Source organism: Mesoplodon mirus, assembly GCF_964341445.2.
Source record: "Mesoplodon mirus genome assembly, chromosome: 17".
Classification (NCBI taxonomy): Eukaryota; Metazoa; Chordata; class Mammalia; order Artiodactyla; family Ziphiidae; genus Mesoplodon; species Mesoplodon mirus.
In genome coordinates, this window is record NC_138993.1 from 20,917,257 (window position 1) to 21,061,435 (window position 144,179).

At 46.1% G+C, this 144,179-nt stretch overlaps 2 protein-coding genes across 3 annotated transcripts in view; one reads left to right on the forward strand and one right to left on the reverse strand.

Moving 5' to 3' along the window:
• The first annotated feature begins 14,310 nt into the window (after positions 1-14,310).
• Positions 14,311-86,925, forward strand: SIAH3 (siah E3 ubiquitin protein ligase family member 3). The gene is made up of 2 exons (XM_082602040.1): positions 14,311-14,460; positions 86,179-86,925. Exons 1-2 carry the CDS (start codon positions 14,326-14,328, stop codon positions 86,848-86,850), a joined length of 807 nt encoding a protein of 268 aa, XP_082458166.1. The 5' UTR covers positions 14,311-14,325; the 3' UTR covers positions 86,851-86,925.
• Positions 86,926-136,363: 49,438 nt separating this feature from the next.
• The window catches only part of CBY2 (chibby family member 2), a gene marked incomplete at both ends in the record, with an annotated part of 8,540 nt that continues 724 nt past the window's right edge, over positions 136,364-144,179 (reverse strand). For both annotated transcript variants that reach the window (XM_082602485.1, XM_082602484.1), the window contains one exon: positions 136,364-137,557. In XM_082602485.1, coding sequence (XP_082458611.1) covers positions 136,364-137,557 — 1,194 coding nt within the window. The remainder of the gene's footprint in view (positions 137,558-144,179) is intronic.

Genomic DNA, 144,179 nt, shown 5'->3' on the forward strand with positions numbered 1-144,179 from the left:
TGGAATAAATACATATTAACTCCAGGACCTGTGGCAGAAATTGCCTTTTTGACATAATTCCTGCTATCAACTTTTGCTGTGCTTTGATTTTCTCCTAAAGAAGGGTGCAGCACCAATAAAGAAAAACTGAAATCTGGTCCCAGCTATTCTGCAGATGCGATGAAATGAGCTGCATTAATGGAACTTATTTATTGTGTGAGTGACTCTCTGGGGTCATGGTTACTGACTCGTGAGGAGGTACCAATGTTTGGACAGTGCTCTAAGGGGCCCTGTCATGGTCAATTTTATCTGTCAACTTGGCTAGGTCATGGTACTCAGATATTTGGTCGAACATAACTCTACATAATTCTGTGATAGTATTTTTTGATGAGCTTAACATTTAAATCAGCAGACTTTGAGTAAAGCAAATTACCCTTCATAATGTGGGCAGGCTTCATCCAATTAGTTGAAGGCCTTAATAGAAAAAACTGATTTCCCCTTAAGAAGAGGAAGTTCTGCCTCCAGACTGCCTGTGGACTTGAACTGCAGCGTCGGCCCTTCCCTGGGCCTCTAGGCTGCTGGTCTGCCCTGCAGATTGTGAACTTGCCAGCATCCACGATGTGTGCACCAATTCCTTAAAATAAATTCCAACCCCCCAGCCCCTGCTCTCTCTCTCTCTCTAATACATAGAGATTTTAGATATATATTATATATAATTATAGCTATATGTAATAGAGATAACATATAACATTATATATATAATATTACATTATACATATATATATATATATAAAATCTCCTGCTGATTCTGTTTCTCTAGAGAACCCTAATACAGGTCCATTGCCAACTTGTGACCTAACTTTCTGGTCAGGGTTTCTACCTACTCTAGTGTCCCTTTCAAATCCAAGAAGCAAGCACAGGTGAACTCCATTCTTTCCCACTTTTCAAAGACATGTTCAAAGACGAATGAGGATGATAGTAATGGTAATGTCACAGAAGCTGTGCCAACACTAGGCACAGGGGACTTGAACTGCAGTCCACTGTGCAGTCCTAGTCACAACCCAACACTAGGAGGCTGGCCCTGGCATCCCCACTGACAGAGAGGAAGCTAAGGCCTGGCGAAGCTGAGCCACCTGCTTCCATCCTTGTAAATGTGACACCAGTGAAATAATATATAACGAGTAATGAATAAGCAGCTGGAGCGGCAGGTCCAGTCAGGGGATCCAGGCTCCCCTGACTTGCCTGACTCTCAAGTTCAGACTTTTGTTTTGTTTTGTTTTGTTTTGCGGTACGCGGGCCTCTCACTGCTGTGGCCTCTCCCGCTGCAGAGCACAGGCTCTGGACGCGCAGGCTCAGCGGCCATGACTCACGGGCCCAGCCGCTCCGCGGCATGTGGGATCTTCCCGGACCAGGGCACGAACTTGCGTCCCCTGCATCGGCAGGCAGACTCAACCACTGCACCACCAGGGAAGCCCCTCAAGTTCAGACTTTTGATCTCGAGGCCATTCTGCTGTGTTAAAAGTGGTTGGGCATTTGAAAAAATATTCAGCCTCAACTGGGCACGACCAGGGCTCTAAATTCTCTTCCCTTCTGAGCAAGTGAAAACTGCCCAGAGACCGTTTCAGGTTCTGAACACACAAAATGAGGTTCAGGCAGGAAAGAGAGTCTTCCCCTGAGCCAGGGCGTCAGAGCTGTGAGTGTCTCCAGGTCGAGAATGATTCTGATGCTCAACATCTGCCACCGATCGTCTCCGTAGCTCCGTCTTCATCTCCAGCTCTGATCTCTCTCTGAGGCCATCACATGCAGAGCTGGGCTCCAGCCTTGCTGAACTCGCCCTGACTCAACTCTTCCCAGCCTCCCAGTGTCCCCGTGCGGGCTGCTTTGTGGCCAGGTAGCCCTTGGCTGCAAATATCTCTAGCACACTCCCCAGACCTGCTGCTCTCTTTCCCTCCTCACTGCCACATTCTCCTTGCTTCATCCTCTTCCTCTGCAGGTAGAAAGATCTGGAGGCAGGACCCAAGGGGAGGAGAAGAGGAGGAAGAGGACCAAGGCTATTCCTTTCCTCTCTTCTTCCCTTGCAAATCCAGACACAGTCAAAACATAATAAGCATCTTTCAGCCACGTGAATAGATGCTGCAGTAACTGTCACAAGAAAACATCAAGGTGTTTGAACACTCAAGGGGATAGAGCTTAAGAAAGCCCCGTCCACCGCTGTTCGGAGTCATAGACGGGAAAATGACAATATGACAAGAGGGACCACGTTCCTATTTATTTATTTATTTATTTATTTTTATTTTTATTTTTTTTCTGTACGCGGGCCTCTCACTGTTGTGGCCTCTCCCGTTGCGGAGCACAGGCTCCGGACGCACAGGCTCAGCGGCCATGGCTCACGGGCCCAGCCGCTCCGCGGCATATGGGATCCTCCCAGACCGGGGCACGAACCCGTATCCCCTGCATCGGCAGGCGGACTCTCAACCACTGCACCACCAGGGAGGCCCGCACGTTCCTATTTAGTTCGAGGCAGATTACAATGTGAAAAACACCATTTGCCTTTCACTGATGACACTTTAAGCGTTATGGAAGCATGTTGACCCAGAAAATAGTCAATGTTTTACAGTATTCTTTCCTATTTTCCTAGGAAAGATGTACAGAATCATTCTGCCTCTTTATTTCTCCTGTTTTCTCCCTCCCCTCACCCTCCGCAATGCCAGAAGCAGCTGCTGTTGCCTTGGCAACATTACAGAAGAAACTTGTTGCTTTTAGACCATCTGTACCCAACCTGGGCTATGTCGAGGTGGTCTGTTTCCTTTTCCTGTTCATCACCTACCAAAAGCCAGACTTCATAATTCAGATGCTGACTTCCTCAACAGTTATGTGAGGGCTAACTTCTCACGCCCATCTCAGAGTTAGAAGGGCTGGCTTATTCCTTTGAACTCAGGTCTTTCCCAAAGGACCCTTAATAAAATATATGCTTGTTACTAGGGAGATGGGACCCATCAACACACTACAATGGCATTAGTCAGTGTTCTTGCAGAAAACAGAATCTCAATGGACAGCACAGGGCCACCACATGTAACACAAGTGTTAAAGTAATATGCTTTTTTTCCCCTCACTATAGACATATTTTTAGTAATTTATCTATTTGTCCTTATTCCAAGAGAGACGGTGATTATAAAAATATTTGCATCTTAAAACAGATTTGAAAAATACAATATTCCAGAATTACCAATAATCCTGCTACCCACACACATTGTTACTATTTTTGAACATTTTTTTCTCTTGTGCTATATGTTTCTTCAAAAAATAAGATGGATTTGTTTTATAAATACAATTTTATATTCTGACTTTCCTAACTTAATATACATTGGGCATTTTTGCACATTCTAAAAACTGTTTGAAACATGATGCCTTTCTCTCTCGCTCCTTTTCCCCATCCCTCTCTCTCTAAGCACTGTTTTATCTATTTATTAAAGAACCTGGTCATTTTTCCTGTAGAGTTTCCTATGCCCTGGATTTTGCTAATTGGATCTCCATGTTGTCATTTATCATGTACCTCTGTCCCCTGTATTTCCAGAAAATCAGGAGAAAATCAGTAGCTACATCTCAAAGATGGATCAGATTCATGTGGTTACTTTGGTAAGAATGCTCTGTTGAGACTTCCCAGGAGGTATCCAATACCTGGTTGTCTTTCTGTGATGTCAGCAGCCAATGATGATCACCGCCCAGATCCATTACTTCATTAGGAATTTCAAAAAGGTGAATATTCTCATTTTACCATTATTTCTTCATTTGTTAACTGCTATAAAGAGAAACTTCTCCTCACTGACTATTTAATTACCCTGAGGTACAGCTCATCGAAGAAAGGCAGGATAAATACCTTATTTATTCCCTTTATTTGCCAGTTATCAAGATAATGAATTAAGTGCCAAGCACTATGCAAAGGGAACTAATTCGTTTTTCTAGTATCATTATGAATGTGTGGATTTAAACATATTTGATGTGTCTCAGTCCCTTGCAGTTATTATTCTTAATCATGCTCCAACCGTCCCATCTTCAGGCCGTGGGAGCCTCTTCACGTTGCTTTCTGAATCCTGACAAAGATCCTCGCATTTTTTTTCTAGTAATTTTTTAAAAATTGCATCCTTACTTTCTGTTGTTATGGGATGTTCCAGGCTCATCTTAAACATTTTCTGCTCCAGATCTAGAACTAGCCATTTCTTTAAAGAGATCTAGTTTGTTTGCTTTTTTTTTGCATTACACGGGCCTCTCACTGCTGTGGCCTCTCCCATTGCGGAGCACAGGCTCCGGACGCGCAGGCTCAGCGGCCATGGCTCACGGGCCCAGCCGCTCCGCGGCACGTCGGATCCTCCCAGACCAGGGCACGAACCCATGTCCCCTGCATCGGCAGGCGGACTCTCAACCACTGTGCCACCAGGGAAGCCCTGTTTGCTTTTAAGTGGGAAATTTTATATAGAATCTGGGTTTTAAGGTATTCATTTTCGAGGTCTTTTCTGTGGACAGAAGAAACTTTGCTTTCGCTTTCCCCTGTCCCTCCTCACGTCCTCCTCCTCTCCTTCTGCCCTTACTGCTCTTTAACATAAAATACGCCCTTGCAATGATCGCCATTTGAATTCAAGGTTACAGTATTTTTTCTAACCTCATCAATCTTACACCTGTGGCTCCTTTCCCTTACATCAATGACACCAACATAATTACTCCTTTGCTTCATTAACCATACACACACATCAAATTACCGCACAACTAATGGTTCAAAGCAACAATAAACACTAATTATGTCACAGTTTCTATGGATCAGCAAATCAGAAGCAGCTTAGCTGCACGGTCTGGGTCTGAGTCTCTCATGAGATTGCAGACAAGATGTTAGCCAGGGCCACAGTCATATGAAGGTACGAATGGGGCTGGGAGATCTGCTTCCAAGGGGACCTACTGACATGGCTACCAAGTTGATGCTGGGTGTTGAAAGAAGACTTCAGTGGGTCTCAGAGGGCTGCTGGAGGGTCCAGATGGCATGATCTCTGGCTTCCCCCAAAGTGAGCTATTCAAAATGCAAGGTGTAAATGGCAAGGCCTTTGGTAATCTAGCCTCAAAAATCACACAGTGTCATGTCTACCACATTCTATTGTGATAGTGAATCACTGTGTATGGCTCATATTCAAAGGGAGAATTAGTCTCTACCCACTGAAAGGGGAATGTCAAAGAATTTGCAGGCATATTTCTTTTCACTCTCTGGCTGCAACTTAATTTACATTATAAATGTAAAATATACTCACCCCTACCAAAGACTCCCCCAAAGTCTTATTCTCTTACAGCATCAGCTTGAAGTCCATGATCTTGGTACTAAATCAGGTACAAGTGCAGAGGAGACTCCTCAGGTGTCCTAGAGAACAGCTCCTCGAGTACAGTTCCTCACAATCTGAAGACCTATGATCTAAAAAGAAAAGTTAATTGCCACCTACACACAGACACACACACATGCAACATCCAATGGTAGGGTAAGCACAGGATAACTACCATGGACCATCACCCCACCACCACTACCATCATTCAAAATAATGGAAAACAGGAGACACACAGAAGCAAAAGATAGGAAAATCCATCAGGGCAAATGTTGAAAGTTCCTTGTTTAGGACTCCAGGTCTGAAAATGAGTCTCCATAGCTTTAAGCTCCAGCCTCTGAGCTCTTGTTTCCACCCTGTAGGTCATCCTCTCTTTTTCATAAAAGGTAGCCCATGTTTTCTACTGAAGAGTATTCTCAGCTTACTTCCTACCAGTAGAAGCTTCAGGGTCCAAAGGCCTCTTATCATTTTATACTAATTCTGCCCCTTTCAATCCAATCCATGTGGTACTTCTGCTAGTTTACTTCTCTTAAAAACTTTATGGATCTCCTATGATTCTGGTTGTAGCCCACTCAGACAAAACCACATTCACAAACTCTTCCAAAATAAGCCCTTCTTGACCTTGGGCTTCTATTCACAGTCTTTTCGAGGCCCTTTAGGCTTTCATTAATACTCTCAGCTTCTGTCCACTGCCCAATTCCAAATCCGCTCATAAATTTTAGGGTTTTGTCATGGCAGCACCCCAGTCCTGGAACAAATTCTGTATTCACTATCTATTTCTACATGACAAATTATCCCAAAACTTAGTGGCTTAAAGTAACACTAAACAACTATTATGTCACCGTTTCTGTGAGTTAGGAATTTGAGAGCAGCTCAGTTAGGTAGTTCTGGTGGGGAGTTTCTTATAGGTTGCAGTAAAGAATTTGACCAGAGTTGCAGTTATCTGAAGGCTTGACCAAGGGTGAAGGATCTGCTGCCTAAGTATCTCATCTGCACGGTTAGCAAGTTGGTACTGGCTGTTAGCATGAGACATTAGTTCCTTTCCATATAGGCCTCCCCAGAGGGCTAGTTGAATGTCTTCATGGCATGAAATCCAGCCCCAGAGCAAGTGATCCAAGAGAACAATGGGGAAACTGCAATTCCTTTGATGATCTAGCTTCAAAAATCACACATCATCATTTCCACACTTCATCAGAAGTAAGTCATCAAGTCTGGTTCACATTCAAAGGGAGAGAGATTAGGCTCCACTTTCTGAAGGTGGTGATATATTTTTAAACCACTACAGACACTACCACCAGCAATACATTTGCTAAAGGTAGTTAAATTTTTTGAACTTCTTTCTGTCTTTGGAATACATTTTACTAAGGATTTATAGTCATCTTACTGTGTTCCAAAGTAACTTAAAATTGTCTTTTCTGTGTGCATATGCCACCAACTTGTCAAATAGTTGATTTGTTTTATTTTGGTTTTGACTTTTGAAGATTTCTTTTTTATTTTTGTTTCATAATTTTATAAAATAATTTCAAGGTTTTGAAGTCCAGCTACAGAACAAGATATATTCAGAGAAGTCTAGCTTTATTTTTGCCTCCTCTACCCTCTTCCCTTCTCACCCCTATAAGTAACTTTGTTGTTAGTTTTTTTTGTTGTTGTTGTTTTTTTGTGGTACGCGGGCCTCTCACTGTTGTGGCCTCTCCCGTTGCGGAGTGCCATGGCTCAGCGGCCATGGCTCAGCGGCCATGGCTCACTGGCCCAGACGCTCTGTGGCACATGGGATCTTCCCGGACTGGGGCACAAACCCGTGTCCCCTGCATCGGCAGGCGGACTCTCAACCACTGCGTCACCAAGGAAGCCCTATTGTTAGTTTTTAATTCATTCTTCCATTTTTAAAACATAAATAACAAATAAATAGATATCCCCCACTCTAAGATAAGTATTTTCACGTTATGCACAAAATTCTTCACATTACTTTTTTTTAATCTACCAAGATAACCTGAATTCATTGCTTAGCAGTATTTGGAGATAACTGTCATTTCTTTTTATGGTTAATTGTCACCATTTTATAAATGTATATAGTTTATTCAACCAGTCCCCTATGGAGGGATAATGTGGAGGTTTCTAGTCTTGTACTATTACAAATAGTGCCACAGTGAATAGCTTTATGCATACGTCTTTCTATACTTTTTCCAGAAACCTATTTTTACAGCTATAATTTATTCCATGCTGTGGCTAGATGTACCTTAAATTACTTAAGTCTACTTAAATAATTTTGGACACATAGGTTCTTTCTATTATTTCCAGTAGTATAAGTGATACAACAATGAACATCCTCATACTTAAATATTTGTTGACATTTCTGTTTATATCATAAGAACAGATTTCTAGATATTTAGTTGGTAGGTCAAAGTTTATGAACCTTCTTAGGCAGTTAATGCATATTGTCAAATTGTTTTCAAGAAAAGGGTACAACAAGTACACATTCTCAGAGGTAGTAAATCTCAGTATCTGGCACTGCAGAAATCTGGGGTCAAACCCTACCTTTACCATTTACCAGTTAGGTAACCGTGGACAAGTTAATATTCCTGAGCCACAGCTTTCTTGTCTGGAAACGAGAAGAATACCTGATGGGGTTATTGTGAAAAGGAAAATAAGATATTTGACTGTAGATATACTTGACTACAAAGGCCAACTATTTAGCATAGTGCCTGATATCTACAAAGCATTTAAATGTTTATTATTATTCACATCACCAGCAGAGTACAATGTCCTTCTCAATGAAGATTCATCAGCCCTGGTTATTATTGTTTAAAAATAAAAAGTGCCAATTTGACACATAAAAGATGCCATCTTGTTTTTTTTTTTTTGTCTTTGTTTTTGTTTTTTGTGGTACGTGGGTCTCTCACTGTTGTGGCCTCTCCCGTTGCGGAGCACAGGCTCCGGACACACAGGCTCAGCAGCCATGGCTCATGGGCCCAGCCGGTCCACGGCATGTGGTATCCTCCCGGACCGGGGCACGAACCCGTGTCCCCTGCATCGGCAGGCGGACTCTCAACCACTGTGCCACCAGGGAAGCCCAAAGATGCCATCTTGTTTAAATGCATTTCTTTGATTTCTAGTTCTATTGAACATCTATCATTCATTTATGAATTTTTAAATTTCTTCTTCTGTGTACTGTTTATATCCTCTATCTTGTTTTATATAATTTTAGTTCTTTAAAATGACATACAAGAGTTCTTTATTAGGAATACAAATCTTTTGCTGTCGTAATTGCTGCAAGTATATCCCTCAATATTTTGGGTTTTTTCAATGTCAGTTGTCAGACATTATTTTGACATAGACTTTAACATTTTATGTAACCAAGTATTTGCCTTTGTGATTACTTCAATAAATTTTTAAAATCTTTATGAATACTTCACTACTTCAAAGTTCAATTATATGCTCATCCACATGTTATTTCAGTATAATTGGGGCATATACCTTACATACAGAAAAGGGCATTGATCATAAGTTCACAGCCTAAAGAATTTCCACCCAACAGATATAACCATTGTATTGTTTTCTAGGGCTGCCATAACAAAGTACCACAAACTGGGTGGCTTAAACAGCATAAATCTATTGTCTTGACAGTGCTGGAGACATCTTAGAAGTCTGATGTCAAAGTGTCAGCAGGGTTGGTTCCTCCTGGAGGCTATGAGGGAGAATCTGTTCCATGCCTCTCCCTTGGCTTCTGGTGGTTTGCTGGTCATCTCTGGTGTTCCTGCGCTTATAGATGTACTGTCCCAATCTCTGTCTTCACGTTCATGTGGCATCCTCCCTGTGTGTATATCTCTATATCAAAATTCTCCCTTTTTATATATGAGCACTAGTCATATTGGATTAAAGCCCACACGAGTGACCTCATGTTAACTTGATGACCTTTGTAATGACCCTATTTCCAAATAAGGTCACATTCTGAGGCACTGGGGATTAGGGCTTCAGCATATCTGTTTTTAGGAAAACAATTCAATCCACAATGTTCATGAAACTAGAACACAGATCAAGAAACAGAATCTACCTAGCTTTCTAAAACCTACCTCATGTCCCCTTCAGTCGTAACCCCTTGCCAAGGTTACCACTCTTCTGATCTCCTGCACTGTGGATAACCTATTCTATGTTCTTGAACTTCATATAAATGGAATCACACAACATGTATTCTTTTGCATCTGGCCTCTTTACCTCAAAACTGTATCTGTGAGATCCATCCATGTTATTGCATTGTTGCACGTAGCAGTAGTTTATTCTATTTTTTTATGTAGTGTTTAACAAAGGAAGGAAAAAAGTAATGTAATTTATCCATTTTATTTTTGATAGATACTTAGGTTGTTTCCAGTTTTTACCTATTGTGACTACAGTTGCTATGAAACTATATTATGAATACATTGCAAGGAAAATCCTAGTACCAGTCTTTTGCTAAGCACACGCTCACACCTCTGTTGGGTATATGGAGTGGGCTTTCTGGGTCATAGGGTTCCCATATGTTTGGCTTTACTAGATGCTTCCAAGCAGCTTTCCAAAGTGGTTTCCAGCAGTGCATGAGAATTTTGGTTGTTCCATATGCTCACCAGAACTTTGGGTTGACTTGGACAAAAATTTTTTTGATGAGAAGATGATGATAATGATGATGACAATAGCTTCTCATTAAAGTTATTATGAAAACCAGTCACTGAGCTGGTTATTTTACTTATATTATCTCACTTCATCTTTAAACTACTTTACAAGGGAGTCATTAGCTTAATTTTAACAGACAAACAAAACTAAGTGTCAGTAAGATTACATAATTTACCCAAAGTAACAGTAAGTAGCAATGTAGGCTTTCAATCCAAATTTGTCTAATTACCAATCTCTGAGACTTTCTGGTCCAGATAAAATGTAAATCTGGTTGCTTTGGAGGTGAACGGGAAGACTTGGGCATCGTAGTGCAGCATGAGAGGATTGGTGTGGCTACCGCAGAGGGGCCAACTTAGTGGTAAGAGGTGAACACAGCTCTAAATCTCTACACGAAGGCTAGTTTGTGCCACCCTGTTTTGGGGACATTAACCATGAGCATTTGTTATCAGGGTTAGCTTCAGACATTTCCTGATGGATGATTATTTTGAGGACTGATTCCGAGAACAGATGGGTATGCTTAATATTCAAAAGTAGAGTGATGTAAACCAGTTTTGGGGTAGAGAGTAGGGCAAAAGGTCAGGTCTGGGATTAAGGAAAAGCATCCATAATAGCAGGTCTGTGGCACTGTTCTCACCACTGATGTCAATATGCACTCCTTAGCCCTTTAGCCCTCACTCCCAGACCGAGTGTTCAGGTAATAACAGGATCATCCACCCTTAAGAACATAGCAAGAGTCAAGTCTGCTCTTATCATGTCCTCTGCTTTTGTGACCCTGGATGGTAGGGTGAATATTCATGGGGAAAAATATTTCGTGGAACAGGAAGGAAAAACATTCTGAAGATAATCACTCTTCCACAAAAGACACTCAGTAGACTCAAGTATTGAAAGGCTGCTTTGAATCAGGCACTGTGCTGGGTTCTTCCAGATACATCATCTTAGTCTTCACAATAACCTTGAGAGGCAAATAATTTGCTATTATCCCCATGTTACAGGCGTGGGAACTGAGCCTAAGTGAGGTTTTAAGAAACCTGTCTGAGGTTACCCAGAGGTAGAAACAAACAGCATAATAGTTCCATTCTAACAAGGGATGTAGAAAGAGGAAGTTCGGACCTTCTGAATTATGAACTAGGGGAGTATGGTCACTTTTATTTATTTCTTTTAAAGAAGGCAATAAAAGAATACTGAACGAATACTCTATGACATAAATCACAGCAAGATCCTTTTTGACCCACCTCTCAGAGAAATGGAAATAAAAACAAAAATAAACAAATGGGACCTAATGAAACTTCAAAGCTTTTGCACAGCAAAGGAAACCATAAACAAGACCAAAAGACAACCCTCAGAATGGGAGAAAATATTTGCAAATGAAGCAACTGACAAAGGATTAATCTCCAAAATGTACAAGCAGCTCATGCAGCTCAATAACAAAAAATCAAACAATCCAATCCAAAAATGGGCAGAAGACCTAACCAGACATTTCTCCAAAGAAGATATACAGATTACCAACAAACACATGAAAGGATGCTCAACATCGTTAATCATTAGAGAAATGCAAATCAAAACTACAATGAGATATCATCTCACACCAGTCAGAATGGCCATCATCAAAAAATCTAGAAACAATAAATGCTGGAGAGGGTGTGGAGAAAAGGGAAACCCTCCCGCACTGTTGGTGGGAATGTAAATTGATAGAGCCACTATGGAGAACAGTATGGAGGTTCCTTAAAAAACTAAAAATAGAACTACCATACGACCCAGCAATCCCACTACTGGGCATATGCCCAGAGAAAACCATAATTCAAAAAGAGTCATGTACCAAAATGTTCATTGCAGCTCTATTTACAATAGCCAGGAGATGGAAACAACCTAAGTGTCCATCATCGGATGAATGGATAAAGAAGATGTGGCACATATATACAATGGAATATTTTCAGCCATAAAAAGAAATGAAATTGAGCTATTTGTAATGAGGTGGATGGACCTAGAGTCTGTCATACAGAGTGAAGTAGGTCATAAAGAGAAAAACAAATACCGTACGCTAACACATATATTTGGAATCTAAGGGAAAAAAATGTCATGAAGAACCTAGGGGTAAGACAGGAATAAAGACACAGACCTACTAGAGAATGGACTTGAGGATATGGGGAGGGGGAAGGGTAAGCTGTGACAAAGCGAGAGAGTGGCATGGACATATATACACTACCAAACATAAAATAGCTAGCTAGTAGGAAACAGCCGCACAGCACAGGGAGATCAGCTCCGTGCTTTGTGACCACCTAGAGGGGTGGGATAGGGAGGGTGGGAGGGAGGGAGACGCAAGAGGGAAGAGAGATGGGAACATATGTATACGTATAACTGATTCACTTTGTTATAAAGCAGAAACTAGCACACCACTGTAAAGCAATCATACTCCAATAAAGATGTAAAAAAATATATTAAAATAAAATAAATAAATAAATAAAAATAAAGAATAAAAAAAAGAATACTGAATATTTTCCTGTTGAACTGCTGAAAGCTTGTTCTGGAAAATGAAAACTTTAGAAAGAGAATTCTGGTATTGTAGGTCAGCAACTCTTATTTATGAACCATATTATGAATGGGTCCAGGGACTCATATCCTATAAAAGCATCACATAGATGAGGTTCTAATCAGTTCAAATGTTATCATCTTCTAATTTTGTGCCAGTGCAATTATTCTAGAAAGTACAAAGTTTCCATTTTAATTGGTGCTTGGCTTATTTGTTTCTGAACATATTGGTTTGGTTTTAAACTCAAGTGAAAATGAACACCTGGGCTTTGTCCTGGTTTCAGGAAAACTGTGCATTTTTCCCCCTATACTTTAATCAGTAGTTGGTTTAATTGCCTGACAAGGTCACAGATGTAGGTGTCCCAGGTGTGTGTATGCTTTGCCTACATTACAACCCAAGGACTGTAGCCAGAGTGAAGCGAGAGCCACTCAGGGAGAAGCAATGGGCTCACACTCTGAGCGTAATTCACACCCAAGACTGATGCTCACCCAGGCTCACTGCGTCTGGGCTGGCTTCCCAACGGAGAAACAACCAAAGAGAATGAGAAACACAACACATGCAATTCTCCTGCTTTAGTCCCAAAGACTAACTAAGCCATCAGAGCTTGTTCCCCCCAAACCCTAAGACTCCTCGTGTACTGCTCAGGAGCCTTTCTTCCAGAACCAGTGCGTGGGCTTAGCACCTCTACCAGCCCAGTTCTGGAGAGAGAGGGAGTGCAGTCTGAGGACTGGAATGCCCTCTGCCTGCTCTAGCACAGAAATGTGCTGCTGGCATTCGCAGAGACAAGCAAATGATGTTGTATGTGTGCTCTTAACCTCTATTTTAACGTCTCCAACCATCTAGTGGTTAATTAGCAATTTGCTGCCCACCAATATGCAAATGAATGACAAGCAAAAGCCCTCCGCATCTGTAATTATTTTGCTGATTTACAAGCCACTCTCCTCTCCGTGTAGGTTTTTCTGTGTGTGTGCATTCATGCATCAGGGATTTCATTATTTTTAGAAGCGTACTCTGTACACTTTTATGCTTTAATATTTTCAGGCTTCAGTAATTACAGCATTATAGATATACATACATGTTTTTCCCCCTCAACTCCAAACGCATTTATTTGTCAGGAATGCTTTTTCTCTGATAAAGAGTGGAAAGGCAGATTTATCAAGGGGCTGAAATCCAAACTGCAGAGAGAGTCAGAGCACAAGATTGAAAGATGCACGTTTCTGCTGTTGCCAAATCCTTATCTGGAATCGGAGGAGTCTTGTAATATTTGATTTTCTCCCAAGCAGCTCTGGTGAATCAAGCCGCGATCTGCGTTATCCATCTGCTTACTTTGGTGCAGCGTGTTTTACTATTTGGCGGTTGAAATGCTTTACGTTTTTGCCAGCGCGTTAAGAAAGCCTCTCGTGTTAAATTAAGTCAATTAATAAATGGAGACACATTAAGCAATCAATTTTGTCAGCCTATCTCCCCAGCATTATGTATGGTTGGCTGTAATCACAAGATAAATGCAATGTGCTGATCTATGGTAATGTTCAATGATACATTCTCCGCCAGGCTCAATTCATCAGGGAGTTTCGGTCGGGGAGGCATTTGTTATTGGCTGTCTCTGCACCTCAAGGATAACATTTCTGTCCTTTCGATTGGCCGCCTCGCTGCTGCAAGATTCTAACCGTCTTATTTTGATGATGAATATGAAGGCACACTAAGCCGGGCTGGAGCGTAGTGTCTCAGAGGCTGCGCTCCTTCCAGAGCCCAAGGACTTACAGCTTCCTCCGCTGCCTTCCTGTGCCAACAACCACCCACCCCCTCAAAAAAGTTGTGATGCTTTTCTTCACCCAGTGCTTTGGGGCTGTGTTAGATCTCATTCACCTCCGCTTTCAGCACTACAAGGCTAAACGGGTGTTCTCCGCCGCTGGGCAACTTGTCTGCGTTGTAAACCCCACGCACAACCTGAAGGTGAGTGGCTCTCTCTCGCTTGACGTTCCCGCAGCTTGGGTTCAAGTCCATCCTCCGGGGGCTTCTGTGACCCTCCCGCGAGCGCGGGGAACGCGCGGCAAAGGCTGGTCCGCTGGCGCCAGGACGGTGTTGGGTACCCGGGGCCGGTGCCTCGGCTCATTCTCCCTCTCTTGGTGGTTGGATGCTCTCGGCGACAGTGTGTTGTTTCCCCGACTGGCAAAAGCAACTGGAGTGAGAGTCTTCTTTTTTTTTTTTTTTTTTTTTCCACGCTGTCAGCCCAGGAGTGGGGCGGAGGTCAGAAGTGAGGGCGGTGGACGGCGCAGGGGGCTTGCCCCTCTCTCTCCCAAATATTTGTGGGCAAGTGTTTAGGAGACAGAATTTGAAAAGTTACCCAAATCGCAGTCTGTCCCACGTGCTGGAAAGGCAGGCGAGCACACGGATTTAGGAAGCCCCTCTGGCTGCCGCTGAAGTAACTGGGGTCGGGGTGGGGGGACAGGAACCTCGAGGCAGGGATCTGGGAGTTGGGGGAGAGCGGCTCCTTCTTGAAAGTGTTTTCCCCTTGTGCTCAGACTCGGCGTGAGTGGGGATCGGGGTGGGGGCGGGGATGTCGGGAGGAGTTTGTCTCCTTTCCTTCCTGCGAGCTAGATGCGCCCGGTGCGCGGGGGACAGGAGAGGCAGATGTGCTTCAAGAGTATCGAAATGAAACCGGCCCCGAGCCGCCACTGCCCGCATCACCGCAGGCGCTGCGGGTGCCTCTTTGCTGTGGCCGCCGTCGGGCTGCGCTTCCGACGCCGCGGCGTTTGTGCCTTTAGGTCAATGCCCTTTAAGGGAACAGCCAAAATATGGGCTGGAGGGACCGCTTCACATCACCGCCGAGACTGGGGGAAGTGAATGCAGAGCCCCTGGCTAGGGGAGGCAGGGGAGACGGGAAGGCAGGGTGGGAGGGGCGGTGCGAGGGCGCAGCTGAACTCCCCGCAGTGGGAAAGTCTGAGCCCAATGGGCTCTGTCCCCAAATAAACGATGGACTCGCTTGGGAGTTGCTTTCCTGTTCTCCTTATACCCAAGGCGGAGTGACGGGGGAAGGGCACGTCTGCGGCTGAGCCATGGAATAGTCTCTGCCAGAATAGATCTGTCATTCTGACCACTGCTGTTGGGCAGGAGATGTTGCTTGTTGCTCCACACTTTCTAAACTCCTGCAGTCAGACTCTTCAGCTGGAGCCCTGCAGGCCAGTGCTGAAGGATGCCTCCCTGCAACACCCGCCCCCCCTTCCCCACAATTCCTGGAAGTCCTCAGGAGGGACAGCTGTCTGGAGTCCCTGGGGCCGTATGCCAAGGCCACTCCTGGATGGAGGGGTGATACACTACTTGGGGACAGCTATGGTGCTCCTGACCTAGGAACCGGCTTTCTGTGGTACCCAGCTGTGACTAATACCATCTCCCTCAACTGCTCAGCCTCCCCAATCCCAGTCCCTCCTTCTCTCGCACTCTCTCTCCCTTTCTCCCTCTTCTCCTCCACTCCTCTCTCTTCCCCTCATTCTATTTTCTTTTTCCCTTCATGGCTTACTTTTATAAATGAGAATTCACCCCCCAGTCATCCTTGGCAAAGCGAGTGTATGATGTACCTACTAAAATAGGATTCTGAATTCCATTTTAGGGCCACTTTTGAGACCGCATTCAAACTCCCATTATTTTGTCGCTTTACATTAGTTAGTTGCCTGTGGCAAGAAATTTTGTTTATTCCTGTTTCGCATTTTAAAAGCTTTACAAATTTTTTATGAAACTTAGCATTTCCGAAGTTTGAATTTAGATGGTTCGTTGGCTGCGGCAGATGATGGAGGGGAGGAAGGGTGCTAAGGTCTTGGTGTGGGCTGGAGTGAAAAGCCTCTGTGTGTATGTTTCAGTGATGTCAGCCTGGACATTGACAGGTAGTCCTGCTGCCCGGACTCAGGAGTCCAGAGTCAGTGTGGCAGTCCTTGGGTCAGTGCTGACTGGCTGTGTGACCTTGAATGACTCGATGTCTCTGAGCCTTCCCTTCCTCACCTTCAAAATGAACCTATGAATCTTTAGCCTGCCTCCTCCACGACTCTGTGAGGCTGAAAAAGAGATGATACTCAAGGTAGATGTGCTTTATAATGGTCTCCTCCAAAAAAAGATTACATTATTGTACATAATTTGTAGGGTTCCATTAGGAACTTCAAAAGTTATCACTTAAAGCCTCCGGCCAACCTAGTAACATAAAAATAGTTGACATATGCTTTGAGAGGCTATTTCCCATGGCTCACTTTTTCACGTACATTCTCATTTGGCTTTTCATTTCCTATAAAAAGCCACTTAGAGATTTTGCTCAGATGAGTGTCACTGCACATAAACAAATCAAATCGACGGCCGCTAATGTTACCAGGGGTTGCAGCGGGACACACAGGATTTATGGAGGCTGTACCAGGCGGAGACAGACCTCCGCATCTCAGGTTGTCCCTGGTGAGGACTCATCCAGGCTCCAGGTGGTCCATCAGGTAAGTTTTACCTGCTTCTCAAACCTGAGGGCTAACAACCCTTTGGAGCTGATAAAGGAACAGTTCTCTAGGAGCATTGCTGCCCCATCACTGATATTAAAAAATGCATAAAACCTCGAAAGAAAGTGCTCCTTCTCAGCATTCCTTTCCATAGGCAGACCACAGAAATATGCCTTAGATGTAATAAGCTGTGATCCACATAGGAAGAAAAATTCTTTTTTTAAAGAAAAAAAAAAAAAGCTGTGGCAATGTTAACCCAGAATAGCTATTGATCTGCGGTGCTTCCCCGCATTTTGTATGACAGGCTGGTACATAAAATGGTGACCAAGGACAGAGAGACTGCAACCTTGCTTTCAATTTTCTAGGTTGCATATTGCTACAAAGAGGGCTGGGAAGCCTGTGTTTTTCTGTGTGGAGGCATTTTTTGCACTTTGTCCTTTCCTGAGAATGCTAGCAGTACTTTAGGACCTAAGGCAAGTGCTGAGTTATAATCAAAAGTCACTTACTGAACAGAGAAAATTGTGTATTTACCATGCTTCTGTGGGTCACCTTCATTCTCAACTTTATTAAGGCAATTACTCGGTAACTGGGATTCCTTCAAGCAAGCTGATGCCTTTCCTTCTAAGTGGAAGGCAGAAGCCTTCCCGGGGAATGCAGACAACCCAGTTAAAGCCATGACACTCCTTAAGCCCACCCTACTTTAAAGGGGTGTTTAGAGTCGCTGGCCTGGAATAGGAGGGTCTTCTGCTTCAAGAAGAATCCATAGCAGAGCTGGCTCTGTGGACTGCAAATGGCACTCTGTGTTGCCCTGTGTCTGTCTGTCTGTCTCTGCCTACAGGGATGGCTCCTTAAAGGGATCAGGCCCCCCACTTCTCCTTCCCACCCCATGAAAAGGGACCACCAAGGAGCCGGTGATCTTGGCTGGCTGCCATCTGCTTCCTCATTCATGGAGGTCACTGAAATGTGGCCCATGGGCTGCAGGCTGGCACCGGGGAGGGTGCGGGCTCCTGGTCCTGATTCAGCACTGCTTTCTCCCTCGTGTCCTTTGCTTGTTTCCAAACCAAGAAAGCCTTTCTCTCCTGGCCCCTCTCCCATCGACACTGGCTGCTTGTACAATGCCCTGCCCCGGGCAGCCCTCCCTGCTTCCATCCTATCCCCAGAGGTGCCCTGTGAGGGGTGACCTGGCCAGTCTCTGCACCCAGGCCTCTCCAGGGAAGGGTCTGTAGTGGCAGCCAGACCCCTCTGGGGTCAGTGCTCAGCACTTCCCAAGCGGACAGGTGCTGAGCTGAGGCTGGCTGGGCGACTTCCTCCCTGTAGCCACAGCGCTTGATAAACCAGGTTCTGAAAGAAGTCTAGCAAAACACTTTCTGGCAGACTTCCAAAAGGCCCTCACCAGGGCCAGTGTCCGTTGCTGAGACCCCCAGTGCCCTCCCCAGCATCCAGACCTGAGGGCGGAACCTCCCCACCTCTCCTCAGAGGCTATTCATACCTCCATCCAGCTGGTCCAGTCCCTGCAGCTCTTTTCGATTATTACCCGTTAACCTTGAGTTGACAGACAGACAAACAGACACACACACACACACACACACACACACACACACACTCACAGTCATGCAAACACACACAGTGGGAAGGGCATATGGGACAATGATGGCTTTAATCTGTGCCTGACAGATACTAAATCTAAAATTAGGGCATTTTAGTACCATCACTTGAAGCATCCACGTACCTTTCATTCTAAGACCAACCCATATGGATGAATGTGTTCTGAGTGATGGTGGAGCTGGTGGGCTGGGGATCATCCAAGGAGGGGGCCAAGGAGAGGTGGGGGGACAAAGGCAACCCTCACCTCTACCGTTCATGGGCTGATCTTTGGAGATCCCGCGCCTGCCCTGGGGCTTTCACTAACTCCGCTTGACGTAGCATGGCAGGCAGCTGAAGGAAAGCTAAAGACATGAACATCGTTTTTAGAGATTTAGAGGTGGCCCTGGAGTATTCAGCCTGAATAACTGGTTTAAGGCAGTTAAAGGCTTCTGATAAGATTGTTTCATAGGCAGGGTGTGGGTTGCTCAACTCTTCCTGACACAGCCATGTCTGAGGGTCGCATCCCCAGTCTTCTGGACATTTCACCACCTTCCTTTGCTGCCCGGGCTGGAGGCTCTTCACAGCTCCAACAGTACCTTAGACGGGGGTGGGCAAAGGAGGAGGGAGGAGCTGGCTGTCCTCACTCTGTGAGCTTTATCCTAAAGGCTTTCCCTGGCTGCCTCCTCCAGCCCTTTGGTTTCTGTGAATATTATAAGACATTCTACACTGTAGGCACAGAGCAGTCATGCGGCTTTTCTGGTTACTGGAGATTGCAGATGAGGCTCCTGAGTCACATAACTGGAGGCGCGAGCCCCGAGCAGCCATTCGGTTAGCAGCGCGCTGGTGATGGGGAAGCAGGGGAGGCTGAAGCTGGCGCAGAGGTGACGTGAGCCCCTTGCCTCCATACTGCATTTACCCGGCAGCCCCAGAGCAAATTTTGTGGCTCTCCCTTCACCACGGTCCCTCAAGCTGCAGGGACTGTTTGGAAAAAATGAGAAAACAGAGACTGAAGGCTTTTTTTGAAATCCACAGAGAGGTCAGAGCTATTTGGATGGCTTTCCTGGGGCAAGGCAGAATGTTTCCCTAGCAATTAACAATAAGAAAAAAAAAAGTAACTGTCCGGGATGGTATTTTACTCTTAGCAAAGTCATCTGGACTCAACCAACTGTGTTCCCCAAAGGGGAAAGGTGGCCTGTTTAGACACAAAGTGCCACATGGAAGGGGTTACCTGGAGAATGGAGCTCCATTCTCTATGGCTGAGAGTCATGGGGAGAATGTCAGAACTGGGAGCCTGAACCGTCTTAGTTTACAGTTGAGGAAACGGAGGCCAGAGAGGGGAATGACTTGTATTCTGTTCCTACGGCTGCTGTAACAAATTAGCACAAATGGGGCAGCTGAAAATCAGAGTGATCTATTTCTCAGAGAAATCAGGAGGCTGGAAGTCCAAAGTCAAGGTGTCAGCAGGGCCAGGCCTCTCCAAGGCTCCAAGGAAGAGTCTGTCCCCTGCCTCATCTGGCTTCTGAGAACTCCACGTGTTCCTCGGCTTGTGGCCGCATCCCTCCAATCTCTGCCTCTGGGGTCACATGGCCTCCTTCTCTCCTTTGTGTGTACATCTTATAAGGATACAGGTTATTGCATTTAGGGCCTACTTGGATAATCCAGGATAAGCTTCTCATTGCAAGATCCTTAATTTAATCACACCTTCGGTCATATAATATTCACTCTCTTGCTAGTTAAGGTAATATTCACAGGTTCCAGGCATTAGGATGTGAATATATCTTTTCAACCCACTACTTGACTTTTGCAGAGTCAACCTATTTAGTGACAGAATTTAGGAACCAGAAGTCAGCTCTCCTGATGTCAGACCTAGATCCCCTGCACTGCCCCAGGCTGCCTTCCAATTAGCCCTAACTAAATATCCCTTGCTTGGGTGCATGCTGTGGAAGCAGAAAATTGTGGGGACCCCCCTTCCTGCACCCCATCAGGCCCAGGCCAGCAGTGTGACCCCATGGGCTGCACCACACACCCACCATCTCCCCTTTGTCAGATCCACATTTCAATCTGGAGCCTCTTCATCTTCCTCCCTTATGCCCCTACCCCCTCCATAAATCTTCTTCCCTTTTCTTTTCTGAATTCTTTAAAAAAATATATAATTAACACGGAGGCATGCACATCATATTTAAAAATCAAATATAAAGAGATACACTGTCAAAAGCGTAGAGCATAGGGAATTCCCTGGCGGTCTAGTGATTAGGACTCCACGGTTTTACTGCTGAGGGCCTGGGTTCAATCCCTGGTCAGGGAACTAAGGTCCTGCAAGCCACGAGGCCAAAACAAAAACAAAAACAAAAACAAAAACGCATAGAGCATTATATTTTGCCCTTAGTACATATTTTATAAACCCACCAGGTCAATATGGGGAGAAGCAGTGGGTGTAGGAAAAAAACATGGGCTTTGGGGCAGACAGGTCTGAATTCAAATCCAGGCTGTGCCACTGGCCAATGTGTGACTTTGAACAAATGACTTCCTCTCAGAGGCTCCATTTCCTCCCTCTATAAAAAGGAGAAAAGAATACCCACCTTGTGACCACCTAGAGGGTTGGGATAGGGAGGGTGGGAGGGAGACACAAGAGGGAGGGGATATGGGGATATATGTATATATATATAGCTGATTCACTTTGTTATACAGCAGCAACTGACACACCACTGTAAAGCAATTATACTCCAATAAAGATGTTAAAAAAAAAAAAAAGAACGCCCACCTTCTATGGCCGCTGCAGGCGTAAATGAGTTCACAAAAGGAAAATGTCTACCACAGAGGAGAGAGTCGGTAAATAGCAGCAGTTATTGTCAACACGAGTCATTACGATAAAACTAAAAGCGACTCCTGGGAAGTTAGAGTCGACTCTCCAAAACCCCACCTCCGGTCTTTCTCCGCCTCCCCTCCCTCCCTGCAGGCCTCGGTGCTTGCTGTTCTTGCTGTTCCTTGGTATTCGTGAATTGCCCTTGGCCTTGAAGAGATTTTGAACAGAACAATTTCTTGCCTTACGTAAAAGTCAGATTTGTCCTTACTGTCAAACTTCAAAGAAAGCCCTGAACCCTGCTTGGGTTCTGAGCCCAGAAGTGCAGTGGGAGAGGGGCTGGGGCTGGGAGGACACGTGTGCCTGCGGTGGAACAGGGGCTGAGGACCTGGTGTCCGTCATCGGAGCCAGGAGCCGTGCTGATGAGGCCCCTTTTCCTCCCACCCCAGGACGGGCCCTCGTGACTTATGCATGCCTTCTTTTCATTAGAGGCAGCTGACTAAGCACAGGGGCAAGCTGCCCTGTGAGGGGCGCCTGATCCGGAGGGCGTGGGTCTGAGGCTGAGTGCCACCACTGAGAGATGAAGCGGGGTAGGGAGAGGTAGGTGGGCAAAGACTGCAAGCCCCCTGGGAGACTGCACATTTCCTCTCTGCCCTTCAGTTCATTCTGCCTTGAGGAAGTAGCTTCCCTCTGAGCCGGGCAGGATGAAGGGGGTTGATGCTTAATGGAGGACGCAGCCCCTGGCATCAAGGGCAGGCGAGAGGTGCTCCGACCTTTCTAAGCCAAGAAAGAATTCCTGGATCCCGCTGTCATCAGACACTTTTTAAAAAGCACAGAGGTAGGCCACAGGGCTGAGTTCCCTTACTCCAACCTGAGTTTCTACACACACACACACACACACACACACACACACACACACACACAGAGTCAACGGAGGTTCTGAGATGCCAACCTGTTTGTACCCTGAGTGGTCTCTGAATAGCGCACGATCACAGGGTACAGGGCTTCTCTGGTGGCGCAGTGGTTAAGAATCCATCTGCCAATACAGGGGACACGGGTTCGATCCCTGGTCCGGGAAGATCCCACATGCCGCGGAGCAACTAAGTCTGTGCACCACAACTACCGAGCCTGCGCTCTAGAGCCTGTAAGCCACAACTACTGAACCCACGTGCCACACTACTAAAGCCCACGCACCTAGAGCCCATACTCCACAACAAGAGAAGCCACTGCAATGAGAAGCCCACACACAGCAACGAAGAGTAGCCCCCACTCGCCCCAACTAGAGAAAGCCCACGTGCAGCAACAAAGACCCAATGCAGCCAAAAAATATATGTGTGTGTGTGTGTGTGTGTATATATATACATATATGAAGATCACAGGGTACGAAGCCCAGTGGATGGGGAAACCTGGTCCCCAGCACTGTGGAGGAAAGCATGGAGATGAACAAGATCCCTCTCCCCGACCCAACCTGTAACTGACCACTCCAGCCTCAGGAAAGAGGTAAAAGGGAGAAGATGGTGATGGGCGAGAAAAGAGCAACATTCTAGTTGAGGTCCTGGAGTGGGCTTTGGAGTCACACTGATCTGGGTTTGAATCCAATGCTGTCACTTGCCTTGAGTAATCTCTTTGACTCCCCTAAGCCCGCATTTCCTCAACTATAAAATGATTGTTCTGAAGGTGAAATAGCATGATATACATAAAGTGCTTAGCATAGCACCCAGCACCTACTACATACTCCATAAATGGTAACTATCATTGCTAGTAAGTGGAGTCCCTTAGAGATGTTACCTGATACACAAGATGTGACCAAGATTCTTTTGCCCAACTTGTATGAGTGATCAAACTTCTACTCAAACTGGATGTTGGGGGAAAGAGAGGGATGGGTCAGCAGTAAAAGGACCTGTCTGTTGAGTGACCAAGATTTTGAGCATGGCAGGTCCAAGCTCAGAGAACCAGAGCCATGCTCCAGTTCCAGGTCCTGGTCTAACAGATAAGGCCCAAAGGGGTGATGCCCAAGGTCACAGCTGATGAGGGGCAGGGTGCACTGCTTTTCCTGTGCCACCACACTGCTGGGGGGTAGGGGCGTTGGATAAGGATGCTGCCTGTCTGCTATGACCCACACACACTGGGCATCTTCCCAAGGGGTCCCTGTCCTCAGGACCTTGCCAAGGTATAAACCAGCCGGGTAAGAGTGGGGCATTAAGAAGGCAACGTTCCTCATGTCTCTAGTGCTGGCACAAATACATAGCGAGTGACTGAGATGAGGCTCTACGTGACATCACTCAAGCCAGGAAGTCATAACTCTAGGCTTTCACATAGCAGGGTGGATCAAGTTCTGCTACAAAAGGCTGCATTTTCATCTTGACCTTGGGCCCAGGATGAAAGCACCACCAGAAACCAATCTGAAACCAGCCTAATGTTTTTAGCAGAAGAACAAGGTCTTTGTGGATAATTTAGAATTGTGGTGTAACAGGAAACAGCAGTTCTACTTGCAAGATGCTGTAGCTCAATAATTCCTTGGTCCTTTAATGTATGTTTAATCACGAACCGGTGATTAGGAGAGACCTGTGAGCCGCAGAGCTATCTCCAGGTGGCACCGGGAACTCCAGCCAGGAGACACTGGCCTGTGGAAGGGACAGGGCCCCGCAGGACGAAACTGGAGAGTGTCCTCTATGGAAGGGAAAGGCCATCGCAGACCACGTTTGGGGAGGGAAGACAGGGTTAGCATGGCGTTAGGAAGGCCCCACAGAGACAGAACCAAATCAGATCAATACCAGATTTTACAAAAGACTGGCCAGCCCATCTAGCGATCTGCCCAGCTTTGTAGCCAATGCCATGGTCCCTCAGATCTAATTCCTACGACTTCACCAAGGATGTGCTGGGAAGTCCCAGGCAAGTAGCCACTCAGAGCCTCGCGTTCCCTTTCTATAAATTAGACGTATATCGTGACTTAGGCTAAGCTGGCCACATATCCTGAAATCCACAGACTGTAGTTTTCTGCTGTTACAGTTATGCACACAATAATAACAATAATGATCAGAACAACCACAAAATAGCTACCATTTATTGAAGGCGTGCTATGTCCAGGAACTGTGTTAAATGCTATGCATTTAGTTCTCCCTAGGAAATAGTATATTATCATTCTATCAAAGCAAAGGAAAGGAAGAGAGCTTACTCAATCTTACACAACTGTTTGCGGCGGAGCCGTTTAAAATTAAAATCCTGTGCTTTTAAGCACTTCTTGGTATGTCATCCCTCAGTGTTCTCTTTTCACAACAAACAACTGGCCATAGGACTAATATTGAGTATATTATATTTCATTGAAAAATACTGCGCTAAGATCCTGTCTCATTCACCTTGTGTCTGCATACATCAAACACACACAGATGTCCCAGCTCTTGGGGGCTGATCCTGGGAGGCATGCTCTAGGCTCCCGTGGGCTGCCTGGGGGAATGGACACCTGTGTCCAATGGCAGTGACTTTGTCCCTTCCTCCTGCTTCCTGGAATCACTTCCCAAATAAACCACTGCATCCAAGTTTTTATCTCAAGCTCTGATTTGGGGAAACCCAAGTTAAAACTACATATGTGTTTTTGTTTGTTTGTTTGTTTGTTTGTTTGCGGTACGTGGGCCTCTCACTGCTGTGGCCTCTCCCGTTGCGGAGCACAGGCTCCGGACGCGCAGGCTCAGCGGCCATGGCTCACGAGCCCAGCGGCTCCACGGCCTGTGGGAACTTCCCGGACCGGGGCACGAACCCGTGTCCCCTGCATCGACAGGCGGACTCTCAACCACTGCGCCACCAGGGGAGCCCTGTGTATATGTTTTTGAATTAGCTCACGTTTATTGAGCACTCACTAAGTGCTAAGCGTGATGCTAAGTGATTTACCTGAATTGTCTTTTTAAAAATCCTCAGAACTACGCCAACAATCTATCCCCAAATTACACATGAGGAAGCTGAAGCACAGAGAGATTAAGTAATTTGTCCAAGGCTGCATCCAATCAGTGGTAGAGTTTAGCTGGTGCTTTTAATCTTTGTTAAGCTGTCTCTCCCTCTCGGTCACAGAACTGCTTACCTGGAAGCTTCTACAAAGAGCCTAGCCTTCCAATTCAGGCTCGATAAAAATTATGATTTGCATAAAATACGTGAAGGACATCTTGGCAACAACTTTACTTAAGTGCACGACTCAGAATTATCCTGCAGAAAAGGAAGTTTGTGCTCCATGATCATTTTTTTAAATGGATTACATGGCTGGACAGGAGGACAGATCATCTGCAACTAGCACGGACCCCCAAATCTGGGACATGTGATCGTCTTGTCAATTCCTCACTTGCTTCTCAATGACAGTGGGAACTAGTTGACCACGTCAAAAATGCAAACGTTCTCTAAGCACTGGGATAGCATTAAACAGGCCACTTTTTCTCTGAGAAAAGAAGAAAGAAATCTTTTCAGACAAAAGCAAAAATGTCCTTCAAGAGAATGTGGCTCTTACCCTGTCACACCAGTTCTCTGAGAGATCCAGAGGCCTTTGAAATTTCCTTTCCCATTAGCAGCCATACTTTATTACTAAATTTATTTTTTTTAACTAAAATCGAAGAGGAGTGAAATTTTAATGACCATTTTCTACCTCACTTCACTGAGCCTCTACCTTGATTAGGGGAAGGGTCGACCCTTCCCCCTAATGCTCTTCAAACATTTCCTTTTTCCAAAACTGCAGTGGGAAGAACTGAGTTGAGGGAGGTGTCCGGGTGAGAGGTGAGCCTCTGGGAGGAGAGCGGAGTGATGTTTGTGAGCTTTGTTCCCAGGGTACAAGCTGGAGCCGCAAGGGGCAGCATCTATACTGATTTCAGGGGGCGCGAGGAAAACGCTCAGCCAGGCGCTGTGGAGGGGAGGCCACCAAGGTAATCCCCCAGAGTCACCTCATCCAGCAGCTCTGACATCTGGGGAAAGTCACAGAGGCTGCAGAGGGCTGACGGGGGATACTGACACGAAGGAACTAAAGGAATTCTGCGAGGAAAGTGCCTCAGACTTGAGCGATGTGCCATCACCACCATTCCGAGCCCCGCATGACCCCTGCTCATCCCCACGCCCCTCAGGGTGACAGGCCTGAAGGACCACAGCGGGGGCAGGGGGCTGGCACTGGCGCTGCAGGCACCTCTGCCGACCCCAGCCCTGCCCGGCCTCCCCGTGAGCAGGAGAGCTGATGAGCACATGAAGAAGCTGCCTCATTGAAAAGACAGTCTCTTCAGCAAGTGGTGTTGAGAAAGCTGGACGGCCTCAGGTACATCAATGAAGTTAGAACACATCCTCACACCATACACACAAATAAACTCAGAGGGGCTTAAAGACTTAAATGTAAGACATGACACCATAAAACTCCATAAAACTCCTAGAAGAGAACATAGACAAAAAAACTTTCTCTGACATAAATCGTAGCAATATTTTCTTACATGAGTCTCCCAAGGCAAAAGAAATAAAAACAAAAATAAACAAATGGGACCTAATCAAGCTTATAAGCCTTTGCACAGCAAAGGAAACCATCAACAAAACGAAAAGACAACCTACAGATTGGGAGAAAATATTTGCAAACAATGTGACTGACAAGGGCTTAATTTCCAAAATATACAAACAGCTCATAGAACTTGATATCAAAAAAACAAACAACCCAATCAAAAGATAGTCAGAAGATTTCTCCAATGAAGACATACAGATGGCCAACAGGCACATGAAAAGATGGTCCACATCGCTAGTTATTAGAGAAATGCAAATCAAAATGACAATGAAGTATCACCTTACATGGGTCAGAATGGCCATCATCAAAAAGTCTACAAATAATAAATGCTGGAGAGGGTGTGGAGAAAAGTGAACCCTCCTACACTGCTGGTGGGAATGTAAATTGGTGCAGCCACTATGGAAAACAGTACGGAGGGCCCTTAAAAAACTAAAAACAGAGCTACCATATGATCCAGCAATCCCACTTCTGGGTCTATATCTGGAAAAGACAAAACCTCTAATTCAAAAAGATACATGCACCCTAGTGTTCATAGCAGCGCTCTTTACAATAGCCACGGCATGGAAGCAACCCAAGTGTCAATCAACAGATGAATAGATAAAGAAGATGTGGTACAGATACACAACGGAATATTACTCAGCCATAAAAAAGAATGAAATATTGCCATTTACAGCAACATGGATGGACCTAGAGATTATCATACTGAATGAAGTCAGACAGAGAAAGACAAATATTATATGATATTCCTTATATGTGGAATCTAAAAAATAATACAAATGAACTTATTTACAAAACAGAAACAGACTCACTGACATAGAAAACAATCTTATGGTTGCCAAAGGGGAAAGGGAGGGATGAATTAGGAGTACGGAATTAATAGATACACACTACTATATATAAAATAGATAAACAGGGCTTCCCTGGTGGCGCAGTGGTTGAGAGTCCGCCTGCCGATGCAGGGGACGCGGGTTCGTGCCCCGGTCCGGGAAGATCCCACATGCCGTGGAGCGGCTGGGCCCGTGAGCCATGGCCGCTGAGCCTGCGTGTCCGGAGCCTGTGCTCCGCAATGGGAGAGGCCACAACAGTAAGAGGCCCGTGTACCGCAAAAAAAAAAAAAAAAAAAAAAAAAGATAAACAACAAGGTCCTACTGTATAGCACAGAGAACTATATTCAATATCTTGTAATGGAAAAGAATCTGAAAAAGAATATATATATGTGTGTGTGTAACTGAATCATTTTGTCTACACCTGAAGTTAACACAATATTGTAAATCAACTACAGTTCAATTAAAACAAATAAATAACAAAAGACAAAAAAACAGAAGCTGCCTCATGAAGCCCAAGTGATACATCTGTTTATGGTAATTCAATAAATGCCAGTTGGACCCTTCTCAGCGTGCTTGCTGACGTCGGTGCCAGACACCTGAGGCTCTCCAAGAACCCAAGAGAAATGAGAGCAGAAAGGAAGGCTCCCAGGCACTCACCACGGCTCCATAAAAACGCTCGGCCGAGGAGGCTTCCTCAGAACCCAGAGGCTGGAGCCCTTATCCACGGTCTGGCTCCGTTCCCACGGGGTCTTGGGCAAGTCATTTAACCTTGGCTTCTCCATCTGTCAGGTGAGAGGTGACACTTGCTCTGTGCCTCCCTCCTGGGTGACCTTGGTGTGCAGAGGACCGCTCTTCACTACTGACCTCATCCACACGTGGTCTCTTTTCAAAGGGGTTTGAGACAATTGAAGCCAAATGGTAGCGTGAACAGGTGAATAAAATGGAAGAAAAGTGGAGGACATGAGTAGTTAATTGGAAAGCTCAACCCATTTATTGTGACAGAAACTTAGTAGAAAAGTGAAATTCTACAGATGTATTTCAAACACCTCTCAGTGTACTGGAAAGATCATGGCCTTTGGACTCAGATGTGGTTTCAAATTTAGTTCTAGTCTTCATAGCCGTGTGACCCTTGGCAAGTGACAACCCCTCTGAGCTTCATTTTTCTTGTCTATAAGACAAACGCTGCAAAGCTGGTGGAGGAGTAAATGTGACAAATACATGCAAAAGCACCTAGATCAGTGCCCAGCACGCAGTAGTGCCCTCGTGGACGCTGATTTCTTTTTGTCTGCCTTCCTTCCTTCCCCTTTTCATTTTTTTCCCCATGGTAAATAAGGAAGTCTCCAGGAAACACTTCTGGCATTATTTGAATAGTGGGTTAGATGAAACTCTCTGAGAATGAGAAAGTATGAAATTACGAAAGGAAGAGAGCCTTGTCGTGCAGGGAAGGGAGAAATCTTCAAGATGAGAAATGACTCAGTTAACTTATCCAAAGTCACCAGATGAGTCTTTTACATTCTCTACATCATATTTTTGTTATCTGGGTGTAGAATTAATACAATAAGTTCTCTCTACACCTGAGATCTCCCAAGGGTATCTGGGAGTCAAACAGGGAAACCTGGGAGGATGTTTTTTCCACGTGAAGCTGGGAAGACCAGGGGCAGGGTCACTGTTAGGGAGGGCAAGGGGTGCAACTCCAGACGGACGTGAAACGTTGCAACATCAGGATGCCTGGGCGGTCTAGGGGGCGCTGGGACCTGCCAGTCCCCTGTTCCTGGAGCTGGCACTGGACGGCAGATGTCTGCACATTTTCTACTAACCGATTATAAAGTAAAGATGATACGGCTTCCCTGGTGGCACAGTGGTTGAGAGTCCGCCTGCCGATGCAGGGGACACGAGTTCGTGCCCCAGTCCGGGAGGATCCCGCGTGCCGCGGAGCGGCTGGGCCAGTGAGCCATGGCCGCTGAGCCTGTGCTCCGCAACCGGAGAGGCCACAACAGTGAGAGGCCCGCATACCGCAAAAAAAAAAAAAAAGAAAGTAAAGATGATAAATGCAGCTCCTTCTTGCACTCTGAGGTCACGTGGGTGTGTCCAGGCAGGCAAAGAGACAACCAGCAAAATTCCAGGCAACTGGCTGGTATCAGGGATGCACAGCAGCAGGAAGCAGCCCGTGCCGCCTCCTCTGTGTAGCCTGTCCTGATAACCCCTCTCCCCAGGGAGAATCAAACCTGCCTTGTCCGCCTCAACTGAATTGATGTTCATCACAGCCCTCAGACTCTTCCACTCTATGCAACCATTTGCACATCTGTGTCCCTGTCACACACGGTGAGACCCCCCAAGGCTCTGTATCCCCAGGCCTAGCGTAAATGACCGTCGCACACTAGGTGCTTGGTGAATGCGGGTCTAATTAATAAACGGAAGGCTCAGGACGGTAAGAACATGGTAAGGAAGCGGGAGAACCGAGCGGGTTAGCAAGACAGAGGCTCAAGAGCAGGGAAAGAGACAGAGCCTGTCTCCTGAAGCCCACGCTAAGCTGGAAACTCACGGGGAGGACAGTCGGGTTACAAGGCCAGAGCTAGACGAGCAGTGAAATTTGGCCCAAGCCCCGCAGGGCCCTCCTGCTTGAGGACAGTGTTGGGTTTCTGAGCCTGGACTGGGTCTGGGCTCACAGTTGGGATCAGTGATACAATCAAGTGTAGTGTGATGCTGAGGGAGGGACTCTGGAGCCACACTGCCTGGGTTCAACCACTGCCTCCGCAGCTATAAGCTGTGCAACGTTGGACTTGCAACCTAGCTTTTCTCGGCCTCAGTTTTCCCATCTGTAAAATGGGGATCGTAACAGTAGTACTTGCATCCTAGGATTGTTGTACGGGCTGTTGCTGTCCTTACCAGATGCAAGGAGGGCACACTTAGCCCACAGGTCCTGACCGTGGTGCAGTGTAGGAGGAAAGAGGAATCTAGTGGGTTCTGACTTCTATCCACTCTATTATAGCTGCTCTAACTTAAACTGGGTAGTTGATCATCTGCAGGTCAGTTCTCTCTCTACATGCTGCTGAGAAATGTTTTAAGGTCCACTTTGGGAGAGTCTGGGAGTCACTACCATGATGGTGCCACGGGTACTTTTAAAAGAACATGGGTTTGGGCTTGGTTTGCTGGTGTATTCAAATGAACCAGTGGGCTTTGTGGTTTAGGCTTTCTGTCTTTATATTCTACCTAAAAGGGACAAAAGAACATTAGAAAGCTCCTTTAGATGTTAAAGTTCCTTTTTGTTTTTAAAGGCACATTTACTGTGAGCCAGGCACGCTGTTCTAATTACAAATATTAACACACTTAATCCTCAAAATAACCCTGTGAAGTAGGGCAATAACTATCACTAGTATACAGATGAAGAAAGAGGCAGAGAGAGGGTAAGCACTGTGTCCGCAGCCACACAGCAGTGAGAGGTGGAGCCAGGAGCATGAACTCAGCAGCCTGGCCCCAGAGCTGCTCCAGTGTCTCCTGTTACACCTGTTATGCCAGAAGATCTAAGTTTGGGTAAATTCACAGGAAGGTAAGCGGGCCTCTCCCAGCCCAGGGTGGGTTGAGCTGCCTGATGGTCCTGGGGTAGCTCTGTCTTTCCTGCTGGAAGGAAAGGAGAATCCCACAGACCATATCAGACTCCCTGGGTTGACTCCAAGTGGCCCAGCTTTGGAAGGGAAGTTCTGTGGCCCCCCCAGAAAAGGAGCTGAGAACCCAGGCAGACAACCCCCATGAGGTCAAGGACACTGCCTACCAGCTATGGGGCCTGAGCTCCCAGGGAGCACAGCCCTGTAACCTGAGACCTTAGAGGTAGATCGCTTCTTCCCCTTGGTTTACTATTACCTCTCAGATGGTACCCGACTCAGACAGAGGACTGGGGGCCAGGGGGACTTCCTCCCTCTTCTCAGCAAGTGGAGGGAGCCCCACGGATGCTGGTAAACAGGTGTATGTGATTGCCAGGCCTTCACAATTGGACAGCCTTTCCTTTCCCCTGATAGAGGTAAATGTTGATAACTCAGTGATGATGATAAAAATTGTAAAGTGCCAGGCACAGCATGTTTAGTTACAAAAGCCAGGAAATAATTGCTGCAGCCTTGCCGCTAAGAAAACCAGTTGTTGAGTCCAGGATAATTCTAGTAAGAAATTGGCACCCAGGGATTAATTGTTTAGAAGGTAATGACCGCTACAACCCAAATTAATGAGAACAGAAGGCAGTTTCCAATTTGAATCTCAGGAATGAAACAGACCTTGCCAGGCTGGCTGATACAGAAAAAGAGAATGGAGGACTTTTTTTGTTTGTTGTTTTTTTTTTTTTTTTTTTTTTTTTTGTGGTACGCGGGCCTCTCACTGCTGCGGCCTCTCCCATTGCGGAGCACAGGCTCCAGACGCACAGGCCCAGAGGCCATGGCTCACGGGCCCAGCTGCTCCGCGGCATGTGGGATCCTCCCGGACCGGGGCACGAACCCGTGTCCCCTGCATCAGCAGGCGGACTCCCAACCACTGCGCCACCAGGGAAGCCCCGACTTTTTTTTTTTTTAACCTCACTAGTGATTGGGCGAAAAATCAGAAAGCATTTTGCAAGAACAGCTTCTGAGAAGACTAGCCAAAAGTCTGTGAGGATGCCTCAGGAAAACTCTTGATTGATTAGTGAAAGCCTGGCTGAGCTCATCCTAGAATCCCTGAGCAGGTCTGGGGGCAGCAAGGCAGGGGTGAATCATCAGCACGCTGGGGGAGAGGGAACGGGTGCCAGGCATGGAAACAGACCCGCCCCTGACACTTCAGCTTGACCTTCAGCAGATCACCTCTCCTTTCTCAATCTGCTCCTTCCTGCAGACCTGGGATGGACTGCAGTACTTACCCTGCCAACCTCCACGGCTTATTGTGAGGGTCAAACAAGAAAATACCTGGCAAAGTGCTCTGTGGTCTTTAAATCACAATGTGGGCGAAGAGTATTATTTGGATAAATTACCTCCTTCCACATCCTTTTGTTTGCTTAGCCCTTGTTGTTCTAAAAAGGACTCAAGGCAACCTGCCTATTTTTTCCTCATTTCTTGCAGAGTCATAAGCACTCTGTAGAAAAATTGTCATGGCGAGCAGTGTTCAGCCCCAGAAAAGACCCAGGATGGTTTGCTGGGTCCACTGGACAGGAGTCTGAGGGTCCCGGTGGGAGCAGAACCCTTAGCAGGTCTTCAGAGCATTGAACGTGATGGGGAAACGAAGATGGGGTAGCCCATTTGTTCATGTGTCTACTTACTGAGCTCCTGCTATGAGCATATATTTACTGAGGACCTGCTATGAGGATTGGCTCTATCATGGAGAGATAAAAGGACCTTCAAGGGGCTTCCCTGGTGGCGCAGTGGTTGAGAGTCCGCCTGCCGATGCAGGGGACGCGGGTTCGTGCTCCAGTCCTGGAAGATCCCACACGCCGTGGAGCGGCTGGGCCCGTGAGCCATGGCCGCTGAGCCTGCGCGTCCGGAGCCTGTGCTCCGCAACGGCAGAGGCCACAACGGTGAGAGGCCCGTGTACCGCAAAAAAAAAAAAAAAAGGACCCTCAAAAGATACCTACTTAACAAACACCCATGGGAGAGGTCCCCAATTCTTCACCAGTTTCCCAGTTCTTATCCATTTCCCTCCCATCTCCATCCCTCTTCCTAGCTGACATTGGTAATAGAGGTGCTGAGCAGGATTCCCCTGAGTTCTTTCAACTAACTGGAAGGCATGCTCATCACAAATGAGGAATCCCAGGACTGCCTGCCAGACTTGAGTGGTCAGAGTAGGTACTGAGACAGGATGCAGACTTGGTGCTCCTAGTCAATGAAAAATCACAAGTGCTGTCAGAGGATGTGGTGAAATTGGGAACCTTGTGCACTACTGCTGAGCCTGTGAAACGGAGCAGCTGCTTAAGTAACAGTGTGCAGTTCCCCAAAAAATTTAGCATAGAATTACCATCTGACCTGGCAATTCCACTCCTGGGTATACACCACAAAAACTGGAAATGGGCTCAAACAGGTATTTGCACACCCATGTTCACAGACGCATTAGTCACAACAGCCAAAGGGTGGAAACAACCCGCGTCCATCAACAGATGAATGGATAAGCAAAATCCATATGGTATATCCATATAATGGAATATTGTTCAGCCATAAAAAGGAATGAAACTCTGACATACGCTACAACATGGATGAACCTTGAAACTATGGTGCTAAGTGCAATAAGCCAGTCACAAAAACACAAAAACTGCATGACTGCACTTATATGAAATATTTCAAATAGGCAAGTTCATAGAGACAAAAAGTAGATTTGAGGGTACCAGGGGCTGAGGGAAAGTGGAACTAGGGAGTTTTTGCCTAATGGTCATAGTTTCTGTTTGGGGTGATTTTTTTTAAGTTCTGGAAAGAGATAATGGTGGTGGTTGTACAACATGGTGAATGTAACTGATGTCACTGAATTGCACACTTAAAACTACTAAACATGGCGAATTCTGTGTTATATATTTTTTTACCATACCAAAAGTATACTTTGTTCAAAAAAAAAAAAAAAAAAAGGTCAAGTCCTTGAACTTGCTGGTCATAGCGGGGCCCTAGCTTACCATGGGGAGCTTCATGCCACGCCGCTCTCGCCCTCACTCTCCAGCCTCTTGGGCCTGGTTCAGCCTTCCTGTTCATCGTGCTCTCTCCCATAGCTGGGCCTTTGGAATGCTCCTCCACCCACCCAAAGCAAGCCTTTTCAGACCCCTCAGGCTAGGTCAGGTTCCTTGGTTATATGCTCTCAAAGCCCATACACTTTCTCTTCAAAGTACAACCTCCAGTGATGGGATATTCCAATGATGCCTGCCTCCCCCTGGCTCTCCCAGGGACAGTTTAAATCTCTCTAGTTTAGTGCCATTGCCCATAGCAGGCCCTCAGTACATAAATATGTGCTGGATGAAGAAACACATGAAAGACTGAGCTAGTCCGTCTTCTTCCCACCTCCTCCATCATCTCTATCCCATGATTCATTATCCACAGGACTTCGGTCTGTCTGAAATAATTTGAAGTATTTATTTCTTTATGTATCTGTGGCGTCCCTGCCTTCTCATTAGAATGTGAACCCCTTCGGGGTAGGTCCCTTTTCTGCCTTGTCCACTGCACTACCCCCAATATAGAACAGTGCCTGCCATATTGTAGGGCTCAATGGATATCCATTCGATCAATGAATAAGCAGACCTTCATTAGCTCCTGCCTGCATTATCTTCTTCTCGATTTCATGGTCTCCATATCAACGCCAGAGTCCTATGGCTACAGATGTTGATTTGCCTGTGTCCCACTTCTGCTTTAAGCCTTTAGTGCTCCCCCAGGGTCCAGAGGGATGGTCCCTGTTCCTGTCAGAGCATACACTGGCCTCTCCTGACACACCCCAGGTCACCGCTCAAACCTTCCCAGGCTGGAGGGCTCTAAGCTCACTACACAGACCGTTCTTAACTCACGCTGTTCTCTCTCCCCAGAATACCCTTCCCTGCTTCTTCGTCTGGTTAGTACTTTCCCACCCATCAAGACGGCTCAGATGCCATCTCTTTGCAGGATGCCTTCCCCAAACCTCTATCATGACCCAGTATTGTTAACCGCTGGGCTCTCCCAATAGACTTGAGGCAGGAGAGCTGGGAGCAAGTTCCGCTCATGTTGGGACAGGGCTCACTGCCCGGCAGATGGCAAGCCCTCAGTGAAGAGGGGCTTCACCAAACCCAACTGTTCAGAGTGAACTTGAGAAGGACAAGAATGGTCTCTTGTTTGAGACCAATGATTGCAATTCTGTAGAACCACCCTTGGACCAGACAAAAGGGCATTTTAAGCCCCGAGCTCTGCAGGTCCCACCTGGCCCTCCTCATGCTGTGCCCCAAGCCTGTGGGGTAAGGAATCTGCAGCCGCAAGTGAACGTTCCCACCTGGAGCTCGCACCTTCCCTTCCAGGCCTCTCTCTGGGTATCCAGAGCTTATCTTTTGCAGATCTGTGCCCCATGCCACCAGCGTGCTGGGCGGCTGATTAAGGAACGTTAAGCCTTCCTTTTTGTGGAGACCGTGGACAGAACTTAGATGTGCAGGCTGGGGTGGCCACGTACATACATCGGGTATGGGATGGAGCCAGAAGTAGGAAGAGAGGCAGGGAAGGCTGCCCAGCCTAGAACCCCAGCTGACTCTCTACCCCCATGTTTCAGAATTCTGAGGAGTCTGAGCACTCTAAACTCAAGCTTGGTCTTCTAACGTGTTATGAAGATGTTTACTTATCAAGATGGAAAAAAAAAAGTGCTTTATCAATCTATTGGCTTAGCTGTAACCCTGAGACATCTCGACAAGTGGTCTGTGGGCCTCTATGTTACCCTTGCCTGGGGTCTCCCTAATGTTAAGGGCAGGCCTGACCTCATCACCAGGAGAGGGGCATCATGGAGTGTGGGGCTCGTGTCTCGAACACAGAAGCCTCTAGAAATACGAGGTATTTTTTTACTCTAAATAGAGATTTTACATATAACTGAACCCAAGATATAGATAGGATTTATTAGCAGGGCTGAGAGACAGAAAGCACCTCTTGGTCTCCTCTGAGGAAAAAAATGCAGGAAGGGAAACAAGCAAGATTGTTTTGTCTCAAACTAATTGATGTCAGAAGAGGAATTACAGAGGGGTGGGGGGGAGACGGAGAGAAGTTTCCAGAACGCTGGAAGTGTTCCACATCTTGATCAGAGTGGCGGTTACTGGGTCATGCACATGTTAAAATTCACCAAGCTGCACCCTTGAGATTAATGCACTTTACACACGAGCAGTTTGGGGAGTCAGTCGGCTGGGGCTGGCCAGCTCCATGCCCTCAAGCAAGTCACTTATCCTCTTAAACCTCAATTTGCTCCTGCGGAGGAGGTAAGGTCAACTCCCTACCTCAGGGCACTGCAGGAGAGGGAGGATGTGTAAGTGCTTCATCACTGGTGGTGATTGTATTATATCAGCGACGTTAGCTACTTGTGCATTAGCTATGTAAGCCGGTGCTTAAAATGCTCGAGACTTTGAAAAGTATGGATCTGTTTAAGGTAGAGTTTTTCTAAATGCAACAAAATGAGTTAGTGCTGTCCAAAACTCTCCTCCGCCTAACAAGTGTGTCAATACCACTCATTTTCACTGACGGATTTCTTGGAAACCACACTTGGGTCTAGGTGTCCACTTTTCTGCGTGGTAAGCAGGTTTCCCCTTGGCCATCAGGCATGATGATGTGACTGGAATTCAATCCTAAGGGCAGCTAGAGCCCACTGTGGAAACTGGCTTATTGAAAAAGACCTTTATGACTCTTGCAGTGGACTTCACCTTGGGCCCCCCAAAAGAGGCCTGGTCCTGGTTGCATTGATTCCTTATGGTCATGTCTCAGCTCTAATCTAATTCCACATGTAAGCTCAGAGGATGTGGAGAGATTTTTCTGACTGTTTTATATTAGGTAAGCCAAGCCAGGATAGCAAGTTTTGAGTCTCACAAAATATTGACTATGCCTTCTTTGTTATACTGCTGTTAAATTATGCTGTTCTCTAAATCCAACTTCCAAAGGAGAAGTGGGCTTCTCCTAGAGCCCTAGAAGCTTTGAGAGCAGCATCCGCACATCATCAAACCTTTACCTGGTGCCTGCCAAGGACAAAGGACCATCACAGGTACCATGGGAAGAAATAAAGAGGATCTCGACTCTCAAAGAGCTTAACTGGCAATCAACCCCCTAAATGACGTATCAGGAATGTGAACTTCAACCATGGAAATGGGCGTGGGTGCAACTAACTGCAGTATGAGTCAGGCCAGGGCTAATACTCAAGAGAAGGGTGGGGGCTTCCCTGGTGGCACAGTGGTTGAGATCTGCCTGCCAATGCAGGGGACATGGGTTGATTCCCTGGTCTGGGAGGATCCCACGTGCCGCGGAGCAACTAAGCCCGTGAGCCACAACTACTGAGCCTGCGCGTCTGGAGCCTGTGCTCTGCAATGAGAGGCCGCGACAGTGAGAGGCCCGCGCACCACGATGAAGAGTGGTCCCCGCTTGCCACAACTAGAGAAAGCCCTCGCACAGAAACGAAGACCCAGTGCAGCCAAAAATAAATAAATTTATAAAAAAAAAAAAAAGAGAAGGGTGGGAGAAGGAACCAGAACAGGGCACTCACAGAGGCAAGGCACAGTGCGGCTGCTTTGCTTATGTCTCATTTAGTCTCCCCAACAACCGGGCAAAGCAGCTAGGATTATTCTCATTTCACAGATGAGGAAACTGAGGCTCAGAGAAGCTAAGACATAGCCCAAAGTCAAAGTTTGGGCCAGAGGCAGGACTGGCTACATTTGTGAGGCACAACACAAAATGAAAATCCAGGACCGTATGTTAAAAAATTAAGAATTTCACAGCAGTGACAGTACTGCATTAAAATCAAGCATGGGACCATTCCAAGTGCAGGGCCCTGTGTACCTGCACAGTTTTGATGCCCATGAAGCCAGCCTTGAATGGAGGAGCTACAAAGAATTGTAGAAGGAAAGAGGGATTAATCTTGGTTGGAAAGATTGATAAAATGTAAAGCTTTATTGATAGGGGTGGCAATGAGCTGGAAGGGGAATGTCACTTTGGTTTCATATAGTCAGACCCAAGATCACCCTGGTGGTGCTTTTTAACCTGAGCAAGATGTAGCCAGGAGCTTAGGTATCTCCTGAAGCCTATGAGACGAAAGAGTCTGTCCCGGGAGCAAGCTGCCAGTGCCTGGTTTAATTCTTTGCTGTCTGCAACTTTCCCAATCCCTCTCAGAACTCTGCAACCTTCTGGACCAGCTCCAGGCCTAGACTGGACATGTCTGCCTAGTTCCCTATCAGTTAAGAATAAGTCGAGGGCTTCCCTGGTGGCGCAGTGGTTGAGAATCTGCCTGCCAATGCAGGGGACATGGGTTCGAGCCCCCGTCTGGGAGGATCCCACATGCCGTGGAGCGGCTAGGCCCGTGAGCCACAACTACTGAGCCTGCGCGTCTGGAGCCTGTGCTCCGCAACAAGAGAGGCCGCAACAGTGAGAGGCCCGTGCACCGCGATGAAGAGTGGCCCCCACTTGCCACAACTAGAGATAGCCCTTGCACAGAAACGAAGACCCAACACAGCAAAAATAAATAAATTAATTAATAAACTCCTACCCCCAACATCTCCTTAAAAAAAAAAAAAGAATAAGTCGAAAATAACAGAATAATTAAGCATCAGTGGCTTGAACAAGTATAGGCCTATTTTTCTCACAAAACAAAGTCTAAGAGTAGATAGTTTCTAGCATTAGTTCAGGTTCTCAAAATGTCAGTATTGGCCTCTCTGTGATTCTCCTGCCCTTTTTGTCAGGGTATCACCTCATGGCTGCAATATGCTTACTGTAGCTCCAGCCATCTTGACTGCTTTCAAGATAAATAGAAGAGGAAAAGGTGACACTACACACAATAGGGAAAGCAAAAGGTTTCTCAGGATCCCCACCTCCAAATGGTGGACCTTAAATTTCATTGACTAGAGCTGGGTCACAGCCACCCAGAACTGCCAAGAAGGGTGGAGAATCAAAGAACAGTGACTGGCTCAGCACTGGAACTGGCCACTAAGCTGCCATGAAGTACTATTAGCCATGAAAAAAAGAGAACTGGTGTTGAGTAGGTCTTCAGACTGTTGGTTACTCTATCGACAAATCTAGTGCCCGGTGTTCATCCCAGTCCACCTGTATGTCTCCCAGAAACAGTCCTAGAGAATCTTCGGGTCATGGTTGGCCTGGGTATCAATCTGGGGGTGCCTGTTATCCCAGGACTGTGGGCAGCTAGGCAGTCTTCAAAGCGATGACCTGCGGTCCCATGGCACCTCACCTCTTCCCTTTAGGGAACTTACAACTCACACAGAGGATTTAGGTCTTTCCAAGGATGCCCTTTCTCTCCTGTGGGACTATAAACTCCTAGAGGGAATATCCATGTTCAATTTGAAGAAATGTATTTGAGGATGTCAGTTGTTAGGAACTGAGATTTTGCTGCAATCCATTAATGCATAATAAAGGCTGCAGCACAGACACGAGGAGAGTGATAAGAGAAAGCATAGAGTTCCTGTAATAACACAACTTGGAGAGCGAAGGAGGGCTTGCAGAGAAGGCTGTTGACTGATCCATCCATCCATCCATTTAAATGTTTATTTAACATTATGTGCCAAGCACTGTCCTAGGCTCTGAGGATATATTAATGAAGAAGATAAACAGGTCCCTGATCTCACGGGGCTGATCGCAATCTAGTCCAGGGAGGAAGAAAAATAAAGCTCAAGTAAATAAACAAATATATAAGGTAACGTTACATGCTATACAGAGAATTACAAGCTTCTATGAATTGGGTCATACAGGAAAGCCTTCTCTAGACAAATTGCACGTGACTTCAAATCTGAATGAAGAGAATGTTTCCAGAACCAGCCCTGCAAGGCTTGGGGGAAAACACCTTTTGGGCAGAGGCTCAACAGAGGAGAAAACAAGAAACAGAGCTTCAGGGCTGGGGTGTTGGGAGCCAGAGCGAGGCAGGCAGGGACCTCTGAGTGCTGAGGGTCCTGGGCTTCCTCGGCGAGCGGGGGGAGCCTCCGGATGAGAGCTGGGTCTTAGAGGGTGAGTCCAGGTAGTGAGGAGGGAGCAGGGGGAAGGGTCATCCTATGGACAAAGCAGGATAATGGCAAAGCCCAGAGGCTGTGTGTGGCTGGGCAAGTGTGGCTCGGGGGTAAGGGAAAGTCCTCCGAGACACAAGGGGCCACTAACAAGTGTCCCTGTCCTAGACCCTTGAAAACCGCCTGGGGGAGAGTGAGTGCGGAGAGGTGTCTTAAACTCAGGGCAGAGAATGCCAGTGGGAGACCCTCTAGAGGCGTCGAAATATCCAGAAAAGAAACGACAAGGACACACACCTTGGAGGGGGCTGGGTGGTGGGAAACACAGTGGATCTGGGAGATGAGTCGCAAGTAGAAAACAGGACCAGGCTTTCAATCTTTGGACGCTCTGCAGGGCCCACCTGGTACTCTACCTGTTACAAGCGTGCTCTGACGGCAGTGGAAATGAATGAACAGACGATGTGAGGCTCAGAAGCTCCAGAGAGCAGTGAGAGGGAAATGAGTCGCAGCAACAGAAAGGGCTGCCTCCTAAGTCACTTTCTGTTTACCAAGAGGTTTCATAAAAGACACCGACTTTTTTATTTTCCCCTACCATCACCCTCGGCAGGAAAGCAAGCTGGGAGAAGTGGTCACCTGGAGCACTAATTTACAAAGGTGCGAAAAGGTCACTTCAGATTTACCGCTGAGCACATCACCCCGACTTGGCTGCGGGCAGGGCCCCCGACTTTGGTGAAATCGGTTTCCCCTCCTGTGTTTTATGGTGAGCAGCACGGTGGGAAGCTCTGGCGTGGAGACTGCAATCCCTTCCCTGCCTTTTCTCCATCATCTTCCTTCCCATTTTATTAATGTGATGTTCCCAGAGTCGAGATAATGATTTAAAAGCTCTAATTTTGTTACATTCTGAAGGCTGTCTGCCATCAAGGCTGATTGTAATGAGATTTGGCAAGGAGCTGAGCTCTTAGCTGGGGTCAATTCATCTCTGGGAGAAAGTGCTACCATCAAAACGCCCAGGAATTATTAGCACTTAGAGGATGGCTGAAGAGACCTATTAATGCGAGCTGCCTGGGGAGTCCTGAAGTGTGAGGTGCAATTATAGTTCTTATTTATTTCCTCCGGCTTCGTATTTAAGGGTGAAGAAAAGATGGGGAGAAAAGATCTAGTGAAAAATCACTAAATACTTAGCGATGCTGTCCCAGCGCCTTGCTCAGGTACCACGTTCTGGCACTCCTACATGTGAGCACATCAGCACACGCTAGGTCTCGCATCCACTTCTCAGCCCAGCCCTGCAGACAGGAGAGGATGGCCTGTTCTCCATGTTCGTTTTTTTATTTTTTTTTTATTTATTTATTTTTTTTTGCTGTACGCGGGCCTCTCACTGTTGTGGCCTCTCCCGTTGCGGAGCACAGGCTCCGGACGCACAGGCTCAGCGGCCATGGCTCACGGGCCCAGCCGCTCCGCGGCATATGGGATCCTCCCAGACCGGGGCACGAACCCGTATCCCCTGCATCGGCAGGCGGACTCTCAACCACTGCGCCACCAGGGAGGCCCCATGTTCGTTTTTTTAGAATGAGGAATCTGAGGCTCAGGAAGAATAAGTCCCTTTCTCTAATAAGTGGTAGAACAGGATTTAAAGCTGGATTTTCCATTCCCGGTGCACTGTTTTTATAAATCCATCACACCCCTTTCTTTACATGCCAGGCTCTGTGTGATGCAGTCTGGGGGTCCGGAGAGATTTTAGCAAGTGGTTTCCAACCCTGCCTGCATGTTAGACTCAGCTAGGAAGCTTTTTTTTTTTTTTTACATCTTTATTGGAGTATAATTGCTTTACAATGGTGTGTTAGTTTCTGCTTTATAACAAAGTGAATCAGTTATACATATACATATGTTCCCATATCCCCTCCCTCTTGCGTCTCCCTCCCACCTAGGAAGCTTTAAAAGAAGAAAAAAATGTCAAAACCTGGTCCCCACCCCCAGAGATTCTGCTTTAATCAGATGAGGTCAGGCCCAGACCCTTTGAGCTTACAGAGATGGGAGAGAAGGAAGAATGTGGGAAAGACACCGAATCGTAGGGGGGCCGTGGTTACTCTGTTACTATTTTTATTACTGTCAATGCTTTAATGACTGCAAGACCCGCCAGGTGCCCTGCCTGCTTCTGGGCCTTAATCACACTCAATCCCACTAACAAGCCTCTGAGGCAGAGAACATAATTGACACCTTTAGGCAACTTAATATGGCACAGGGAGACGAATTAAGGGCTTGGAACTAATAGGAACTGACTTCAAAACCAAGTTCTGCCGGCTTCTATTTGTGTGATTTTGAACAAGTCACTTAAACCTCTTTAAGTCAAATTTGCCTGGTTTGTAAAATGGGATGTAAAAATTGCCTAAGTTATAGTGTGTGGAGATCAAATGGAAGAAAGTGTGTCTTTGAACTTTGTGGAGTCTACTACGTAGGCCATCAAAACAACGTCCTGATGATACTACAGAGGAAAAACACTGAGGATCAGAGCAGGAAGCAAGTTGCCCAAGGTCACAGGCGGGACACACTCCAGATACAAATCCGTATCACCTCCTCTACTGTGGACCTACAGGATTAAACCACCAGATGAACATTTTCATGGTACCTGGTTGCCCTGAAGGCATCTGCATCTTTAGACCTCTGTCTTAAAGGAAGGGCAGGATAATGTGGGCGGAGAGGAGTAGGAAAAGCTTCCTAGCGTCTTTGGATGGTGTAAGTCTGAGACCAAAATGTTGCCAGTGCTTGGGGGGATCACGGGATAGACCAAACTCTCTAGGGCCGAGAGTTTACATTCAGATAAGTGGAAAATTTTGAAGCTGGAAGTCATATCAACTGTAGGTTTCACGAAGGAAATGGGAAAAACTCCAGAGGTAGAACGAGACTTAAGGTTTCTAAAGTAGTAGCTATAAAAAGACTTGCCTTGGAAACTGGGGCAGACTTGCCTTGCCTGTAGCAGTTCTGAGGATCAGCTGAAATAGCAGACTAGCGCTTCTCAGCGCTGGCTGCATATCAGAATCACCTGGGGAACTTTCACAAGACTCCAGAAGCAGATTAAGTCAGCAGGCTGGGGGTGGGCCGGGCAGTAAAAGCTCCCCAGGCAAATCAATTGTGCAGTTAGACCTGAGAAACCGCCACTCTGAAGCATCATGCAAATCTGAGCTGTGATTATGTTATTAGGCAAGTACCCCCAAAACCATCATGGAATACAGTGCCCACCTTCTACTGAGGTTCAAATAAGAGCTAAGAGCATTATCTACAGCAGAAGGGACCAGTTACACCAAAGGAGGAGCTGTCCGTCCTGAGGGGGGGATGAAAAGAATCCCTTGTGGTTGCCTCTCTCTAGGGCAACCCGAGCAGAGACTTCCACGACCATGTGACCTCCAGCCTTCATTGGCTCTTTAATAAAGGAAATAAGTGAAACCGCACGGAGCTCATATTTAAGGCTGGGCTGGAGGCCATGGGGGCAGGAGGTGGAGTTGTGCAGCACTTCAGCCTTCAGACCAGCTCCTGTTTCAGAATGAGGATGAATTTCTGTCTCCCAGGTCTGCGTACACCCAGCTCTCACACATTAGATATGTGTCAACTGTACTTAGGATACTGACTTTTTTAAAAATAACGTTTTTCTGATTGGATGAAAAATACATGTTCATTTTCAAAATTTGGCAATAAAAATATTAAAACTTAAATTGCCCATAATCTCACAGCCCAGAGGCAATCCTTATTAATATTAATTAACATTATTTATGCCTTTTTCCCCCATTCTCTCTTTCTCTCTCTCTCTATACTCACTTGATAATGAAAACTTTAGCTCACTTTTTCATGGCATTAATCACTCCTGAGTAATAATTCAGAGCTGAAGCTTAAATCAGAAAGATTCAAATTCAAATGCAGTTTATTACGTTACAAGAAAAACCCCTTTAGCTCAGTGTGTTTTCAAATGATCCAATATGCTGCTTACTATACAGGCACACCTCATTTTATCGTGCTGCACAGATATTGTCTTGTTTACAAATTGAACGTTTGAAGGTTTGTGGCCACCCTGCGTTGCCAGATGATGGTTAGCATTTTTTTAGCAATAAATTATTTTTAAATTAAGGTAGGTACATTGGTTTTTTAGACATAATGCTATTGCACACTTAACAGGCTACAGTGTAGTGTAAATGTAACTTTTATATGCCCTGGGAAATTTTAAAATGTGTGTGACTTGCTTTATTGCAATATTCTCTTTATTGCAGTGGTCTGGAACCGAACCTACAAGATCTCTGAGGTCTGCCTGGACTTTGAAAAAGTAATGAGTGATTAGTGGGGAAATATAGTCACTTCTAAGAAATTTACATCAGAGTTGAAGAACAAGTTCACAAATCACATTCCAGAAAGACTGCAGTTTTTCTGCTCATTGTTCCCCAGTTATGGGAGCAGGATATCAGACAGGTGTGGGTTGAGACCTCAGTGTCTTCAGAAGGTGCCCTGTGAGTAGTTGAGCAGGTGTCAGGACTAACTCTGGAGGGCCTGGGCTGGTAGCTCCAGGAGCCAGACTTCTCTGAGATGCCCTGGGTCCCACGTGTCCCCCGCAGTGGGGCACACATGCCCCAGGAGCAAAAGCATGGAATCCCAGTTAGGAACACACAGGTAAGATGCATTCCCTGCTGATGGCCCTCATAAATCCCTCCTGCCTCTTCCCCAGGCCCTCAGCCCTGCTTCCTGGAGGGTGGTGCTGAAGCATAAGAACCAGAAATCAATTTGGCCCGTAAGGAAGCACCTCCAGGTCTCTTGCAGGGCACACTTGTTCTGTTCTCTCTTCCTACGCAGCTTGCTGAGCTGCAAATCGCCCCCTTCACTGCCTTTCTGCCCCACTTCATTGATTATTGACCCAATAATCCAGGACAGGTATTTCCTGGGGGCACCATCTAGGTGATGAGATAATTAAGAGGGCTACAGAGCTGTTTAAGTAACACGTGTTTGTAATTTGCATCTTTGTATAGTTAATTACGACAACAGTTAAAATTCTCTCTAGCAGTTTTCCACCTCAAAGTCTAATTATTCTTATGGCACTGACATTTTCTGATGGCCTACTATGTGTCAGGCACTGTACTAGATCCTGGGGCAATACGGTCCAGGCCTTCAAGGAGCTGAAGGCTTATCGTTGTGGAGACAAGAAATCAAATGAATGTAACAGGCTTTGACTGGGCTATCAGTATCTGTGTTAGTTTCCTAAGGCTGCTATAACAAAGTACCACAGCTTAGCGGGCTTGAGCCTAAGAGATTAATTGTCTCATGGTTCTGGAAGTCCAAAATCAAGGCACAGGCAGGCTTGACGCTGGGAGGGAGAATCTGTCCCACACCTCATTCCGGTGGCCTCAGGACTTCCTTGGTTTGTAGATGGCGCTCTCCCTGTGTCTCCACATCCTCTTTCCTCTGTATGTGTCTGTCTTTGGGTCCAAAATTATCTTTTGATAAGGGCACCAGTCATATTGGATCAGGGCCCACCCTAACAGCCTCATTTTAATTTGATCATCTGCAAAGACCCTATTTCCAAATAAGGCCACGTTCACAGGTACTGGGGGTTACGACCTCAGCATCTTTTCGGGGACACAACTCACCCATAATGGTACCTGTATCTATGTACAAAGCACAGAGGAGAACACAGAAGAGGAGCAACAGAGCCTGCTGGGAGAGTTTGGGAAGGAGAGGACTTTCCAGGAAGACACCAGAAGCAGCATGTCAGAGAGATGCCCCACAGCTGGCTGTTCCCCGGTGAGGCCGCTCCAAGGACCCCAGAATCTGGGGGAGGAGGAGAAAGAGAAGCCCCTGGGAACCCAGAGACGCTCACAGAAGTGGCCCTGGTGGAGAGTCTTTCTCCCCAGGTTATTCAGGATGTGAAGAAGGAAGGGAAGGTGGTGGGAAGAGGGTCAGCGGCTGCTCAGAAGGACTCTGGAATCGCCAGGCACCATCACCCTGAGCAGACCTGCCCCTAATACTTGTGAGGCCTGGGGCAAGAGGAAGCCCCCATCTCATACGTCAACACTTTGCAAAGAGCAGCCCCACGAGCCTTCAGCATCTCGATGAGGGGAAGCAGGCGAAGGTGGACGGTGCGTTACCCGTGCCAAGCAAGCGTAATCAGAGGGTGCGTCCCGGAGGGCTGCCGTCCTGGGGCTTCTGTTGATGTTTCCATCCGGATGAATGCCATTCCTAAAGGGTTTTGTAACTCAACTGGTCTAATTGATAACAACACTCTAAAGAACATACATGCACATAATTTTCCACTCCACTTGTTAGTGGAAATAAGTGGCTGTAAACACCTCTCTTCTTTTGCTGGGATATGAACACCGGATAAGCCTGCCTTGGCTGTCTTTATTACAGTCTGGTCACCAGGATCTTAAGGTGAAGAGGCTGGCAGAACCGGGGCCAGCAGGTCACCAGCCCGCAGGGCACCGTTCCTGGGGCCTTTCCCCTGGAGCGGAGCAATGGAGTGGTGCAAAACAGACACAAACCAGAGGGCGCTTCAGCCTCCCTCCGCGGTCTCAATGCAGGCCTAGCAGGGCGGCTGCCCGGGCTTCTTCACTCCTGCCTCCAACCCACCTGGGTGAATCTGGGTGATGCAGCTAAGTTTCTCTGTGCCTCAGTTTCCTCATCTCTAGCACGGGGTTGAGGAAGATTCCTAACTGGTGGCTTTGCTGTGAGGATGAAATGAGATCGTGCATGTAACGTGCTTCCCTTGAGAAATGTTACATAAGTAGTACCTGTTGTCATTTTTATTATGAGGCTCCCCATGCTGCCATGTCACCTGAACTGCCGCTGTCAGTTGTGTGACAGGTGAAGAAACCAACTCCCAGGAAGTTCATTGACTTGTCTGGAGTCTAGAGACCCGGGGCAGGCATGGAATTCGGGGCTGTTTTTTTTCCTACCAAGTCCTTTGTGATCATAGTGTGAACACCTGTGATCGGCAGGAAAAGCCAGAAAGCATGGTCTTTCCTGGTGGATAAAATGTAACACTTTCAAATGAATCAAGGCAACCTAAAGGCGCCAGGGCTTATCCAGTGTAATAGTCAAGGTTCTCCAGAGAACAGAACCAATAGGATCTGTATCTATCTATCTATCTATCGATCAATCAGTGCATCGAGAGAGACAGATTTATTTTAAGCAACTGGCTCACACGATTGTGGAGGCTGTCAAGAACAAAATCTGCAGGGCAGGTGGCCGGCTAGAGACCCAGGGAAGGGTTGATGTTGCAACTAGAGTCTGAAGGCAGACTGCAGGCAGAATTCCCTCTTCCTCAGGGTGTGTGGTTCTGTTTTCTCTTAAAGCCTTCAACTGATTGGATGAGGCCCACCCACGTTGTGGAGGGTAATCTGCTCTACTCAGAGTCTACTGATTTAAATGTTAATCTCGTCCCCCAAATAGTTACCTTCGTAGCAACATGTGCACTGGTCTTTGATCACGTATCTGTGTACCATGGCCTAGCCAAATTGACCCATAAGATTAACCATCACATCCAAAACATGCAGCAGTGCAGGCCCTACCCAACAAGCACCCACAGTGATTTTTTTATTTCTGCTAGATCTCTGCAGGAAAATAAACTCATGACTTGCAGCCCAGAAAGACCTGAGCAGCATGGGATTGTGGGGAGGAGCCGAGATGAGAATGAAGCCTCCACACTGCGGCATGACCTCTGCAGGTGCTGCTGACTGTGCCAGCTAGCCTGCTCCCCTGTTTCTCTTTGCTTGCCCAGTTCTTGTTCATTCCCTGAGAGGTCACTTCTTCCGGGAAGCCTCCCCCGACACTCTGAAGTGGTGCTCGTTTTCCTCTTAAATATTCCCTGGCACCCAGTGACCACACCGTGCCAGGGCACTTCTCCCATGTGATGTCACTGCTGGTTACTTGTCAGTTGCTCACACTGGACTGTCGGGGCTTCGGGGACTACTCTCCACAAACGCTTCTTGAATGGATGGATGAGTGTTATGGACTTCATGTTTGTGTCCCCCCCAAAATTCATATACTGAAACCTTAGCCTCCAAGGGGATGATATGAGGAGGTGGAGCCTCTGGGGGGTAATTAGGTTTAGATGAGGTTATGAGGCTGGAGCCCCCGTGATGGGATTAGTGTCCTCCTTCTAAGAAAAGACTAGAGCTCCGTCCACCATGTGAGGACACAGCAAGAAGATAGCCATCTGCAAACCAGGAAAAGGGCTCTCACCAGACCCTGGAGCTACCCACACTCGACCTGCTCTCAAGTGCTGGGACCTTAGGCCTTGTTCTCAGCACCCAGCACGAGCTGCCTCACCTGGATGCCCTGGGGATGGGGAGGTCAGTCTGTCTATCTATCTCTCTCTATCTACCTATCTATCTATATCTAGATATATAGATATACACACACGTGCACGCCCATATGGGTCACAGAAAAGCGTGGCAGTAAGGAAGCTGTTCCCCAGGCTCCCAGTGATTCTATGTCATGATAACGATCATTATAATCATTATAATATTAGCCACCCGCTGCTCCAGAATGGCTGTGAGGATTAATGGGATGCTGTTAACAAAGTCCTTGGGGAAAGCTCTTTAGCGGGGACTGTTATTAACCTCTTTCAGGTGGGGGGGAAGAAAGGCTAAACTAGGAATGGGACCACATCCTGGCCATCGCCCTGCCATGTCCTAGCTGCAAGGCCTTAGGCCAGTTGTGTCACCTCTCTGACTCTGTTTCCTCATCCATAAAATGGGCTCACAGGGCTTGTCCGTCCTCTCTCCTGGGATTTGGGTGAGGACAAAAGGAGACCCTGTGAGTGAATGCCCTGTGAAAACTAGCAAGCTTGGGACACCTTCCCAAGCCTGACCCTGCATTATCAACCTCAGGTCCTGTTTCTGCATCAAACAGCTTGGGAGTCCACTGGCAGCTCCTCCTCAGAAGTCCCTGGTCTGCTCGACATGACTCACTTGTTTCTTCTCTAACTCCACTGGTGCTGGGAGGTGTCCTTTGGATGAGTGGCTCTAGGCTAAAAGGAGCACATGGGGAGAGCTGGGCTCCTGTTCTCTGAATATGTCCCTCGGCATCTATCCTCGCCCAATCGACAGCTGAGGAATCTCTGAAAGTTCAGATGGAGGCTTCCCACAGGGTTCCAGTGCAGAGCTCAGGCCCTGAGCCCTTCTCACAACAAGACCAGGTTAAAAGCTCTCTGGTTCCCCAGAGACAGAATCACCTTCCCTTTGGAAGACTCTTTCCCTAAAATGACCTCTGAGCCCTAGGTCAGTAGAGGCTGGTGTACATAAGATGTGGAAGTGAAACCAAGAGCAGCAAACTCCAGGATAGGGTGGCCCTGGGGACCTTGGAAGGAGAAACTGGAGCAGGTGACAACAAAAGTAGTTATTTCCCGTCCGCAAGAAACTTCAGGACAGGAAGAGTACCAGGACCACAGTTTCATAGCCTAAGACCCTGAAGTGGTTTCCTGAAATTAAAAAAATTTTAAAAAGTCACCCATAAGAGGTGTCATTTAGAGGGCACTAAAAATGCTTTTCCAGAACATCTGTTTGTCCTATCAACAAAGCCTAATTACAGAGTTTTCAAAATCTAGTTAGGCTGAAAACTTTTTTTTTTTTTTTTTTTGGCCACGCTGCACGGCTTGCGGGGTCTTAGTTCCCCGACCAGGGATAGAACTCGTGCCGTCGGCAGTGAAAGCACAGAGTCCTAACCACTGGACCACCAGGGAGTTCCCTGAAAACGTTCATTTCTCTAAGGAAAGGTTCATTGCCTCCCTCATGGCCAGAGTACGAACTACCACCACCCTTCACACCCTCCAACTAGTCCCGCCTCGCTAAGTTCCAGAAACGATCACCACCACCACCACCATCGTCATCACTACCAACACTGATTAGCAACTCCTCTGTCCTAGACAATGTGCTAAGGTACATGACTCTCTTTTAATTCTTAAAATCACCCTATGACAGAACTTCTCTCATTGTCCTAATTTTACATAGGAAGCTCAGAGAGGTTAAGTAACTTTCCCCAGGTTGCACAGCGAATGAACGGCTGAACCAGAACTCCAAAGTTCATGCTCTTAACTTCTCTATTTTACTGCTCTTGGGCGTAACAGAATAGTTCCTCAACCATATTCCTGTGGAAACCAACCAGAAAGATACGGGCATGCAAGCTGTGCATTTTCTTTCTTTCTGACTCTGGGCCTGGTTTCTGTCTGTCCCAGGCCCTTGCAGGTGATGTACATGCAGACCCTCACTCTAACTAAAGAAAATGAACCAGAGGGCCCAGGGGAACTTTGTAAAATTTGTTGCTTTGTATCTCCAGAACTGCCTGTAACTGAATCGGTAGTGACAATTCACTGTCAAATTTTCACAGTAGAATCTGTTCAGAGCAATCATTTTGGTAGAGTATCAATTCTAGACTCCCATCAGTCACACAAATAGAGCAGCACATTGTTTCTCCAAGGGTTTGTCTCTGACTCCAAGGCTAGAAGTGGAGAAACTGACTAGCTCCACGCAAACACTGGGCTAAAATTCCAGTCCTACATCACTCCCTGTTGCAGCATTTTTCTATTTCCTGAGTGTGATTTGCTCTGATTCCAGGACACATCAATACCCCATGTCTAAGCCACCAAATCAGCCACTGGTAGCAGAGTCTGAAAAATACCCCCTGGATTTTAAGTATCCAGGGTGGTTTGCAGCAGCACCACATCAGCCCGACAACACGAGCCAAGATATATGTGTGCTCCTGATACAAACCATCCTTCACCCAGGCTCTGTGTGGAAGCTGACTCCCACGCGAAGCAGAAGTGCATCCATCCATTCAGCCAGCTGACCATTGCGGAGCATCCCCAGTGCACACGGGATAGGGCCGGACCTGCTTGTCTCTCACCTTCACTGAAAGGTGGAGGTTGGGTTGAGCAACCGGAGGGCCCTGGCATCTCCTGGGGGAGGATGCAGAGCTCGGTTTCCTGGGAGGGTCCAGAATGTTGGCTGTGGGCCACTGTGACCTAAGCTGACAGCTCCTCAGCTACCTTTGCTGAATTGTGCCTTCAGCTTGTTGCCCCAGGACTTTGTACTGGTTTAGGAACTTTGGGTGCTGTGGGTCGGAACTGGCTCAGATAGGGGGCCTGCTGATAGGAGGAGTTCTGAATGCAAGTGGTTTTTTCTTCTGTTTTTGCTTTGTTTCATTCCTGTCCCTTTCTCTCTCTCTCTCTCTTTCTCCCTCTCTCCCTCTTTCTCCCTGTCTCCCTGCTACACACATTCTTTTTAAAATAACGTTTACTTTTTTAATGACAACATCAGCACATGCTCTGTAAGGATGCTTATAAAATATAGAAAACCACTAAGAAAAAAATTGCCTATAATCAATCCCACCCAGAGATAACCACAATTCTGGTGACTGTGCTTCCAGTAAATTTTTAACACAATACATTTGCTTGTATTTTTATAAGAGGAGCATTAAATAGCATTATGCATATACAGTCTTATCTTTCTTTTTAAAAAATTAATATATTGTAAACATTTTACAAGGTCAGTATGAAGGTAGGACCTTTTTGGGTAAGCACCTTGGGTACTTTTCAGCCCCGTGTTCCCTGACTTGAGTCTCAGCCAGGCTAGAGGAAGATGGTCCAAATTACTGATGCCCTTGGCTGAAACTATCCTTGCAGTCTTGAAGCAACTGATCTGCCCATGATCAGGCGTCATGCCTGGCAAAATCCCCATGAGACACAGCTCTCCGTCTCTAGTGGACACATCTGATTTATTTAGGGCATTTGTTACAACATCCAGAGATTCTCATTCCACAGATCTGCAGGCACGAAAAACATGTCTAGTACTTGTAATGATTTCCAAACCATAGTCTATAAATTTCCAGGGTAGCCTTAAATGTGGAATGGAAATTATGGAGTCCATTTAAAGGTCTCGGTTCTATAGAGCCCCCAACGTCCCCAATCCCCTCCACCCTAACTCCCAACAACTCAGCCAATTATCTTAAGGCGGCAGCCACTGAAAGGTCAAAGGTTATGCAGGGTAGCCTCAGGATTTATGTCCACTTCAAGACTCATTGACCCTCATCAATTTCTCTTATGTGTCAGGACTGAGAAGGGACCATCAATATTGTTACAACAGAGTTGGAGGCCCGCTCATTCCCCGTGTGGGATGTGCCGCGGAAGGCATAAACCGAGGGCACTCTGGTCTCAGAAGCTTCTTATTCAACTAAGCTCTTTCAGATGAGAAATAAGCACAAATCTTAAACATATTCATAATTTGAGAACTGCAATAAATGCAAGATTCTTTTCTCTATAACTGAATTTAATATATATCTTGGGTTCCCATTCCATCAAGAGTGGAAACAATCTTAGCCAAGTTGAAGATTCCCCCACTTTTGCCCAGAGTTGTGTCCACATCTTGAGGAGCCTATGAAATGACCTTTTTTTTTTTTTTTTTGGCCTCACTGCACAGCTTGCAGGATCTTAGCTCCCCAACCGGGGATGGAACCCGGGCCCCCTGCAGTGGAAGCTCGGAGTCCTAACCACTGGACCACCAGGGAAGTCCCTGGAGTGATGTTCTGATCTGTGTTTAACAGTCAGCTCTCTGGGGGAAAAGTACGTGTATACATATATACGTAAGTTTATTATAAACTTACACAGAAGATGTGCGACAATTCTAAAAAATAATAAAATATACAATATTCTTAATTTTAAATTCCATATAGCCACACAGAATGCCTTGGTTTTGCTGAACTTTTGTACCCATAGCCAACCTATGGTTGCAATTCAGCCATCCTTTGACGAGGTCAGATTACTATGAGAAGTCACCACAGCACTGATGAATGTGTATGATTTCCCCGTGAATGTTGCTTGATAGTTTCTTTTATGTGAACAAGATAAAAGTAAACCAGCAAAGGTAAATAACAGAATATCACTCACTCCTCAATGATTTGAATGACCTCTTGTCTGAATCAGGTAATAATTTTAGAATACTACAAGAATATTTCCTCAATGTTTTGCGCTATTTAACACACCAAAAAAACCAGCTATATACACAACACACTTTTAAATGTAATTTGCCTTGTTAACATTTTCTCCATTACTTTCTTCAATCTACTCTAGACAGTCAAAACAACAGGAAATCAAGCCCTAGTTTCCAGCATTTGCCAATTTCCTAAATACTCTCACGGTGGCTAATTTCAAGCTACTGAGGTGACATTATACCTGAAGTTGTGAAGAGATGTTTACCATTACTTAGCATTTCCATCATACAGATAAAGATATAAAGGTTTATAGATATGTAAATAACCTCAAGAACACATATAATAGTAAAATGATTAGGAAGTGATAAATTTTGAGTATTTACTACCTTTCTTTTTTTAATGTAATTTACCTGTCAGTTTACATAATTTAATTTTAGTAATGGCTGGGTTTAACAATCAGCACATAAAATTCCTGAAACTTTAACAATTAGCTCTTGTGAGCTGATAGACACTTGCCTATGGGCTGTCAGTGATTGGGTTTGGTGGACATTCTTTCTAGCCACTGTCATCTATCTATACTGACACCCACTAAGAGTTCTTGCAGACCTCTGGTCTCTGGTCATGGGTCCGAGCAGGACACCGCTGTGTCCTGATTTCTCTACACACAGTGCCTTCTCCAGGTCCATAAGCTCTCAGCTCACTCCTGTGCCTCTATGGATGAACTGGGGATGCAGATTCTAAAACACATTAGAAGACTTGGTAGTATATACTAGTCCATGCCACTCTCACTTCGTCCCAGCTTACCCTTCCCCCTCCCTGTGGCCTCAAGTCCATTCTCTACATCTGCGTCTTTATTCCTGTCCTGCCCCTAAGTTCTTCAGAGCCTTTTTTTTTTCTTTTAGATTCCATATATATGTGTTAGCATACGGTATTTGTTTTGCTCTTTCTGACTTATTTCACTCTGTAGGACAGACTCAAGGTCCATCCACCTCACGACAAATAACTCAATTTCGTTTCTTTTTATGGCTGAGTCATATTCCATTGTATATATGTGCCACATCTTCTTTATCCATTCATCTGTCAATGGACACTTAGGTTGCTTCCATGGCCTGGCTATTGTAAATAGAGCTACAATGAACATTGTGGTACATGACTCTTTTTTAATTATGGTTTTCTCAGGGTATATGCCCAGTAGTGGGATTGCTGGGTTGTACGGTAGTTCTATTTTTAGTTTTTTAAGGAACCTCCATACTGTTCTCCATAGTGGTTGTATCAATTTATATTCCCACCAACAGTGCAAGAGGGTTCTCTTTTCTCCACACCCTCTCCAGCATTTATTGTTTGTAGATTTTTTGATGATGGCCATTCTGACTGGTGTGAGGTGATAGATACCTCATTGTAGTTTTCATTTGCATTTCTCTAATGACTAGTGATGTTGAGCATCCTTTCATGTTTGTTGGCAATCTGTATATCTTCTTTGGAGAAATGTCTATTTAGGTTTTCTGCCCATTTTTGGATTGGGTTGTTTGTTTTTTTGATATTGAGTTGCATGAGCTGCTTGTACATTTTGGAGATTAATCCTTTGTCAGTTGCTTCGTTTGCAAATATTTTCTCCCATTCTGAGGGTTGTCTTTTCATCTTGTTTATGGTTTCCTTTGCTATGCAAAAGCTTTTAGGTTTCATTAGGTCCCATTTGTTTATTTTTGTTTTTATTTCCATTTCTCTAGGAGATGAGTCAAAAAGGATCTTGCTGTGATTTATGTCAAAGAGTGTTCTGTCTATGGTTTCCTCTAAGAGTTTGATAGTGTCTGGCCTTACATTTAGGTCTTTAATCCATTTTGAGTTTATTTTTGTGTATGGTGTTAGGGAGTGTTCTAATTTCATTCTTTTACATGTAGCTATCCAGTTTTCCCAGCACCACTTATTGAAGAGACTGTCTTTCTCCACTGCATAACCTTGCCTCCTTTGTCATAGATTAGTTGACCATAGGTGCATGGGTTTATCCCTAGGCTTTCTATCCTGTTCCATTGATCTATATTTCTGTTTTTGTGCCAGTACCATGTTGTCTTGAGTACTGTAGCTTTGTAGTATAGTCTGAAGTCAGGGAGTCTGATTCCTCCAGCTCTTGTTTTTTTTTTTTTTTCTCAAGATTACTTTGGCTATTCAGGGTCTTTTGTATCTCCATACAAATTTTAAGATTTTTTGTTCTAGTTCTGTAAAAAATGCCAGTGGTAGTTTGATAGGGATTGCACTGAATCTGGAGATGGCTTGGGGTAGTATAGTCATTTTCAGAACGTTGATTCTTCCAATCCAAGAACATGGTATATCTCTCCATCTATTTGTATCATCTTTAATTTCTTTCATCAGTGTCTTATTATTTTCCGCATACAGGTCTTTTGTCTCCTTAGGTAGGTTTATTCCTAGATATTTTATTCTTTTTGTTGCAATGGTAAATGGGAGTGTTTTCTTAATTTCACTTTCAGATTTTTCATCATTAGTGTATAGGAATGCAAGAGATTTCTGTACATTAATTTTGTATTCTGCTACTTTACCAAATTCATTGATTAGCTCTAGTAGTTTTCTGGTAGCATCTTTAGGATTGTGTATGTATAATATCATGTCATCTGCAAACAGTGACGGCTTTACTTCTTCTTTTCCAATTTGGATTCCTTTTATTTCTTTTTCTTCTCTGACTGCTGTGGCTAAAACTTCCAAAACTATATTGAATAACAGTGGTGGGAGTGGGCAACCTTGTCTTCTTCCTGATCTTAGTGGAAATGGTTTCATTTTTTCACCATTGAGGACAGTGTTGGCTGTGGGTTTGTCATATATGGCCTTTATTATGTTGAGGAAAGTTCCCTCTATGCCTACTTTCTGCAGGGTTTTTATCATAAATTGGTGTTGAATTTTGTCAAAAGTTTTTTGGATCTGCTGAGATGATCATATGGTTTTTATCCTTCAATTTGTTAATATGGTGTATCACGTTGATTGATTTGCGTATATTGAAGAATCCTTGCATTCCTGGAATAAACCCCACTTGATCATGGTGTATGATCCTTTTAATGTGCTGTTGGGTTCTGTTTGCTAGTACTTGGTTGAGGATTTGTGCATCTATGTTCATCAGTGATACTGGACTATAGTTTTCTTTTTCTGTGACCTCTTTGTCTGGTTTTGGTATCAGGGTGATGGTGGCCTCATAGAATGAGTTTGGGAGTATTCCTCCCTCTGCTATATTTTGGAAGAGCTTGAGAAGGATGGGTGTTAGCTCTTCTCTAAATGTTTGATAGAATTCGCCTGTGAAGCCATCTGGTCCTAGGCTTTTGTTTTTTGGGAGACTTTTAATTAATTTCAATTTCAGTGCTTGTGATTGGTCTGTTTATACTTTCTATTTCTTCCTGGTTCAGTCTCGGAAGCTTGTGCTTTTCTAAGAATTTGTCCATTTCTTCCAGGTTGTCCATTTCTTGCATATGGTTGCTTGTAGTAATCTCTCATGATCCTTTGTATTTCTGTAGTGTCAGTTGTTACTTCTCCTTTTTCATTTCTAATTCTATTGATTTGAGTCTTCTCCCCTTTTTTCTTGATGAGTCTGGCTAATGGTTTATCAATTTTGTTTATGTTCTCAAAGAACTAGCTCTTAGTTTTATTGATCTTTGCTATCATTTCCTTCATTTCTTTTTCATTTATTTCTGATCTGATCTTTATGATTTCTTTCCTTCTGCTAACTTTGGGGTTTTTTTCTTCCTCTCTCTAATTGCTTTAGGTGTAAGGTTAGGTTGTTTATTTGAGATGTTTCTTGTTTCTTGAGGTACAACTGTACTGCTATAAACTTCCCTCTTCGAACTGCTTTTGCTGCATTCCATAGGTTTTGGATCATCGTGTTTTCACTGTCATTTGTTTCTAGGTATTTTTTGATTTCCTCTTTTATTTCTTCAGTGATCTCTTGGTTATTTAGTAGTGTATTGTTTAGCCTACATGCGTTTGTATTTTTTACAGTTTTTTTCCTGTAACTGATATCTAGTCTTACAGCGCTGTGGTTGGAAAAGGTACTTGATACGACTTCAATTTTCTTAAATTTACCAAGGCTTGATTTGTGACCCAAGATATGATCTATCCTGGAGAATGTTCCATGAGCACTTGTATTCTGTTGTTTTTGGATGGAATGTCCTATAAATATCAATTAAGTCCATCTTGTATAATGTATCATTTAAAGCTTGTGTTTCCTCATTTATTTACATTTTGGATGATCTGTCCATTGGTGAAAGTGGGGTGTTAAAGTCCCCTACTATGATTGTGTTACTGTCGATTTCCCCTTTTAAGGCTGTTAGCATTTGCCTTATGTATTGAGGTACTCTTATGTTGGGTGCATAAATATTAACAATTTTATATCTTCTTCTTGGATTGATCCCTTGATCATTATGTAGTGTCCTTCTTTGTCTCTTGTAATAGTCTTTATTTTAAAGTATATTTTGTCTGATATGAGAATTGCTACTCCAGCTTTCTTTTGATTTCCATTTGCATAGGATATCTTTTTCCATCCCCTCACTTTCAGTCTATATGTGTCCTTAGGTCTGAAGTGGGTCTCTTGTAGACAGCATATACATGGGTCTTGTTTTTGTGTCCATTCAGCCTATGTCTTTTGGTTGGAGCATTTAATCTATTTATATTTAAGGTAATTATCGATATGTTATTATCAATATGTATGTTCCTATTACCATTTTCTTAATTGTTTTGGGTTTGTTATTGTAGGTCTTTTCCTTCTCTTGTGTTTCCTGCCTAGAGAAGTTCCTTTAGCATTTGTTGTAAAGCTGGTTTGGTGGTGCTGAATTCTCTTAGCTTTTGCTTGTCTGTAAAGGTTTTAATTCTCCGTGGAATCTGAATGAGATCCTTGCTGGGTAGAGTAATCTTGGTTGCAGGTTTTTCCCTTTCATCTCTTTAAATATGTCCTGCCACACCCTTCTGGCTTGCAGAGTTTCTGCTGAAAGATCAGCTGTTAACTTTATGGGGTTTCCCTTGTATGTTATTTGTTGCTTTTCCCTTGCTGCTTTTAATATTTTTTCTTTGAATTTAATTTTTGATAGTTTGATTAATATGTGTCTTGATGTGTTTCTCCTTGAATTTATCCAGTATGGGACTCTCTGCCCTTCCTGGACTTGATGGACTATCTTCTTTCCCATATTAGGGAAGTTTTCAACTATAATCTCTAGAAATATTTTCTCAGTCCCTTTCATTTTCTCTTCTTCTTCTGGGACCCCTATAATTCGAATGTTGGTGTATTTAATGTTGTCCCAGAGGTCTCTGAGACTGTCCTCAATTCTTTTCATTCTTTTTTCTTTATTCTGCTCTGTGGTAGTTATTTCCACTATTTTATCTTCCAGGTCACTTATCCATTCTTCTGCCTCAGTTATTCTATTGATTCCTTCTTGAGAATTTTTAATTTCATTTATTGTGTTGCTCATCATTGTTTGTTTGCTCTTTAGTTCTTCTAGGTCCTTGTTAAATATTTCTTGTATTTTCTCCATTCTGTGTCCAAGATTTTGGATCATCTTTACTATCATTACTCTGAATTATTTTTCAGGTAGACTGCATATTTCCTCTTCATTCGTTTAGTCTGGTGAGTTTTTACCTTGCTCCTTCATCTGCTGTGTGTTTCCCTGTCTTCTCATTTTGCTTAACTTACTGTGTTTGGGGTCTCCTTTTTGCAGGCTGCAGGTTCGAGTTCCAGTTGTTTTTGGTGTCTTCCCCCCTTGGGTAACGTTGGTTCAGTGGGTTGTGTAAGTTTCCTGGTAGAGGGGACTGGTGCCTGTGTTTTGTTGGATGAGGCTGGATCTTGTCCTTCTGGTGGGCAGGACCGAATCCGGTGGTGCGTCTTGGGGTGTCTGCGAATTTATTATCATTTTAGGCAGCCTCTCTGCTAATGGGTGGGGTTGTGTTCCTGCCTTGCTAGTTGTTTGGCATGGGGTGTCCAGCACTGGAGCTTGCTGGCCATTGAGTGGCACTGGGTCTTAGTGCTGAGACAGAGATCTCCTGGAGAGCTCTCGCCAACTGATATTACGTGGGGCCGGGAGGTCTCTGGTAGTCCAGTGTCCTGAACTTCGCTCTCCCACCTCAGAGGCTCAGGCCTGATACCTGGCTGGAGTACCAAGACCCTTTTGGGAAGTCTGAGGTCTTTTGCCAGCATTCAGTAGGTGTTCTGTAGGAGTTGTTCCACATGTAGATGTATTTTTGATGTATTTGTGGGGAGGAATGTGATCTCCACATCTTACTCCTCCGCCTTCTTGAAGGTCCCACCCATCCCTTTTTGTTGCCAAATTATATGCCACTGGATGGATATACTACATTTTCTTTATCCATTTATCAGTTGATGGGCATTTGGTTTTTTTCACGTTTTTGGCTCTTGTGAATAATACTTCTCTAAACATCTGTGTGAAACTTTTTGTGTGGAATTAAGTTTTTATTACTCTTAGGTATGTACCTAGGAGTGGGTCATATGGTAATTCTATGTTTAATGTTCTGAGGAGTGGCCAGAATGTCTTCCAAAGCAGCTGTACCATTTTGCATTTCCACACACAGTGTATGAGTGCTCCAATTTCTCTACCTCCTCACCAACACTTGTTATCAATCTTTTTTATTTTAGCCATCCTAGTGGGTGTGAATTGGTATCTCATTGTGGTTTTGAGTTGAATTTCTCTGAAAGCTGATGACATTGAACTCTTTTTATGTGCTTACTGGCTATATATCTTCTTTTGAGAAATGCATATTCAAATCCTTAACCCATTTCTTAATTGGGTTATTTGTCTTTTCGTTGTTGAGTTATAAGAGTTCTTTATATATTCTGGATATGAGCCCCTTATTGGATATATGATTTGCAGATAGTTTCTCTCATTTTTTGCTTTATCAAATATCTTTTCAACATCAAGAAAGATAATTATGTAATTCTTTTTTATCTATTTATATGGTAAATCATATTAACAGCTTTCTAATATTGAATCATTCTTGCATTCCTGATATGAATCCTACTTAGCCAAGGGGTATTATTGTTTCAACATGCTGCTACCATACTCTATTTGTACCATTTTATTTAGAAATTTACACCAATATTCATAAGTGAGATTAGTCTAAGCTCTCTTTTTGTGCTATCTTCATTAAATTTTATTATTAATATTTTGATGGTTTTCTAAAAATCAGATTTCCTTTTAGTCTGTTTAACAATTTAAATATGATAAGGATCATCTGTTTGGTAAAGATTTGGTGGAATTCCTCTGTGGAACCACCTGGGCCTTGTGGTTGCATCTTGGGAGGGTGTGAGAGAGGAGTGACAGCTTCCTCTATTGCTTCTTAGATTTTCCATCTCTTCTGAGATTACTTTTGTGAACTTATCTCTTCTAGGGAAAATATACATACATTTGCATAGGCCGAAGTAAAACAGTGTTCCATAATTTTTTCAAATTTCCTCTCTGATTATTTTCATTTCATATTTGTACACTGTCCTTCAGTAATGACTCAAGGTGTTCTCTGGGGGAAAGGAGACCCCTCTGTGTGTCCACATTTGCCCACTAACCCCAGTGGATCAATTTAAATGTGAGACAAGAAGTTAGATCCAGTTTGGTCAACCCAGGCTCTTCACGCAGGACAGCTGGTACATGTTCCACCAAGTCAAGAGCCATTTTCCTCTCCTTCTCTTGAATGTTCTTCTCATTTTCCCTTATTCCCTTTGAGTGATTCCCTGAACAAACATATGCTAATCAAGACTTAGGAGTAGCTTATTGCTAAATTTGAATAAGGTCTGTAATTTGTTAGGAGCATTGCACCGATTTTATTTTCCTGATATTGACAATTGCAAGATGGTTACACAAGTTGTTAGCATTAGGTGAAGCTGGATTCATGGTACATAGGAAATCTTTTTGCAACTTTTCTCTAAGTCTAAAATGAGCTCAAAATAAAAATATAATTAAAGAAAATACCTGATAGTGTACACAAAACTTGAATGTATGGCTTTACAGCCTAAGATGGAGTATGTTCAATATAAAAAAAGTCTTTGCTTTTTACAAATAGATTTGTTTTAATTCATATGTATTTATAGAATATTAATATATTAATAGTAGGAATGGTAATAATGAACTCACCTAAAGTACATATAAAGTGATTTTATTTTTAAAAATGTAATATGTAAAACCATTCTATTTGTAAAAGTTCCAACCACAATTTACTTTCTAGGAATCAATCTGTTTTCAGTGTACAACTATATGCATCTCTAAAAAGGGGTGTATATAATTAGATAAAAATATACACCCTAACTGCTACTAACCTTATATCCCTCTTTACATCCCACCCCATCTACGTGTCAAATTTTTAGTAAGAAATTTGCTGACGTCAGCCTCTTCCCTTTCCCCCTTAAAATCCTTTAGTGGACCCACCGAAGCCTTCATGACAAGACCTGAACTTCTTAGCAGGGCATCCACAGCTCCATGGCCTCTTCTGTGTCATTTCTCATCATTCCCACCCACCTTGACCTTGACCACCTCGACTTCGCAGGCTGGCTGAATTATTTGTAGCCTTCAACTCTGTCGACATGTCCTTGCTTTCTGTCTACCTGAATGTCCTTTCCTTCTCCCCACAACCTGCCCTTTGCCAAGGTAGTCCCTATTTGTCCTTCAAGGCTGGGCTCAGCTATCAGCTCCTCCATGAAACGTTCCCTGGCTGGACTTCTCTCCTTGCCTATCCTCTGCTCCCACCACTTCCTGGCCATATTTCTACCACGGCACTGACCATACATGTATTGTAGTTGTCTGTTTTCCAGCCTGTCCCTCCATCAGACTGTCCTCTCTTTAGAGGGCAGACACTAGGCCTTATTTATCATTTTATCATCAGGATGTAGCACAGTTCCTGGCACATGGAAGATGGTTGATAAAACGTGCTGAGTGAATGAATGAATGAATAAAATGAAATCCATACACTCCAGCTTTAGGCAAATCAACAGACACTCTTGATCACCTCTACATACCCACCAGTGACATGAGCAAGTCAGAGCTGTATAAAGTGCAGTCCCCATTTCAAACTACTTCAAAGAGTAAGTTGCTCCTGCCCACACTCTACTGAACAGGCTTTGTAATCCAAGGCTGCTCAACCCAGAACTCCTGGTTCTGCCTTCTTTCGCTTGCCTAGTGCATATTAATTGGGGACGGCAATGTGCTGAATGCAGAACTGGAGCTAGCAGGGCACTTTCATGAAGCTCTCCGAGGTCTCTGCTCTCTGTTTTAAAATAGTGCATCATCCCAGAGAACCCCACCCCCTATCCCAAAACATGAACCGTGGCTCCTAGTGACAGCCAATGTGACTCCCCAGTCTAGCGTATGAATACCTTGGCTGAGAATTATCCTAATAATCCAGAAGCTTTTCCCACTCTCCTTTCTGCTCAGGGACCATACTCCAAGATACAAAAGAAAGATTAACTCAATAGTTCCTTCCCTGGCTCACCCCACTGTGCTCTGTAACCTCACCACCCTCATCATCAGGTCAGGGCCTAGTGGCTGGGAAAAAACTAGACTCCTGTCATTCTGCCACTTTCTTGAACCTTAAACTCTTTTTTTTGTTGTTGTTTTTTTAACCAATTTTCTGGCTGATTCTTTTACATAATGTCCCAATCTCCATGAAGAGCGTTTTCCCCTCCTGCTACCTGCATCTTCCAGAGTCAGCCTGGACGGGCAGAATCTGCACCAAAACTCAGCCTCTCTGCCACTGTGACACTAGGCCAGAGTCTTTTGCTGCCGGCCTAGACCAATGCCTAGAATGTAGGGAATATCGGCAAATGTCATCAACTGGGTGACAAGTGCACTTGACCTTCCCTATATTCAGGAGTACATGAGACGCTAGGCATGAAAACACTTTCAAATGCTAAAGTGATGGTTTTTAAGGCAGTAGTTCTTGACTGAAGACAAGGCAAAACAATGAATAATGTAACGCGTTATTAAGTATCTGTTGAGCTCCTGCTGTGTGAAAAGCTCTATGCACACTATTTCCATTATAATTTTCAGTCACTAATATTAGAAAGCATGGCATATTCAATACACCCTGTGTATCATGATCATGTATCCAGGATATGAAACCAATCCAAAGTGAATCCCCATGCTACCCCCCACCCCATCTTGCTTTCAAAGCTCTCGGTAATGTGGTCACACCTCTCTAATTCGGCCTTATTTCTCATTATCCTGCTAAGGCCTCACCAGTCCATGAAAAGACTAGCTCTTCACCAAGCTCACGCTGTTCCCTGGCCTCTGGAAGCACTCTCTTCCCAACCCTCCACCATCCAGCTCTCATCCATCATTTCTGGTCCATTTCAAGGGCCAACCCCTGCACAAGCCTTTTCCTGTAACTCAAGCCATTGGATACTAGAGGGAACACAGCCTGCATCACTCCACGCTCTCTTATATCACAGAAACATATGGCTTCACATATGGCTTGTGCTGGCAAGCCCCCTGATGGCCAAAACAGCGACGTCTCTGCGCGTGTCCCCTTCAACACATCACACGGTGTCCAGCATACTCTAGTTGCTTCACAGGCACAAGCTGGTGGATAAGGACCCTGGGAGAAAATGGCCCTAAGCCTACCATCAAAAGTGGACACAGGCGGAATTGGCCCTTCTCGTGGGAGGGTTGCGGAAGCGAGGCCCCCTCCCCTCCTCCCGGCTGTGAACATGGCACCGGGAGAGGTCACCCACAAAGACAGTGTTCTACCTCATTACCAGTTCAGTCCCCATGGAAACCTTTGCCAGGGCCCTTAATTTCTTGTGTTAAAACAACACACGAGGTGACCCCAGCACAATCTCTAAAAGGTAGCATGGGTCAACAATTATTCATTTGTACTACAGCTTTTCGCATGACGGGCTGAGATGAAAACTGGTCCTCTTCCTGGCAAGAGCTATAAATTAGTTTTATGCTACTGTTAAACCCAGAGGCAAAAGGGGGAAGGGACTGGAAGCGGGCGGGGGGGGGGGGGGCGGGGAGGGTCAGTGAATAAGGCCTGGCTGCTTCCAGGGACAAAGCTACTTCTTGGACCCTGTGGACAAGGGCGGAGGGGACAACAGAGGACAGTGAGATTGGGCCACAAAAGAAACTGATGCAGAGACTCTGAAACAAGACAGTGAACTCTTTGAAGGTCTGAACTGAATCTTAGTTTTCTTTTTATGCCCAATATCTGGCAGGCCTGCTGAATGAATGAATAAATGATTGGATGCATGCAACTGTATCTCTCAGCCAGATGTGCACAAAACCAATTATGCCACCCTCCGTATGAGTCTTCCATGAGTTCTCTGAGGCCAATGGAGCCAATAAAAATGCTGGTGCTAATCAACATTGTTTGACACGTACTGTATTGTTCCATAAGCTGTCAAATGGAAAAAACAGTGTACAAGACCATACATATAATATTTAAGTATTTATGTTTAAAAGGCATTGAAAAAAATACCCACCAAAACATTAACAGTGGTACCAACAGGATAGTGGCCTTCTGAGTTTTCTATTTTCTTCTTTATACTATGCAGAATTTTCTGAAATTTCTTTGACCAGAATACATTCCCTTCTGATCAGAGAAAAAAAACCTACCATCAAGCCATAGTTATCTGGGTTAGAAAAAGAGAACAGTGGTGTAGATCATCTAGAAGATGGGAAAAATCATCCACGCTTGACTTTGGAATATGTTACATGCATTTTTCCCCCAGAAGATTTATCTTCCTAATTATGCTTTGCTCTTTACTTAATATCAGGATTAGTTCTAAGTCCCTGAGCTCCCTTGCCAACTAATGAGCTGAACTGGATGGCAAGAAAAAGTCAGCTTGGAGTAAAATGAAATATGAGCTGCAGATAATCCACAGGCGGATACTTGAGCTTTGGCTGCACACAGAGAGGGGGCAGGACGCCCTGGGGGCCTCTGTTCCCCTGCGCAGAAGCCAGATTCCCAAGGGTCAAAACCCAGCTTCACTACAGCAAACCCCAAAGTTATAGGGAGAGACCCTATCCTTTTTTTTTTTTAACATCTTTATTGGAGTAAAATTGCTTTACAATGGTGTGTTAGTTTCTGCTGTATAACAAAGTGAATCAGCTATACTTATATGTATATCCCCATATCTCCTCCCTCTTGTGTCTCCCTCCCACCCTCCCTATCCCACCCCTCTAGGTGGTCACAAAGCACCGAGCTGATCTCCCTGTGCTATGCAGCTGCTTCCCACTAGCTACCTATTTTACATTTGGTAGTGTATATATGTCCATGCCACTCTCTCACTTTGTCCCAGCTTACCCTTCCCCCTCCCCGTGGCCTCGAGTCCATTCTCTACATCTGTGCCTTTATTCCTGTCCTACCCCTACGTTCATCACAACCATTTTTTTTTAGATTCCATATATATGTGTTAGCATATGGTATTTGTTTTTCTCTTTCTGACTTAACTTCACTCTGTATGACAGACTCTAGGTCCATCCACCTCACTACAAATAACTCAATTTCGTTAACTTTTTATGGCTGAGTGATATTCCATTGTATATATATGCCACATGTTCTTTACGCATTCATCTGTCGATGGACACCTAGGCTGCTTCCATGTCCTGGCTATTGTAAATAGAGCTGAAGTGAACATTGTGGTGCATGACTCACTTTGAATTATGGTTTCCTCTGGGTAGATGCCCAGGAGTGGGATTGCTGGGGAGAGACCCATCCTTTCTGTGCTCTAGTTTCCCGGGATGCAGATTGCTAGTGATAATGGTCCCCGCCTCCTGGAGCCAGAGAAGGATTAAAGGAGATGATGCGTGTAATGCACTTAGCCCAGGCCCTCAGCACGTGTCAGCCAGGACAATTATGTTGGGGCACAGCCAGCCCACGATTTGCATCCATAATATACTTTCTTCCAAATGGATTTCACCATTTAAAACACATTTCAACATCTCCTTTCTATCCTCTAGTTGGAGGGCAGGTGCCAACATTCTCATTTTACAGTTATGGAAATGAAGACCTGGAAAAGTGAAAAGAGTTGCTTTGGGTTTTGGAAGCAGTGGAAGAATTGGGACCACATCGCATTTCTTTAGGAACCTTTATGGCCAGGTGCCCCTGTCCCCGCCCCATCACACATGGTCGGGGCTTCAACTCTACGCCTCAGTCCCTTTCTTAGCCAACACAAGGAAATTTAAGTTTCATCCCAAGTCTTGTCCACTAAGACTTGGGAAGATTAGCCAAGAAATTACTGTTAAGTGCTCGGCCAAGATCAAATGCTGTGGAAACGCCGAGTTCCAGTAATGGGGAGAAACTGAAGAGACTTCCATTCACTCTGACTCTTTGTCAGGAGGCTGGCACGTTAGCAGGGCTAGAACTGAGGACTCGTCATTTCTGTGTTTTATGGAGGAAGGCCTTTGTGCCATTATCAATTTATCTCCTTTCCGAAATCTTCTCCAGTGTTAGATTCATGGAAGAATTTTTTGGCCACGGTGGAATGGGGGAAGGTACAAGGAGGAAGATAAAGTCCTTCCAAACCCCCCTGCCTTTGCAAGTAATTTATACAGAGACCAGACCCTTAGATTCTACAGCAGATTCTAGCTCCTTCCTCACCTCTCACCCAAGGCACCTTCTTTTCCCTCTTACCTTCCCTCCCCTCCCCGTGGGTTCGACATTAAGAAAGGAGAAAGCAGAAAAGACAGGGCAGTTTGCACTCAGCTTCTCTCTGCAAGACACCGCACAGGGTACCGCCCTGATCATTCTCCTACAAATTCCTGGCTGACCCCTGTGAGCATGTGCTCTCCCTGCTAGGAAAGTCTGCTCTGTGAAGACTGGGACCACCTTGTCTTGTGCACGTCCCATGGCACATAGTAACAGCTCAATATAGATTTGTTGAATGAATGAGTGAGTGAATGAATGAATGCATTCTCTCTGTGACAGCAGGCGGCATGGCTATCGACGGACGCTGCCCAAGGGGGTGATGCTTGTTTGTGTAGGTATCACCACTTAAAACTCGGAGGAGGAAGCTGTGTCTAAGTTCCAAACATGAAAACCCAATTAAACGAAATAGTAGGAAATTACAGGCAGCCATAAAAAATGAAAAATTTATTAATTAAAGCTAAACTCGCTCCTAAAAAATGAATTGAAATACTGTGAAAAGAAAGAATATAAACCAACTTCCCATTCTGTGCTTAAAAATTCCCTCAGAGCATGACATAAATCACAGCAAGATCCTTTTTAACCCACCTCCTAGAGAAATGGAAATAAAAACAAAAATAAACAAGTGGGACCTAATGAAACTTAAAAGTTTTGCACAGCAAAGGAAACCATAAACAAGACCAAAAGACAACCCTCAGAATGGGAGAAAATATTTGCAAATGAAGCAACTGACAAAGGATTAATCTCCAAAATATACAGGCAGCTCATGCATCTCATGCAACAAACAACCCAATCCAACAATGGGCAGAAGACCTAAACAGACATTTCTCCAGAGAAGATATACAGATTGCCAACAAACACATGAAAGAATGCTCAACATCATTAATCATTAGAGAAATGCAAATGAAAACTACAATGAGGTATCACCTCACACCGGTCAGAATGGCCATCATCAAAAAACCTACAAACAATAAATGCTGGAGAGGGTGTGGAGAAAAGAGAACCCTCTTGCACTGTTGGTGGGAATGTGAATAGATACAGCCACTATGGAGAACAGTATGGAGGTTCCTTAAAAAACTACAAATAGAACTACCATACGACCCAGCAATCCCACTACTGGTCACATATCCTGAGAAAACCATAATTCAAAAGGAGTCATGTACCACAGTGTTCATTGCAGCTCTATTTACAATAGCCAGGACATGGAAGCAACCTAAGTGTCCATCGACAGATGAATGGATAAAGAAGATGTGGCACATAGATACAATGGAATATTATCCAGCCATAAAAAGAAACGAAATTGAGTTATTTGTAGTGAGGTGGAGGGACCCAGAGATTACCATACTAAGTGAAATTAAGTCAGACAGAGAAAGACAAATATGATATCACTCATATGTGGAATCTAATTTTTTTAAAATGATATAAATGAACTTATTTAACAAAACAGAAACAGACTCACAGATTTCTAAAACAAATTTATGGTTACCAAAGGGGAAACATCGGTGGGGGGAGGGATAAATTAGGAGCTTGGGATTAACATACAGACACTACTATATATGAAATAGATAACCAACGAGGACCTACTGTAGAGCACAGGGAACTCTAGTCAATACCCTGTAATGACCTTTATGGGAAAAGAATCTGAAAAAGAATGAATACTTGTATATGTATAACTGAATCCCTATGCTGTACACCTGAAATTAATGCAACATTGTAAGTCAACTATACTCCAATAAAATAAAAAAAAATAATAACACACACACACAAAACATTCCCTCAGAGCTATGCCTCCCCGCCCTGCCCCTCCTGTGAAGTGGGTCCATGTTACCAGGCTCTGTCTGGGTACTGGGGACCCCATACGACTGACAAATCAAGCCATTATCCTGCAGAATAGGGGAGCCAGATCACCTCTATTACGAAGGTGCCCTCGAAGTTTGTTAAAGAATCAGAGACTTGGGCTTGCCTGGTGGCGCAGTGGTTGAGAGTCCGCCTGCTAATGCAGGGGACACGGGTTCGTGCCCCGGTCCGGGAAGATCCCACATGCCGCGGAGCGGCTGGGCCCGTGAGCCATGGCCGCTGGGCCTGCGCGTCCGGAGCCTGTGCTCCGCAACGGGAGAAGCCACGGCAGTGAGAGGCCCGCGTACCGCAAAAAAAAAAAAAAAAAAAAAAAAAAAGAATCAGAGACTTAAGAGGAATGTCTGAGGTCCTTAAGGACCATCTATTTGATTCCAAAAGAGATGCCCAGTAGGATCTAAGCAGGCGGGGAAGGGCGGCCTAGCCCCTTGCTCAACCTCGAAGTGTGGTCTGGGTCGCAGCAGCTTTGGCATCCAAGCAGGAGCGCAGAATCTCGGCCCCGGCGCACACCTGCTGAATCGCAGTCTGCGCTTTCACAAGACGCCCGGCTAATTCGCATGCACGCTGCAGTGTTTGAGGACGACGGGTCTAGCCCACTCTCAGCGGAACAGTGAAAGGAGAGTTTTGCGCCTTATGAAACTGCAAGGGATGATATAGGACAGGGGTCCCCAGCTCCTGGGCCGCGGACCGGTACCGGTCAGCAGGAGGTGAGCGCGGGCCAGCGAGCGAAGGTTCACCTGCCACTCCCCATGGCTCGCGTTACCACCTGAACTACCCCGCACACCCACCGTCGGTGGAAAAATCGTCTTCCACGAAACCGGTCCCTGGTGCCAAAAAGGTTAGGGACCGCTGCTATAGGAGATTTATACAAGTGCAGGACACATGCCTTCCCTTCTACAACATCCCCTGAGAGCACTGGGAATGGCAGAGAAATAGGAAGCCATCCTGGGGTGACCCCAGAGGCGACCCGCACTGCAGGCGCTGTTCAGGCTGTTGCCATCCTAGCCTGCAGAGGGCCGAGCCAGAGCCTGGGGACCATCTCCTTCCCCTTGGGCCAGCTGGAGAGTTTGGGACACTTGTAGAAAGTGAGCACCCTCCAATGGGGGAAACGGGACCAAAACAGGACCAATGTTGAAATGTAGTCACAGTGAATTCTGTAAAGAAATACAGCTCTGGGGACAATTTTAATTGCCTTGAAGTACGTTGGGCTAATTATCTTTGCAGACACTAATAAATGTGTTCCTTAGAGACGCACGGTGATTGTCATAACTCAAAGATGAATATTGGATAAATGAGTTATTAGGGACTGGCCAGACTGCTAACCTCCCAAGCCCAAGGGGCAGCAATTCCCCTTTCTGCCTTCCCATGTCTTCCCCCTTAAGCCTAACTAAGATTTGCATTAAATATGTACGCAGCTACTGGGAGAGCTTTAGAGTCAGTAAGACACCGGCCCCCACCTCGCTTAAGGGGATTGACTTGGAACCGTCGGCAGGGGTGGGGAGAGCCTTCCTGCAGAGACAGGAGGAGACATTTACTCAGCCAGGCCTCAGCCCGCAGCCAGGCGTTAGTCTCCTCTAATCCTTGGTCCTGCTGTGGTATTAGTTTCAGTCCTTAGCCCCCAATCTAGTCTCAGGAAACAGCCTTCTGCCCTAAGGACCAAAGGGCTAGGCTTGCCAAACTCCAGGCACAGCTGTGAATACCTGCAATCCTTTCCTCTGGTTTCCAGTCTCCCTGGGAGTGTCAGCCAGACCCCACCTTTTAAGAGCAAGGAACTGTTCTCTCCCTGGAAACTCAGAGCCTGTCCCTGTTGTGACTCCCATCCCCATCCTCTGATCGCCCTAGTTATTAGCATCCCAGGCAACCAGATCACTAGAGGACCAAATGAACACATGGGAACATGAAAGAAAAGGTTTTCTGGGTTCTGCCTTAAGCCCTGTACGATACACCCATTTAACAGTGACCTGGAGACAACAGCCATGCACACCCACTCTCCCACTCTCTTTCTTTTTTGTTTGTTGTTTGGTTTTTGTTCTTTCACGTATAGAGTGCAATGAAGTACACAATCTCTAGTATATATCCCGACAGTTGTTTACATATATATGCATCCAACGAACCACCACCTGGATCAAAAGTTAAAATATTTCCATCTCCCCCCACCACCAGAGGTTCCCTCATGTCCCTTCCTAGTCAATATGCTCCCACACAAAGGTCCCACTGTTCAGACCTGTCACCATAGGTCAGTTATGCATGGTTTTGAACTTCATACACACAGAATCATTAAGTATGTGCTCTTCTATGTCTAGCTTTTCTTAATCAACATGTTTTTGAAATATAGCCATATGTGTAGCAGTCTTTCATTGTCTTGTGATAGCTGGGTAGCATTCCATTGTGGGAATATGCTACAGTGTATCCACTGAACTGACATTTAGGTGGTTTTTAGACTTCTGGCTACTATGAATTAATCCTTCTTTAAATATCCATGTGTATGTTTTTAGATCACACAATGCTCACTTCTGTCAAGGGCTGAATGTTACCAAGATGGGTCTGAGATTTTACTCAATTTACAGGCTCACAAAGTAGCCTGCCCATTTCATGGATGCTGGCAGAAGACACAACACTCCTGGGTCAGAGGTGAAGGGCCGTTTCTCACCCACAGCAAGAGCAGCAGCCAGAGGATTTGCATTTTTGCATCAGTTCTTTGAGACCCAATCCCTAAAAGGTAATTAATGCAGAAAGGGACAAATGATGCCCACACACACAGTAGGGTGTATTACAAATGCTTGGGGAACCCACATTTTTTTATAATGGACAGTAAGCACGCCTGCCTTTAGTTCTGGAGGGAGATACAATATCTGTGTCCCAAGACTGTAAGCAAATCTGCCTTTGGCTAGGGAGACACTATCTCTGTATCTCAAGGCTGTTCAGTATACAAACATCCTTGAAAACATAGTCTGGAACAAAGGACATTCAATGCCTTGCTTACAAGGTGTACAGAAATGCAAGAGCCCAACAGAGAATTGTTTCCCAACAGGTAAATGCCCAGGAGTGGAACTGAGTCAAACGGGCTGGTCTATATTTAGTTTTAGCAGATGCTGCCAAGGAAGGGGTCCCAAAGTGACTGTACCAATGTACACTCCCATTAGCAGCATCTGAGGTTTCGACCGCTCCACATCCTTGCCAGCACCTGGCATTGTTGATCTGTTTCATTGCAGCCAAACAGCCATACTGATCTGTTTCACTATGGCCAGGCCTTTGTTTTTTCAAGAACTCTTCCACATGGCAGATGTTCAGATGTTATTTATGTATGTATGTATGTATGTATGTATGTATGTAGTACACGGGCCTCTCACTGTTGTGGCCTCTCCCGTTGCGGAGCACAGGCTCCGGAAGTGCAGGCTCAGCGGCCATGGCTCACGGGCCCAGCTGCTCCGCGGCATGTGGATCCTCCCAGACCGGGGCACGAACCCGTGTCCCCTGCATCGGCAGGCGGACTCTCAACCACTGCGCCACCAGGGAAGCCCAAGTCAGGGAGGTTTGAAGAGAGATTTGGAAGGGCTTTGGTGTTTTTATGATTCCATCCAATTCAGTTACGTGTCTAGAAATTATGTAGGGTGAACTTCCTTAGCTTACATCTCGATTAGCTAGCTATTCAATAACAATAATAAGAATAGTGATGATGGTGATAATGATAATATCTTCTTACTCTGGGCTAGGCATGATACAATGTACTTTGTATTTCATTCAGTCCTTACTTCAACCCTGTGAGATATTACAATTCCCATTTTACAGAGGAAGAAACAAGTAGGGAGAGGTTAATTAATGAGTCCATGGTCTCACAGCTTTTAGTAGCAAAGCCAGGATTCATACCCCAGTGGGTCTGACTTCAAAAGTGTTTTCTTTCTACTCTGCAGCTCTGTCTTTCCATCTACGCTTGATCAAACGACACGCTTCTTATTTTAGGGACAGGCTTATAGGAAGGCCTAATTTGCTAAGGATGATTACTGGGAATTAAGCCTGCCGTTGGAAGATGGATTTTTGTGTGTGTGAAATGACCTGGTTCTCTGCTGTAGATTTGTGCAGCTCTGGTTTTAGTACATGGATACTAAGTTGACAATCATCCTGGGAAAGACTGCTACATCCACGCCTGGGGGTAGACACGGCGTTTCCTGACAGTGAGGCCATTCCCAGTCCCAGTCATCCTCAGGCAAGTCCTCAGGGAGGAAACCAGAATTCTGAGCAGAGGTCCTAAGCAGACAGAGAGGGACCCCCTGCTTCTTTCACAGCCTTGTCGTCTTGGGCCTAGAAGATTTAGAGGAATACAGGTGTGTAGGCATGAGTTTGTCAGCGCTGGGAGATTTGGAGACAGACTGGGAACCAGGATGGGACAGGCTTGAAAGTCCTAGAGGCCAGGCCTCATATTTACACAGTAAGCTAGGCCTGATTGCAAGCACTGGTCCAGAGTCAAAGTCTGGTCAGAGTGAGCTCAGGTTTGTTTTTGCTGCATTTTACTTTGAATCTGCAAATAAGCAGGTCAAAGATACACCCAGGGTCAGGGACACACATGAGTGAACACTGCTCTCCAGTGCCTCCCTAGCTCCCTACAGACACCAGAAGTTCATGGTCTCAGCAGCCACAGGCTATGAGAAATTTGCAAGGTCAGGGTTGGACAAAACTCTGATGGGGAGACCTGGGGGCAGGGGGTGGAGGGAGGGGGGAATGGGGAGAGTCCCTGTCATATCAACATCCCAGTGATACGTGCACTTTACCCAGGTTCTCTAAGATGGAAAAGTTTAAGACCCAAAGGAATTTATCCATTCATTCAAAAACAAAAAAACCTACTGAGCTCTTTTAGGTATCAGATAATGTTCTAGAGATACAACGGTGAACACAACCAAATTCCTAGTCCCAAGAAATATACATTGCACAGGCGGTACACAAATAAATATATAACCTACACTATATATACTATAATATAATGTTATAATTGTATAGAACTGATAAATACTAGGAAGTGAAATAAAGCAGAGTAAGGGGATTGAGAGGGTTTCCTTAATAGATAAGTGAAGGACAGCCTCAGAGTAGAGGTAGTTTTGGAAAAGAGACGTGAATGAAGTGCGAGAGTGAGCCATGTGGGTAGCTGGTGTTGTTCCAAGTAAAGAGAATAGACAGTGCAAAGGCCCTGTGGCAAGTGTGTAGACAGTGTGTTCAAAGAACAGCAAGAGGCCAATGTGCTTAGAGCAGAGTAGCAAAGGGATGCAGGGGAAAAAAGATGAGGCAGAGAGTTAGCTGGGGGCCAGAGGATGTTGGTTCTTTTTTTTTTTTTTTTTAATTGAAGTATAGTTGACTTACAATGTTGTGCTTGTTTCAGGTGTATAGCAAAGTGATTCAGTTATACATATAAGAATACATATATATATATATATATATTCATTTTCAGATTCTTTTCCATTATAGGTTATTACAAGTATTGACTATAGTCCCCTGTTTATCTATTTTATATATAGTAGTGTGTATTTGTTAATCCCAAACTCTTAATTTATCACTCCTCTCCTCTTTCCCCTTTGGTAACAATAAGTTTGTTTTCTATGTCTGTGAGTCTATTTCTGTTTTGAAAATAAGTTCATTTATATCACTTTTTTGGATTCCACATATATGTGATATGATATTTTTCTCTGACTTACTTCACTTAGTATGATAATCTCTAGGTCCATCTATGTTGCTGCAAATGGTATTATTTCATTCTTTTTTATGACTAATATTCCATTGTGTATATATACCAAATCTTCTTTATCCATTCACCTGTTGATAGACATTTAGGTTGCTTCCTTGTCTTGGCTATTGTAGACAATGATGCTATGAACATAGGGGTGCATGTATCTTTTTGAATTAGAGTTTTCGTCTTTTCTGGATATATGCCCAGGAGTGGGATTGCTGGATCATATGGTAGCTCTATTTTTAGTTTTTTAAGGAACCTCTGTACTGTTCTCCATAGTGGCTGCACCAATTTACATTCCCACTAACAGTGTAGGAGGCTTCCCTTTTCTCCACACCCTCTCCAGCATTTATTATTTGTAGACTTTTTTTTTTTTTTTTTTTTTTTTGCGGTACGTGGGCTTCTCACTGTTGTGGCCTCTCCCGTTGCAGAGCACAGGCTCTGGACACACAGGCTCAGCCACCATGGCTCACAGGCCCAGCCGCTCCGCGGCATGTGGGATCTTCCCAGACCGGGGCACGAACCCATATTCCCTGCATCGGCAGGCGGACTCTCAACCACTGTGCCACCAGGGAAGCCCTATTTGTAGACTTTTTGATGATGGCCATTCTGACCGGTGTAAGGTGATACTTCATTGTAGGTTTTTTTGTTGTTGTTGTTTTGTTTTTTTGCAGTATGCGGGCCTCCTCCTGGTGTGGCCTCTCCCGTTGCGGAGCACAGGCTCCGGACGCACAGGCTCAGCAGCCATGGCTCACGGGCCCAGCCGCTCCACGGCATGTGGGATCTTCCCGGACTGGGGCACGAACCCGTGTCCCCTGCATCGGCAGGCGGACTCCCAACCACTGAGCCATCAGAGAAGCCCTTCATTGTAGTTTTGATTTGCATTTCTCCAATAATTAGTGATGTTGAGCATCTTTTCATGTGCCTATTGGCCATCTGTATGTCTTCTAGAGTATGTTGGTTCTTGATGGAATGGATAGGGAGTTTGTGTTTCACTCTGATACTGATGGAAAACTATTAAAAGATTTTGTGAGAAAAGTTACAGTCTGTATGAGGCCAAGAATGGATGCAGGAAGACTTGTGTATTCATTTCTTAGGGTTGCCATACAAAACCACAAACTTGGTGGCTCAAAATAACAGAAATTTATTTTCACACAGTTTTAGAGGCCAAAATGGTAAACATCAAGTTGTCGGCAGGGCCATGCTCCCTCTGAAGGCTCGAGGAGAGAATCCTTCCTTGCTTCTGGTTCTGGTGGCTCCGGGCATTCCTTGGCTGTGGCAGTATCTTTCCAACCTCCACCTCTGTCTTCACATGGTCTTCTCGTCTGTGTCTGTGTCTTCTCCTCTTCTGTCTCTAAGAACACTTGTCATTGGATTTGGGGCCTACCTGGATAATCCAGGGTGATCTCATCTTGAAATCCTTAATTTATCTACATCTACAGAGACCATTTTCTCAAATAAAGTCACATTCTCAGTTCCAGGGGTTACCATGTGGACACCTTTTGGAGGCCACCTTTCAACCCACTACATCTAGTCAGGAGGCTATCACAGTAGCCCAGAAAGGCAGTAAGGGTGACACTTGCCTTGGAGTGGGGGCAGCCAGATGGTGAGAAGTGGTTGGATTGTATTAGGGTGACAGCTCAATGGAGAGGATTCACTCGTTCATCATCTCCACAAGTATTTCTCGGGTTCCTACCATGTTCCAAGCACTGCCGGCACTAAGGATACAGCATGGAAGAAACAGATGCAACACTCACCCACCTGAGCTCACATCACGGTCCAGCAGCAAAACACCTAAGTGTGCTATGTGTCTTAAAGGAACACGCAACAGTACAGAACACTGGAAGGAGGAATACAACTTAGCCAGGCCAAAGGGTACCCCGGGGGTGGGAGATGGGGAGGGTTGAGAGCCCTGGTGGAGAGAGCTGTATTTGTGGAGTTCCTGGTCACAATGTCTTTAAAGAACCAGACAAACAAGGGTGGCATGTGGCCTTGGGGCAACCTGGCCATCAGAATGTCTCAGACCACCCGGGACATACCGCGGTCCACTCGTAGCCTGCCAACACATCTGCTTCTGAAGTTTGCATTTGCATGTGTAACCATTTTAGCAACCCACCCCCCTCCCTAACTTTATGGCCCCGGATCCTACCATAGCGACATCAGGTACATGAGCAAAATTGTCGCCCACAACCCGAGGTTATCCAGATCAGGTGAGACTGCTCCCAGCATGCTATGTACACCACCCTTGAGTCACCCCCAGGGTCCTTAAGTAATCCTACCCAGATCCCTGCAGTTAATGGGTCTTCAGGTAATCAAATCCTAACCTTTAAATTGCTCATACAGACCCTGGGTTTCACTTGCCGGTTGCAGATATAAAAGTCTGACTACTCAAAAAGTTGCTTTTCAGGAAAGGTCTTTCCTCTGCAAGATTCATAAAACTCATTAGCATGCTCAAAACCTCGCAGATAAAAGGCAGAGTCAAAGAATAAGTGGAAATGAGCAGGATTCCTCTGCTGTGTGGTTTGACTGCAGGCCCGCCCCTGAAGTTTGCGGGGCTCTAGGCAAAAGTGAAGGCGGAGGCCCACACACTGCATGTCTAAACACTTAAAAGATCAAGGTGAGAGACACTTTAAATATGGTGTCCCCTCCTACTTTAATAATTATCCCTTCATCACGATCTGGATGGCCACAGCCCCCAGTCCGCAACCCGTCTCACTTTCTTCCTAATGAGGCTTCATCCTGCACTGAAATGAGTCCCAGGCAAAGGCAAGTGGACACCCTAGCCCACACATCCAAGCCCCAAATAGTCCCCCATGGACCACATCTCATGACTAATGGTCCGCCTTCTGGATAATGGATCCCAGAAATAGCACAAGCTCCCAGAAGCTGACTCAGAGCCATTGGGTAGGGAATTCCAGGATCCCAGTTATCTGGAGTATGGTCTGGAACGGCCAGTTCAGGGCACTGGGTGGGCACAACCCATTAGTCCCCCCACCTTACGGGGAAGGGGAAAACTGGGGGAGGGCGCATAATCTTTGGTTGGACTGAAGTTACTTCCTGATGATTGTTAACAGAAACTGGGAAGTATGGGGGCATCCAACCTTTAGTTAGGTCACTGGTCCTGCTAAAGTGCCAGAGGGGAAAGCAGGTCTAGACCAATCTAAGAGGGTTCGATTAAGACCATCTAAGTCAGTCTGCTGGATCCAGGGTTGATCCAGCAGACTGTCCTTCCCAAACAAATTGTAAGAAACAATCTGCTATTGATAACGGGAATGCCTAAGACTCCGAATAATCTCTATACAAAGTCAAAGCAAAGAAAGTACCTCACTGGCATGAGAAGTTCCTTCTTGGAGGCTGTTATTTGACTTTCCATGATGGCAGCTGGATACGTATCAGTGTCCTGCTCCTGGTCAGGTCCCATTGTCCCATCACTGTCGAGTTCTGGGTGAGAAGCCACCAGGAGACCTACCTGATAAGCCAATAGCTATGGACTCACATGCACGTGCGCACACATACACACACACACACACCACGCCACACATACGTCTACAGGAAGGGAGGGTAGAGAACAGAGCCTCTGACTGAAGACAAGCAGCCTTTCCATGGATACAGTGCAGGACGTGGGTGCATTTATGAATCGTTCATTCATTCATTCAAGCAACAAATACGCAGGGAGAGTCTAGTAGATGCCAGACACTGCACGGTGCTGGCATTGCCCATCACGGGGCTAAGCACTGGGCAAACTAAACCCTGTCTCTGCCCTCTGACTTCCAACCTAGCTAAGAAGAGAAAGCCACGCACTAGTGATTTTCAAAACGAGTTGAAATTAAAAAATGAATTGTACGGACAGATCTTGACCACTGCTTGACTCCTCAGGTCAGGGAGGGATGCAGCATCCCCGTCTTACAGGGGCTGGTGGCCTCAAAGTGACCACACCACTTGGGACCATGATGGAGGCACGCTGGGCGGCCGTGGGCCAGGATCTAGGAACTAAAGAAAGGCCTGGGGTGCTTGAGGACTGAGTCATATTTTTGGTTTCCACAATGTCGTCCACACATTTCTTCCCAGCCTCTCACACAGCCAGGGTCTGAATTTATAAGACGACCAGCTGAGTCACGAGCCTTTTGAGACCATAGGACCAGTGCCGGTGTAGACATCTGTATGAATCCCTTTCACTGTTTTTCACCCATGGACCTTGGGTTCTAAAAATTTGATCCACCCACATTTTTATCTTCCGCTTTTCACAGTAATAACTCACTTTCCTCTTTTTTATTTCTGGCATATATAGCTCAGGACTCAAGGCTTCTGTGTGTTTGCTAACAAGTGTCTCCTTGCTCAATTTACATAATTTTAATTGCCAGTGAGGAAAGTTTGTATGCATTGATCTACCAGGAGCAAGATTCTGATACTCTTAGAGATGGTACCAGACCATGGTAAGTCCTTGACTCAGTGGCCAGAGTCACGAATAGTCAGGGAACAAGCTCCCGGGCTCGTCCCTAAAGTGTGGGATTCCTCTGAAGTGTTTTAAACAATCTTCGTAGCTTGAAAACCAGGAATTTCATCAAGGAGAGTCCATTTCTAGCATCTACTATGCTGATTAACAAACTACTAATTTCGCCAATGGAAACCTCTGTGGAAATGTTAATTAGCAGCATCTGGTGTGGATCAGAAATACAGATACTAATTGAAGCAACTGTAGTCGTTATCTCTGGAGTGTGATCTTTGGATAAAATGTTAGGTGATCACCTTGAAGTGAGAACTCCTGATTAGGGAATTGACAGCCCCTGGAGTGTAGGTTAAAAATGTACACATTCCTATCACATTCTCTCTATGAAAGCGTTTTAAAGAAAATTACAGACATTATCATGCTGCCCACACGAAGCTCTCACTCATTCTGTGTTCTAAGTATAACCGTCTGCGGGGAAAGGAGCATGAGACACATTTTCTAAGGAAGACAGTCTATCCCAGGCAATAAAAGCCCCGTTGTTGTTTTCTATCTCCGTGTAACTTATTTCTCAACTGTTTGCTGGAAGCTTTCCAGAGTCCTCCTGGGTTTCATATGCATATGCACGGTCATGCTAGGTTTTGCGGAAGAGGGGTGGAGAGGTGGGTGTCCCAGGAAAATGGAACGCGGAACACTAAGCCTTGACTGTCCTTCCGAGAAACGGAGGGGATTTTTTTTTTTCCTTTGCGGTGTGCGGGCGTCTCACTGCTGTGGCCTCTCCCGTTGCGGAGCACAGGCTCCGGACGCGCAGGCTCAGCAGCCATGGCTCACGGGCCCAGCCGCTCCGCAGCATGTGGGATCCTCCCGGACCGGGGCACGAACCCGTGTCCCCTGCATCGGCAGGCGGACTCTCAACCACCGCGCCACCAGGGAAGCCCCGGAGGGGATTTTTAAAGACTACAGAGTGGGACCTGGAGCGGGTACAGATACTCTCCCTTCTCTGCAGACCTGATTCCCAACTAGGTTCCAGCCTCCCTTCTTTTTTTTTTTTTTTAGCATCTTTATTGGAGTATAATTGCTTTACAATGGTGTGTTAGTTTCTGCTGTATAACAAAGTGAATCAGCTATACGTATACATATATCCCCGTATCTCCTCCCTCTTGCGTCTCCCTCCCACCCTCCCTATCCCACCCCTCTAGGTGGTCACAAAGCACCAAGCTGATCTCCCTGTGCTATGCGGCTGCTTCCCACTACCTACCTATTTTACATTTGGTAGTGTATATATGTCCATGCCACTCTCTCACTTCATCCCAGCTTACCCTTCCCCCTCCCCGTGGCCTCAAGTCCATTCTCTAGTAGGTCTGTGTCTTTATTCCTGTCCTGCCCCTAGGTTCTTCAAAACCTTTTTTTTTAGATTCCATATATATGTGTTAGTATACAGTATTTATTTTTCTCTTTCTGACTTACTTCACTCTGTATGACAGTCTCTAGGTCCATCCACCTCACTATAAATAACTCAATTTCATTTCTTTTTACGGCTGAGTAATATTCCATTGTATATATGTGTCACATCTTGTTTATCCATTCATCTGTCGATGGACACTTAGGTTGCTTCCATGTCCTGACTATTGTAAATAGAGCTGCAATGAATATTGTGGTACATGACTCTTTTTGAATTATGGTTTTCTCAGGGTATATGCCCAGTAGTGGGATTGCTGGGTCGTATCAGCCTCCCTTCTTTGCAGACCTGATTCCCAACTAAGTTCCAGCCTTGACTTTATCCCAATGTTCTCATACCTGCCCTGAAATGTCACTCCTCCCCGCTCTTCTCTCCTGTGTGTGAGATACATCGATAGCATTGCTGCCTTTCCCCTTCCCCCCTGTACTGAAAGCTTCACTTCATTAATTCTCACAAATAAGGGCATGAGAAAACTCAAAGCACATGCCTGTCTTTTTTTTTTAAGCATTTTTCTTTTTGATATGGACCATGTTTAAAGTCTTCATTGAACTTGTCACAATACTGCTTCTGTTTTATGTTTTGGCTTTTTTGGCTGCAAGGCATGTGGGATCTTACCTCCCCGACCAGGGATAGAACCCACACCCCCTTGCACTGGAAGGAGGAGTCTTAACCACTGGACCACCAGGGAAGTCCTGCACATGCCTGTCATTTGAAATTGGGTGCAAAAAATCTGCCTTCAGCTGAAATGCATTAATTAGCATGGCACAGTTCCTGGGATCAAGTGGAAGGAGAAAGCAGTCCTCCAAGTGAGCTCTCTGACCAGAGGGAACAGATGCTGGAGAAAGGGTCACGTGGCTTTCCAAGGGCAGGTTTCCTCTTTGGAGGCCAGGATTTGGAGGGAGAGCCATTACCAACCATGGGAGTGTGGCTGATGAAATTAAGGAAGGCATTTTTAAATTCAATTACACCCTCAGTGGAAATGGTCTCACTAATGCTTGGGGAGAGAATGATACCCAGTCCATAAAGCCTAACACTTCTAAACCCAATTTTGCGAATTATTCTAAAGGTTAATTCAAGATCTCTCTTCCAAATGGGAATTTAAATATGGCCAATGGAAGGAAGACATCCGTAGACGGACTGAGGGGTTTATCAGCCTGTAAGAGCTTTAATGAATGTAATCACTAATGTTGCATTAACCGTTTAGTGAAGGAAAGTAATTACTCACACATCCACTGTATCAGATGGGAAGATTAGAATTCATTTTCCAAAGCGATTAGCATTTTGCCAATTAAAAGAATCCCTTCTCCCTGCCAGCAGCCCTGTGACCTCGCTCACCCGAAGATCATTTAAATGAAACATATTTTGCATCAGAAGATAGAGCAGGAAGAAATGGAGAATTAAGGCTGTGTTTATTCTTAGCGCCTTCTCAGGGCACAGCAAGCGCAGGGCTCTACGTGAGTTTATAATGTCTCGCTTTATTTGCATAGTCATTCACTTCAGTCACTTTGGATTATACCACTGGCTGCTCCGTTACCCTGCAGCAATTAAACAACGGAAAGGCCAGTGGAAGACGAGGCCAAAGGGAAGCAAGGGGAGAGTCTGGGTGGAATGACCAAGCCTAGGGTCCAGGGGTTGGACAAGTGCCAGGACTCACTGTTGCCCCATCCTGAGTGACAGCTGGAACCGGTTCTGCTGGTGGGCTTGGGCCATCATGCTGCCCGCAGGGGCTCCCTAAAGTGTGAAGCTGTGTCCCTTGGGCCCTCCTACGGATGGCCCCTGAGTGTTGGGTGTCATCTCCGTGCCAAGACTTTGGCAATACGGTCCGACTGCTCTCCAGCCCTCCTCCTCACCATCTCTGGCAGAGCCTCTAGTGACAGCCACTTGGAACTTTTCATTTCTTAGAAATCCCATGGTCTTTCAGATCCAGCTCCTTGGAACCTGTTATTCACCCCATCAGCAAACCTTCTGCCTACTTTGTTAGAGCATCGCCCTTCCTGCTTCGCCCAGGGTAAATAGCACTTGGCACTGACTAGAATAGCTATGGCCCCCACTTGGCACACTCAGAGCCCCTCCGGTCCTGCATTTTTGCATTGTGTCATATTATACTAATCACAGTGAGCTACTGAGACAGGAACTGGGATCGTACTCTGCTCAGTATTCTCAGCCTGTGCTGAGGCGGTGCACGTGTCAGCTGGTGTATCCATTCTTGTCGAACGGCTTAATGATTGTGGGCATATATTAGCCCTCCTTGCCTCGCCCCTGTCAGCCTCATCAAAGCTCAGCCTAGGAGGCCCAGACTGGTCGGATCAGCTAACATCACAAAGGAGGGAACTGAGACATTTGCATACAGGTGGGTATTCCCTCTTCACACGTGCTCCTCAGTGGTGAAGGGCCATTTCCAACGGGGGCTTGACCCTCGCTGAGTACACCTCCTGGGCTTCCTTCTGCTGTGTCTGCTATGTCTCTGACTGCGTTTAGCCAATGGGAAGCACTGGCAGGAGATTGGAGTCGGGGAAGAAAGGGAGGTCGAGGTGTTTCTTCCTCAGGCCCTCCTTACTTTGATTTCACATCTCTGATACTAGCTGCACAGAACAGGATGGAGAAGATGGAAGATGGATCTGCAGAAGGGCAGAGAATAGCCCAGAGGCCATTTCTGAGATGGGAATTTCAGGATATTCCGTCATCATGCATCGGCATTGGACAGGAGGCCCCAGCCAAGTGCTATGTTGGGGTCTCCAGACCCTTCTGGTGGCCTGTGTTCAGCCCAGAGTGCTGCCCAGGTGTGAGGGTCAGCTGACCAGGACCAAGGCAGGCAGCCATGGGCTGAGGGGGAAGGCCACCGAAACGCTTCATCCCAAACCGTATCCAAATGGAAATGCCATACTGATGTAATACTTGATGTGGTTAGTAAAGCTGTTTGACAGGCACTGTTTCACTTGATTCCCCTAACAACCCTATGAAGTAAATATTTTGCTGATGGGGCAACTGACTTAATCAAGGCTACTGGACAAGTAAACGGTGGAACAGACCAAAGTTGGCCAACATCCGGCTGGTGATCTTCCCAGGCTATGATCTATATCACCTTTAACTGATCTGGGCTCCATTCCCATCTGCACCCCTTATAAGCTGTGCGACCCTGGGCAAGTGACTCAACCTCTCTGTGTCCGTTTCTTCATCTAGAAGACACACATAACATGTTTCTCTCATGACTGCTGTGACCTAAATGAGGGTGGGGGGCTTCTCAGAGGCTGGGAGAGGGGACAGCATTTGGGGCTTTCCATGAGAAGCCAACACCAGGTCCTCTTGAGCGAAACAGAAGAGGCTGATCTTCTGCCGGGCCTGTTGGGAGGACCTGGGAGGGGTCCTTGCATCTGGCTGGTGGAGTGTATGAGCCTGGGCTACTTGTACAATCCCAAGGGATCCTAGGAATTGGCCCCCCTCCTTCACCCGTTGACTAATTGATATCAGCCACCAGCAAGCAGGTAGGAACTAAGCCAGATTTAACTTTTTTAAAAAGTAAGAAAATTGATCTTTTCTGTGAGAAATTAAATAAAATAATGACACAAAAAAAATCTACTTTCCACAGCGCCTAACACTTAGTAGATGCTACATACTAGTTAATTCCCTTCCCCATATTTAACACTAAAGGCTGAGTCAGACCCATCACTAGCAGGATTCTGGAACACAGCCTTTCCATCAAGGGGAAGACACTGTCCCCCTTGGGACAGGTGGCTTGGCGGGTGTGCAGGATGGGTGACGACAGGCTGCCCAGTAGCTGCCACGCAGGAGCTACTGGAAGGGCCCTGTAGCTCACCCTCCAGGTCGGCTGGGCTCCAGGCGGGGGAGAGAGCGGGGGTGAACAACTCCAGAACAGAGCTAGTCGGGCCCCCAGTGTGTGTGTATGTGTGTCTGGGTGCTCTAAAGAAAGGGAAGCTCGCCAGGCCTCCACTCTCAGCCACTCTCTGAGCCCGGGGAGATAGAGACTGGCCGCAACAGTGATGAGTATGAAAGACAGACCATCACCCATCACCCTGGTCCTCTACATGCTGGGAAGGAACCGAAGCGAGGCAAGTGCCCAAAGGCACCCGAAGTCCAGAGGGGCTTGGAGAGTGAAACTGAGGGCAGCCCAGAGAAGGCTATCACGTGAACGCCTCATGCCTGGAGCACCCTGCAGACCGGCCACCTCCCCTGCACAGCCCAGATCCCACAGACTAATTAAAGAAAAAAACCTCGAAGAATGGGGGAGGGAGCTGGAGGTGGGATTACTGAGGGGAGGGCAGTTGCTGTGTTCAGAGTCGTGAGGCGTGAAAATGAATCCCATCTTTCACTTCCCAGCTTTGTAACCTTGGGCATGTTACTACTGAAGCCTGCTTCTTCAACTGAAAAACAGGAATCACAGTCCTCATGCCAGGCAGGATCCTTTTCAAAACCATAATTAATTAGATACGTACTAATGTCGGTACCACCTACACCGAGAAACGCAGTGTTTATTTTGCTCACAGCTATATCTCTAGGGTCTGGTCATGGCAGGTGCTCAGTAAATGCTTACTGATACCCGATCAGAAAGTGTTGTCACAGCTCCTGATGTCTTGAGGGCATTGGTGGGCACACTGTCGTGAAGAACAAAAGGTCAAGAGAGTCTCAGGGTGGAAGCTGCCTAGTGGTGAGCCCCTGGCCAGTTGTTCTGGAACGGTGAGCCTAAAGCAGGACAGAAGTGTGCCTGGTGGGGAAAAGTCCCAGGAGTCATAGCTCAGGCTCCCTCCCTGCGGACCGTGGTCCAGCTGCACACAATCAGCTCGGGGTCCCATGGTTGCCTTACTACCCAGAAGGGCACCGTGTATAGCACAACCCCTGGCAGCACTGGAAGGACAAATAGGTATTTACCAAAATTTTGTTCTAAAAATAATAGTAATGATAAAAGAGAGGGAAAAAAATCCATTGACTTCCAGTCCCTGCACAAAAATATCAACAGTACCAAAAAAGCAGAAAAGCATTGATTTCTTTCTTCTTTATGACTAATGACCATCAGTGCAAGTTATTTGAAGGGGAAAATTGCCTGAGTACCTAATTGAAGAATCAGAAAGGCATAAATATTGCATTTTCTTGGATGAGTTTTCAGAATCTCAACCACCCAAGGCATCCACCATGTCCCTCATTGTTTTAAAGTTTTGTTTTGTTTTGTTTGCGGTACGTGGGCCTCTCACTGCTGTGGCCTCTCACATTGCGGAGCACAGGCTCCAGACGCGCAGGCTCAGCGGCCATGGCTCACGGGCCCAGCCGCTCCACGGCATGTGGGATCTTCCCGGACCAGAGCACGAACCCGTGTCCCCTGCATCGGCAGGCGGACTCTCAACCACTGCACCACCAGGGAAGCTCTGTTTTCTTTTTTAAATATACTAATACATTTGGAAAATCTCTTCTTGCAGGAGGAATCTCTTGAAGGAGCTTCTATTTCCGATTGGGTAAATTGACATTCTATACTGAAATGAAATGACTTGGAGAAGACCTCAGCATCTAAATCTGGCAAAACATTCAAAACAATGAATTCTGTCTCATTAAAATATGTCAAAACAGATAATAACAAGTGTTGGCAAGGATGTGGAGAAACTGGAACTCTCTTAAATGGCTGATGGGGATGTAGAATGGTGCTGCCCTTTTGGAAAACAGTCTGGCAGGTCTCATTTTTTTAAGAAATAGAGCTTTCTCTACCGGTACGGGACAGTCTGCTTTCCACATTCTGAACACCTGGGGAGTCTCAGCCAGGCTGAGAGACTGATCTCACCGCCACTAACGTTCTTCTCTTTCGCCTACAGTATGTGTCCGGCCGACGCGCCGTCACCCAGAGCGCCCCGGAGCCTGGCAGCTTCCCCCCTCACCTCCTCCCCCCAGTCCTCCGCCACCACGCCCGCCAGCCCCACCTCCGCCACCACGCCCGCCCTCACCACCCCCCGCACCAGGAGGCGGGGCTACACGCTGCCCAGGTGACGCCCTGCACCTGCCCCTTGTTCTCCTGCCAGTGGGAAGGCCACCTGGAGGTGGTGGTGCCCCACCTGCGGCAGGTGCACAGGGTGGACATCCTCCAGGGATCCGAGATCGTCTTCCTGGCCACGGACATGCACCTCCCGGCACCGGCCGACTGGATCATCATGCACTCCTGCCTCGGCCACCACTTTCTGCTGGTGCTCAGGAAACAGGAGAGGCACGCAGGGCACCCGCAGTTCTTCGCCACCATGCTGCTCATCGGGACCCCCACCCAGGCCGACTGCTTCACCTACCGCCTGGAGCTCAGCAGAAACCACCGGCGTCTCAAGTGGGAGGCCACCCCCCGGTCTGTGCTGGAGTGCGTGGACTCGGTGATCACTGACGGGGACTGCCTCGTCCTCAACACGTCGCTGGCCCAGCTCTTCTCCGACAACGGCAGCCTCGCCATCGGGATTGCCATCACTGCGGCGACGGAGGTCTGCTCCTCGGAAGCTGCGATGTGAAGCAGGGGCCCCGGACGGTCACGTGCAGCCACCCGTTCCCCGAGGAACTCTGCCTGGGCCCTTGGATCTCCGAAGGCCAGGACTCCAGGCTCCTTTCTATTCTTTTCCCTCCTTCTCTCCTTCCTTCCTTTCCTTTTTTGTCTCAGGTACTTTGTGGTATTTGGTATTCGTCTGCCATGGGCATTATATTACGTAAACATCTTGTGATTCAAGATCTGGGTGTGAGGTTTGTCCTGATTTGTTGGTATCGTTTTATAGAACACTTTTAATCGGATTCAGTCAGAATGGTGATTTCTCACCACCTTCTCCTTGCAATTCCCTTCTCCACTGCTTCTAAATTGAGCAAAAGTCACCAAGGTCACAAAGCAGACTCTTGGGGTTGAAAGGAGACTTAGCATCCAAATCATTTCTTCCTTCTCTTTTTAATCTATTTCAGAGTGAGCTAACTCTGAAATGCATGCCGACAGCAGATTAGGGAACGGGACCTGGCCAGCTCGGAGGTATGTATTTCAGACCAACCAGACGCAAGTCTGCCACCTTCCCAGGAACCTCAGGGCCACGCTGCCTGGACACAAGGAGATGGCGTCTCCTCCGAAGGCCAGGTCGCCGGGCTGGAGGCACCACCACGCCATGTGTCCTCTGGATTGATCCCGGGGCTGGGGGTAACAGGCAGAGGTTGAATCCTCTTTTGGCAGGCTGTTATGAGCTTGCTCTCAGCCCGGGCCATCTTTTCCTGCTCCGAAATCAAAGGCCTCAAGGGTTTGGTGCTTTCTTGAAAATCTCTTTGCCTTCTGTTGAGCAAGTCATAGAAAAGGATGGGCAAGATGCAGGGGGAGAGAAGCAGCCGAAAAACCGAAGGATAAAATGAATCTCCCACCTCTGGGAGGGCGTTCTCTCCTGAGAGAGCTTTATTATCAAGTTATAAAATCCCTCAATCCTTTCCCTGGGCTGGAGCACTGTTGTTGTGGGGTTTTTTTTGCGGTACGCGGGTCTCTCTCCGCTGCGGCCTCTCCCGTTGCGGAGCACAGGCTCCGGATGCGCAGGCTCAGCGGCCGTGGCTCACGGGCCCAGCCACTCCACGGCATGTGGGATCTTCCCGGACCGGGGCACGAACCCGTGTCCGCTGCATCGGCAGGCGGACTCTCAACCACTGCGCCACCGGGGAAGCCCAGAGCACTTTTGTATCAGGCAAAGAGCCCTCTGTGCTCTTGACAACTCATAAGCAGAACCACGATTCGGCATCAAACACAAGGAACTTGAAGGCTGCAACCAGGTCCTCTGACCTGAAGGGCTGTGCCCATCACGCAGACACCTGAGAGGGTCCTCTTTCCTTCCCTTACTTCTAAAACGCTCCGAGGGCCCCATTCGGCACACACACGCTATCACTGGTCAGTATGCATCCAGCGCCCCGTGCAGTATGAAGAGGCCACGAAAATCCATACTGCCTCCAGGTGGAGGGCCTTCCCTTATTCGGCTGTCAGAACAACTTGCCAGCCTCTCCTTGTGGAAGTCTCTCGTGGTTTTGAAGAAAGTAAGCATGTCCGGTCGACTCTGTCTCTTCTGACGGAAGCTGAACACCTGTCAGCCTTCCCGGTACGCCCTCCTCCCCCTCCTTTTGGTCATTTTTGTTCTCCCCTCGGCCAATCCCTGGTTGCAGCGGCTGCATGGGGCCCCCAAACCCCACACGACGCTCACCAGTGGACCTTTCGCCAAGCAGACGTTGTTCTCGGTCCCGTTCCCTCCCCTGGCCGTCTCGGCTAGGTCCTGGCAGGCCTCCCAGTGAGGATTTAGTTTCGGGCAGCTTTTGCCCTGACTGGCCATCAGCAATCTCTTCTCTGCCAAAAATAATTGATCCAGAGACACAACACCCTTCCCCCAACAACTGGGTAATCCCGCAGCTCCAGCTCTGAAAGGGCAGGGTCAGTTGATAGAGGAGCTCGGAATGCAGCCCCCTCTAGTTATACAGTAACCGCTGGGGCCTGGGATCTGAGGTTTTGTTCTCTAGGAGCCCTAAGGAGACCAGTAAACATTGTGTCACTGATTGAGGCAAACGCCAGGTGCGCAGTCCCAAGAGTTGTAAGCTCCTTTCCCTTAGTGCTGTCAGAACATCCCACAGGGCACCAGCATTCCCCGCCTAGAACCGTACCGCCGGCCTGGCAACAAGCTGAGGCTGGTTGGTCCATGTGAGGAGAGACTGGCTCCTTACTTTACCCCCAGGCCCTTCCCCAGAACCTAAGACCCCCTTGGCTGTAAGTCCGATGCCTCCAGAAGCTGCATTCCTTCCATGGTTCCTGATTCTCCACCACTTAGAAAACATTTGTGTAGCGTCACAGGTGCCCCAGATAAACAAACGAACCAAACCTCGTTAAGAGTATAATTACCACCCACAGGGCCTTAGGTCTCGTGCAGACACCACCTCTGCCTTCCTGTGGTGCCAAGCTAGGAGAGCCTAACTGAGAATACCTTCAGGTTATTAGTAGTGTACACGGGACTGTATTATGAATAAGTGATCCCAGGTAGGAACAGATATGTTTGGTTGCTAGAAGCCTTTAGATTAAAGGGTAGAGGTGTGTTACTTTCATCCATCTATGGTGCTCCCAAGAAGCCCTTCCTCTCTACAGCCATGTGTGAAGAATTGAAGGAAAAAGGAGCAAACTAGAAACAATGAACAGGGATTAGAAAATGGTACCAACAAAGTGTGCTGTATTGAGCTTTACAGTCACAGAGGGTTCCCTCATTTGAATCTCAGGCGAATCCTCATCAGCATCCTCAATATACTAAAAAAACAGAAGTGCAGAGACATGAAATGACCTTCCCAAAGTCACACACCAAGTGGTTGGGACCACAGCTTGAACCTGGCCCACCGACTGCAAACTTGGTGTTCTTGCCAGAGGAAGACGAACACAGAGTAGTCAGCATGTTCCCACCTCATCAGTGGACTGGGGTCCCAAGGGTCCACTGGGTCTTGGTTCGGGGAGCAGGGAGAGTCTGAAGTAGCTTTGTTTTTAGAGGCATCTCAGCTCTAAGAACTGGTCAACCTGGAAGCAGGGGGAGGGGTGGGGGGGCAGGGGAACCAAGGAGTAGGGTCTTCAGTGGCCTCAGGCCCCTTCCTATATCACATCGCCCACTGCAGGTTCCTCATTTTTAGATTCCCAGGAGTCCGCTCAACACAGAGCCCTGGGATCTGACTGCCTCATGCACACCCAGGTGCTGACTTGGTACCCACCCTCTAAGGAGTACAGTCAGCCCTCTCTATCTGCAGGGCATTGGGTCCTTGATACGCCCCCCACCCCCACCCCTAGATACCAAAATCCACGGATGCTCGAGTTCCTTATACAAAATGCCATAGTACAATCGAAACCCACAGATGCACAGGGCCAACTGTATTTGCATTTAAAAAGCAGGCCTAGGGATATATGTGAAAAGAATCTTAAAAAAGAGTGGATATATGTATACGTATAACAGATTCACTCTGCTGAACACCTACACAACACTGTACATCAACTAGACCCCAATACAAATTACAATTTAAAAAAAAGTAGCCCTAGGAAGACAGCAGCCCTTGACAGCAAGAAATGAGTTACCAGCATTTGACCTTGAGGCAGGAGGTGTGAAGAGAAGGTCACTCCTGCCCTTGAGGCTGAGCCTGCAGAATGGAAGTCAGGCCACGCAAAGAAGATTGCCTTTAATCATCCTTCTCACCATGTACTTGCAGCTGGGATAGACCCCATCACTACCTGTGGCTATTGTGGACCTTTAAGAAACGGATCAGGCTAACAGTAATAATAGTACTCATGGCTACCACTTATTGAGGATTTACTATGTAACCTAGTGAGCTAAGTACGTGGAGCATATTATCTCATTTAATCCCCATAACAACCTTATGAAGCGGGTACTATTATTTCACCCATGAAGAAACTTAAGCTAAGAGGGGTTAGACAATTTTAAGGTCACACAGTAGCAAATGGTACAGCTGGGTCTGGAATTCAGTGTGTCTTGCTCCAAAGTCTAGGCTTCAGACCAATACCAACTATGTCATTTCTAGAAATTCATGGACCCAAGGCTCAGAAGGACCAGTCATAAATTCTGAATGGCACAGAGACCTTTTAGTAGAGTTGTATTAAATGCGCCCTTTCATTTCTTCCCTTTCTCCCTCTTTTCCCAGATGAAGACAGAACGGTGTGCTAGAGCTGGCTTGTGTAACAGTTGTTAAATTTTTTAGGAATTTTACAAACTGTTAAGCACAGCCACTATTAAAAATTAAATTATATAAATTTACAATTAAATAAGTTCTATTAAAAAGAAGGTAATAAATACTCAAAACTCATCACTTCCTAATTATTTCACTACTCTTTTATTTTCTATGCTCTCAAGGTTATTTACCTTGATCATATGTGTGTGGTGAACATACTATATAATGATGCGCTACCAACCCCATGTTTGGTGACATCATGGTAACAGCTTGAAACTGGCCACGGTGGCAGTGTTTACCCCATGGAAATTGTCAATGCTATAAGCCAGGGTGTTTCCCACTTGGAGAACTAGCTGTGAAAACATTTACCAGCACACCACTGCCTGGACAGTTCTGATGCACATGGCAGGGTGGGGAGAGGGGACTTTGGAAGGAGAAACAAGAGCCTGGTGGCCACACTGACAGGGACAGAGATAACAGCCAACCTAGCCAAATAGCAAATTTTCAGGAAAACACAAATTGTTCCGGAGAAGGGAGTCTGAGGCCTCTAAGCAACTTCAAGGGCACTCCCTGCCCTATTCCAGATCCTTCCCTATTGCTGTTAGTGTGGGAAGTTCTATCTGATGACTTTCATGGAAAAATTATGGTCCCACAAAACCAACCTATTGCAATCCCAATCCCAAAAGTAAGACCAAACTCTACAAAATTGGAATCTCCCATTGCTTGTTCTTATAAGTCATTTTTCTTACCTCTGTACATAGACCCAAACCTAAAGAAATATTTTACTTTGCAGTTAGAGATTGGAAATATCCAACATCTGAGAATGACACAGTGGGCAGTAGCTGCAAACATCACATAAAATGCATGACCACAGAAATAGGACCCTCACATCCCCAAAGCTGAAGGACAAAAACGGGGACAGATCAGGGGATGTTACATGAAGAACAGAGCCTAGCGCTAATCTGGCTACTTCACTGCAACCCAACAAGGAGCCTGTTCACAATCCGTAGCCTACCCAGACCAATACTCTTTCCACATTAAGGGTATGGTTCCCACTAGGATAAAAGTCACAAGGAACTCCAGGCTGAGTGCCCTGTAGCAGGCAGAATCTCCAAGGTCAATGGTGAATCCGTTACTCTGATCCCAGTGGCTTCAACGTAAGTGAAAGAAGTGAGGCTTGTTGAAGCCCCCACTTGGATGCAATTTCTGGTGGAAGGGGAAGGGATTGTGGACTGGACTTCAAAGAATTATGCTTCGATTAAAGTTCAGCTACAAATAGCATCAAGAGTAGAGTCTCCTAGTAGATTGTTAGACCTTCAAATTATTTGTTCTGAAGATTTCCTTTAAGAATTGGTGAGCTCTCTAGTGTGTTAACCTGGAGAATGGCCAGCCAAGGAAAACTTCACTGAAAAGAGATCCAAGAAATCTGTCGTAGATAAGCGTTGACTTGGTTTCCCCCAAATCAGATGATCACATGGGTTACCTACATGGGTTAGGGTTTGTGTTTTCCAATATTGTATGAAAATATTTCACCTTGAGTACTGTACTATAAACACTCCCCTCCCCTTTTTAACCTTTTTTTAGGGTATTGAGATGAGACAGAGAAAGGAAATCGAGAATCACTTTACTCGATCTGAACTGATGTATATATAATTTTCTAGGCTTTCTTATGACGTTAAAGACAAGAAACAGCAGCAGATTTAGAATTCTACTTTCTCTCTACTCTGTCTCCCATGAAAAATGTCATTAAATTGCATTTGATATTGTTTCCTCGAGGCTTTGGAGTTGTTTGTTGTTGTTGGGATGTTTTTTCTCTCCGTAGGCTACTGTGCGACGTGAGGGAATAGAAATGAAACGCTATACCCAGCAGTGCAATGATCAGAAATTCACCAGCTGCCACGTTTGACTCATGTTTCATTATCTTCCTCCCCTTTTCATTTTTGCCTCCATTTTAAAGTCATAATTGGATGTAAGGGAGAAAGTACGGCTGAAGGTGAATAAACCCTGTGGCAGCTAATCTGCCCTCAGTACTATTTCAGCATCTGGTGCTACCCTGAGAAGAGAGACCAAAGCCTCCCTCGCCGGCCTTCACTGCCCACCCCCTTCCTCCCAGTGCCCCCTTATCTCAGCTCTCCCCTGCCTCTGCCTGACAACAGTGTCCCTGAAATTTACTTCTGGGCCTATCAGATCAGTTGTCAAGGGAGCCTTCATGGTTTAATTCTTTAGTTTCAGGCCACTGTTAGTTACTCGCAAGATCAGGATTGAGCAAGAGTTTTAATCCTATTGCCTGTCAAGTCGTCTTAACCTCTATCTTCTTCCCTCCGTTCTTAGTCCCAGAACCTGTTTTCTGCTCTCACAAAGGTTTATAGAAAGCGCCTGGAATTGATCTGAGAGATCAAAACTGACCACAGGGCCACCATGAATATTCATGAGCCAGGTTACTTTTCAGGCCACGGCCTTTCTTGAGACAGTTCTGCACACCATGGTGTCCCAAACACTTGCCCTTGCCCTAAAAATACACTCAGAGACGCACAGTAAGGTTGCTGAGTGCCAGAGAGACACTCCACTGAAAGAAGGGGGAAACTCACCCATCGGAAAGTCAGCCGGGGAGGGAGGCCCAGTCCCGAACCCACTCGGGGATGCAAGGTTAGTTCTCAGACTTGAGTGTGCTTAAGAATGCTCAACAGAACTTGATTTCTGGGCCCTAGAAACCAGAGATTTTCCTTCAGGAGGTCCAGAGTGGAACCCAGGGTTCTGATTTAACATTCTCCCCCAGAGGATTCTGCTGGAGGTATGTGGCTGAGGATTAGATTCTCAAATCCAGAACTGAGCACACTGGTGCTAACAGGGGCCACAGGAGACAATAAAGGAGCAGATAAAGCCACCTGAAGAAGAGAGCCGGTCTTTCTGCGGGAGGAAGGAAGGCAGGAAAGGAGGTGACGGGAAGCAATCACAGTTACCTTCAGATGGAGAAGCAGGAAACACTTAAATGGAGACCAAAAAGGAGAGCAGAGGGCAATTGGGTAGGAGTTCCCTGTAACCGAGTGGCAGAGGGAACTCTATTCTCCTGTCATTTGGGGGCAGAGATGGTAGGTACAGAGGAGTGAGAGAAGGCTGGGCAGGCAGGATGCCGGAGCCGTGACCAGGGCTGGCAGACGGAAGCCAGCGTGGAAGGGTCCTCAGTGCTGCGTGTCACGCAGTGACAATCCTGGCAGCCTGGTGCTGACGAAGGGACTGTGTAAATCTTCCCCAGGAGCACAGAAGGGGGCTTATCTTGTAAATCCCTGCCAGGTTGGGATGGTAATTCATATTTAAATCTCTGCCCCCAGACCTGACAGGGAGATACCTTGCAAATCCCCAGGGAGGCATTTATTTATCCTGCAAATCTCCCCAGGATGCCTGAACAGGGGTCACCATTTCAGGGCCCTCTGTGGGGGATGTGAATTATCAGGCCACTTTTGGCAGCCGCTCAGAGCTAAGCCCCATGTAAGCCTTGCCTATGGGGCGAGAGAAAAGGAAATCACTGAACTAGTTTCTTACTAGCCTAGAGGTAGACAAGATAAACTCTGTACACCCTCTGTAAGGGGGCCATTGGGAAAAGCATCTATTAAGGATAAAGTTGGGGGCATGGATTACCACCCATCCATGAGGTAATTCAATCTTCCCTTCTCTCTGCCTCTTCCCAGGTTCCAAATCAGCTTTTGTTAATACACAGAGATAGACGTTTCTTGATTTTTACATCTGACTTGACACATAATTCTGGCAATTACAGAGTTAAAAAACAAAACACAATCAAACAGGAAATCAAGCACCCCAATACATCGAAATGTTAGGGAATCGTTGACGGAAACCGCCCGCCTTGGCCAGGCACAGTGATAACCGCTTGAAGGACCTTATCCGGAGGTTGCGATGAAGAATGCAGTGCTGCCGAGGAAAACTAACAGGGAGAATTCGGGAGGGGCCGAAAGGAGGAGGGAGGAGACAACATGCCCTGCCAACCTCCCAGAAACCGTCACGCTGGATCCATCTTGGCTGAGAGACGCATGCGCCACCAGGAAGGACCCTGAGTCAGACCAGCTACGGGCCAAGCAAGATGATTGGCCAGAGACGACCAGGAAACTAACACCATTACCATAAAACCTGAGACTGCAAGCCACGTGGAGAGCCGTTCTCCTGGGCTGCCTTACCCTGCCGCTCTCCGCTCGGGTGCCCCTTCCCAATAAAATCTTTTGCTTTATCAGCACGTGTGTCTTCTCGGACAATCCATTTCCTAGTGTTTGACAAGAGCCCACTCTCAGGCCCGGGAAGGGGTCGCCCTTCCTGCAACAGAAAAGCTTCCAGATCATTCAGAAGGTGAGCCCACCACCTACCTTGTGGTCCTGCTTCCTGCAAACAATGACAGAAGGTCGCGGTCGGTCAGCAAAACTCAAGGAAGGTCTCCTGAAACTCTGGGTCCATCCCCTCAACATTCGGACCTGCATCTTCACCCACCCGGGAAAGGTGCTCTGTGAAACAAGAGAATCAGGAAAACCACGGTCACTGGGGCTGGTTTAGTGATGTGGCCACATCCTGAGGGTGAGGCTCAGTTGGGGAATGGGCTCTAGAGGGGAGAGGGCGGAGGATAAGCCTGCTTAGTAAATAAAATATTGCTAAATCTGTTAAACCTAGGAGGAAAGAGTCCCTAAAGTGCATTTGTTTCATTGTGGGTGCAGGTTACTAGCCACAGTAGGCCCTCAGGGGGCGTGTCCCCATCTTGCTAATTCTGCCTCTAATCGGGGGAGCCGAGTGTATGGCCAATTCTCTCCGGCCACAGGGCTGGTGGAGCGGTATTCCCTAGGTCCCGCTGCCGCATCCATGGTGGGCTGTTCTCTGGGTGGGCTCTGGTGGGCTCGAACTCGCCTCTGCTTCTTTTTTTTTTTTTTTTTGCGGTACGCGGGCCTCTCACTGTTGTGGCCTCTCCCATTGCGGAGCACAGGCTCCGGACGCACAGGCTCAGCGGCCATGGCTCACGGGCCCAGCCGCTCCGCGGCATGTGGGATCTTTCCGGACCGGGGCACGAACCTGTGTCCCCTGCATCGGCAGGCGGACTCCCAACCACTGCGCCACCAGGGAAGCCCTTGCCTCTGCTTCTTAACAAGCCCAGGATGGCTTGAGATCCCAGAGTCTCAGGGGCGTTTGGGCACAGGGAAGCCATGGCAGTTTAGAAATAGTCACAAGTCTTCATGTGCCATTAAGAAGAGTGCTTTAGGACAGGATGTAGGAGTGCCTTCAACCTAAGCAACAAAATATTACTGAATGCCTATGTATGTTGGGCTTGCTGGAGGATACAAAGGGAAAAGAATGTCTGGTCCCTGCCCTCAGGAACGTCTTAGTGGACTCAAGGAGCCAAAATAAATGCATTTAAATGTGCCTCAAGCAACTCTCAAATGGTCCAGCAGTTCCTAAGCAGCAGCCCAGTAGCAGTGGTTGGGTTGGATTACATGCATCCATAGATTTAGCCAGAAGGAGACAATGAGCCCAAATGGATTTAGATGATTTACTGTTGACAGTGAGAAGAACATTTTAGTCCAGGTTCCCTGAGCCCCAGTTCCAAAAGAACAATGAATAGGTGTTGACTGTGCACAGAGTGGGGATGCATTAGGGAGAGGAACTCTGAGATCAGGAGACTCTGATCTTATACGGGGTTGCTAGCAAAACTGCCCATCCTCCTTTCTGGAGAGAGAGATTATTTTTATTACTCTGGAATATAAGCAAATCTCTCTGAGGAAGGAATACCTCTATTTTTTACTACCCAGTAATGTAAATAAATTTGTTCTAGAAGGAGTCACTGTCTCTATGCTTACACTGATATTCCTAAAAAGATAGTTCTAGAGCAAACAGGCTCTTCATGCCTAGACGAGTAGAAACACACAGCCTTAGATAATAAAGAGCTAATGAAATTATTAAGACTTTAACTGGGGCTTCCCTGGTGGCACAGTGGTTGAGAATCCGCCTGCCAATGCAGGGGACACGGGTTCGAGCCCTGGTCCAGGAAGATCCCACATGCCACGGAGCAACTAAGCCCGTGTGCCACAACTACTGAGCCTGCGCTCTAGAGCCCGTGCTCCGCAACAAGAGAAGCCACCGCAGTGAAAAGCCCGCGTACCACAACAAAGAGTAGCCCACGCTCGCCACAACTAGAGAGGGCCCACGTGCAGCAACAAAGACTTGATGCAGCCAAAAATGAAATAAAATAAATAAACTTAAAAAAAAAGACTTTAACTGGCATGGTTTGAAGAGGAACTTGATGGAAGCTTATATGATTTTAAAAAATGCTTCATGGAGGAAGAAGAACTTGACATTGTCCCTGAAGAACTTGTAAATAATGTCCAGGACTCCAGCCCATTCTATCTGCTAGGACAGGGGCTGGCCAGATAATAAATATTTTAGGTTTTGCAGACTATATGCCCTCTACGGCAACTATTTAATTCTGCCATTGTGGTGTGGAAGTAGTCTCAGACAATACATGAATGAATGAGTGTGCTGTGCTCCAATAAAACATTATTTACAAAAGCAGGCAGCAGACAGGATTTGTCCAGTGGGCTACAGTTTGTCAACTCCTGCACTGGAATACACAACAATGAACTTTAATACAGATTCAAGGGGATGATCAAATGTTGGAATGGCAGAAAGGATTCATGCAACGGGAAGAGAGTTGGATGAAGAAGCACTGAATAATGAAGAGACTAATAGAGGAAATATCTAGATTAGGTAATTTGTAGGATCCTTTATCACTCTGATATTCCATAATTGTTTAGGGTCTTGGTAGAGTAACTATAAACTCTACAGGCATTTTGAGTTTTCTTCCAGATATAAGAATGAAGTTAGAGCCCTATTAGAATCTTAATCTATATATTCACCTCCAAAATTCTAGAAGAGCTAGAGATTCTAGAAGGCCACAGAGAGCCTTACTCATGATAGCTCCTAGGTTCTCTGAAATAAATGATAAAGGGGACTTGGAGTCTGATGGTCAGTGACCTGTCCAAAACACCAGGATTACTGCTTCATTATAACAATGAGGGGGAATGCATTGATGGGGAATCCTTTAAATAACTTCCCGGAAGCAGAGGACAATCAAAATACAAGGGTGCTGTCTTGGGAAATCCAGGTTGTCATAAGACATAAAGACTTTGGAATACAACACTAACTAGTGCCACTCAAATACTTTCTTTCCCAGTGTTTTAAGATGCCCAGGATTTGTTTTAACCAGATTTGATAAGATGGTAGACACAGAGACAACTACCTTTGAAAGAAAAGCTTATTACTTATAATTCCCAAGAGGAGGGGGGACCCAACATGCCACACAGAGCCACACAAGGAAGCACCAGGGTTGATCTGGAGGTAGGAGTGAGGGGAAAGCGTCCTGGGCAAAAGCCATTATTGGTACTCTTTCGGAGAAGGAATGGGTGACGCAGAGGAAACACTGATCAGGTTTAGAATTAGGTATTTGAATCTCAGTGGCCTCTGGGCTACAAGGATTGTCTCTTATTTGCTGGACACTTGGCCCCTGGGGTGATTTAGGGTAGGGGCCTGATAAAAGGAGGAGGGTAGGGGTGTGGACTCAGGATTGGTTGGTTTGCATATCAAGGGCCTGCTCTCAGGCAAGTTGTTTGCTCTCTCTAGGAATTATCTATCTAACCTTAGGAGGGGCTGTCCCTCTTCTAGGTCCTCAAGGCCCCAAGATGTCAAAACATCATAAAAAATAAAACACATGATTAATACGGTTTTCCAGGCCCTGGAAAATTTTGTTCTAAATGTCTGGACAGAAGAAACTATAGACTAAAAGAGTTTTAATTCCTTGGAGAAGGTCATGTGGGCTGAAAGAATTGTCATCTTTGTAGAAAATTCTCCCTTCACACTTGGGTGGCTACAGTACCAGCTGTGGAGTGAGGCCCAAACTAAGGCAGCGGGAGCAGCAGAGCTTAGAGACCGACAACAGCCTTGCAGGAGAACAGCAGTGCATAAGGAAAAGGTGTTCAGCCGAGGTGGATGCTGCCCTCTGGAGTTGTGCAGTGTACCACCTACACAGCTGTACACCAGAGGCCTGAGTGTGAACCACCCAGGACAACACAGGAATGGGGGAGTGTATCAGTCAAGAGTTTTAGTTGTGGACAATGAAATCTACTGCAGCTAGTTTAAGCAGAAAATACATGAGGTAGTTCACAGGCAGGCCAGAGAGTCACAAAGTCAGGGACGGAGCAGCCAGAGAAAACACCCAGCCACTGCACAGAATTCTTCCAGCAGAAATACCACTGTGTTGACTTCTGCTTCTCGATACCTTGACGCTAGGAGGCCAGATGCTAGGGTCAGAAACTCTGCCACAGCTGCTTCAGAAGAGTGAAGGCACCCCAAAGCAGAATACGGCACCCCAAAATGTGACTATAGGAGTTCAGGACTTGCCACCCCAAAATATGCCACTTTGGTATATTGATTATTTTGAGCCCTAGGCACTTGGAAAATCCCAAACATTGTACAAGGAAAGGCTTTCTCTGAACTCCCCTTATCTGCCTAAAGAAGATCCTCCAGAAGGAACTCAACTGTCATAAATCCCCTCCCCGGGAGTTTCATCAACCAGGGAAGATGGACTCATCACAGGAGAGAGAACTAGAAGTCGGCACCACACTCAGACAAACTTCATCACAAACTACCACACCTCCCATCTGGTCTTCTAAGGGTCCATTCATCGTTCCTAAAAGTCAATTTCTCCCCCTCCCGCAGCAAAGGCCTACCCCCGCCTCTCCCTGTCCCTATTAAGATGGTTTTTAAGCCTGAATTCTAAGCCACCTCTTTGAGTTACTCATTTTTCCTGGGTGTCTCCCATGCATACATGAGGTGTACATGTTAATAAACTGCTGTTTGTTTTTCTCTTGTCCATCTGTGTTTTATTACAGGGATCTCAGCTAAGAACTCAGAAGGGTAGAGGGAAAGTATTTTTCCTCCCCTACAAGGGCCAGATATCCCTGCCACTGTGCTTGCCAGGAGATCAAATCCCTAAATCATATGAGGAGTTCTAAATGCCAGGGAAACTAGGCAGAATTGGTCTTAGCTTTCAGGCTCTGTAAGCTCCAGAAATCAAACTGAAAGGGACTGGAATCTGTACTACACAAGTCAACTTACACTACCTGTCACAGTAAAGAATGAGAGGCTTCGAGTTCCAGGAACACAACTGGGGATTCAAAGTAGCTACCACTGGGCTGATCGCCTGAGTTCTGGCTTGGCCCAGTGCCGGTGTGGGCTGGGAAACAAGGGGTGAATAATCTGAAGTAAGAAGCACCAAAATCCTTGAAGTAGACTGCATTTTGCCAATAGACCTATTCCTGAAACAATGAACTAAATCACATACTAAGTGCCACATATAATATTTACTACTTAAAGAACCCCGTTGTGCATCCTCTGCAAAGTGAATAACTGTACTTCTATATTTCTCTCACACGAAGCTGGATTTAATGTATTGAGCTTTCTTAAATCAAGGTATACTATCCCCTTGGAGCCTTTAAAAGAACGGAACGTCACAAATCTCATGAAAGGAGGCCATAAAGAGTCACAGTTTTGACATAACAGGCATGACATAACTGCAAAATGGAAACTGGCAGTTGGCAGTGTCGCCGTTAAGCTCCCTGCCTTCCAAATTAAGAGCTGGAACTCATCAGCTTGGACACGGAGGGAACGATCTGTGTGATCCTAATACCTGGCTGCGTCCACTTAGTAGCTAAAGGCCTCAGAGTATCAACTCGAACGCAGATCCTGGGTCCCACGTTCACATGTGTGCTATAAATACTCACTCAGGTGCCGGATGGGAGGCATAGGTACTTAACGCTCTCATAAAAGGCAGCACGCAGATGGTAATTAATGCCTCACACTTTCCCCAACGCGCAAAGCAGATTTGCTACAGTGGCAGCAACTCTGATTTCTGATTTCTTTTTTTTTTTTTTAATTTTTGCCCAGACAGCCGGAGGCCAAAAGCTGTACATTATGAAAGCTTTCTCTGCCAGTTCCCTCAAATCTCAGCACATAATGGAGACTGGTTCTCCTTAATAGATTCATGTACTCCTTCCCCAGTGCCTTGTCAAATAATAGCACAGTCCAAGCAATAAGAGAGGAGTCCACACTCACAGCCGGCTCACAAGTGCAACAGTGGGAAGGGGGCTTGTTTATTACCCTGTCTGGAGCAGAATCAAATTATTTATGGACCATTTAGATGCAAATGTATCATTCATTTAGCAAACACGCTGCATATGCAGACAGTTTAGCCAAACAATGGATCTATAAGGACATCCCCCACTAATCTTCGAATATCAACTGTGCCTTTTCAAAGGGGATTTGGATTTTCTCTGAATTGATCAAACTTGACAAGTAATTTCTACCTAATGTTCTGGCTAGGCTCTTCTCTCTTCACCATCTGTAGGTGAGAAATCCTATTGTGTGCTAGTGAGGAGGTAAAACCTTTCTGCAGGTTCTGTTTTGTTTGGTTGCCTTGAAATTACAAAACCTTTCCAGTCGACACATGCCCCATCCCCCAATCAATTTACGCTTCCTGAGCTGTTGCAGGAGAGGAAGCTGTGAAGAAACCTAAGCCATCTTTGTACAAAGGGAGACAGTGTTCTCGCACACCAGCCCACAAGACCGCCTCAGTCCCTGCGTGGGAATTGTACACCAGCCACTGCTGTTCCAACAACTCTCGGAATCAATGAAAACCGCATTAGGGAAAAAGACACCGAATTTGAAAACTCTCCCTGTCCTGGAGTTTATTATCGAAACACCAGCTTGATTCAGTTGTAGTAAACAATTGGGTGAATAGGAGAAGACCAAGGTAATAAGCCCAGCAGGTCAGAGATGTAAGATGGGATTAGAAGAATTTTTCTACCGAGGGCTCAAAGGGAGGGGCTAGGGGGCTGTGTTGCCTTTGAATGAGCTCAAAGGTCAGCCTCTAGGTATTCTACTAATCTCAGGACTAAAACCTACGTGAGTTTCTGTGCTGGTACCAGGCAAGTGACCTTTAAAAAAAAAAAATCACATTTTTCTTTGTCCATGTCCAAATGGAAAAATACTTGTGATCTGCCCACTGTCTCTTCAAGGAGCCTTAGCCCAACAGAATCTCCTACCAATCCCAGGAGATCCTTTGGCTTGGTCATTAGAAAACAATAATTAAATTGCCAACAAGTCCTTTAACTACGTTACCTCCATTTTACTGGAAGGCCAGTCAACGCCTAGATTCAACTGACAATGATAAAGTGGTAATGATGTGTCCCAGGAACAAGGGGCCAGATGCCTTTGAAATTTTTTAAGGAAACAAACAAAAAAAGCCTTGATATTGTTTTTTATTAATTCAACAAACTTTATAAAATGCTGGCTAGGGTATAATTCTCCAAGTGCTAAATAGAATACATGCCAAATGAATAGTAAGTCCCCTTATCTATCCCACCCACCCCAACACTAGACACACACACACACACACACACACAAACACACACACTCTCTGTATCCAAACTAGTTTCCCACTCACTACTCCTTGCAACAATTCTTAAAACCTGCTGCTTTACTTCCTTAACCGCTAATGTCATCCTTTACCTGTGTTCTAGCTTCATCCCTCACTATGGAGCAAGTTGACTTTTGCAAACTCTGAAAAAATAATTCCACACCTCTTGGCCTTTCTGACAGGATCTACTGGGTCCCTGTCTGCAGATTTGAGGATTGGCTGCTGTGATATCAGTGCCGTTCTGTTGTCAGCTATCCTAGCTCTTTGGTTCACTGTGCTCCCTCTCCAGGCCTATCCCCAGGCCCAGCGCCTATGGTGACAGTATGTCCTCTAGGGCCCACCAGGGACATGTTCTCTACTCACGCAGGTTTGAGGATGCTGCAGTCCCTGCAGAAGCTGGTGACTCTGCTTCCACATAAGCAACCACCATTCCTCTACAAGTCAGAGCCAAGCCTGGTGGTATGGGGACATCCAGAATGTGAGGCAAGGCAGGAGCATCTTGAGAGCCTAGATAAGCAGGCAAGCAACTTCTCAAGAACATGGCATCAAGTTGTCCTATTTCTCTGCCCCATATGGGAGGAGGGCCACCAGAGGGAAAGGAGAGGGAGAAAGAGCAGGTAGGGGTGCAGTGGAGAGACGGCAGAGGTGATGAATGGGGGAGGGAGAGGCAGACCCAAGGATTAGACTAGATTAGTCTCCTCCAGCTTTAGGGCGCCCCGGAATCACTTGGGGGTCTTGTAAAAATGCAGGTTCTGATTCCACAGGGCTGCGTGTAGCATCTCAGACTCTGCTTTTCTGACAAGCCCACGGGTGACGGCTGCACTGCTGGGCCTCAGACCACACACACTGTGTAATAAAGACTGAGGGACTTCCCTGGAGGTCCAGTGGCTGACTCCGTGCTCCCAGTGCAGGGGGCCCGGGTTCAATCCCTGGTCAGGGAACTGGATTCCACATGCTGCAACTAAGAGTTCGCATGCCACAACTAGGAGTCCGCGTGCCGCAACAGGGATCCCGTGTGCTGCAACAATGATCCCGTGTGCCACAGCTAAATAAATATTTGCACAGACAAATAAATAAATAGATATTTTTTAAAAAAACACTAAGATGATTTCTTAAGGCCCCTTCTGTGCCAGGATTGAGCCTACAATCCTCTAAAGGGCTGGAATTAGGGCGACCACACTGACTGGTGGGGGCTGTGAAGAGGCGTCTTTATTCAGTATGACTATATGCCTAGTAAAAATGGGATATTCTGGAACTATAAAAGAAGGAGAGAACAGATTTTGGAGGATCACTACTGCTTCTGCCACACTGACACTGAATCACCACTTACTGTGTGCTGAGCATTGGGCTTGGTACTTAATTGGCAAAGCATGACCTATAAGACAGACAGTCTTGGAGCCCAGAAGTAAACCCACACACCTATGATCAATTAATCTTCAACAAGCAAGGCAAAAATATACAATGGAGAAGACAGTTTATTCAGCAAGTGGTGTTGGGAAAGCTGGACAGGTTCATGCAAATCAATGAAGTTAGAATACTCCCTCACACCATACACAAAAATAAACTCGAAAGGGCTTAAAGACTTAAATATAAGACATGACACCATAAAACTCCTAGAAGAAAACATAGGCAAAACATTCTCTGACATAAATCGTAGCAGTATTTTCTTAGATCAGTCCCCCAAGGCAATATATAAAAGCAAAAATAAACAAATGGGACCTAATCAAACTTATAAGCCTTTGCACAGCAAAGGAAACCACCAACAAAATGAAAAGACAACCTACAGACTGGGAGAAAATATTTGCAAACGATGTAACTGACAAGGGCTTAATTTCCAAAATATACAAACAGCTCATACCACTCAAAATCAAAAAAACAACCCAACCGAAAATTGGGCAGAAGACCTAAACAGACATTTCAAAGAAGACATAGAGATGGCCAATAGGCACATGAAAAGATGCTCAACATTGCTAATTATTAGAGAAATGCAAATCAAAACTACAATGAGGTATCACCTGACACCAGTCAGAATGGCCATCATTAAAAGTCTACAAATAATAAACACTGGAGAGGGAGTGGAGAAAAGGGAACCCTCCTACACTGTTGGTGGGAATGTAAATTGGTGCAGTCACTATGGAAAACAGTATGGAGGTTCCTTAAAAAACTAAAAATAGAACTACCATGTGACCCAGCAATCCCACTCCTGGGCATGTATCCAGAGGAAACTAACTTGAAAAGATACATGTACCCCAATGTTCATAGCAGCACTATTTACAATAGCCAAGATATGGAAACAACCTAAATGCCTGTCACCAGATGAATGGATAAAGAAGATGTGGTACACATCAATGGAATACTAGTCAGCCATAAAAAAAGAATAAAATGATGCCATTTGCAACAATGATGGACCTAGAGATTATCATACTAAGTGAAGTAAGTCAGACAGAGAAAGACAAATATTGTATCACATGTGGAATCTAAAATATGATACAAATGAACTTATTCACAGAACAGAAACAGACTCATAGACATAGAAAACAGATTTATGGTTACCCAAGGAGAAAGTGGGGGGACAGATAAATAAGGAGTTTAGGATTAGCAGATACAAACTACTCTGCAAAATAAACAACAAGGCCCTACAGTATAGCATAGGGAACCATATTCAATATCTTGTAATAAGCAACGTATAATGGAAAAGAAGATGAAAAAGAATATATATATATATATATACACAAAACTGAATCACTTTGCTGTACACCAGAAACTAACACAACATTGTAAATCAACTATACTCCAATAAAAATTAAAAAAAAAAAGATGGCCACTCTTGTTATTCCCATTTTATAGCTGAGGAAATTGAGGCTTGCTTAGGGAGGCTTAAGTTATTTGCCCCAAGTCACCCACCTTGAAAATGGCCAAATTAGATTTTGAATACAGTAGGCTAAGCCCAGAGCTGTAATCACTATAATCTGCAATCAATTTGCCATGGCCAGGTGACTTGCATTTAAATGAGGACTCCATCTCCTCCTGGATGCGTTCTCTTGAGCATACAGTAAGTGAGTGATAACAGTGTCTATTATTACTATCATAATTATTACCATTAATTGAGACCATGGAGCAGGATGCCTGTGGATTTAGAAAGCAGGGGAAGGAAGGGAGGATCGCTGGGAGGCTCCTGAACCTCCTGGCCAGAATTAAACCTCTGCCCATGGAAAGCCCGGAACCAAGAAGCATGGCTCTCATTCTTTTGCCCTGAATCAGTGATTCCCCTTCCTGAAGCATCAGACACCCAGTAGGGAAGTGGGGCAAAGATGACCTCAACCGTAGAGCTCTCATTTTCATCAGCTACATCTACAAGGGATGGGATACATTTACAGTTGCAAAAAGAAGACCAGAGAGACATGGCTGACTGCTCGGCCAATGGTCAGCTAAGGCAGGACAACACGGTCAAGGCCCTGCATTGAAAGTGACAGTAGGTTGGGGAAGACCTTGAAAGCTGGCACAGGGCAGGAATAGGGTGAGGAGAGTGAGGCATTCACTTTGGGAGCAAAATTTAAGGAAGTGCCAAAAATTAGTAATCAAGATAAATAATATTTTAATGCAATTTTTTTTTTTTTTTTTTTTTGTGGTACGCAGGCCTCTCACTGTTGTGGCCTCTCCCGTTGCGGAGCACAGGCTCTGGACGCGCAGGCTCAGCGGCCATGCCTCTCTGCGGCATGTGGGATCCTCCCGGACTGGGGCACAAACCCGTGTCCCCTGCATCGGCAGGCGGACTCTCAACCACTGCGCCACCAGGGAAGCCCGCAATATTATTTTAAAAATCAAAATTGATGCCCAAAAATTCCATGCAGAAAAAAATGATCAGTATTATAAAAATAGACCAGATGTGACCCTGAACTTTGTACAACCCTGAGAGTGAGTTCCTCACCTGGTCCAGCCTTGATGAGCTGGGCAAGAGACCTAGCGCCACACATTTGGTGCAGGGACAAAAGGACGAGGTGTGGTTCCCACCCTTCATAAACTTACAGGTTTATCCTGGTGAAACTAGGGTGCACTCAGAACAGTACAACTGCTTGCTGGGCCAAAGGAAGTTGGAGCAATATTTAGGGAGGATAAAATGTCAATATCGCTCAAAACCCTTCAAAATTCCCATGCACTTTAACACAGCAATTCTGCTTCGAAGACGTTATCCCAAGGAAATAATAACAGATATGTGCAAAGACATTCATCACAGCATAGTTTATTTGAGAGAACTCTTAGAAGCCTCTTACATGGCCCAAAATAAGGAACTGATTTTAAAACAATAACGAGATATCCATATAATAAAATATCGGGTTGGCCAAAAAGTTCGTTCAGGTTTTTCCGTAACATCTTACGGAAAAATCCGAATGAATTTTTTGGCCAACCCAATACTATTCTGCCCTTTAAAACAATGCTGTAGAAGAACTGTTGATGACATGAGGAAAAGCTCATGGCACACTGTCAAGTGCGGAAAGTAACTGAATATGTACATATGAAAACCCTTGTTAAAGAGCTAAAAATGATTACCTTTGGGGGCAGTGGGATATATGGTGGTTTATATTATATTCTGTATTATCAACATTTTCTAAAATGAATTGTTCTTATAATCGGATGTCAGCATACTCTATTTTTTAAGAAGCAAGGATCTATTTACAGATTAGTAGAAGCCCGAGAGGAAGGAGACGCATCATTCTGGGGAAGGTGATGGGCACAGGCAGTGGGGTTGGCCAGGCTGGCTGGAGCAGGGGAGGTGCCCAGCTAAGTATGGTGTCCTCGGACGCACCCATGGAGGAACAGGGGGGCACAGAGCCTGGAGTGGAGTGAAGGTTCGTCAGACTCAGAGCAGGAAACAGCTGCCCACATGGCTGCCAATTCCAGAAAGCCCTGATAATCCTAGATCCTGCACACAAAGGATCCAGTGAACCTGTTCCATCAGAGAGGGAAGGAGCCACAGGCATAATTCAGAGCCGTGATGAAAGTCCCAGCAGCTCCTCTGATTAAAACTGCAAATCCACAATTCTCCACCTAATCCCTTGGTGAAAGGGAAGATTAGCACAAGTCCGCAGCCCTGATAACTCCTACTACCCCTTTAAGTCCCATGTAAAATTTCAGGCATCTCCCTGGAGACCCCAAGCTGGGCTATTGCCATTGCTTTCCCACTAATTGGAAAACTATAATAAGAAGGGAAACATTGCCGATTCCATAATAGCCTCAGTAATAGAGCAGCTTGCCTTGTGCTCCCTGATTACTCTATCCGTTTACTAAATACACTTACAGGGCTTGAAAGGATGAATGATGGAGGTTATTGTAAGCCCTTGATGTCACTGCATTTTTCATTATATTAAAACAATAACATTTGTACTGGGGGAGATCATTTGGTCCAGAAAACCTTCAGCCTCCTGCGTGCTGGGATGGAGGCTTTGCAAATTTGAACGACTCTCTTTGGGGACATAAAGACACGCAGCTTTCTGTGCCCACAACGGAATCTTTAAACCAGAGCGGGAGGAGGGGGCGGCATGAGCACAGGGGCCTCAGTGAAGCTGTCGCTTCTTCCTCCCTTTTTGTTCCAAACCACTTCGCATCTGGCATCTCATGGTATCTTAAGAGGCTATGGCTGTGAGCAAAGGAGGCGAGGGGGAGTCCATGGGGCAGGGAGAGGCTGGAGGGGCTCGATGGGGGAGTGGACGATGCGTCCCCACCCCGCCGGCTCCCAACCCCGTCACAAGGTCCAGAGAGCTGTGCGGTGGCTGTAGCCCGCCTGCTGCTCCTGGGGAAGACCCAGCCACCACCATGCCCGCAAAGAAACTGCATTCCCAGTCCTGGGTGGCCCTTATCAGTCAAATGACAACATAGGGGCCCAAGGACCCCTAATGCAGAATCCACTGATTTCCTATTTTCCCAACACTGTATAGCAGAGGGAACTCTACTCAATAGTCTGTAATGACCTATGGGAAAAGAATCTAAAAACGAGTGGATACATGTATATGTATAACTGATTCACACTGCTGTACACCTAACAGGAACACAACATTGTAAATCAACTGTACTCTAATAAAAATTTAAAAAGAACCAGTACACAAATAGACCACGATCGTTATTTTTGCACAAGAGCGCAGAGGTGTTAACTGTGGGCTGTCTCAGACTTTACACAAAGGAATACATTTTTAAATGGGCGTCTGGTTTGAGATAAAGTGACAGGTGCACTTACAGTGGTAACAAAGGGGGGTGCCTCTGACAATGTAAGTTTCCACGGCATGGGATATGGCAGATGATACCACGTCCCTTCATCTGGAACAAGCACTGGACAATGAGCCACACTTGTACTGCAGAGAGGAATCAGGCCCAGAAATAAACCAGGAGCCACGTGGCAAGGCATGCATTAGCCTGAAATCGAGAAGAGAGGCAAGGCTGAAGGATGGAGTACAGCGGGGCCAGGGGAGAAGATTCTGCTGGCCAAGTGTGTGGCGGCCCTTGGCATTGTCCTTCGTTTGGCCTAATCCCCAAAGTCACCTCACTCTGTAAAACCCTGCATGTTGGGGCAACACACAGTTTTTAGGAAGGGGTTTTCCCCATGCATGACAATTCTTTTCCACACCATAATAAGAGCTAAGGCTTACCAAGGCAGTCTTTCCCAAGTTTTTACAGGCATATGAATCACCTGGAGATTTTGTTAAAATGCAGATTAGGATTTGATTGGTCTGTGTTGAGGTCCGAGATTCCTGCATTTCTAACAAGTTCATAGATGTTGTGGATTCACCTGGTCCATGGACCACACTTGGAGAAGCAATGTTACATTGTTACCGTGAGCCAGGCAGGCACTGTTACAGGTGCTTCATGCATAGTGTGTACTCATCACAACAAACCTCTCAGGTAGGTACCATTTTGTAGATGGAGAGATGTGAGCACAGGGGGGTTTTGCAACTTGGCTAAGGTCACACAGCCAGTAAGGAACAGAGCCAGGATTTGATCCCTGGCAATCAAGTGCTAGAGTCTGACTTTTAAAAATCAGTTTTAGGGGGCTTCCCTGGTGGCGCAGTGGTTGAGAGTCCGCCTGCCAATGCAGGACACACGGGTTCGAGCCCTGGTCTGGGAGGATCCCACATGCCACGGAGCAGCTGGCCCCGTGAGCCACAATTACTGAGCCTGCACGTCTGGAGCCTGTGCTCCGCAACAAGAGAGGCCGCGATAGTGAGAGGCCCGCACACCGCGATGAGGAGTGGCCCCCACTTGCCGCAACTGGAGAAAGCCCTCGCACAGAAACGAAGACGCAACACAGCCATAAATAAATAAATAAAATTAATAATAATAAAAAAAGAGCCGGTGACACATACGTGTGCCAAGACAGTGCGAATTGGAGAAAAAACATCAGTTTTAATTCTTAGAGATATAATTCCTCATACACCCCTATCCCACAGTGAAGTCATATACACAGGTTCTGTTTTCTGCCTGTGGACATTTCTTCAACACAGTTATTTGACGACATTTACAGAGTGAGTGTTTTGAGCCAGGCCCTGGGCTAAGCTCAAGTTTGTAGAGAGCCGGCCCTGCCTAGAGGAACGGGGGGAGGCAGGCAGGGCAGTGGGACAAGTGATCTGACAGCTCTAATGCAGAGTGACTCACCCTGGGATCACAAAATGCACTGGATAAACTCGCATAGGTTACACTGTTTTCTTCTCCCCAGGGTGGAAGGGAAGGGAAGGGAAGAAGAGGGAAACTAAGATTTTATCTTTCAAAAGCCTCATACATGATAAGACTTGTACACGTATTACCTCATTTAATCCACACGTCAGCCTGAAATATAGGTGATATTCTCCCCTTTAAAGCTGTATCAGACCCTGTCCTAGGTCACAGAGCTTGCTGAGTAGGAGCTGGCATTTGAACTTGTCTATAACTGACTCCAAAGCTGGTGTTTTTCCCATATGCCGTTTTTCCTGTTATGTATGTATTGCTGCAAAACTACCCCAAAACACAGTGGCATGAAACAACATCCACGTGATTATGCTCAAGGATTCTGCAGGACAGGAATTCAGAAAGGGCACAGCGGGGAAGGTTCTCTGCTCCACAACGTCTGGAGGACTCACTTCCAGGGGGCTTCTTGGCTCACAGTTCTGGTGCCTGAGACAGGAAGGATGAGCTTGTCCAGCTGGGACCATCATTTGGAGTGCCTTCCATGTGGCCACTCATAGCAGTCTCAGGATAGTCAGACTCTACACAGTGGCCTGGGGCTCCAAGAGAAAGTGTTTCCACAAGCAAGGTGGAAGCTGCATGACATTTAATGACCTAACCCTGGAAGGGTTAGGCATCGCTTCACCTTTCTCTGTTGGTACACCATGGCCACAGAGCGCCCCCAGATTCAAGGGAGGGGACACAGACCCCACCTCTTTATAGGGAGTGTGTCAAAGAACTTGTGACCGTGTTGTAAAACCACTACAATCACTTTCACCCAGAGGAACCACCCTCACATGTGGCCCTTGCCTTTTGGAACCACATCGAAGACTTTTAATAACTCAGCCCATGAGGATGTCAACTAGCACAGTATGGGTCTACTTAGACCCCACCCAAAAGAGTGAGCTACTGGGATTCCCTGGTGGCGCAGTGGTTGAGAGTCCGCCTGCCAATGCAGGGGACACGGGTTCGTGCCCCGGTCTGGGAAGATCCCACATGCCGCGGAGCGGCTGGGTCCGTGAGCCGTGGCCGCTGATCCTGCACGTCTGGAGCCTGTGCTCTGCAACGGGAGAGGCCACAACAGTGAGAGGCCCGCGTACCACAAAAAAAAAAAAAAAAGAGTGAGTTACTGATGGCTGGAAGACATCAATGGGATGAACTCACCATTAATGCACCCTACAGGATAGCTTTAAGGACTGCACTCACAGGGAATCATGGGCCTGGCAATGACCACAGACTCTCCCCCATTAATGCCCAGCACTGCTGTTGAATGCTAATGCAGAGGATATGGCTGATAAGCAGCAACAGTTTCCCACCCACCCACATCTTCCTTGGATCCACCTCCTCATCATAGGCAGCAGTGGCTCCTCGATCAGGTGTCATGGTTTAAAAGCTTCCACATCGGGTTGGCATCATCCAGTACCCCTAAGAAGGCCTTGGCTTCCAGGGGACACTTACAGTGGGGACCCTTGCCACCAGTAAGGAGATTCTCTCAACCTCTAAGGATATGTTCGCCTTCCACCCTCCCTGGAACTTTACGTCACAAAACCCATGGCTCTGAAAGCCCGACAAAGAGCCACAGGGAGCCGTGCACCATTCAATATGGCGGACAGGTGAGAACCTAGCAAGTAACTGATGGGGAGTTGATTAGACAGGAAGCCATTTAATCAATCTGAGCAGGCACTGCAGACCACTCATATAGAGCTCAGTCAGAAACGATCGGCATGTGAGAAATACCTCCTTCACTAATAATTTGGTGTTCTTCCCCCATACAACGTGGACTTGTATTGATTTCGGCTTAACAACCTCGATCTAATATTTAGGGCTTCTAACAAAATGGAGTCTGTCCTTCCTTCCTTCCTTCCTCCCCTCCCTCCTTCCTTCCTTAACAATTTACTAGATAATCCAGGCACTAGGAAAAGATCAGTGACCAAAACAGGCAAAAATCCCCACCCAGCCTTCATTCTGGTTGGGAAAAGATAAGACCAATGAGCACACTGAACAGTTTATACATTATGCTAAAATGCGGTGAACACTATGGGAAAATTAAGAAGATTGCAAACAAGTGTGGGTGGGTTGCTAAAGTGTTAAACTGAGTGGTAAGGGAGGGAATCACGGTGAAGATGGTGTCAGAGCAAGAATGTGAAGGAAGCAAGGAGGTATCCACGGGGCACAAAAGCATTCTAGGCAGAGACAACAGCCACCTCTGGGGCGGTGGTGGGGGGCGGGCATGATTGTGGGATAGATTGAGCAAGAAGTCACTGACAACGAGGTCACAGAGGTATAGAAGGGCCCAGTTATGGATGCTGGCTTTTATCCTGGGGGAAGTAGGAAAACAAGGAATTGTAGGGTTTTAGCAGCAGAGTCGCATAATCTAACTTTTCAGAGGTTTACCTCGGCTGCTGTATTGAGCATGGACTAGAGGGGACGAGGGTGGAATCAAGGAGACCACTTATGAGGGCACTGCAGAAATGCACGAGAGACATGGTGGTGGCCAAGACCAGAAGGGTATCCGTGCAGGTGCAGAGATGTGGTCAGATTCTGCATGCATTTGTTGAGTGAAGAGAATTTACTGCAGATGGAGATGGGATACGAGAAGAAGAGTGGCATAGGAGAGGACTCCAGAGTTTGGACCTGAACATCTGGAAGCATGGGGTTTTCACTACCCAAGATGGGAAGAACGGGAATGGAGCAGAATGGAGAGAAGATGAGGAGCCCTGTTTGGGGCATGTTCAGTGAGAGATGTCCACTGGACACCCAAGAGGAGATGTCAGGTAGGCAGTCAGATGGTGGTAACACTAGCTTTTGGAGGATCCATCCAGGAAGCAGCCATTTCTAAAGGAATGCCTGCATGTTCACAGGTGGTTGCCAGCAGGAGCAGCTTTTCCTAAAGATATGAAGGTAATGATCAAAATAAGAGAGAAAGTCTAAGGTCAGTCAATCAATCAGCATGCGTATTCTGGCCCCCTGCCCTGTGGCAGCACTGTTCCAGGCACAGGAGGGATGGAGCAGGAAACTCAGACATGGATATTTCCTTCAGGGTATCTTTAACCCCTTAGCTGAACTGACACTTGAGTTGCACCCAAATCAACTAATTCATAGATCTCCATAGAGCACAGATTATGTGCTGGGCAATGGAGGAAACACAAAGAAGTAGCAAAACACAGCCAAGAGGGCTTCCCTGGTGGCGCAGTGGTTGAGAATCTGCCTGCTAATGCAGGGGACACGGGTTCGAGCCCTGGTCCGGGAGGATCCCACATGCTGCGGGGCAACTAGGCCCATGAGCCACAACTACTGAGCCTGCACGTCTGGAGCCTGTACTCCGCAACAAGAGAGGCTGCGACAGTGAGAGGCCCGCGCACCGCGATGGAGAGTGGCCCCCGCTTGCCACAACTAGAGAAAGCCCTCGCACAGAAACAAAAACGCAACACAGCAAAAATAAATAAATTAATTAATAAACTCCTACCCCCAACATCTTCTTAAAAAAAAAAAAAAAACACAGCCAAGAGAGTCATCCATAGTTAGAGGGGAAAGACATAAGCCTCTGAAAATTTAAGGAGAAATCTATGAAAAGTCACAAAAAAGTCAATGAACGAATGTAAAATAAAGGTAGAAAATCCCTAGCAAATGACTTCTTATTCTGGATGCTTATTGGAGTTCTGAGTATAAATTTGGAGGAAGTGGGCACCTGCTTGAATTTCAGGAAGCTCTCTGCCCATGGTCAAGCTCTAGAACGCTCCACCTCTGGTTTGCATAAGGCTTCAAAGGTGTGATGCTTCTCTTTGCCGATAATGGAGTTTAGGAATGATTTCACATGTGGACTCCACGTCAATGGTTTTCAAACATCAGAGTTTTGGGAACTTATAAAAATTCAGTCCTGGACCACACCTCCAGGGATTTTGATTCATTAAGTTATCTTTAGTCAGATAGTCCCAGGCTCTAACAACTCATCACTGCAGCCATAGATTGGAATGAGCAGGAAAGCTACCAGGTCCCCCAGGATTAGACTTGGGGAGGGAGCAGTCAATAGAATTTAAGGGAAAGGCTTTGCTTTGATATTCATCTATGATTCTAGTGATGCACTGATTTACTCAGAACTCATGAATTCTATTTCAACCACATATTGTTATACTTTTCACTCTAATGAAACAGAAAACAACAAATACGGTTTAAATCCATTTTCTGCAAAATGCAGTGGAGTATATTCACCCAGCACTGCATCAATAACGAAGGAATAAAAGCAACCACTTTGGTTGGACTTTTCCTACTGTTGATGCACTCGGGTGTTGTAATTTTTAAAATCAGGCTGCTTACACCCAGTAAGCCGACAACATCCTACCCCAGCCCAGACTATTTTCATGTATCTCTCCTTGAAAGGTCTTTTTAGTAGTGAGCTCTATTTTTTGACCCCCTAAATACAAACCACACGTTGAAATATTTTAACTATGGTCCTTTGAAGGGTGGGGGGTGGGACAAGTTCATGTAAACCTATGTCTCCTGGGCTCCACGTATTGCACCGAAGCAGAGCTCTATGGGTTCAGGACTGTTATAACCCTACAGTTCCTAAGATGTCAGAATCAAAGACAAGGTCATGACAGCCTACTGCTTTCCTTATTTTATGTCTGTTTAAAGATATCAGTTGACACTGAGTTGTTTAAGGATGAAATCTGCCCAAGATCACCCACCAAAAAGTGGCACCACTAAAATTTGAATCCAGGTCTGTACAACTCCCAAATCAATTCCCTTTCCCTTTCTTCCTTGTGGAGGACACACCCAGATCAACCACATTTGCAACCAGCCTTTTCCCACAATCAGTCAAACTGAGAAGCAGTGACAGTTCTCTCACCTCCTCTGCTTAGGTCAATCCAGAATCAAATCTGATGGCAAGTTTCTGTGTGCTCAAGAGCTCTTATCTTACACACATCAAAAATAGTGCAGACGACAGAAGATATACAGACTGCCAACAAACACATGAAAGGATGCTCAACATCTTTACTCATTAGAGAAATGCAAATCAAAACTACAATGAGATATCATCTCACACCAGTCAGAATGGCCATCATCAAAAAATCTAGAAACAATAAATGCTGGAGAGGGTGTGGAAAAAAGGGAACACTCTTGCACTGCTGGTGGGAATGTGAATTGGTACAGCCACTATGGAGAACAGTATGGAGGTTCCTTAAAAAACTACAAATAGAACTACCATATGACCCAGCAATCCCACTACTGGGCATATACCCTGAGAAAACCATAATTCAAAAAGAGACATGTACCACAATGTTCATAGCAGCCCTATTTACAATAGCCTGGAGATGGAAACAACCTAAGTGTCCATCATCGGATGAATGGGTAAAGAAGATGTGGCACATATATACAATGGAATATTACTCAGCCATAAAAAGAAATGAAATTGAGCTATTTGTAATGAGGTGGATGGACCTAGAGTCTGTCATACAGAGTGAAGTAAGTCAGAAAGAGAAAGACAAATACTGTATGCTGACACATATATATGGAATTTAAGAAAAAAAATGTCATGAAGAACATAGGGGTAAGACAGGAATAAAGACACAGACCTACTAGAGAATGGACTTGAGGATATGGGGAGGGGGAAGGGTAAGCTGTGACAAAGTGAAAGAGCGGCATGGACATATATACACCACCAAATGTAAGGTAGATAGCTAGTGGGAAGCAGCCGCATAGCACAGGGAGATCAGCTCGGTGCTTTGTGACCACCTGGAGGGGTGGGATAGGGAGGGTGGGAGGGAGACACAAAAGGGAGGGGATATGGGAACATATGTATATGTATAACTGATTAAATTTGTTATAAAGCAAAAAAAAAAATAGTGCAAACGAAATTAAAGGACTCTACCGCACGAGGGGGAGGGAAGGAGTCCCACAGAGCCCCCTCTGGTGAACACTTAATCAGTGGATAGTACATAAAATGTTTACCAATACATTCTTATTCTTCACCCTTTGCAATCGTGGTTTCATGCAACCCTCTCAACCACTGTCAATAAAATCAACTGAAGAGCATCACTAGTACAATTTTGGAACCTGGCAGGTGGATGGGGGAGGAGGGGAGGAGGGAAGCAGAGAAAGATGGATGGAGCAGTCACTGAAGTCAAGAAAACAACAGGCTAAATTGAGTGCTTTCTAATCTAATGTATTTAAGTCAGGCTCAATAAAGCCTGGCACTGATCCCTGTTCACTGTGCTACCACGATCTCAGCAGATTCTGATTAGTGTATTGGGTGCTTTCTGAAATCCTCTTTCTCATGGTGGTTCAGACTGAGCTTCATGGAAGTTGTTAATGCTGTTTGCCAATGACTGCTTGTTCTCCCCCCTTTCAGCACATATAGGCATTGCACTTCCTGGTCTCCTGTGGTTGGGTGAGGCCATGAGACCAGTTTGGGCCCATGAATTGTGTTTCTTCCAGGCAGAAACTTTAATTGCAGGTGCAAGAACTTCCCAGGCATTCTTTTCCTCTGGCGTGGCAACTACCAACTTCCAGATGGTGGCTGCCCTGTCATCCTGGGTTCTTGAATAATCGCTAGGAGCAGAGACCCCTTGGCAACCTGGGTTAGGCATGGAACATTTGAGTATCTTCCTACATGCCCATGACCTATGGCATGTATCATGCATGAAAAATAAACCTTTATTGGATACAAATGAACTTATCTGCAAAACAGAAACAGACTCAGACTGAGAGGACGAACTTATGGTTACCAGCAGGGAAGGATTGGGGGGAGGGGTAGACTGGGAGTTTGGGATTGACACGTACACACTGCTATATTTAAAGTGGATAACCAACAAGGACCTACTGTATAGCACAGGGAACTTTGCTCAATATTATGTAACAACCTAACTGGAAAAAGAATTTGAAAAAGAATAGATACATGTATATGTATAACTGAATCACTTTGCTGTGCACCTGAAACAAACACAACATTGTTCATTGACTATATTCCAATATAGAATAAAAAGTTTCAATAAATAAATAAATAAACCTTTATTGTTTTAAGTCACTGAGATTTGGGAGTTTTGTTACTGCAGCATACTCTAGCTTATCTTGATTAATTCAGCAACCAAGCTTTTGAACCAGGAACAAGCAAGGAAACTGGGAGCTTTGAGATTGTAGGAAGGCTTTGCTGGCATCACCTTTGAGGAATTATGTTTCCCTAAAATTTTTGGTGTTCCAAGAAAACCTCTATTTCTGGGATGCTGCAATATGATTATCTTAAAGCCCTGTTGAAGCCGATTTGAGTTTATAAACCCTCTCATGATTCTAGAGGGTATGACTTTCAATACGTGATATATACCACGAGTCCCTGTAGAGATACTCAATAGACATCATACAGACTGAAAAGCTGGGGCAAAGATGGGTCCAGCCCTTGCATCTGTGCCCCCCACTTTAACACAGTGTCGGGATTGCAAAAATGCACTCAGGCTGAACTGCTTTGAACTGAATAGTTTAAATCCCAACCCCATCATTTACTAGCTGTGGGCAAATTGCTTAATCTCAGTTGTTTTCATCTGCAAAGAGAAAATCATACTACTGTCTACTCATAGCGCTGTTGTAAGGAATTCATGAATCGGTATAAGTTAAGGGCTTGGAAGAATGCCTGGCACACAGTAAGCACTATATATATATGTGTATATATATAATTAATATTATCAATTAAAATTGTATATTAATATACAATTAATATTATCAATTTATTGTTAATATTATCATTAGTCCATTTTTTCCACCATCTGTGAATTATTTTTTTATTAGGTAGATCTGAGGAAGCATATAAAGCTTTTTCCTGGCTGTAAAAAATATTTTTAAAGTGAAAATACAGATTTTAAGCCTATTTTTTTCAGTCCCTAAGAATTTGCTAGCCATTCTGCTGCAATCATTCAGATGGCAATGCCTTGGCAGGCATCCCTGTACACACTGTGCAGCCATCAACAGTACACATGCACCGGCCGGGGGTTTCTATGATTCACAAGGCCAGTGTTCATTATTGGGCTACTGGCCATAAGTGGCTATTATTTTTGGCTCCAGACACCATCATTTTAAGAGTTCTCCTTGCTGCATAGTATTCACAGGTCCCCATGAATATTGGGACATATCAAAACATTCAGACCTTTTGAGACGGAGGCTTAATTATTAACTTCTGATTGAAGTCAGTGCTCCATTTTTTTGAATGGTCATGGGCTTAAGAGTTGCAGGGAAGGAAGCTCAAGGGACAACCAAATGGTGCATCAACATTTTTCAGGGAACATTCAGTCCCACTTGACTTTCTGAGTAGCTATCGCCAAGGCACCTAATACACTTGGAGGAATTGCCGGAGCTCAGCGTGTGCACAAACACAAGCGCTTACAGAACATCAAGCTTCCCTTGTTGGCCCTCCAGGTGCTCTCCGAGGTACTAGGGACCCATCGCACGGCGCTCAGAATGTGAAGCCCGTGGCAGCCCGATCTGTGCAAGGAAGTTTTGGCAGATAATCATGCCTGAGCCCTCAGTCCCACTCAACTCCTCCAGTTTTGGTCTCTTGCCCAAATGTGAGTCTGTTCTATGGGTTACACTGAAAAAGGAAGAAAATAAATTAACCCTTATTTTGTCCCTCGAAGGTTTGGAGAGCTCTGCTTACTTATTTTTTTAAGTCAGATGGATTGAGGTAAAATGTATATCCAATAACATTTACCCTTTTTAGGGGTACACAGCTCTGTTGCTTTTAATCCAAAGATCCAGAAACTTCTTCTCTAGGGTCCTCCTGGGGATGCCAGGGAATCCACTTCAGGAGCTCAGATGCACAAATACAGCTCTGGTCTCTCACTTCTGGTCTTGCATCCTCACCCTTCAATCCCCCAGACAAGTGATAAAAACCATTTTTGAAAGCTTACAAGTAAAGGGCATGTAAGCTCTAGTTTTCTATTAGGCCCCAAGAGACTGAAATGGCACCTTCCAACTCAGCAGAGTCATTTATGTATGTATTGATCATGTCTTTTTATTTTCTGTATTTCTGATTCTTTGACATCGGGGGTCTTGCTGACCCTAGAGGGACTGCCCCTCCCAGGGCTAGCCAGTTCCTAGAGATAGTAAAACACTTGCCTGCAAGTGTGCCTTTTATATGCAAACTAACCAATCCAGAGCCCACAGCCCACACCCCCATCATCTCCTCTATTGGGCTGTCACACACCGAGCCTAAACCCCCAGGACCAGGTACCAGACAAATAAAGACAGCACTTGCACCCCGGAAACCTAGTCAACCCTAACCTGCTTAACCTGCCTTGCATTTCCTGTGAAAACCCAAGTAAAGGCTCTGGCCCACATTTTCCCCTCACTCTCTCTGCTCCTGACCTACCCTGGTGCTTTCCCATGTGGCCCTGAATGGCATGCCCCCCTCCTCCTGGGAACTGTGAGGAAAAAGCTACCTTTTCCATTGTAACTGTCCCCGAGCTTCTGGCCTCACCATACCTGATCAGTAATAAAATCTACATTTACAACAATATACATCTGCATATTATAGACATTTCACAAAGTACATGTCCAACTGACTGTGTGAAAGGCCCTCACTGAGAGGCATGCCAGTGACCACCTGGATGACCTTCAACACCACCTGCATAGCTGACACATGGGCCAATTCTGACTCCCAGTCACAGTGCCATTAAAAATATAAACAGCTCAGGAAATGGTTTGGTAAATGTTAACATAAAATTCATTCATCCAAATATGTATTGAGCATCTATAGTGTATCAGGTAGTACTAGAGATTCAATAATAAGCTGTGGTCCAGACCTCCAAGAGCTTCTAATACAAAAAAATGGTACCCATACATCACCTCATATTCTATAGAATATAGTAGATAGTCACGTGCTCCTGGCCTCCTAGTTGTGGTGTCATGAGGGGCAGGGGAGGGAACCTTGGGGACACCAGCAACAATGCTGCCAGAAAGGAAGCTAAAGTATTGGCAGATGTAAACGATGAATAAGGTTCTTCTGCTCTATGAATACCTTCCCTTGCTTCCTGACACTCTGGCCTTTGGCCTGCCCAGTTACCTCAGTTTTTAGTATTTACCTCAAACTTCCAGGAATTTCTTATTCAAAATAAAAAAAGTGTGACCCTAGTGATGTCTTCTGGGTCATAGCCTGCAAGATTTGGCATATCTGCCTTCCATTCTTTGGCCAAGCAAGAAATGAAGTCAAGCCAAAACAGACTGCTGGCCCAGAAGACATTCATACCAGAGCAGGCACCACCCGGTGGGATGTCCTAGCAAAGGGCAGTGGTGGCAGAGGAGGGCTTGCTGGTCATAACTGCTGTATATCAAATATTCCCATTGCTCTGTGTTAAGGCGTAGGGAAGGCTTATCCTTGCTGGCTCCCCTGTGGTTGGATGGAGCCATGTGACAAGTTTTACCCAGTGAATTGTAAGCAGAAGAATGTGTGTTAGTCACTTCTAGACCAAGCGTGTAATTGTTGAAGAGAAACCCTGGAGCTGCACTGCCCAATATGGTAGCCACCAGCCACATGTGGTTACTGAACACTTGAAATGTGGCTGGTCCAAACTGAGATATGCTCTAAGCATAAAATACTCTTGTGGAAATTACAACACTGGGCTAGATAAAAAACATTATCAAAATTAATTTCACCTGAATCACCTTCATTTTGCCTTTTTAATGTGGCTACTAGAAAATCTGAACTTATATATGCAGCTCATGTTATATTCCTATTGGACAGCGCTTCCCTGGAGCTTTTCTCTCCTCTTCTACATGACTGGGAATGTGCCAGATAAGATTACGCCTGATGACCAGGGTCCTGAGGTGGGAATGACAATGATGTGGACAGAGCCCTCCAGCTACCCTCAAGGGACATGCAGCACAAGCAAGAAATAAACCTTTTATTAATCTAAGCAACTAAGATTGGGTTGGTTCATTACCACAGCAGTCTATTCTAACTGATACAAGAAGGATGAAGACACTTGGAGCCAGTCTGGGTACAGGTGGAGTAAGACATACAGTAAGAAAGGGATACAGAGGAGATGTTTCTCATGTCGTGTCTTGCCTATAATCATCCCTGCACATGTGCGAACACACTCACACATACACACACACACACGTTTATGTCCTACGGAAGAGGAACCAGGACATGAAACACTCTTTTTGTCCAGTGACATTTCAAATCCACCAGTAGCAGACAAGGCTGCATGGGTCTTATAAAAAACTTGTCTTGTAAGAATGGTTGACGCTGGGGTTTCGGGCTTGGCTGTGTAGCACCCGTCTGTTTTACCTCATTCCTGTCCATGCAACCACCTCTGATATTTTACTTTTAGGGCTGATAATCACCATAATGCCTCATTCAACCTGCACCCTCGATTCAGTCGGGACCCATGGTGAGAGTGCAGGGAAAAATAATCCTGGGATGAACAACTGAAGGGAATTCTGAAAAGGGTGCTATACCAAAAGGTGGACTTAGACATTTGGTCTTCAGTGAACACTGAGGAAGGGGGATCATAAAGTCCTGTCGTAAAGGAGGTGTGAGTGGTGTTTCCAAAAATGGGCTTGCCAAGAATCAGAATCCCCTACCATTCACCTATGTGCTACCACCCTCATTCCCTGCTTCCATTACAGGTGTTTATGGCTGTAACGGAATATTTAATTAACAGTGGTTCAAAAGAGGAAATTTCTTTTTCACATAACAAGAAGTTCAGGGATAGTCAGTCCAGGGCAAGTGTAGCAATTCAACAATGGCATTAAGGACCCAGACTCCACCCATCTTTCCTTCCACCTTCCTAAGCAGGTTGGTACATTGCCTCATGGTTGTAAGATGGCTGCTTTAGCTCCAGCATCACGTCTACCTTCATGATGGGAAGAAGAAAAGGGGAGGAGCTAGCTTCAGTCCCAACCCTGTGGTACAAAAGGTAGGGCAGATGCCCAGGCCTCACACTTGGGGAAGAAGGCGCATACTTTAGAGAGGTGGGTATGGGGGAGATGTACCTTTTTCTCCTAAATCCACAGGCCTTGACTCAGGGTTTCATCAGCTGGTCACCTTTTTGAAATTTGTTTGCTCAGAGGGGTCTCCTTTTTGTAATATGCACAAAAGCACTATTTACGCTGGTAGACTTGGACCTAGTACCCTCAGTTGAAGGGCCTCTGCTTCTCACCCTCCAAGGATGCCCTTAGCCGGCTGTAATGCTCACTTTTCCTATAAAAGTGACCGACAGTTTGGAAAACAGTGCCTTGGGGTTAGAGTGTGTAGCCCACGATGGGTCATCCCTGCAGTATCTCCGGCCCCACGTTAATCGTAACCCGCACCTCCTTCCCACACCATCACCACCACTGGCAGCAGCATCCAGAAGCACAACAGGTTCTTACCTCTCCTTACGGCAGCCGATTGGCAATTCATTCTCACCAAAATCTTAGCAGGTAATGACCGAGCATGATGCCCCTGGGAGCCCCTGATACTGAGAGGCTACCACGGAAGTAGCAACGCTTTTCCTAGAGCTCGAGGGCCTAGGGTAGTTATGGGGCTGAGAGAAGAGGGCAGCTCTCTGACTCCTGCAATCCCACTTCCGGTGCCGGTCCCGGTTCCAGAGGCCAGATGGGATTTTCTGCCACCCCCACTCTGAGAGGGAAGCTGTGCCCATTCCGTAAAGACAACTCTCACAAATGGCATTTCTGGCTGGGAAAATTGCCCGGCAGCAGAAAGAGCTGGGGCTAATTTAGTGTTCACTTCTCATCAGCTGAAATGTTTTTATTTTTGGAGAGCATTGGCGAGCCATAATTATTATTGATCTCTGTGACAGCAATCAGAGAAAGCTTTCGTGTACCCTCAAAAGAGCAGGACCAGAAACAGATGCCAATCCCTCAGCCAATCAGAGCTTCTTCGTGCTCTAAATTGATTTTAGAGCTGACTTGCCATTTAAAGAAAAAAAATAATAATAAAGTTCTACATAGTGAATCTGGATGTGGCAGTCACTCCCCTGTCAGTATTTATGGAGCGTTCACTGAGGTCTAGCCATATAGTCTTAGAGAATGTCTTACCTGACTTTCAACAGATGGATATTAATGGGATATTTACTTACAGAGTAAAATTAAATTGGAGCTGCATCTTAATGTACAATTTACATAATCAGCTTTGTTCTGAACTGATGAGCTGTTTTCAATAGCTCTTGGGACCCTTCAGTCACAGCTGCCTCAAAGCCACAGGCACTGAGAATGGAGATTAAACAGTTTCCTAAAGCCAGAAGTCTTGATGAGGGTCTATTACCCCATCCTGGAGACCTCATAATTTCTCCAGACTCTGGCAAAGGATCAAAGATCCATGTTCGCTTCTTGCCGTCATTTGGGATCAAAAGAAAGACGTTCAATTTGCATTTGGAAACCATTACAGTCATGGATAATCTCACCCTCACTTGTATAAAGTTTATGGCATTTCAATTTTTTAATGCCTCACATTCCAAACAACACACATAATTACCAACGTACCACACCATGTGCTTGGGGAGCCTGGAGGAAATCTTCCTAATGATGAATTTCATTGTAATACCTGTGCACATAAAGCTGGTTTCCTGATCACAGGCGAGGCACGTTCAGAGCCTGGAGGGGTACAGGGAGTAAATGCTCAAGGGGAGAGCCCAGTTGGCAGAACTGGACCCTCAATAAGGAACTGTTATCTCCTTATCCCGACCCCCGCCCAGAGGGCAGTGCATTGACCAAATACTTCCTGTCCTTCCAACGCATCTGATCTTAACCAGCTCCCTGGTGAACAGCATTGCTCCTGCAAGAAGTCACAGCAAATGAACACTTCCTAAAAACTCAAGCTCTTTAAGTTTGCTTTGTTCATTCCTTCAGACAGCCTTAAGAGACAGCAATTATTACTGGCCCACCACCCTTTACAGATGAGAAAACTGAGTCCTAGAGAAGTTAAGTAATTAGCCCCCAACCCCCTAGTGCATTAAATCGAGTAACCAGAATTGGAACCCAGTCTGTCTGGCTCCAGAATACAAAGTGCTTACCCACCCTGTTCTACACAGTCTCCAAACAAACAAACAACACGGAGAGTTCTATTAGTAGACCTGAGGTTCCCAAATATTAATAGAAATAAGAAGAGGCTTAAAATGAGACTTCCACAACCCAGGACTGTATTTGCTAACCTTGATTCTTACGTTGGGCAAACAAAAAAATCCTTAAAGGAGAGGTTGATGTAAATTATTTATTCATCCATTCACTCATTTATTCATTACAATAGGGCTTGTAAGCTATAGTTAAGATATAACAGAGAGGTCAAAATCATACCCCATGGGGAGCAAGCAGAAGATAGGAGTAGATATGGTTGGACTCCAGGAAACAGACCTTTAAATTATGCAAAACTGCAGGCTCACGTAGATAGCTAAGGGCAGTTAGGTCATTTTCTCCCACCGGGATATCTGGATTCCACAGGAAGGGAAGCTGGTTGCTTTGGACATCAGTGGGGTATTCCCGAATAGTTTCATCTTCTAGTCGGAGCTGGAGGCTCTTCTCACCCTCCTGGTAGTCCTTGGTTAATTCAGCCGAGCGCCACACCTCATCGGGGTCAGGGATCCAGACCCTTGTGTACTGGCTGTAGAGCTCGCTGACCGACATGACCCCCATGAGCCGGGCCGAGCCCAGACCCCGTGGCCAGTACACCACTGGAATCTCTAAAAATTTGGGGTTTTGTGATGTCAACTGGTTATCTAAATAAACTTCAATTCTAACAGAAAGGTTCGTATATGTGAAACATATTCCTAAAATTCACTGAGCTCATTAGAGACGATAAATGCGGTAGGAGAAACATACACCTGGAGGAGGGTCTATTGATTCCTCCACCCGCTAAGCACGCAACCCTCAGCTCGTGGACCTATGTTCCATGATGGGATAAATGGCTACTGACATCCTGTTCACTCCTAAAAGCCTAACTCAGGGGATTTCCCTGGTGGCACAGTGGTTGGGAATCCGCCTGCCAATGCAGGGGACACGGGTTCAAGCCCTGGTCTGGGAAGATCCTACATGCCGCGGAGCAACTAAGCCCATGTGCCACAACTACTGAAGCCCGTGTGCCTAGAACCCCTGCTCCGCAACAAGAGAAGCTACCGCAATGGGAAGCCCACGCACCGCAACAAAGAGCAGCCCCTGCTCACCGCAACTTAGAGAAAGTCAGTGTGCAGCAATGAAGACCCAACGCAGCCAAAAATAAATTAAATAAATAAATAAAAATTAAAATTTAAAAAGCCTAACTCAGTTCCACTGCAGACTCCACGCTTGCTCTGTAATGATCCAGGAACAAATAGATGAGAGCAAGAGCATGGTCTATTTCCCCATGGCGTCCAGGAAGGTGAGCCCCGCATACATAAGATGCAAAATTAGGAAAGGTCAAACTCTGACTTCTCACTCGGGGTGCCCTTTCATGGTTTCAGTCTGCGGGGGACCCAAGGTCTTCAGCTAAACATAATCCAGTCCTTTACCCTGTAATGTTCCATGTACCAGACCACTCTTGCCTCTTATTGCTTTACTAAAATTGGCCTCATCTGTCCCCTTCCCCTAGGATCCTGCTCTCTATCCTGTGCTAATGGGGACTAAAAAGTTCAGGTCGGGGCTTCCCTGGTGGCGCAGTGGTCGAGAGTCCGCCTGCCGATGCAGGGGACATGGGTTCATGCCCCGGTCCGGGAAGATCCCACATGCCGTGGAGCGGCTGGGCCCGTAAGCCATGGCCGTTGAGCCTGCGCGTCCGGAGCCTGTGCTCCGCAACAGGAGAGGCCACAGCAGTGGGAGGCCCGCGTACCACAAAAAAAATAAAATAAAATAAAAATTAAAAGTTCAGGTGACCTTTCGCAGAGATATTTTACTTTTAAATAGGAGCTCTCTAGAGGTACAATGCTTAAATTTCAGTTGTGTTTCTAAACGGTGGCAATTTCAGGCCAAGGCAACAAGTTGAGAGAGAAAGGGGTGGGGGAGAGATGACCACTGTAGTGGGTTGGATGGTGGCCCCCCAAAATATATGTCCATATTCAAACCCCTGGAAATTGTGAAGGTGACTTTATTTGGAAAAGGGGTCTTTATAAATATAATTAAGTTAGGATCTCAGGATGAAATCATCCTGGATTACCCAGATGGGCCCTACATCCAACAACACGTCCTTATAAGAAACAGAAGAGGAGACACAGACACAGAGGAGAACACCATGTAAAGATGGAGGCAGAGATTGGAGGGATGCAGCCACAAGCCAAGAAGCACCTGGAGCTTCTTGGGAAGCTTCTTGGGAAAAGGCAAGGAAGGATTCTCCCCCTTGAGCTTTCAAACTTCAGACACGCTCTTGGAGAGCTGTCTCCCAGGTTGCAGCCCAGTATTCTTAGTGGCATTCTTCCCTATCAACCCACAGGCTTACACTGGGAAGAAGGTGGGGAGCAAACGCCAACATTCTTAAGACCCCAGATCAGGAGGGTGGATCGTGAGGAATAAAATCTGTAGCACCAGGACATGCTTAAGAGAGAAAGTCCCAATTTCCTAAGATATTGAAGAAAGGTTTAATATAACAAAGGGGATGGATGGGATAAAGAAATAATGGAATTAAAATGAGAAAAGAAATACTTGGACAAGTTCACAAGTTCATTTCCCTGTGCATTATCCTGTGCTAATGGGGACTAAAAAGTTCAGATCGGGGCTTCCCTGGTGGCACAGTGGTTAAGAATCCGTCTACCAATGCAGGGGACACAGGTTCGAGCCCTAGTCCGGGAAGACCCCACATGCCACGGAGCAACTAAGCCCGTGCACCACAACTACTGACCCTGCGCTCTAGAGCCCGCAAGACACAACTACTGAGCCCACGTGCCACAACTACTGAAGCCTGTGCACCCCAGAGCCCGTGCTCTGCAACAAGAGAAGCCACCGCAGTGAGAAGCCCACGCACCACAACAAAGAGTAGCCCCCGCTCGCCACAACTAGAGAAAGCCCACGTGCAGCAACAAAGACCCAACGCAGCCAAAAGTAAGGGAGGGAGGGAGGGAGGGAGGGAGGGAGAGAGAGAGAGAGAGAGAGAGAGAGAGAGAGAGAGAAAGGAAGGAAGAAAGAAAGAAAGGAAAGAAAGAAAGAAAGAAAGAAAGAAAGAAAACAGGAGGAAAACCAGGTTAGAAGCAAGGACTACTGTTCTTCTCTATTAAAAAAAAAAGAACTAAAATTAGAGTGCAAAATGATTTCTACAGGTAGATGATGGAAGACTTGTCACTCAGAACATTTAAAGCTAAATCAGTCTGCAGGATACACACAGGAGAAGTGAGATGCATCACCCAGGCCATTATTCAAATGATTCGGAAAGAAAAAGAAAAACGCTCTTTGGGACTAAAACAGTTCTCTTGTCTGAAAAATCTGCATTTGATCTTCATGGGGATTGAATTTACCTGGCAATTGCTTGTCTACTTCTTTGTATACACCCAGATGTTTAAACGCATTTAACTTTCTTAGGAGTACTTAGTTGAGGTTAGGAAAACATCCTCTGCCAGCAAGACAATCAAATTACCGTAAAGACAATTTCAACAGCTTCCAAGAGTTCTGGAAACTGAAGATCTCCACCTAGGTGCTCTGAGAGATGAAACGCAGGGGGAGTTTGTGAGCAGGCCCTGTGGCTCCTGCAGCCCCACCATCTTTCTCCATCCCCCTCATCCACACAACAGGGCAGATTATTCTGAGGGCCATGATGTCATTGCTTGAAGGACCCCATCCCTGCGGGGTCACCTAGCCAACCTCGTCTGTAGAAAGTGGAGGCAGGAGGGGGCGCTCTCCGTTCTCCCAGAACTCAGTCCCAGTCACCCTTCCCTATAAGGCTCAGCCAGGAATGTACTCTGCCTTCCTCGAAAATCAGATTTTACCCACGCTTTGCGCAAGCTCCTTTACTGCAGTGAGCGATTCCCATCAGCACCGTGTCCTCTTCCATTCTGCTTGTTTGGGTCGCGTGTTAGCGTTCCAAGAGATGCATGCAAAAAGGAAGTGAGGTGGGCAATTTCTACTGTAAATTTTCTATCTCTATAGTATGTGTAGAAGTAATCAGGAGCGTGCCATTTAATCTTTTTTGCTTATATCTCCAAGATAAGTGTTTCCACTTAAAAGGTAAAACCTGAGACTTCCCTGGTGGTCCAGGGCTAAGGCTCCACGCTCCCAGTGCAGGGGGCCCGGGTTCCATCCCTGGTCAGGGAACTAGATCCCGCGTGCCGCAACTGAAGTTCCCACACGCTGCAAGGAACCTCCCACGTGCCACAACTAAGACCCGGCACAGGCAAATAAATAAATAAATATTTAAAAAATAAAAGTAAAAATAAAATGTAAGACCTTCCAGTCTTCCCACATGGCCCCGCAGATGCCCTGTGATCCAGCCTTTGCCTCCATCCTGAACCTGCCTCCTCTCACCTTCTGCCTTTTTTTTAAACAAGTGATCAGTTTATTAAGAATTAAATGAGGGCATGGAATGTGATACAAGACACACAAAATGGATATAATAGTACTACTCACACAAAGAGTTAAATCTCTTTTTAAAAAATCACAAGACAAGTGAAAAAGCAATTCCATCACCATAAAGTAAAGTATTTCATGCAAAAACTTCAAAGAAATCCCCAGTCCCCCCCAACCCCCCCAAGCTCCTAACAAAGCTATCTGAAATAGTGCCATGCTAACATATTAACCACAATATAATCATTCATAGAAAAGCAACACACTAATGAAGCAATGCATGAGATGAAACAACACAGGCTGCAATATCGTAGACTCACAGACCACGATGATTTTACACGATAAGCAATTCCAGAGTCACTCATAGTCACCTTCTGCCTTGATGCTCATTCAGCCACACTGGCCCCCACAGCAGGCTGTTGCTGCCTCAGGGCCTTTGAACGTGCCACTCACCTGCCTGGAAAAGCACCCCCACCCATTCCTCCCTCTGCAGCTCCTCCTCTTCATGCCAATCTCAGCTCAAGATATCTCAAAGGGGCCTTTCACTCTGGTTTCCAGTCAGCATGTGAGGATGGAGATGAGAGAAAAATCCCCTCGCACTTTCGGCAGGGGGAGGAGAAAGGTAGCCATTTTGAAATACACCAGAATGCTCTGTTCTTCTTAACGAGGCCTGCCCTGAGGAGACACTTTCACCAGCACCTAACCTGCGGGGGTTTTATCACAGCCCAGCCTACCTTGGGGAAGGGAAATACCCAACTCCAGCCCCCTCTAGCCATCCTGTCCCACCTAAAGAGGGGGAAAACTGAGAAGCACTTGTGAAGGTCACAGCCCAGAATCACCAAAAGGCTGACACCATAGGACAACAGACTGCTTCCCCTCCCCCACACCTCTGCAACACTCAGTATACATATGACATCACATCTTCCCACATCACATCATATCACATATCACATCACATCACATATCACATCACATCTTCCCACATCACATCACATATCACATCACATCACATATGACATCACATCTTCCCACAGCACATCATATCACATCACATATCATATCACATCTTCCCACATCACATCGCATATCACATCACATCATATCTTCCCACATCACATCACATATCACATAACATATGACATCACATCACATCACATCACACCTTCCCCACACATCAGTACACATCCTGTATAAAAACAGGGGAATGCAATACAGAATTTCACATCTCACACCTTATTTAAGCAGTCTCAAAGAGGCCTTTCCTTGACAGTGCTGTCTCAAACTGTACACACCTTCCATTCCAGCAGCTCATTTCCTATGTCTTTCTTCATAGCATTTAGCATTACCTAAGATCACCTTGCTTGCATGATTACTTGTTTATTGTTTGTTTCTCCTACTGGAATATAAACTCTATGTCTGCCCTGCTCCTCAGTGAAACTCCAGTCCCTGTAACAAAGCTGGAACAGAGTGAGGTGTTTAGAAAATATTTGGTAAATTACTGAATAACTGAATAAACACAAGCCCGTTGGTCTATGCATCAGTAGCATGACTTTCACACTCAGAACATATATTTTGATCAGCTCCTCTTCTTTGTCTTGGATATTCTTAAGATGCTTTCCATTTAAAAAAAAAAAAATATATATATATATATACACATATATATAATGTGTATATAGGGGTTCCCTGGTGGCGTAGTGGTTAAGAATCTGCCTGCTAATGCAGGGGACACGGGTTCAAGCCCTGGTCCAGGGAGATCCCACATGCTGCAGAGCAACTAGGCCCGTGAGCCACAACTAGTGAGCCTGCATGTCTGGAGCCTGTGCTCCGCAACAAGAGAGGCCGCTATAGTGAGAGGCCCACGCACCGCGATGAAGAGTGGCCTCTGCTTGCCACAACTAGAGAAAGCCCTTGCAGAGAAATGAAGACCCAACACAGTCAAGAATAAATAAGTTAATTAATTAATTAAAATGTGTGTATATATGCATATATTTGATGTGTACACTATACTCCAGCTCTTTATGATGAATGATAACTTAATATAGCTGTGCATACACATACCATCAAAACTGTCTCCATACTGAAAGATGTCAGCCACAGCCATTGGGCAGTCGCTATCTGTTTCACAGACATGGAGAAAGCAGACTTAGGGTTAGAATAAGACTTCAGTTCAGTTCCCCCCTCTCATACCCATAATAATATTTTTTGTCACAGTGCCACTTGCTCTATTTCACACAGATTTTTTTGCACTACATTGGATATTAAAATTTGTTAATGTTGGAGAATGCCTAGCTCTTTTGAACATTAGCAAACCCCTGGAACCCACAAGATCAGGAAGATGAGTTAGGCTGGGCTCAGTTGCAACCAGAACTGCCCAGCTGAGGCCAGCCTGACTAAATAAGTGGTTCAGCAGCCACTAAGTTTTGGAATGGGTTTATGATGTAACAAGAGTTAACTGGTATAGCAGGTGCCACTGGTCTCTCTAGAAGAAGAAACCATGACACAGAATGGTTAAGAGGCTTGCCCAAAGTCACACAGTAAGTGGGGTAGCTGAGACAGATACCCAGAAGTCTGCCTCTGAAGTCCATGCTGCTGGTGCATGGCTGTTGGGAGTAAGGACAAAGGAGCAAGGTGAGAGGCTATCGGGCTTTGACACCCAATGGCCCAATCATGGCCAGGAAAGATTCATTACAACCACCTGACAACAGAGGTGTCTCCATCCTTCCCCACTACCCTGAGTACATCTTCCCTAGAGCTCTGCCTGCCCTTCCCAGAAGAAGGAATCTCTCGTCTCTGGATGTAAGCTCCAAGAGATGAGGCGGACATTTGATGAAATGATGTTGAATTCTGAAGGAGCCCACTGGGGACCCTGAGAAGCACTGACGTGTTAAATGAATTCAGTATATTCAGAAGACTATAAAGTAGCATCCACACTTAAGCCAGAGACCCACAGTAAAGTTTTATTGTACCCTAAAGACCGTGGAAAGCTAGCGATGAATTTTAAATAAGGAAATAATATAACATTCACATATATAACAAAATCAGTCTGGCTGCAACATGAAGAATGGGCTGAAAGTAACCTTGGCCATATGGAGATAAACTCAGACTTGGAGCAGTCACCCAGGAGATGACAGTGGCCGGGACTAGGGTTACACCCATGGGAACAGAGAGAGGTAGGATTCAAGGGCTATTTAGGAGATAACACCAACAGGACCTAATGACTGGCTGAATGAGTGAAGGAAAGGGAAAAGGTGAGAACAACCCAACCATAGGTCCATGAAAAGTAACTGGCAACCAGGAAGTTCTACTCCATTCCTCACGGTGTTTACTGAGTGACAACTGACCAGCTTCTGAAAAGGGTTTAGGACTTCGTCTTCCCGCGGTGCAAGGATTCCTGATGGAGAGCTCTGAATCACCCTATTTGCAAAGAATAAAGGTGGGGGCTTGGAGAGAGAACACGTCATAAATAAAACAGCCACTTGTCTTGACAGCATTAAAAATAATCTGTCACCTGCTCCTAACTTTGTTTTTGGTCACAAAGGCCATTGTTTGAATGAACAAAGAGGGTAAGGAATCTGGAAAGAACTGTTTACCCAGAGACACTGACAAGAGCTCAGGCTGAAGAAGACTTGCATGCGAATGAGGAGGGCAGTGAGCAGCTCCAAGCACAAACATGCTGTCTGCTGCAAATAACTCAGGGACTAAATATTATGAACAGAAAGAATGCAGTTTCCAGTAGCTGCTCTTGGCATATCCAGAATATTCTAAAATTGACTGGTTTCTCGGTGGAAGCCAGTTCCCATCTGATGAATCAGAAATTCAACTCAGGGGACAGTATAATGATGGTTTTTGTGTGTGTGTGTGGTACGCGGGCCTCTCACTGTTGTGGCCTCTCCCACTGCAGAGCACAGGCTCTGGACGCGCAGGCTCAGCGGCCATGACTCACGGGCCCAGCCGCTCCGCGGCATGTGGGATCCTCCAGGACCGGGGCACGAACCCGTGTCCCCTGCATCGTCAGGCAGACTCCCAACCACTGCGCCACCAGGGAAGCCCATAATGATGGTTATTGATAAGGCTCTCCAACTTCCTCCATCAGACACCATACCCCAACGCACCCAGCTCCCAGCTGCTTCCCATGCTGCCCAACCTACCACTTGACTCCTGCAAGCATTCCCGACAGGTGGGTGGAGGTCGCTCCACTTTATGAAAAGTCCTTAGAAAAGGGAAGTTCAAGAACAGAATCTGAGCATACAAAAGCCTACCCAATTTTCTCCACAATTGTTTTGATTCTGATTCCTATAGCTGAAGGATTAGTCTTGCACAGATGATTTTCCTATTGAAAAAATTCGTTCTAATTCTTTAGTTTCAATTAACTAAATACTAGTTGAAGGTTGTGAGTGTTCCCTATTTGACCTGACCCTCAATTTACAAGCACAAAATAGGCCGACGGCCAGGACTCAGGCAATTCAGTAGGAGGATTATAGTTGATTCCAGCAACCAAGAGTGCCAGCCAGCCAAGCCAAGGGCCACATGAGAGAGGCTAGGAAAGGTAGAATGCTTAGCTCTCTAAAGGCAAACCCTAGAAGCTTGGAGCCAAGACCTGACTTGCATAGAGAAAACAAACTTGGCCGTTAGAGAAGGACTTCAGGGTGGACCAGGAGGCAACCGAAGGAGTTGGAAAAGGAGCAGAGATACTTAAAGGAAGCTCTCCGCGAAGAATGAAATTTCACTCTGTTCTCCAAGCGGTTAGCTGCCTCTGGATGTTAGCTCATCTATGACAGATTGCACTACACAATGAAACATTGTTTTGAAGTAAAGCTCCCCCACACCGTAAAACTAACATTTTATGGTTGGTCTTGCTAATTTTTCACCCATGTAGATCCTGCATGACAGAGAAAGTTGACAGTGTTAAATAGTATTAAGTCCTCCGAGCTCCCTCAGCTTGCAAGAAACCCTCCGACTGCTGTTAGATAGCTTACTCCAAGTTAAATATTTGTAACACAAACATGATGACGGCGTGCCTTCCAGCTGTCTAGAATCACAGAAATCAATTTGGTTTCATCAAGAAACAAAAATGAAAAACGCCCTACACCCTGGGGTTAGTACATTGACTTAAACGAACTACGGCAGTGGTCCCCAACCTCTCTGGCACCAGGGACCAGTTCACGATGCCCGGCATGACGCATTTACCAAGTTCAGAAGGAAAAACTGCACAGGGACAGAGGCCCATTAGCAACAACTTCCTATTTATCAGATTTTGGTGGCAATAGGGGAATAAATGACGTGGCCTCTGCATGCCCATGAGTCACCTTCCACCCTTGTGTACGATTAAATGAGCTGTCACTGCCTGGAGAGAGGAAATACTCTGTTCTCCCTCATTTGGAATTTCTGATGCTATTCTGGATAAGACTCAAGTTCCTAAATCTGGAAAACAGGCACCAAAACCATTGTCAAACTTCATTTGCCGGAGCCCAGGTTTACTTGGCAGTGTGATCTAATAGGAGTTTGAGATCCACCATCATTAGGTCTGTGCTGAAGTCCCAGTTCGCCTCTTCCTAGCTGGCTAGCCTCTGGCAAATCACGTAGCATGTTAGTGTCAGAGCCGTATGAGGAACGATAAATGCCTACCGTGCAGGTGCCAAGGATCACGGGGGTCGTATCCAGTGAAAAGTGATGGGCAAAGAGCTCTGCAGGTGTGGGCTGCTGCCTTTGGCTCACTTTCTGGAATTTGCTCAAAGTTCAGAAATCGAGCCAGCGTGAACAACGGGTTAGGAGTAAGGACATTCCAGTCTCGAGCTCACATCCGTTACGATTAGTTTTCCATCAGCAAAGTGAGTAAACTCTTTTCCCTCTCATGCACCTACTCACTTATACCCATGACTAGAGAATGGAGCATTCTATTGAGAATCAGGTGTCTTAGCTCACCTTACCATGGTGACTCCTCAACTGTGCTGCATCTTGGAACCACCTGGAGAGCTTTTAACCCTCCCGATGTCCAGTCCTACCCAAGACCATTTAAGTCAGAATGTCTGGGGGTGGAGTCCAGGCATCAGTATTTTTCAAAGACGCTGAGGTGACTACTCCACAGCGAAGTTTGGGGAACCTCTGTCCAACTCCCTCCTGCAGCCCCGAGGGTACCTTTCAACCTCTCGGTTCTAAAGTATGTCCACCTTTGAGATGGGAATTGGGGCCCAGGACACCCAGTCTTGAGCCTCTACTCGACAGGAAGGCGAGTCTAGGCGTCGGAAGTGCACAGGGCACCCCTTCCCAAACTGGGTGATCAGCAGAGTCACATAAACAGAGATTTCAAAGAAAAAAACTACAAAGATTTCAAGATCCGATAAAAATTGGCCAATTCTGGGTTCCCCGAAGATAAGCGGTTTTCTTCATCGCAGGACCTCTCAGACCCTTTAAGCTGGAGTGTGATCATGAATCTGCCCGAAAGGATTGTCTTCCCCTCATGGAAACCTTCACTTTCTCAGAGCATTTCAAGGGCTGTTGTTTCTAGGAAGATGCTCTGAGAGCAGTGTTGGGAATGGAGCAGGGGTTTTACCTCCCACCCCCGGGGGCCATTGGACAAAGCCTGGAAACACTTGCTTGTCACAGCTGGGGGTCAGGTGGCTGTTACTGGCATCTAAGTGGGCAAAGGCCAGGGATGCTGCTAAACATCCTCCAACACTCGGGACAGCCCTAGACAGAGCTTTCCAGCCCAGTGTCGCCAGCAGCCCAGGTGAAAAGTCCTGGCCTTGAGTGAGCTCTTCTCCCGCATCCTCTCCCCCACACTATGACCTCATCAGACAATGAGAGAGCAAGAAGGACAGGAGAAAGAGGAGGAAAGTAAGGAAGGAAAAAGGGAGGAAATGAAAAACAGATGATAATGAAGGCTGAGGTATGGAAGAGACAAGAGAAAAAAGAAGAAAAGGAAGCCAGATTCATAACTGCCAAAACTTGGAAGTAACCAAGAAGTCCTTCAGTAGGTGAATGGATAAACACACTGCAGTAAATTCAGACAGTGGAACAGCATTCAGCATTAAAAAGAAATGAGCTATCAAGCCATGAAAAGACATGGAGGAGACCTGAATGCCTGCTGCTGAAAAGCCTGCCTAGTGTATGATTCCAACTATATGACACTCTAGAAAAGGCAAAACCATGGGGACAGTAAAAAGATCAGTGGTTGCCAGGGGTGGGAGGCAGGGAAGGATGAACAGGCAGAGCACAGAGGAGTTCTAGGGCAGTGAATATACTCTGTATATACTCTGTTCCATGCCATAGAATGAACCCACCCAGAGTGAACCCTAATGTGAACCACGGCTTTAGGTGATAATGATGTGTCAGTGCAGGTTCATCAGTTGTAACCAGTGCGCCCTCTGGCGGACGATGTTGGTAGCGGGGAGGCTGCGGGTTCGTGTGTGGGGTAGAGGGTATGTGGGAAATCTCTGTACTTTCTGCTCCATTTTGCCGTGAGCCTGCAAGTGCTCAAAAGAAAGAAAAATGAGAAAGAAAGCAGAGCAGCACGCGCGATTAGCGGCCTCACACCTTTATTGCTTCTCTGAGTTGACCAGGCCACTCGTTCTGCTCTTGCACGGGCACCAGCGGGTGGAGGCAGGCGAGGCGACCACGGGAAGGCGGGAGATGCCGTTTGGTAGCCCAGCTCTGGGCTTTGGGTGCGGCTCAGACGGGGAGCCTCAGACCCTGCTGGGCTTCTTGGGGTCTTTGTTCTTGGTCGGCACGAAGGCGTACAGCTCCTCCACGAGCAGCTCCATGCGGGCGGTGACCTCGGTCACCGTGTCGATGACCAGCTTCTGCTGCTGCTTCAGCTTGTTGTTCTCCCACAGCGCCTTGCTCTCCTCCTGGAAAATCCGGTGCTCCTCGCACAGCACGTGCAGGGCCCGGTTCTCCTCCTGCAGGTTCTGGTTCTCCTTCCGCAGCGCCTGCAGCGCCTGCCTCATCTCCCGCAGCAGCTCCAGGGACTGGCCGCCGTCGGGCAGGCCCGGGCCCGCCTTGCCCCCCTCCTCCCTGGGCTGCCCCGACAGGTGGCTGAGCATCTCGCGCAGGGCCCAGAGCGTCTTGGAGTCCTCCTGCGGGGCCTGGGGCTCCTCGAAGGGGGAGGAGAGGCCCGCGCCCTGGTCCGGCAGCAGCCCGTGGGGCGCCTCATGGGGCGAGGGGACCGGTTTGATCTCGGTCAAGGCCGCCTTCTCGTCCGGCTGGGCCTTTCTCTGCTCCAGCAGCTGCTGCAGGGCCCGGTTCTCCTCCTGGAGGAGCTGCAGGGTACAGCTCTCCCGGCCGCCGTGCACCTGCAGGTCCGGGTCCTTCTTCACCGCTTCCAGGGACGAGGCGTTGTGCTTGCGCAGCAGCGGCGAGGCACGGCGCAGCACGGCCCGGTGCTCCTCCCATAAGACCTGCAGGATCTCGTTCTCCTTGCGGAGCGTGCGGTTCTCCGCGCGCAGGGACTGGTTCTCCGCGCGCAGGGACTGGTTCTCCGCGCACAGGGACTGGTTCTCCGCACGCAGGGACTGGTTCTCCTCCTGCCGCGGGCACTCCTTGGCCAGCCTCGTGTGGTGCAGCTTGTGGTGGAAGGACGAGGACGGGGAGAAGTAGGGGGACTGCAGGCGACAGTTCTCACTCACCCACTGCCCGTCCTGGAAGACGAACGTCTCGTCGCTGAGCTGCACGCGGGGAGGGCTGTTGTCCAGCTTCAGGTCCTCCTGGGAGGCGGGGCTTTCCATGGGGTCCAGGGGCACCACGGAGGGGAAACGGTTCGGCTGGTAGGAGTGCTGGCTGACCGCCTGGCGGCTCAGCCTGGGCAGGGCGGCCTGCCTGGCCCAGCGCGGGCTGGGGTACAAGTTGTGGAGCCTCAGGAAGGGCTCGGCTGTACCCCCCTGCGGGAGAGAACAGGGAAGCCCAGAGTTAGCAAAGGAGCTGACGCACCCGAGGCTGGCTGACCACATGAGAGGCCGGGAGACCCCAAAAGAAACCCAGTCTGGGGGTCTGGACTGGCCACAGGGGGCGCTTTTGCACTTGGCTTCTTGGGTTCCTCGCAAGTAAATGACATCGGTCTTCGTTATTCGCGGTTCTATAAAGTCCCGCGAATACAGAATTCGCGACTACTGTACCATTGCTCCGAAGAGACGCAGGGCGTTAGGTTCCTGCTAGCCTCTGGTCACATTTTCCTCAACCAATCAATAAATAACTTTGTCTGCTGTTGAAAGACACCTTATTTAAAATGTACTTTTGGGTTTCCCTGGTGGCACAGTGGTTGAGAGTCCGCCTGCCATTGCAGGGGACACGGGTTCGTGCCCCTGTCCGGGAAGATCCCACATGCTGCGGAGCGGCTGGGGCTGTGAGCCATGGCCGCTGAGCCTGCGCGTCCAGAGACTGTGCTCCACAACGGGAGAGGCCACAACAGTGAGAGGCCCGCGTACCGCAAAAATAAAATAAAATAAAATAAAATAAAATAAAATAAAATGTACTTTTGATTCATTACATTGAACTTGTGGTCAACAGCACCGTGACTCATGTGGGAAGGAAGCTTACCTAGCAGGTGTTCTCTCTGTAAGGCACATCACATCACTGCCTTCTTGTGCTTAGCTTAGGACGACTAGAGAGCACTGCAGCACTATGCTTGAGGGCCATTTTAGACAGTGAAATCACCAACAAAAAGCACAAGAGTGTGAAAACAGTGACACTAAATAAACTGTGAAAAGGACACTATTTTACAGTCTGAGAGCTGAAACAAGAAGGCACCTCCAACTGGAAACGTGTGCATCAGGTAACTCAAGTTGTTCATCATTCTGTGCATGTCTATGAATAATCATGAAAGTGAGACGAGTACTGATTTCGGGGTTGCAAACTAATTTTAGTGAAAAAAATTTAGGCAGATTCACAAATATGGAATCCATGAATAATGAGAATCAAGAATATATCATGGAGGATAAATGCATCGATATTGGAGCCAACCAACTGTTTGAGTCCTCGCCCCATTATTTGATTAGTTACAAGAACACGGACAAATTATGTGAGCTTTAGTTACCACGCTTTCAAATTGGGATAACTGCACCTACTGCCTTGCCTCATAGAAATATTTTAGGATTAAGAGAGGTAATGTATGAAAGCACTAAGCATGGGTGCTGGCACCCTAGAGGAAGAATAAACACTGTTCTCCAGCTACCGGAGCTGTAGATGTGTACCCACCATTGGCATCACCCAACAGCCACTCACGTTGTCCCAAATGGCAGTGCTTTTGGTAAGTCCCACCTTCTTCCTGGCCCCATTCAGGCTTATCCTCCACTCTTAGCCATCCCTGATAGCAGCCCCTTTAACACCAACCAACATGGTGCTAAGCTTAAAACAGAGTGCAGCTGATAATTTTGGAAAGGAAAGGCACCATCATGGACATATCACCGAGCAATGGGAGTTCAACAGGTGGCAGTGAAGACATCAAAGGATACCAAGGAATTCATACAGAGGAATTCATGATGGTGGCCATGCACCTCAAAACCAGCACATAAAAAGAGGATCAGAGCCACGGAGCTTACACCCAACAAACCACTGTCACACTTCTCAATATAGAAGAATAAGCTGAGTGAGTTTTAAATGCAGATTTTGGAGCCTTTACTTACAAGACTCATTCACTCATTCACTCATCCATCTGTATTTTTAACCAGCTCCCTCAGGTGATTCTGGCTTCCGGTGGTGAGAACTGCTCTGAGCCAGGTAGAATGCAGTTTGCTCAGGTGAGGGTTACAGCAGGGCTGAAGGCCAAGGGGTCAAGACTGGGGTCACATAGATGCTCATCCTCGTTCTGTTGCTGATGGGCAGCGTGAAACTAGAGAGCTCTCACCCTCTCTGAGACCCAGATTTTCACTAGTACGAAGGAGAGTCAGACTCTGTGATCTTAAAGGCACCACCTTCCAACATGGAAAGTCAGCAAATTGTACCTGTAAAATGGAAATAATAACATGTGCCCTGCTTAGTTGACAACACCATTGTGAGGATTAAATGAGATAATGAATGCAAAAGTGTTTTTAAAACTGCCAGGTGCCACAGAAATGTAAGTGTTTTTAAAACTGCCAGGTGCCATAGTAATGTAAGTGTTTTTAAAACTGCCAGGTGCCATCTTACATGTAAGAAATGTAAATGTAAGGTATTGTTACCAAGAAAAGGAGATTTCACTAATGGAGGAATTCTGAGATGAATTCAAAAAGCAGTGAACAAGTGGGATGCATCCTGAAGAAGAGGTAACAATTGCAGCAATGAATTTAAATAAAAATAAGATCATGAGAGCTGCTTCTAAACACACCAAAAGCATTTCAACCAAGTACACTGCAATGCTCTCCAAATATTAATTTCTCATTCCTTAGGTTATTTTCAAAATTTTACAGATAGAGAAGATAGAAAACAAGTCAGGTTATTCACGTTATATATATAGGCATATATAGAGATATATAATTTGTACAGTGTATAAAGTTGGTTAGAATTCTTTAAGACCCAAAGAGCTAGATAAATAGAAGGCATGATTCTATGCTATTAACTTTCCAATAAGCATGTCATTAACTTTGTAAGGTTGTGCTTAATCTTCCAGAGAGCGAGGGTGCAGGGACATTCTGCAATCAGAACCTTATTTACTTTAAATAAATCCAGCCTCCATGGTTTTCATCTTTCTCAATGGGAGAAGCACAATGGCTCTTGTGGCTGAACCTGTGATCAGAATGAACCCCATTGTGAAGAGCCCAGACTGTTTCCTTATAAATTTAAGGTGCCTTGATCCCAGACTGGGAAGATTAGCCAAGGTCAATAAGGAGTAAATCTTGAGAGGTCCTCTTCATCCTCCAAGGATGAAGCACTACAGGACTCCATCTCAGCAGTAATATCCTGCTCTTGAAGATATTACTATGGAAAATGTAGTTTTAGTCAATGATGTGTATACCCATCAAGAGAAAGAAAGGGAAGAAGTTTTGTGCTACTGAATTCATTTAATCTTCACAGCACTGATTTAATAAGGTGTTATTATTCCCATTTTACAGATGGAGAAACTGAAACTCAGAAAAGTTAAATAACCAGCACCAGTTCACTCAGTAAGTCACAAATCCAGTTCTGGCTCCCTGAACTTATATATGTGAAGCACACATGTAGGAAGTCTCCATGAATTAAGCAAAGGACTTTCACTACTTGGGGACTTTTTATTATGGAAAATTCCAAACATACACAAAAAGAGAGAGGATAGTCTAATAAATTTCCACGTACCCAGCTTCGGCAGTTATCAAATCAAGGCCACACCTGCTTCATCGATACCTTCATCCAATTCCAGAACCACTCCCCTGCCGCTGGGTTATTTCAAAGCAAAGTATAGACATTGTGCTGTTTTATCCATAAATACATCAATGCGTATTTCTTTTAACAAAACCACAATACCATTATCTTCCCTTTAAAATTTAACAATGATCCCTTAATATCAACAAATACTGATTCAGATTTCCCCAACTCTCTCATTTCTATTTTTTTTTTTTTTTTTTTGCCGTACACGGGCCTCTCATTGTTGTGGCCTCTCCCGTTGTGGAGCACAGGCTCCAGATGCGCAGGCTCAGCGGCCATGACTCACGGGCCCAGCCGCTCCGCGGCATGTGGGATCCTCCCGGACCAGGGCACGAACCCATGTCCCCTGCATTAGCAGGCAGACTCTCAACCACTGCACCACCAGGGAAGCCCTGGCATCTCCTTTTTAAATGCATTTGGTCCTCGAAGGAAAATGCATGAAATCACCAACTATGTGCTTCTGTCAGGTCACCAGCCTTGTGCGTGGCAAGTGGAGACCGTGGAGGAGGAAAAGCAGGCGGGCAGGGCAAAGGCAAAGGACAGGTGATAAGACCAAAGTCTCTCTCTGATGCTAAGGGGTGTCTAAGGACCAGGACTCAGTGGGACCTTCTGGACTGGAATTTCTGGGGCTGCTGGCCTCCCATCTAAATAGCTCGGCAACAGGACTAGTCAATGACTAGCCAGTTTAGCTGACATGCGCTGAGGTTCTCTCCACTCCTGGAGAAGTACGGCTACCACAGACCAGAAGAGACGTCCAAATGCTCCCAGCAGACTTCAAGCCTGTTGACCAAGTTTTCTGAAGCCCTACTTTGCCAGCATTACTGAGGGTTACGGTCAGAGAACATTCAACCATCTGGGGTTACTTTTCAAGCATGTGAAGCTGAGAGGCCCAGAATGCTGGAAGGAGAAGCCAGATCCGCCACTAATGTTCACACCAGGTTGACAAGGCTGAGTCTCATTATAATATTTTTAAATTAACTCCGTTCTGAGCACCATGAGAAAGTCAATGTTGGTTTTAAGAAATGCGAACAGATAAGAGGATAATGCACAGGTCAGTGTGATTGATTTTGATAGAATCATAACACGAACAGCAAAGAGAATAAACATGTCATCTGTCACGTATCTGGTAGTTTTAGCTAATTGTTTAACACACAATCTTCTGAAATCTTCCTCCTAACACTTATTCAAATTGGTAGAGATACAGGCATTGTTGGTGGATTCCATAGCTTCTGAAGAACAAACCCAAACAAAGGGGACTGAGAAAAGGCAACACTGAGGGATGAGGGGGGGCCCTGGGGGGTGCTGTGGGAGCTCATTCTGACCTGGTATAGATCCTTCATTAATGATCTCACAGGAAACAGTGCCTTTATGAAACTCACAGATAGAGCTCACTGGGGAAATGGGAATGCTGGTGAGAACTGAATCATTATGTACAAAAGGAACCAGGAGGGCAGAGAGCTTGGGCAGGAAGTAACATTGATGGCTGGCAAGTTAATGTGTTGGAGGGAAATCAGAAAACACAAATGTTTAATGTGAGGAAGAAAAACTGGGAAATCAATAAGACCCGAAAAGACCTAAGGGCGAAACAAATAGTGAATCATAGGCATTTGCAATGTAAATGAGAAGCGCCAGGCACGATTGGGGGCTGGGAGGCCAGAGGTGCTTTCTGGAAACACAGAGCTGCTGCTGCAATCCCCTTCCCAAATGAATGGGCTCAGCCTCAAAACGAAGCAGAATGTGGCAGATACAGGCAGGGAGCTCACGGCAGGCGGTGAAGATGGGCGGAGAAGAGGCACCATCTCTTAAGAGCAAGGGAAGAAGCAGGCGGCATGTGCCCAGCTTGCGGCATAGCAGAGGAAGTGGGCACTGACCTGGCTTCAAGCCTCTAACTCCAGCTCTGCCATTACTAGCGGGCTTCCTAGGGTTCCCAGTTCCCATTCCTACACAATCTCTCCCTTGCACTGCATGGCCCAGTGCCGTCACATGATCAAATCAGTGCTCAATCTCCCTTCCTCCCCTTGTTTTTTTTTTTTTTTTTTTTTTTGCGGTACGCGGGCCTCTCACTGTTGTGGCCTCTCCCGTTGCGAAGCACAGGCTCCGGACGCGCAGGCTCAGCGGCCACAGCTCATGGGCCGAGCCACTCCGCACGCAGCATGTGGGATCTTCCCGGACTGGGGCACGAACCCGCATCCCCTGCATCGGCAAGCGGACTCTCAACCACTGCGCCACCAGGGAAGCCCTCCCCTTGTTTTTTGTTTTTGTTTGTTTGTTTGGCCACACCATGCAGCACGCGGGATCTTAGTCCACCGACCAGGGATCGAACCCGTGCCCCCGGCAGTGGAAGTGCAGAGTCTTAACCACTGGACCGCCAGGGAAGTCCCCCTCCCTCCCCTGGTTAACCAGATCAGTCCTTCCAGTGCTGTCAGCTGTAACCATCTCATTTGAGGAGGTCCAGTCAGCACACTGGTCCCTCTCACAGCTCTAGTGATGGCCCAGTTCAGATCATCTAAACTTATAGACGCCCCCTTCACCCCGAGCACCAGCTTAGAGTACCCTGCCGGGTGTCTGGAACCTGCCGCAGGACTTGTGTCCTCTTGGCAGGTATACCCATGAGGCACATCTGCCCATGTGCCCAGGCAGCAGGTGTCCTCTAATTTCATGCTCTCCAAGATCCCAGGATGCCCACTGGCGATCAATCCTGTTCCTACACATCCCTGGACAGAGCTTTCAGATAGTTACCTCTGCATTGGATTCCTCCACCGTACATTTTAGGCCCTCTGGTTGCACCGCCATGATCTTCCAACAGGGCCTTAGGTGACTCTGGAGAAGCAAGGCTCCCCCCTTTGTGACACAGCAATAGGAACAATCCAATCAGGAGGACCCCTCCCAGGAAACAGCTGCTTAGCAGGAGGAGAACTGAGAATCTCCAGCCTGTCATCCGTTCATTGGCCTCCATTCTGAACCCCCCAGGCCCACCCCTCTTACACTCTCTCTGTCTTTGGTATACAGCAGGCCTTCATTCTCTTGACCCCTCCGCATGACCCTGTACCCCTCCGCCCACATCCTAGGTTCATGGATTCAGTCGTATGCTTTTGATTGCAAGTCTCAGTTCTAATTCTGCCCCCATAAATCCAGAGTAGTTTCACAACAGCAAGCACCAAAAGATCTAATTTTGAGAAGACTGGCTTA

Coding starts and splice junctions, on each gene's coding strand:
- SIAH3 (XM_082602040.1), top strand. CDS start 14,326: ATGCTTTTCTTCACCCAGTGCTTTGGGGCTGTGTTAGATCTCATTCAC. Junction 14,461..86,178: donor ACCCCACGCACAACCTGAAG/GTGAGTGGCTCT, acceptor TTTCGCCTACAG/TATGTGTCCGGCCGACGCGC.